Below are 144,179 nucleotides of genomic sequence, written 5' to 3'. Positions count from 1 at the left end.
CTGAACATATCGACTGACGTATGAAAGAAGCGGAAAATACCAAAGGTACATTAATACTCAACAGTCGAAAATAGACTGAGCGTAGGCACACAAAGAGGTCGCTTCCTTTAAAAATAGTACGAAGGAAGATAAAAACAAATAAAAGTCGAAAAAAGACAGACAAACAATAGAAGAAAACTTAAAATTGAAGAAACAGGAAGACAATATCAAACAGGCAACAGTTCAATGAAGTGTTCACTAAAATAATTCAAATATATGAATTAAAGTAACTAAGGAGGTATGTTTAAAATCTTTAGACCAACGCAAAGTATTAACAGCTTTAATAAAAACAGTTGTAACGTTTTACACATAATAACATATTTCAGTTCATAAACAATACAGAAAAAACTGATTTCCTGTATTGATAAAAACAACGTGTTAATGCTGTTTTCTTCAAATCTGCAAATATTGAAAAATAAAATAATTAATTTGAAATTTTTGGGTATAATTTGTTTGCTTTATTTCTGACGCATGCCTTTCATCTCCCTTTCTTCATTTCTGACATTTACAACATATTTCGAATGAGTCATATCAAATAATTTCGCATTTATATCTATATGATGTTCTCTACATTAACAATCGTAACCTTTCGGATTGGGTTCAAATACTATATCTAACAGAACTAAATTTTTAAGTACCAACTACACGGCTTCCTTAACCCCATTTTTAGACTTTGACATAAGCGGTCATCTCAGTACAAGAATCTATGACAAGCAAGACGATTCTTATTTTGAAGTGATAAATGCCACCCAACTTAGCAGCAATATACCAACTTTACCTGCATATTGGATATACATTTCCTAACTCATTCGGTGTTTGGGAGCATGCAGCGTTTACTCAGACTATAAACCGACAACAGTTTCTGAGCCGAAAAATGATGAAACAGGTTTTATCTAAAAGCGTCTCGTTCTTTTTAAAAAACAAAAATTATCGGAAGATTTCAAGACCTTTTTGATAAATATTCAAATTGACCAATAATACATTATGATACGTGAAGAGTTTTCTTTATATTTGTCATAGTATATTTGTAATCTTTACTCTTTAGTTTATTTGATATTTCATGCAACTTTCATACAAGTGAGGTTAAGCTAGCTATAAAACCAGGAATATCATCCATTTTCCCTATACGAAAATGCCTTTACCTAGTTGTTTTATGTGTTAAACATTTGATTTTTCCATTTGAAAAAAGAGCCTATGTTTTGAATTTTCTTTGGAGTTATATATTATGTTATTGTACTTTTTTCTTATCAATGAAAACCTTAAAAATGTTCTTTGTTAGTCTTGTATTATATTTATTTTAGTTTCTTGTGTACAATTTGGAAATTAGTATGGCGTTCATTATCACTGAACTAGTATATATTTGTTTAGGGTCCAGTTGAAGGACGCCTCCGGGTGCGGGAATTTCTCGCTACATTGAAGACCTGTTGGTAACCTTCTGCTGTTGTTTTTTTCTATGGTCGGGTTGTTGTCTCTTTGGCACATTCCCCATTTCCATTCTCAATTTTATTCCTTAGGGAATTCGAAGTAGGTTTAACAAGGCAATTTTATTCTTCTTGCACATCCTTTCGAAAGTTTCTGTGTCGTTGTCTCATACTTTCCATGGTTTCAAAATTCATTCATTATTAATTTATTTTACTTGTATGAGCATATATATTCATAAAAGAAGACTTAATTGCCAATATAAATGAATAATGCATGAAGTGATTTAGTATAGTATGCATAAATACCATTGACGGATTTTAAATATACAAAAATTCAATCATTCAGTCCCTAATTAAATGGCAAAATCAAATGACAAAACGCATCAAACGAATGAACAACAACTGACTGCATATAAAAGCATTCTCAAAAACGTAATGTGCTAGCCATGTTCGCATGTTTTTCTTATAAGGTCCAGCATGCAAGCAACTACGAAATGTTGCTAAAATCTGTAATGTATGATAGTAATCTCAGAACATCTTTGTTTTCTTTTAATGGTTAAAAAGTAAATTTAACAAAAAAAAAAACCAACATGGAGGAAAATTCAATACAGAAATCCTTAAATCAAATGGCAAATTTAAAAGCTCAATCATATCAAACGAATACGTAGCAAATGTTACGCAACATCCTGACCTCTATAGAAACCCTATATAGTATGGTACAAACGAAAAGGACAGTTTCTTTTTTTTGGGGAAGAATATGAGAAATGTTTCTATGCAATATAAATATTACGTCAAAGTTAGACTGCGCCTTGATTGTGTCTTAGTCTGAAACCAAATTGATTGTGAATACGTTTTTCTTATCTTCTACTCGTGACAATAAACGATTACTTATTTTCGCAATGATTTTTTTTATGATTATGGCGACAGTATTTATCGATGTACAAATATCGTAAATCAGTCAAGAGGAGACCGTCTTATGCTGTGCATGCATTAACCGACAAGCTTTAACACATTTACTAAAACTATAAGAATGTCGTTTTTAGAAGTACTACTTTAAGGAACAATTTTAGCTAGATAAAGGCAACAGTAGTATACCGCTGTTCAAAACTCGTAAATCTATGGACAAAAAACAAAATTGGGGGAACAAACTAAAACTGAGGGAAACGCATTAAATATAAGAGTTAAAATGTAACATACACAGAAACGGACTTAACACTCCTATAATCTACATCGGCTTCTGTTAGTATCTATGTCATTGAACTAATCAAATTGTGTGACCATCATGTTAATTCACGTCCAAGCTTTCCAATCTGATGAATGTTGATACATTATATCAAACAGAAAAAAAACCCATAAAAATGAATAAAAAAACCACATGAAAATGTAAAGTAAACATCACTAGGTTTTAATGTTCAAGATTATGATAAGTTCATTAGATCATTTGTCAGATAACTACACAAAACATTAGATTTCATAGGACATCAGTCTCATGTAATGCGTGGCATTAGACATTTTTTTGTGTATCTGGACGAAGCGCGATTCTGGCGTATTAAATATTAAACCTGTCACCTTTTGTTATTGTATTCCCATCATGTAATGTTGTCATTTTAATATTATATTTAACATTGCCATAAAAGCCGGAGGTTTGGCATGCCACAAAATCAGGTTCAAACAACCATTTTTTTAAATCAAAATGTCCTGTACCAAGTCAGGAAAATGACCATTGTTATATTATAGTTCGTTTCTGTGTGTGTTATATTTTAATGTTGTGTTTCTGTTATTTCGTTGTTCTCCTCTTATATTTGATGAGTTTCCCTCAGTTTTTGTTTGTAACCCGGATTTTTTCTCAATCGATTTATGAATTTCAAATAGCGGTATACTAATGTTGCCTTTATTTCTAACATTTATTATTTTTTAATATTTTACTAAGTAATAGATCACATATAAACATTGTGTACTCTGGGCTCAACAGTAATGCTCATATAAAGAAGAGGATGTCAAATCGCACAGATTGCTTTAACTAAGCTGCTGTCAAAGATTGACATTCAAGATTTGGCCTCTAAGTGTTTCTTTTGAAAGTATTTTTCCCTAAAACTCTTTGATGCATTAATATTTGTTAGGTGAAGTTAACATCACATATTCTTACTTTCACAAAAAAAACCAAATTTTATTTTTATCAAAAAGAAACAACAGTTATATATGTTTCTAATTGTCAATCCTTGTATTTGTAAAATGTACAGACATGATAGCAAGCATTTATTACTATCGAATTTAAGTAAGGAAGATGTCACTTTAAAAAATTGATCAGCGTAATGTAAAGTCCTTGGGATTTTGAGACATAAAGACATTTGTTTTCGAACTAAATGGATTTTAAAGACACCAATAAACCCAAATGAATGGAAATGATTTCGGTAAATGTGTTTTCTAGTGATTATAAAGTACTTCTTTCTTATATTGCTGGTGAGATATGTGTTTTCTTTTATTCATGAAAATCTCATCGATTACAGTTAATCTCCTTGATGTGCGAGTATTAATGTTTCGTCTCTTAAAGAAAAAGATAATAAGGAAGCGTTTCTTTTTAATCACATCGTTAGACTTGTAATGACTGGCAGTCGACTTCATTATTGTCAAACAGATCAGAATGAAATGACATCAAAACAAATTATATAAAGTTAGACGAAAAAAATTAGACGACGAAAATAATTTGAATACAAACCCACCTTGCTGTTCTAGAAACTATAATATAGAGTGTAGCTCTCGACCAATTAAACATCATTAAACATGTTGATCCATTGTAATTTGTTCCATCAAATTAAACCATTGTGGTCAGGTCAGCCTATTCATTTACCGTGGATTCTTTTTCTAGAATCAACACTTCCTTAATCCGTCGCTGAAATGGACTCACCAAATTATATTCAATTGTTTTCTTTGTAAGTCTAATTTCATTAAGTTTGATTTGGACAATTTACTGATTTCTGTTCACTAATGGATTTATTTTATAAACTTACCTTTAATTTTTGTAATTTCTATATGCTCTCACTTGGAATCGAACCTGTCCATGAAATCTGTAGCGTGCTACCAACATCAACATATCGACAATACCTCTCGGCTACCTATAGGTTGCGAATTTATTGTCTTATTTATCTATATAAATGTATATTTGATATACATCGGTACAACGGACATACAAGGATTGTACCTTTATATATACAATAATAGGCAATTGTTTACTATGAGTTGGTTGCCGCGAGGTTTCATGGTTAAGCTGAATGAGTTAGAACATGTCGGTTTAGGTTCAAATCTTTGTATTATTTTTGTTGCCCCTATTCTTTAGTCCTGTTTTTGTTTCTTGTTTTGTAAGTTATTGTGGTTATTTTGTTTAATAAAAGCGAGTTTGATTGATTATTATCGGATCATTGTTGGCTATTCTACATGTTCGAAACGAAAATGTTCACATTCTAGGTGTCCATTTTTGTTTTAGAAATTAATATAGTATGATTTCATCTGTTTATTAGCAATTTCTTATGCTACAAAATCGTGATATGCCTAGAATTAGACTTCTTGTTCAAAATTTCGGACACATGCTTTATATATATATACTATGTATATGTTCTTTGTCAAGTTGTTATCCCCGGCTTTGACACATTCTCCATTTTGATTCTCAATTTTATTAGAAATAAGATCGAATATGTCTCATTTTGTCGACACAGATAAAATTCAGATGCCTGATAAATGGAGATATTTAAGGGCAGACGTGTTGTGTTATGTTTGTATTGTTTAAACCATATAAATGTGATATATAAAATATAATTTATTGTAATGCATCGTTTATTACGATAGCATGGTTAATTCAACTCACTTACAATACCTTCTAATTATGAATAGGCTTTAATTTTGAAAAGACATTAACACAATAGTGTAAGTTATAGATACAATGGATAAGCGTTGATTCCTGAAAAACAAACCATTCGCCCTCCGGGCTCATGGTTTCTTTTTCAAGAATCAACGCTTATCCATTGTATCTATATCACTAAACCTTTGACTTTGACTAAACTTTGGTTCTTTGACAGGAGTATGATATAATACTGGTGAACAGTTTTGTTTTTGGGTTTGCAATGAATGGAGAAGTACACAAGTTAGATTGCATTAAAATAAAAAGTGAGACAGCTTAAAAAGGCCTGAATAAAAAAAGTTGGAACGTAACGTAAAGGAAATGCAACCATAGAAACCATCAAAAACGAAAACACCTCAAGATGGAAACAAGATCTACTTAAAATTGATGGATAAATCAGGTACAGCTAGATATGTCTCATACTTTTGTCCTTTGGTCATAAATTTTCTGTTGAGGGTTGAGATTCGTAACTCTAGACACTACTAAAACATTGAAGAGACCTTGACTCACACAGATTGATAACAGCTGAGTAATAACATCCCAATGCGTGTATGGATGTAATAACAAGTAAAACGATTGTGTCATATAACGCTAAGCAATAAAGGTGGTTTTTAAATTTGAAAGAAGCTTTTTGTGATTTTTTGTTAAAAATTTGTTTGTTTTGGGATTACAGTGATGATTGCTGTACCCATATTTTGACTATTTTACCTATTATATCTGTTTTGTTTACGCATCGTTGTAAATATAATGAAATTTGAAGCGACTGCCATACAAGTGAGATGTTTAGCGCTATAAAACCAGGTTGAATCCACAACTTTCTACATAAGAAAATGCCTGTACCAAGTCAGAAATAAAAGAGTTGTTATTCATCCGTTTGATGTGTTTTATCTTTTGATTTTGCCATTTGATTAAGGACTTTTCTTTTTGAATTTTCCTCGGAGTTCAGTACTAGTATTTTTGTGATTTTACTTTTTTAATGAAACGTTGGTACAAAGAACTGTCGAGACTGGTATGATATACAGGAACCTTTTTCTTGTAAACGGCGGTCACTTGTCAGGAAGTCTGGTAATTCTGATCTTATTTATGATACTGTAGAACTACATAATTATGACGCTATGTCTGAATTAAAAAGATAAATGAGCCCTGCACATGTTTGATACGTCTTTTATAATATTGTGTTTGTTTTAGGATAATTACTACAATGTCATATGAAAGTCATCAATGCGTTATATGAATGAAGAGGACCAGTTAGAGTCAGGTCATTTACTAGGGACATTCCTAGAATATATAAATCACAGAAAAACAAGACAAAGTACATATTAAACACTATATTGGTTATACTTTCTAAAAATCTGTGAGCCATTTCTTTACTTTTTTTTTACAATATATCCAAAATTTATGTTTTAAAGGATATATTAGGAAGTGATTTCGTTCAAAGATTTTTTTTCGCTGTTTTCTATGAGATAATATTAGCGTACCGAAAAACATCCTCCTCATTACATAATTAATGATGAAATGAAAATTTAAAACAGAAAATGGGTCCAACCTTATGCAGATTCCTTAGAAAACAAATTGGTTGGATTGCTTTTTTTTTTTTAATTTATTAATATATTTCAAGATCAAATTTTCAAGGAATTGTCTTTGTAAATTACATGTTTAAAACTTTGGCTAGAAATACAGCCTACTTTTGTCTTAAAATTCCTGAAGGGTTAGGCTATGTGCCAATGTATGACGTCTACATCTATAAAAAAGAAAAAAGTGAAGTGAAAGTGTAGTCTAAGTCAATGGATAAAAGTGCATATCGAGTCAACTGAATATTACTTTCAGGAAATGAACATTATCAATAGAAAAGAAAGGGAAGGTCCAGTGTCATAAAGTTAAGTATGACAGTTTTATAGTATTTGGTTTTAGGTAAAACTGTATCTGAATCGATCTTTATAATTAAATTTCTAAACTATTTGCAGAACTAACTCTTTCTGCTTACTTATTACATTAACTCTTTGAAACATAACGAATAGTAGTTGAAATCATAAAAAAGATCAACAATGATATGAAGTGACAACGCGTTTACTTTTTTGAAAGACACATTTTATTTTCAATTAATTTTTTTTTATATCGATCGATAATGCTGGTTTGATGTTGTCCAGGAGATACATAGAAACAGGTCTTGTTGATATGCTGAATTAGTTCTCACATTTTTACCACTCACTTCTATTCATCTTGCTTGATTAAAAACACAAGCGACTTATCTATCAATTTATGACAGAAATAAAAGATCAAAATCAAAACGTTATCGTACACTTAAGCAGCTTATCTATCTATTTATAACGGAAAGGAAAACAAAACTAAAACTTTATCGTAAAGATAGTTTTTTCTCAAAACAGTTGTTTGCAAACCAATCTATTCATCCCTATAAAGAAAACATATAATTTGTATTGTGTGTTTGAATATCATTTTGTTTAGGATATGCCCAAGAAACAAACTATTATTACAATGTCACGTTTTATATGGAACAGTAGAGAATAAAAGATTATCCTAGTCGAAAGCAAAGATTCTAATATTTATATATTGCTTTTGAGAATATATAAGGATTTAAAGTGATGAGCCTGATAATCTACAAGACAGGTAAAACAAGAATCAAACAGATAACAAAAACTATTATTGCAATTCTAGTATCTATGATGAGTTTAAGTATTGATAGATAAGGGTTAAACAATATAAAACAAGAATGTGTCCAAAGTACACGGATGCCCCACTCCCATTATCATTTTCCATGTTCAATGGACCGTGAAATTGGGTAAAAAATCTAATTGGCCTTAAAAGTAAATTGATCAACCAAAAGGGAACACGTGTACTAAGTTTCAAGTTGATTGGACTTTAACTTCATTGAAAACTACCTTGACCAAAAACTTTAACCTGAAACTCACACTTTTAATTTCTATGTCCAGTGGACCATGAAAATGGGGTCAAAAGATTAATTTTGTTTTAAAACAAGAAAGATCATATCATAAGGAACATGTGTACTAAGTTTCAAGTTGATTGGACTTTAGCTTCTTCAAAAACTACATTGACCAAAAACTTTAACCTGAAATGGGACGGTACGACGAACAGACGGACGGACGAACAGACGGACGGATAGAAGGAAGGACGCACACACCAGAAAACATAATGCCCCTCTACTATCGTAGGTGGGGCATAAAAATCAACAGCACATTGATAACTACGGATTGGTTTCACCAATTTATTCCTGTTGAAAATTATACGTTTGAAGTTCTCACGGTGTGAAGGATGTTTTGTGGGTAAATTCAAGTAAATGTAAAAATAATTTGCTGTAAAAGCCGTTTGCCGTTTTCATCTTAAGCATTGAATTATAACTTTATAATTGGGTTGGACATCCTACAAAAAGAGACGGAGGAAACCCTGATGTTGACGTCAAAGGATTTAAACTAACAGCAAGACACAATGAGTCGTAGGGATGGAGGTTAAAGTTATTTGAAACTAGTGTCTTGTGATTATAATGTTAAGAAAGTTATTGAATCAATGCCTACATACATGCTTAACTAAATCCTCTTAGCACTTTTTCAACATTTATTAATGTATAACCGACAACAAAATCTTTCTTTGAGTGGGTGTTTTATACTTTTTTTCAAACTTTAGCTTCTGATTAATCTTTCGGTGTGTTCACTGGATTGTAATATTAATAAACATAACCATGGAGTATGTGAAAAATAAGCAAGTCGATAGAGCCCTGTCAATTTTGTTTTATAATTTGACTACAACTTTGCCACAACAGTTGTTTGTATTTGGTGTATATAAACTCATCATAGATACAAGGATTGAAATTTTATATTTGCGCCAGACAAACCTTTCGTCTACAAATTACCCATCATATGTACTTGTTCTTTCCGAGTCAATAAACACTATTTACATTCCAATGCACGTCTTTTAATCAAAATGTTTCTCTTGCACTTGCGCTGTGCAGTTGTCGTTATTTTAACAAAGTTGAAGAAATTCAGGATTCGAAATTCAGAAAGAAAATCCGTAGTTTTGTCGAAAATTACAGAGACATTTACATAAAATATAGGCAGCGTTTTAGAATAAGAGGTTTTCTATTACTTTAACATCAGTGAGACAGAATCAAAATCAAATTTGGAATGGAAATAGGGAATGTGTCAAAAATACAACAACCCGACCAAAGAGAAGAAAACAGCTTAATACCAAGCTGGGTCTTCAACATAGCGAAAAATGCAACAACCGGATGTGAGTGCCATTATGCAATTTTGCACCTTAACAATTTTGTAGTAAGAGACGATTTATGTGATGGCGTCAATAGAAATAGATCACAACTTGAAGCAAGATATAGACGATTATTTTGTGATTTTTCTATATTACTAAAACGTAGATATTTAATATATGTTTTCGAACTTTGAAATGTTGAAAAATTCAGTAATCAAACCATTATAAATTATGCCCTGTAATTCCAACGTTATTTCAATGAAACTTTCCGATTACCGTAAACTTAATTTTTATCAGATATACATCATTATTGACATCTTGATAATCTTATGTGACGTTTTATCAAAAATAATATTAATGATTTGTCGATATGATGCTATAATTAAGTCATATGTTTTGATTGAATATCCTAATATGATTGCAATGGTATTTGGCTTTATCAAAACGATTCTTTTTAAAGGTGTATAAAATGATTTTTTTTTCAACTACTTATCACCCATGCATGCTAAAGTTGGGCAAAACCAGCACCGTTCTATGACCTCAATCAAATATATTAATACATCTTTGTGTCATACTTGTAAAGTTGTGATTTTCAACGGAAGCTAAATCAATCACGTGATTTTGCTTTTGTAAACATTTTGACCTATCAATTCTATTTACGTTTTAAACATATAAATATCTATCGGGAATAAAATATATCATTATTGACAGAGACGTATAATCCAACCAATAAAGGATATTTATGAAAGTAGCTTTGATTACAATATACCGTCTGACTGTAATCTTCTAAACGAAATTATTTGGTACTTGATTAATAAGGCGTTAAAAGAAAGTAATGAAATGTACTGAAAATAGATGTCACTACAACTGTCACTAGGGCGACAAACATTAACAAGTAGAAATCCTATTAACTTTAAAGACATGAGCATATATATATAATATTTACAACAAAAACACAAATAGCATAATCTCCTGAATTACCACCATTCCATAAATATCATGAATGATATAGGATTATGCTGTTAGATATATACTGTAAACTATTTTCCCTAGCATTTTTTCCGAATTGCACGAGCATGCGAGTTATATATTAACACATATTATTCAACATTGATAATTTGGTGATACATTGTACATTATGAAATACCTGCAGCGCGGAGGCCTGCAGTAACTATGCGATGCCCAGTTGTGCCATCTAGTTCATCTCTTATTGACCTGAGTGCTCATAGGTTATCATCAATAAAGTTAATATTCAGCCCTCTTGGTTTCATTAACAACAGCTTGGGGATTTATCTACACAAACTCACTAACTGTGCACCGTTAGCATTATCTACTGTTTTCAACCTGTCTATTATTTCAATTACTGTGACTCGACTGTCAGTATTGCTGTTCAAATGGATCGAATTACATGTAAAACAATAAGTACAGAATTTAGGTAAAGAAATGATGTGGTCCAGTTTAATATGTAAAAAAAATGAACCTAAAAAATGATTCATAGACACTGTTTACATAACATTTTCTAAAGTGTTATCTGGAAATTTGTTAATGGTTTTGATGTGAGGTTAAGAATTCAAATCGAGCACGTGGTTAGTGTGTTCCATTTCAATTTTGAATTAGTATTGTCAATTTTCGAACCGAAGACTGGTTGTTCATTCCTTACCTTCCGGCTTCCTCCCCACAAAAATGTGATTACCGCAAAAAGGCAAAGTGTTGAAGGTAAAGTTAAACACCAAATGCTAACTAATTCTGCGTTGATTGTTGATCAAATGCATTAAAATCAATCAACATTTTTAAAAATCTTTATTAATTATTTATTAATTAAAAACAAAATCAATATTGAATTTCAAATCAAAGATATACAATTTAACCTTATGTAAACAACTATGCACAAAGTTGTCATATAATACAGGAAAATCAAAATTAAAATAGCATTTGGATACCCTGTGTGTCGTTGCTAATATAATACAACATTTGCCAGAACAGTGACTTATAACTGCAGACAAATGTTAAAAAGGGATGTTTCATACAATAGTTTAAATCATACTCAAATGAATGTCAGTATCAAATTAGGCGTAGTACATGACGATTCTTAGATTTTATGCTTCCTGTGTTGACGAAAAATTATGTAGTTGTCTGAATCAGCCATTAAAATGCAATTCGGCATATTGATTATGTAGTTGTCTGAATCAGCCATTAAAATGCAATTCGGCATATTGATTATGTAGTTGTCTGAATCAGCCATTAAAATGCAATTCGGAATATTTGAATTATAATATACACACGGTATATGCCGGATACACTTAAAATGCCTATGATTGTGTAGAATAAACAATTCATATGATAAATAATATAAACAGTTGGATTGTAGGAATACCGCTATCTTTTTACCTGAAAAAGTATAATAATATAAATAGAACTTGTGAGTTAATCAAAATTTGAGTGTGTACTTTTAGTATTTTTTTGTCACTTTTCATCATGAAAAAAATGAAGTAGTAGGTTTTTAACCAAGTACACGTAAAGGATAACGTGAGTACTGCATTTTACAGTACTGTATTAGGGAGGGATAAAATGTTTTTTCAGTATATAGATATAGTGGGAATATGCATGTTGATGAAATAGGACATTGATTGGAACATTAAAGATGTACAATATAATTTGCTATAAGTAATACCCTGATTATCCTTTAATACGATTAGAAACTATTTTCAGTTTCCGGAAAGTTTTACAGCATTAAATATACTAAAGTGGACTGCACACAAGGACGGACATATCAGACATATTGAAATTAAAGATTAACTTTTTAAAAACCTTAATTTGGTTTCGAAGTATTAAGAATTATAAACCCTATGCTTTTTAATTTTGTGGCAATGTCGGTCTTTAACGTCGAACTTTATTTTGCATATATCAATTATTTAGAATCAAGCATCAGTGATGATTCTTTGATAGACGAAACGCTCGTTTGGAGTACAAAATGATAAGCCTGGTATCTTTGATGAGTTTAGTGAACGCAAATAAATGTCATTATAAACTTTATCGTAAAATTGCGATTTATAGATATAAGAGAATGTGGTATGATTGTCAATGATACAACTCGCCATCAAAGTCACAATTAGTAAAACATAATCAGGATAGGTCAAAGTACTATCTTCAACACGGAGTCTTGACTCACACCGAACAGTAAGCTATAAAGGACTTCAAAAAAAAAAAACAAGTGTAAAACCATACAAATAGGAAACCCAAACGGTCTAATCTATATGAAAAACGAGAAACGAGACACACTTATATACCACACCACAAAACGGCAACAACTGAACAACAGAATCCTGACTTAGGATTGGTGCAAACAACAGCAAACATTTGAAATATGAAACCATATTGATACACTATTGATAGAAAAGGGAGAGATATAAAACAATATCAGAAAATCAACTATAACTATGGACAAAATAGCGTTAAAACAAATAACGTACACAGGTGAAAATAATTCATTTTGTTGCAAATGGAATAGGGAAATTTTCTTTTCAAAATGAATAAATTTGTTGTTTATAGTACAAGAACAGAATTGAATGTGATACATATTATATAGACGGTTTAACTTAACTTTAAGGTTTTTTTTCAAAGAAATGTAACAGAAATGAAAAACGAATTAAGTCAGTGCTTTTTGTCATTTATCATGTATAAAATTGGGAATTGAAATGCGGAATATGTCAAAAAGACAATTCAACCACAGCCCATAAAATATGAAGGCATTAGATCTTCAAAGAAAATGCATACCACATTTTTCTAGCCCTGTAAGTAAAAACATTGTATGCATATATTTGAGGACATTAGCATTGCTGCACCAAAGTATCGAGGAGTACATATACGCATGACTTCAAACATTGTCGTCTAACTTTAGAGACACATAGACGCGGTAAGATCTTTATATGATAGAGAAATAACTTCAATTATTCAGATTGACGTACGAAAAAAACTTCTGATAATAGGAAATAACTACATACACTATTATCAAATGTTGGGAAAACTACAGGTGTCAGCTTTGATGGAATTAAAAGGCATCATTATTCGTCTGATATCCATTGGTTCACATGAAAGATGGTATTTTTAGTGTAAACTAACAGCATGAATATACAAAAATATGCACCACAATTGATTTGGAATTAACTATGCTAAAAAATGTATTTCATACCGATTTTCATGCGTATGCCACTTAATAGCCTGCCATCTTTAATTCTAATTGGTTACTTGAACAAAGCTGCATAGCAATTTGCATTTGGTGCTTAAAATTGATAAAATAACAGAAACACAGAATTCCGATCAAAATTTAAAATGTAAAGTCATCAGATAGAAATAATCTTTGAAAGGCTAGATAGTGCAAATTAAAGTAATGCTTCCAATCCAAAAAAAAATTGCTAGTTATTTATAATTTTACAAAATTATGCAATTAATGTCTTTTGATGAGGTAAGTATGTAGATTAATTGACTTTTGAACAACTGATATTCACTGAGGCCAACGGCCGAGGTGAATATCAGTTTTTCAAAAGTCAAATAAACAACATATTTACCGAAACAAAAGACAGCAATGGTTTTATTCCATATTCCGAGAGAAATGTATGTTAAGGCAATTATTTACCAAAACCAGTTGTACATAAAACGTTTTTTACTAGAATTATGTACGAAAAGCGCGCGATGTTTTGTGCGGTGAATATACTTTTTCCTCTTACAGGGTGGTGTAAGACCTTTTAAATATAAACAATGTAAGTACCACTGAAATATGACTGTGTAGTTTTTTTTACAAAACCTGTCAGAAAGCGAAAGCATAACGGACAAAATGGTACAAATACAGTAATCTTTAGATTTTATATATCTGTAGCGCTTTTCTGGATTAATCTTCAATAGAAAAAGCTCATCAGAATATTTAAAAACCAAATATGTATTAGAACGGAACCAGTTGAAGAGATATATGGCATAAAAAGACCTATACCCAAAGGACCTAAAATAATAGCCTAATCCATCAAGTGGCCTGAGGTAGGAGAATTCTTAGTTTCTAAATAAAATTTAAATTAATAAATTGACAATTCAAGAAAGGGTTGATATTAACCATACTGATCTGGTAAAGTTTGATTGTTTCTTTATGACCTGTTATTAATTCTATATTTTCATGTACACTCTTATGTACGCAAGTAATCCAAATATACCGTTGATATTTCCATTCGTCAAAGAGACAACATCATATAGCCAGAAAGTTGGTATATAATATTTTATTTGTCTAATGATGGTATTTTGCTGTAGGTTGTCGGTTTGATAACTGCTGATCTGGCTATTTATTGTTCTTAATTAAAAGGTCTGTTTAGTCAGATGACCAAGTGATCGGTGCTAAAAGTTCACTTCACTAGAAGTGCTGAATAAGGACTTTCATTTGGTTTGACTCACATCATCGCTGCTTTGTTTGATATCTTTGAATTGATTTGACAGATCTTTTATCAGATTTATAATTTACACAATTTCATCATCAAGTTTATTAAGCAAAAATGGAAGCTAAATTGACATCATTGCAGTACATAATCAATTTAATTAGATAATTTTTCTAGAAATGTCAATCAAATTGTTATTCTTTTCTGTGATTGTAAAATGTAAAGTTTTGTATTAATTGAATAGTGTTGTTTGATTTATTATTATGCTGTAAGATTGATATGATTATCAAAGATAATAGTTACTTGATTTAAACAAAGTTGAGAATAAACTTGATATCGTTATAGAACCAAGAAATTGGGTTTTCCATGATTTATATTTTTAAAGTCTTTTGCATTTCATGTAACGATGCGCTTGTTTTATAGTCCTGACTTTGCATTCTTATATTAAATTATTTCATTATTTTGTTTAAAATCTTTCTTTAACTCATAACACCTAAGTACCATTAATATTTAACATAACAACATTAATGAGTACATAATAGTTATGATAATTATATAATAAACAAAAATGGTACATTTAACAAATCTCCAAGGTTTCCGTTTAGGACACACACTGCGAACTGGAGATGTGTGGTATTATAACCAATGGGACAAGTATCACTAAAAGAATACAAAACACGGGTGTTACTGCCTACTGGTCGACAAACGGCCTTCAACAATGGCCAATGCCTATTTATTATGGTTAAAGGCTAGGGCTAGTGGATAACAAAATTTCCGCTAGCTTATACCGCAGTCCCACTAGGCCACGATCGCACTACGATCTGTGAAAAAAATGCAAATTTTGATGAATGTAGTACGACTGTGTAGATCGTAATAAAGTCGTGGTGAGGTCTTCAAGATCGTGATGAGCGTGACCAACTTTGAACATATTCAAAACACCCGTGGTGCGGTCATGGCGAAATCAGGTCGTAGTATAATCGTGGTAAGAACGTGCTAAAATCTCAGTAGAAGTGTGGTAAGATCGTGTTGCGATCGGATAACTCATGTTATGGTTGTAGTGAGAACGTGATGAGCGTAGAAAGATCTTGATACGCGTAGCGAGGTCGCAGAAAAGGCGCGATGAGAACGTGGTATAATCGTAATGGGATCGTTGTAGAAGAGTAATGAGGACGTAGTAGCATCGTGAATGCAACGGAAATTTGCATTTTCATGCCGCTCATACCGCGTCCTCACCACGATCTGAATTTTGTTTACATCGCGGTAAGCGTGGTGAGATCGTGATCTAGTGGGACTTGGGCATTAGGACACATGTATTTGAATTGTGAAAGTGAAAAATAGTCTAAAAGAAATGATAAACAATGATTTTCAATATAAAAAAAGAAGCATATGCTATGAAAAAAAATACTTTGGGATACCATGCGGTTAAAAAACACCAAAAATGTAAAACATACTACAAAGAGGTACAAGAGATGAGTATGCTGGAGTTTCTCATTGACAATATATTTGATGTACATGTTTTTGGAGGTAGGCTTTTTTGTCGGCATTCGCATATGAACGAACCCTGCACCCTCTTCTTGATGATATGTTCTTATTTTCATATGAGTCGATGTTCCTTCAGACATTTGTCAAAAACAAGAATATCAAAGAAGCCAGATCATTTTTTTACATGTAGAAATATTCATAATGTTCTGTCTATTAACAATCCCAACTTTATTAATAAGGTTCCATTTATATATCCCCCAGATCTAGAAAATTTAAGAATTAAAAAAAAACGACTGTCTTCAGCTCATTGTATACTTATACCTCGAATTGACATAAACGGTCATAACATTACCTGAAGCAAAGACAAACGATATACAAATTATAATTTTCTCCAACCTGAGAAGCAGTTTATTAACTTCACCTATTGGATATAAATTTAACAACTCATAAGTTTTCAAGAGCTTGTAGCTTCTACTCAGCTTTTGTAAAACGTCCCCAGTGTCTGATCAGAAGTTGACGAACTAGGGTTATGTCAAAGAACTGCTCGTCCTTTTTCTCAAAAGAAGTTCACCAAAAGATACTAAGTTAGATAATGAATAATCCGTATCAACTTCATACATAATATGATTTTGCCATTTGATAAAGGTCTTAACAATTTAAATTTTACTTAGAGATTGGTTATCTTTTATTATTTTACTTATTTTTGAACATTTTAGTAGCTGGATTTTAGCTTCTTCCAGACAATTTAACGTTATTATGTGGATCAGCATATCATACCTGTTAATCACCCTATTGAATATAAAGATATAAGGATATACCTTTCATTTAAAAAAGAACATTAATGCTAGATAACACACATTACTTGGTACCAGGAATTACAACTAAATCACCCAATTCCGCCAAAACATACACGTTCAACCAAAATAATAATATCTTGACGGATTTTTTCATGAACACAATCTAGATAACAAAGAAAAACTGAGGGAATCGCATGATTTCCTAAAGTAGTGAGACCAGAGCGGCAAGATAAGCGTCTCCTTATGTGCATTTGCGTCTCCTGTCATCTGAATCCATACTGTGTAAAAATGCCACAATCAGGAATCGGAATCCATTGGTAAAATTACAGATAGAACTCCTGCTGTAGTATCTAAATATTAAAGACTTCGAAATCATGTCGCTTGAGTGTTGTAACATAGATATAACGTATTTGTTAACCCATTCGTGATGGTGACTGTTAAACTTAGTCGTCGATTCCAGGTGTTCTTCCTTGGTTCTTTTTTGGCATTCCCATGAGAACCAAATGTGCTCTTTTTGCCGACTTGTTCCTTTATTCATATTAGACTGAGGTATTTCTCAGAAAGAATGATTGTCCTTTACGTTCCACTATATAGATGATATATCACTAAGTAATTCAAAGTTGGGTGACTATGTTGGACGAATATATCCTGTCTAATTTGACATAAAGGTCACAACCTCATATCATGACTAACATCTAGGAAATGACATAACGATCGGTTAAGAAAAAAAAAATTATCGAACAAAATGTAAAATTTCAATTTCTATTTAGCAAAATTCTACCCACTCCTACAAATGGAGTTTATATCTCCTTCTGAATACGTCATTCTAGAGTCTGCATACCTATCATCACAATTTCCTTGGTAGAGGGTTTATTCTTACAAAAAAGCTGTTTAACCAAATGGTGAAGTTGAAATAATCCTTTCAAAATTTGTGATATGATAATTTCAATATTTTGCATATCATATGATCCCCGTCAATTCTGAAGTACAACACAATCTTCCAACATAAAAGATACAAATTTAACAATCATTTCAATATGTTTTTCTTAACCTTACCGTAAGGAATGTAGAGCTGAGAATATCAAAATAAATGAAAACATTTAACAAGAAAATTTCTTGCTATTAATATAAAAATATTCTATTATACTGATTATACGGCATGCAACCTTAATTCATTATATCTACAAAATATCTGTTGTATTGTCCTTACTTTCCAAGCCAATTTAAATTCCTTAACATACACAATATTACATGTAGCTAACAAAAATTCGTGTTCGACTCTCTTTATTTTAACGTTAGTATGTAAACTCCGTTACTTGGACACCTGAGAAATGGAAGATCAATATTTGGAAAGTTGAAATCATCACATTGGTCATCGTTTCCATTTTTAAATCGTCCCTTAGTGTCAATATCGAGGAAGAGATACAGATACAAATTAGACCTTCAGTTATATTTTGAATCTCAGGTTTACTGGGATATATGAGATGCCATCAATCATTGAAATGTTGAGTTTTGAATGATATGTCATCATAACTACAAGTATTGGCCGGACATCATCAAAGCACAAGCAATTAATATACACTGCAGTAAATATAATAATTGCTACCATAAATTAAGCGTTATCAAAAATGTAGCCTATTAATAAGTACATTAACCTTTTATCAAATTCTGAACACCCTAACCTCATTGATGTCTCTTGAAGACTATTAACCTTAAAATGTGTTCAATAAAAAGTTTAATTGTCTCAAGAATGTTAAGGGATATTAGTATAAATGTCTCGTTTCATTAGCGTGATAAAATCTATATTGTCAATTTTGTGGATTTTCCGACAATCGTGTGAATAAAAACTATTACGTGAGATTAACCAATCTCATGATTAAAATCTCATTTTCTTCCTCGATTCCTTGCATTTGACTTAGATACAATTAACAGAATGTCTCCAAAAATATCTTACCACAGTGTACATAACGTTATTATAATCTAAACAAGAGGCTGTCACAACGACAGCAAACCGGATTTATTAACATTTAGTTGTGTCTTGGCAATATTACAAGAACCATTACTGATGAATGTGAAAGTGAAAATCGTCAATATCAAATTTTACCTCCATTTTGTCATCAGTAACAACATATAAAAATTTCAAAAGCTTTGGTTGAATGGTTCATGAGAAAATGCACGGACACGACTGGAAACACCATTTTTCAATCTTTCAAGAACCATAACTCCTGAACGGTAAAAGTCAAAATCGTCATTATTGAACTTGACCTCCATTTTGTCATCAGTAACAACATGTTAAAACTTGGGAAGCATTGGTAGAACAGTTCATGCGTAAATGCACGGACACGACTGGAAACTCCATTTTTCAATCTTTCGAGAACCATAACTCCTGAACGGTAAAAGTCGAACTCGCCATTATTGAACTTGACCTTCATTTAGTTGTCAGTAACAACATATTAAAATTTTAAAAGCTTTGGTTGAACGGTTCATGAGTTAATGCACGGACAACATTTGATTGCCACCCGCCAGACCAACCGACCGACCGACCGACCGCCGTACATCCCCAAATCAATAACCGACATTTTTATAAATATTAACATGAACAATATGCTAGTTGCTAACTATGTAAAATGGTCTCTGGAGAAAACTCTTCTCATTGCCAATCATACCAAATAACCTTATTATATATGGTTATGGTTATCGTTGCAAAAAAAAAAAAAATTAAATATGGTTAATACAGGAAATTTCAAAAGCTGTAAAACCATTTAGAATGATATAGCTAAAAAAAGCTGTACTCAAATTGTAACAATCGAAGTGAAAATATACATTTCTGTTTTCTTTCTAAAATATGTTTGATACATTTAAGACAATCATACCAGTTCTTTCGATTTACATAAGAACATTTTAATGAACCAACAATAAGCTTTTATTACAAGAAAGAAAGAGAACTGATTACAAAAACATGAGACAATTCAAATACAATGCTTGCCAATGTATTTAATTGTTTATCTTACAACTTGCAAACCGTAATATTTGCTGGTTTCTTACACTGACAACTTGCTAACCGTTGCTATGAAATTTCTTAAAATGTTAACCTGTTCACTTGTCGACCGTAATACGTGTTAGCCTATTAAAGTGTCTATCAACCTGTCGACATGTTTGTTTAAAAGTTTATGATTGATATAAAATTATAAGGGATCAGTTCTTTGCGTTTAAATAGTTTGATAAAGCTAACAGTAGTATACCGCTGTTCAAAATTCATAAATCGATAGAGAAAAAACAAATCCGGGTTACAAACTAAAACTGAGAGAAACGTATCAATTATAAGAGAACTACGACACAATAGAAACACAACAGCGAAATGTAACACACACAGAAACGAACTATAATGTATCAATTGCTATTTTCCTGACTTGGTACAGGACATTTTATGAAAAAATGGTTGGTTGATCCTGGTTTTGTGGCATACCAAACCTCCCGCTTTAATGGCAGTGTTAATCATAACATTAAAATGACAACATTACACGACAGGGTTACAATAAATAAACAGATAAATGGGAGAAATATAGGACAGAGAAACAAACGAATAATAGCCATCAAAAGGTAACAGGATAAGGTTAAACATCACCAAAGCATGAAAAAAGCGATGTAAGGGTTTAAATTACACTGACGTCATTACTGTATTTCAAATCAAAACCTCAAAATTTTAACCAAGTTATAATGAAATAAATTCTGAAACAACCAAAGATATACGGTTAACTTATATTTTCACGATACAATCGATTTAAGGTGGGTCATCGGTATATATTTCATCAAATTTCAAAATGACGATTTTTCACTGCTTTTTTTCATCAAAAATAGAATAAAAAGTATGGGTCACCAGGATATTTTTTAAGCTACAAGTCGTGAAAAAAGCTCAATTTGTGCAATTCGTATACGATAAAACATATGTTTGTGAATAAAAAGAAATCTATAGTTTTTATAACATGCTTTGAGAAAATAACAAAAAGAAGTTAAAATTGAAATGTCAATATCTTTCCAGTATTAAAATTAACTATAGGAGTAATTTCCCCGTCTATTGCTAATTTGAAAATTGATTTTAAATACATGAATATTTGGATTTGTTAAAACAGTTTGAATGATGCAATGAATCCCCTTTTTGTGTTTATAAAAATAAGCAGTCTTACACTTGTTTGAAAGATTTAGACAAAGAACTTAACCGATTGTGTACTGTTTTTGTACAATCCATGGCAGTATACTGAATCTACCTTAAAGCTAGTTGTTTCTTCTATTACATCCTGCTTACTTTTGGTTGGCACAGTGCAGATGGTGATTTTTATATCATAGTTTACCTTCACTGCGTTGGTTTCTTTCAACAAAACAGAATTTTATGTCTGCTTTTATGACTTTTATTGTGGCCTTCATTGGTAAAAGAATATTTACTTCCCTTTGTTACGGTTTCCATAACATAACAATTTGACATTTGGAAATCGGTGAACTTGTGTCGCCTCAATTTACCATTATTGACTGTAAACTAATCATTTAGTATATGAGAATAATAAAAGCAACGATAACCTTTTATTTTGATGTTTTTGATTTATCATACTTACAAAGGGGAAATATTAAAATCACTTGTATTAAAACAAGATTCATATTTAAATACAAAGATTTGATTCCTTGTTAGGTTGTACCTATAAAGCCGATTTCAAGATTATCATTATTCATATCCAACAATACATATATCTAAACTCCGCAGCCATTACGAATGTACAAAAAATATAGAAAATTGCATTTATCTCAAAACTGAATGAGAACGATTTCGATGACAGGGTTAGTGTCTATTGCAATCCACGAATCACCTGTCATACCAATTTACGCTCAATCCATATTTTATAAAAGGGAATCAGTAAAAATCATTACATGGTTAAATCACACATCTTTACTAGTTTATTGTAGTATCAAAAGTTCTTAGGCCTCAAAAACACCGAAATCGAGCATATCATATGATTTTTTTGTAATTTGTTTTTATAATTTGTTGATTTTCTTCGTTATTCTTTTATATGTAGTATAAAATGTGAACGATTCAGATATCTAAACGTCAATGGCATGGCAAAGTGTATAAAACGTCTTAAGATATTTGGATTTCGACAATGGCAGAGCTGAAAAGTTAAGTTGTTTTCTTAAAATTCCAGTTTTAATTCGTCCTTTTGTGTCAATATCATGAGTAATCCCAGATATACTCACTGAAATGCGAATTATTAGTGACTGGGCGTTATCTTCTATTGGCCAGTTTTTTTTTATCTTAGTCTTTTTGTTTGTTTGGAAAACGTGAAGACCCAAAAACTCATTTCATTGGTTTAATGCGTTGTTATGATAATCTTTGAAATAGCGAAAGCCCTCTCGGAAGTCAATACTTGGTATTAGTATAGGCTAAAAGGCTGAACGTTTAAATAATGAGACTTATTAGTAAAACAAAAAAGGTCAAAATAAAAGTTCTAACAAATTTAGAACTAACCATTGCGTTTGTAAATCACTTTAGAATATTTTGCCTCTCTCTAACATTTTTAATGTTTAAAATATAACGGTAGAAAAACAAAACATTAAAGTAACATAGTATTGGACATACATACCGTCATTGTGTTATTGTGCTATGGCTCTTTGTATTCTTGCCTTTCATATTTGCAAATGTACTTTGTCTAAATGCCTTTTTGTGCTTCTTTGTTACGTATTTGTTTATTTTCATAGTGATTAAGATTATAAAGCAATGTTGACTGCTGAACCCCTATTATTTTTATTAACTATTATGTCTGTTTATATTGTTCACACATCGTTGACAATATAATGGAATTTTATGCGACTGTCATACAAATATTAAGTTTAGAGCTAGCTATGAAACCAGATTTAATCCATCGTTTTCTTCATAAGAAAAACCCTGTACCAAGTCAGGAATATAACATTTGTTATCCATTCGTTTGATGTGTTTGAGCTTTTGATTTTGACATTTATTTAGGGACTTTCCGTTTTGAATTTTCCTTGGGGTTCACTTCACAGTTTTTTTTGTGATTTTACTTTTTACTATTACATGGAATTCACAAACATAGTGATATATTAGATTAGAAGCAACTTGATGATTTTCCACGCTGAGATGAGACGCAGATTCGGTTCCTAATTCACAGATTTACCAGTCATTACACAAATTGTGTAAGTTAGAAACAATTACAATAACAAGTTTGACATATTTTCACTAATAAAGGAGAAAACGTCTTCATCAATATATTACATTGATTACAACTACTTTGCTGGAGGTTCATAATTTTGAAGTAACTAGGTATTCATTACATCGCTTGTCGTTTAAACACAACGGGCTGTCATCATTTAGGTTGGAAGGATTTAAAAAGAAAGCTGATTATCATTAAAAAGAAGTACTGACGCATGCAATGCTGGCTTTTCTGGAGGCAATACATCTCAAATGACGGAATTTACGTTTCAGAAATTGATGATAGGTTGTTAATTAATCTGCTGTCATCATTTATGACATTTTGATTAAGATGTAACAAAGGTAGAGGACATTTATGAGATTGATCATTCAATTAGATCTGCTAAGTGTTGACATCATCAAGTGTTATGTAATAAGGGATCCCATCCAACATTCTTTCGTTTTCAGGTCAAAAAAAAAGTTGTATTTGTTGACATTATCTCACTGTTGTATTTAACATGTGTGTGTCTGTGTGGTGTTTGCAATTTTGTGTGTTAATATATATTTAAATAAACTCATCATAGATACCAGGACTAAATTTAATATATACGCCAGACGCGCGTTTCGTCTACAAAAAACTCCTCAGTGAAGCTCGAATCCAAAAAAGTTTAAAAAAAGCCAAATAAAGTACGAAGTTGAAGAGCATTGAGATCCAAAATTCCTAAAAGTGTTGCCAAATACAGCTAAGGTAATATATGCCTGAGGTAGATAAGCCTTAGTATTTCAAAAAATTCAAAATTTTGTAAACAGATAATTTATAAATATAACAATATCAATGATAATTCATGTCGGCACAAAAAGTTAAAATGACTATGTTACGTGCTTGTTTTGTTTTTTTATTACAAAAAAGACGATTTTTGGTAAATATAGAAATGTGGTATGATTGCCAATGAAACAAGCTTTTACAAGAGACTAACGTACACTGATATCAACCACTATAGTTCATAGTAACGCCTTAACAATGAGCTTTTTTTTCCCTATTTATTGCATCTGATCGTTTTTGTCATTTCTTTTAATATTTGATTAATTTCTTGTAAATTTACATTTTCTGCGTATGGTGCAAATTAGTCCCAACATTTTGTTGCACGCATTTCCTTCTTTTAAAAGGGTATCCACGCCAGTTACAGGGGATATAATTTTATTTGTCCCTGTGTCAAACTGTAAAATATTGATAAAAAATGCAATGTTAAACGTGAGATCGAAATCGAGTACATCGACCCCTCTTTTTAAGATATGACATTTTAATTGGTTATGTATGAAAGTCAGTTGTACTAATTACTATGAAAAAATTCCTGATGATTTTTTTAAATTAGATAAATAAACAGCAAAAATGCCTTTTTTTCTAAATCATTAACATTTAATACAAAAGAGTAATAACTAAATTGTGAAACACAAACTTAAAACATACTTACGTAACGAATATATTTCAAATCCTTTTACAAAAATCCGATTATGTTGTTTTTTTTAACAAAAAGGTAGATAGGTCTGACTAAAGACAAATTATGTCTAAGAAACTGAAAATTTAAGGAAAATTCATCGTTTGATCGAAACTGTATAGTTTGCATTCTAAGTTATTTCCCCTTTTGTGGCAACGTTGAAAAAAGAATGAATCGAACAATAATAGTCTGTCTATATGTAAAATAAAGCCGTAAATATGATACAACACATATTTTTCTATATTGACATGAAAAGTCTTACACGTGAATTACTGACTACTCTCTAAAGCACATTTCATCAAAGATATAGACCGCTCGTAATCAGCTATTTCAAAATCCAAAATGGAGGAAGACAACTCAGCAACCTTTAGTATAGAAAAAAATGAAATCATCACAGTTAAGATGCATATCAAATACAACATCCTTATGATAGAATCAACGATGGTATGTGTGACGAAAATATGTGTTGGAATAGTATTGTTTTGTGGAAAAAATTAGTCCCGAACCTTATGCAGGCACATAAGCCCTTTCAAGTGCTCTTGTTAATTGAAATTTGTTTTGAAGTACAAAAAAGTTAGCAGACACACGGGAATTCAATACAGATGTATTGTTAAAACACTAAATAAGTCCTTGATTTGTAACATGTAAATGAGCTGGTGTAAACATTTAATTTCTTACATCGAATGAACTAATAAATGGTACGCATAAGAGGCAAAGCCACTAACGGTTTATTCAACAATATTATTGTTTAAAACTGTCATGGATATTTTGGTAAACACTTTGTAACCAAATACATTAATTGACAGACGCAGGAGGTCATATTTTCAACTTTTATAGCCGACATATTTAACATACCTGTATTTGTTAAACATATTTATTAAATTTGAACCTAATTTGTCATTAAAAGTTATGCTTCAGATCGTTTTAGCGTCCTTTTTATCGAAAACCTTTTATTCTGCTGGTTCTTAACGTACGGCACTAGATTACCAATATTAAGTATTTAAATCGCCAAGCAGAAATACATGCATGGTATATCATCGAAATAAGTTTTATTTTCAAATTATATTAAAAGTCTATAGCTTTAATTAGTTTCACTTTTGTTCTATAAAATTATATTTTGTTCACTTCTGATTAATGTTGGTTTTTAAATTCAAAAGCAATAATATGACAATTCAATGGCGAGTACAGTAATACAAAAGGTCGGAAATTTCAAAGAAAATATCAATCTAGAATTTCAACTACATTCTAGAAAACATCATTACAAATGTTACGATGACATAACTATGAAGTACACATTTAACAAGTGATACATTTGGTCTTATTAAAACAACTGCAAATGGATTTTTGGATAGAAATAAATAACTGTTTGACTTCATTGGCCGTTTTAATGATCTTTCCACACTATTATTTTTGACAAGAATTGTTTATTTAGAGTTTGTGTTTTTAAGCTTCATTGGAATATATAAAGGAAAGATTTCAACCCTGAGGGTAATTAAAATACAGGGGAGCATTGACACTTTTTTAAAACAAAATCATCATTGCATAATTAAATGCATTCTGGGTAATATTTAAAAAGCGTATACCATTGTTTTAGTTAAAAACAAATTCCATTTACAATAACAAAATATTATAGTTTTGTTGCTCAAATCATAAAAATCTGAATCTTCGAATTGATAAAGTGTTCTAATCACAGACATTTTCAGCTATTCCTTTTGCATCTATGCAATTTCTTTTGAAAAAGAAATGTTTTTTTGCAGAAATAAATCGACGGAACTTATTGACTGTGCGATTTGCGCATAATTGAAATACAGGATTTTGAGGTAAATGGATTCTTAAAGACACCATTAAATCCAAATAAATGACTTGCGTTTCTCTAAATGTGTTTTCAAGTAATGATAAATATCTTATTTACCGGACGAGTTTGTTTTACAATTAATTTCTTCTTTTATTTAAAAAATCTTTCATCGATGTATTGTTATCTTCCTGGCATACACAACTAGTTATTTAGAAGTCTTTAAGAAAGAGATAGAATGCATCAATTTCTTTGTAAACACAGATATATACTTTAAATAATAGAAATACGTTCTCAATATCGTTTATATTATTGCAATATAATGAAAACAATGTTACTGTTACAAAATATTTCCCTTATAGGATTTAAGTATTTTTCGTTTCTATAAGTTTAGCAAAAGAGTAAAGACATGTTTTTTTAGGAGCAATACCCTTGTTATTTGTTCGCTAATTAACACTAAAAAAAGGGCTACGACGTATGTCATAGATATTTGTTATTAGATAAAGGTCGAATAACAGTCTGAACTACGAGGTAATTTCAAAACGGAAAGTCCATAATCAAATGGCAAAATCAAATTATAAAGCACATCAAACGAATGGCCAATAACTGTCATATTCCTGACTTGGTATATGCATTTTCAAATGTAGAAAATTGTGAATTGAACCTAGTTTTAAAGCACTAAAGCTCTCATTTGTACGACAGTAGCATCAAAATTCGTTATATTGACAAAGATGCGTGAACAAATAGGGATACAACAACAACACGAACCTCACCAAAATCGGAGGTTGATTTCATGTTCTCCGAAAGTATAAGCAGATCCTGTTCCACATGTGGCACACGACGTGTTGGTCATGTTATTACAAGGACGGTGATAAGTATAATTCGGTAGGTCATATTCTTGAAAAGGGAAACGGGATTGTAGTTAAGACATAAGCAACATATACGATATCATCTTTTAACGGATATTCCATAACGGTCAACCCACTCGTGATGGTTTCCGTAAAATATACGAAGTAATGATTTCAACTTTATCATTTGGAAGTCTTTGTTTTTGGATACTTGGAAATGTTTGTTTCCGTATATCGCATTCCGTTTAAAACCTGCGATCAACTCCAGTTTTATGAGAGGTTCGTGTTGCTCAGTCTTTAGTTTTCTATGTTGTGTCTAGTGTACTCTCATTGGTCCGTTGCGTTGTCAGTTTATTTTTAATCTATGAGTTTGAATATCTCTCTGGTATCTTTTGCTCCTTTTTCAGTAATAGGTACATTTTAAAATATTTTCAGCACAATTTACATTCGTTATGCTCATGTAAAATACTATATTCGACCTTAAATACAAACAAATTGCAACACAGTAGATGATCCCCTTTTTTTTGTCATGTAGCTATATTTTGTCGTCGATATTATCAATTTTAGAATGATTGAGGTGAGGAAAAGCATATCAAACTTTTTTACAATACAACGGGGGAAATTTGTTTAACCAGGTTTGGTGGTAAAAGAGTAATCTAAGTTTTAGCGTGTAACTGGAAACGATAAGCAAATAAAATTAAAAGCCACAAGCCCATGATACGTGAGAGATCTAATTTTTAATCAGATCGGGATAATAAAAAAAAGAAGGTAAAGGCAAACAAAAGTCGCCATCAAACAATTTTGCAAAATGCTTTTTGTTTTTGTTTTTGAGAAGGTTAGGAATAACGTTTGCAAAAAAGGATATTCTTTTTGCTTGATATTTCAGTTTGTCGTAAAAACTATCATGAAGCTTTATTGGGTTATTTTTGGTTGTATCCCATTTTGTTATATATCTTACAGTGAAAGTACTTTGAATCGTGGTATCAACTTTCGTGGTTTGAGCAATATTTACATAATCGTGGGTTTTTCAATTCGTGGATTTTAGTTTTCTAAAAAAAAAAATCAAATTGAAAAATTAAAGCCTTTAGAAACGAAGGTTACAAATAGTCTGGATTGAAGGAAATTGCAAAGTTAACATTGACCCGTGTTAATTGTAGTGTTAACACTTATTAACCCATGATAAAGTGATCAACAGATTAAAGACCATCAAAGGTGTTAATTAGGCCATAAACATAAAAAAAAACCAGTAACATAAACAAATGCTTTAATGTATCTTGATCTTGATGTATCGTGACTATGTGGAACGCATCTATCCAATCGAACTAGAGATAAAGGATACTACAGATACAGTTAAGTCGGCTTCATATCTTGACTTACATCTAGAAATTGACAATGAGGGTCGGTTGAAAACAAAACTTTACGACAAAAGAGATGATTTCAGCTTTCTAATTGTGAACTTTCCATTTCTAAGTAGCAACATTCCAGCAGCACCTGCATACGGGGTATATATCTCCCAATTGATACGATATTCCCGTGCTTGCATTTCCTATCATGATTTTCTTGATAGAGGTTTGCTGCTCACAATGAAGCTATCAAACCAAGAGTTCCAAATGGTGAAGTTGAAATCATACCTTCGTAAATTTTACGGACGCCATCACGAGTTGGTTGACCGTTATGGAATAACCGTTTCACAAATGATATCGGATATGTTCCTTACGTCGTAACTACAATCTCCTTCCCTTTCATGAATATGACCTAGCGAATTAGACTATTTACCGGATTTGTAATCACATAAGCAACACGACGGGTGCAACATGTGGAGCAGGATCTGCTTACCTTTCCGGAGCACCTGAGATCACTCCTAGTTTTTGGTGTGGTTCGTGTTGTTTATTCTTTAGTTTTCTATGTTGTGTCATGTGTACTATTGTTTTTCTGTTTGTCTTTTTCATTTTTAGCCATTGCGTTGTCAGATTGTTTTAGATTTATGATTTTGACTGTCCCTTTGGTATCTTTCGTCCCTCTTTTGAATTGTCAAATAATTCTTATCAAAATCAAGCTCAGCATGAAATTATTATTTCCCATATGTACGTGAACTATGAGGATATAAAATGAACACTTTATCATACAAGCATATAAATTTAGTATTATAAATGATATAACAAATGTGCATTTAGGAAAATGTTCGAAAACTTTCCTGCTTAATCATATGATACGTTTTAGCTTGCACAATCGGTTCTCAGTGTTTTGCCCTTCCTTTTTAGTAGATAGAAATAGCTTAACTGTTTAACCCAAATAAGATATGGTCCTAAAATAAGTTTAAGTGTTGGTATGGTTGAATATTTAATTCAGTGTACATATTGGAAACTGATATTTCAGTATCTATCTTCATGATTTGGTAAAGTGTTAATGTCAGTGTCCACTTGGTTAAAGAAATTTTCAGTGTCATTTTGATGGTTATTTTACAGTGCCCCTATGTTGAATTTTAATGGCAGTGTCCATTTTTTAAGTGCTAAATTTCGATATCCATTTTGCATATGCTAATTTCAGTTTCCACGTTGTAAAAAGACTTTTCAGTATCAATTTGGTAAAATATAATTTGTATGCTGTGCATTTTGTACTATATGAAATTCAGCTTTTTGATTTCAAAGTCCCCGTTTATGAAAATAAAAGCAAATAGTAGTTAATCTTTATTCATTGTAATGTCATTGAACATAATTTCAAAGCCTAATGTCATTGGCGTAAAAAAATAATTTCTGTGTACATTCACCTAAATGATATATCAATCATAGGTGATTTTACTAGTATTAGTCTCTAAACATATTATACATACCATTTTTCTGCTAAATATAAAGTTTTATTCTAACATGCTTATTTAAGATACCAAAGCAAAATAGTAGTCGTATATCGGTTCACAACTGATGCATACTTTAAAACAAAAGGTGATTTAAACACATTTTAGTAATGATTAGAATATCCATTTTTGACAAGTACTAATATTATTAAATTTAGAAATAAATTGATTTTAAAGAATGTCAACAAGAAATAATGCTTTTGTTTTTACTTAACGAAAAAAATAAAAACTTACAGGCTGTCGTCCATAAACCACCTTGGATATTTACACTATTTCTCTAAAAATATCATAAATCTTTAAAAAAAAAAATCAAAACCTATATCCCAATGACATCTAACTAATGTGGTAACCAGTCAATAAATATCAAACTTGAATGGTTTTTGTCGATAAATAATATCTTTAGTTCGTAGATGCAATGACTGTCAAATATATTGTATATATGGAACATATATTTCATATCCACAAAGAAGGACTGTGTTATTCTTGCCACTTTAGCAGTATTTTTAACATTGCCATTTGATTGGGAGGTTTAGCTAGCCATAAAACCAGGTCAGGTTTAACCCATCTTTTTTTTCAATAAATGTCCTGTACGAAGTCAGGACTATGTAGATCGATCCTATGTATGTTGATGTTTGTTATTGTTTCAGTTCAGGGATTTTCTTGTTGTTTGTTGTTGTCCTCGGTTTTAGTTTGTGACACGGATTTGTTTTCTCTTAATCGATTTATGATTATTGATAATCAGTATACTACTGTTACCTTTATTTGATATAAAGAATGTAATATTAACGAAGAACGAAAATTAAAATGCGGTAAATACATTTGGTTAGGTATATCGCTTACTTTATCGTTTGGCTTCTCTTTTACAATTTCCATATTATAAGTATACTAATATGACTAGATAACTAATTCAATTAGTATAAAAAGTATATGCAACTTTCTTGGAAAATTGAAAATTACACTGTACGAATGTTGTGCATCTGAAAAGCTTTAGGATTTACTTTCAGGTAGATGCAAGACGTTATCCAAGTAAAGTATCGTATTTTTTTAATGTTTTAGTGCTACTTACACCATTACAGTTAGAGGTTGAGTGAGTAGTACTGTCTTACATGACAAGTTTAGTTAAAACATTTCTAAGTATTGTTCTTACTGAATTTAATAGGTTGACAGTATTCTTTGCGCAACTATGTCAATTTTATAAAGTATGTGTTTACTTACAAGCAAGTTTCGAAAAACCATAATTCATAATCTATATCGGTCGCAAATCAATCAAAAAAGATTAGTTCATAATGAGACATCGACAAATACAATGCTAATTAAATCAGTATACTGATATTGTTTAAAAACTTTTATAAAGGACGTCTTATTTATACCGAATTCACTTTATATATCATAATTTCATACTATATATAAAACCAAAACTGATAATTGATTGCTATCATTCTGATATATAATATCAATCAATTTAATCCATGGAGATCATGAAACTGTATCCCTCAAATGTAAAGAGATTACCCTAATACTCGGGTATTTGTTAAAGCAGTATAACCGGAAATAAATATCCGGACAAGGTTAAAGCCTTGTCTGTCAAAGAACCAAAGAACAAAAAACAAATAAAAGGTACCATATTACAAGATTGACATGTCTTCGTTTGATTCATCCTAGTTTATATCCAGATAGCTTATTTTATAGATTTCTTATTTTTTTCAGTATTTTTTTCTGAAAATAATCACAATGTTTATATATTTTCATTAACTAATATATAATAAAAAGTTTAAAAATGATGAAATATTTATTTTATAAAAGATAACTTTTAATAAACAATATGAATGGCTTTTCCTGAGCGCTCATATCCAAAACTGGAACGTCAAGATTTATTAGGAACTTGTGTGAGATCTAGATTACGAAATAGTACATTATAATAATAGCCAAATCCATCATAGTTACGCTCCTCATTATGACTTAAAACATTATTTTCACCATATTTTATTATTATATCAACGGAAAATGTAAAGGAGGTTTGCTATGTATTGCGGCACTGACTGGTGAGGTAATGATACCCTCGAGTACTCATATCTAACCAGGAAAGTACTTATATTTATAGGTATACTTAAATACTGTTTGGGACGAAAGATACCAAAGGGACAGTCAAACTCATAAATCTAAAATAAACTGACACAACACAGAAAACTGAAGAATAAACAACACGAACCCCACCAAAAACTAGGGGTGATCTCAGGTGCTCCGGAAGGGTAAGCAGATCCTACTTCACATATGGCACCCGTCGTGTTGCTTATGTGATAACAAATGCGGTAAATAGTCTAATTCGGTAGGTCTCATTCATGAAAGGGAAGGGGATTGTAGTTAGGACGTAAGGAACATATCCCATATCATTTGTGAAACGGTTACTCCATAAGGGTCAACCTGTAAGACATAATAGTGTCCTATGAAAACACTTTTTCATTGAAATTTGGTATTTAATAATGTCCATTGCCATGGAATGGTGTCCCTCAAAAGGACAGATTTTTACTGCTAACATATGTAGTAATAGTGTCCACTCACAGGACAAATTTTCATAGTAGTTGCTATTAAATTGTGTCCTCCAAGGGAAGTAGTACAAAGGTCATTACAAAGTTTCATTATACTTGAATTTTAATTTAAATATGAAGGATTGATGAGAAATTGATCAATATACAAATGTAAACAAATAAATAATGGATGGAAGAGAATATAGAGAAATTTAAGCTCTAAGAAATTCCCAGGAAATGGTAATGACAATGAAAGAATAACAATAAGAAGGAAGTGTAAAATCAAATGTGAAGAACTTTATAATATTTATTATGTCAGATAAGAAGGCAATAGAAAATAAATAATGTCCATTGCCATGAAATATTGTCTCCTAAGTGGACAGCATTTTACAGCAACAGTTATGAAAAATGGTCCATCTGCAGAACAAATTTCCGTAGTGAATGTTATTTAATTGTGTTCTCAAAGGAAAATAAAATGGAACAGCATCTAACATGTATATAATTATATTAAAAAATATAGATATGAAGATAAGGATGGTATGACTGCCAATGAGACAATTTTTATGTCAAAGTAACAATTAATTCAAGTTTGTAATTAAAGTTAAAATGCTTCCAGTAATAACAAGGCAATGAATATCATTTAATACTTTAATCATATAAAAAAATGCCCTGGCGGACACAATGTCCTTTGAAAAAAATGTCCACCTGGACAATATTATGGTAGTGAATAATGTCCATGTTCATGGACACATTTTCATACCTGAGGACATGTTTTCATAGGAAATTGTGTCCCGGACACATTTAAATAAGTAAATATTGTCAAAATGTGTCCGGTGGACATTTATTCATGGAGGACATTATTAAATCCTACAAACCAACTCGTGATCGGGTCCTAGTTACGAAGGGATGATTTCAACTTCACCATTTGGAACTCTTGGTTTAAAAGCTTTCTTTTGAGCAGCAACCCTCTATCAAGAAAATCATGATAGGAAATGCAAGCACGGGAATATCGTATCAATTGGGAGATATATACCCCGTATGCAGGTGCTGCTGGAATGTTGATATTTAGAAATGGAAAGTTCACAATTGGAAAGCTGAAATAATCTCTTTTGTCGTAAAGTTTTGTTTTCAACCGACCCTCATTGTCAATTTCTAGATGTAAGTCCAGATATGAGACTGACTTAACTGTATCTGTAGTATCCTTTATTTCTAGTTCGATGGGATAGATGCGTTCCACATAGTCACCAAATTTTGAATTATTTAGTGAAAGAACAGCATCTATATAGCGGAAAGTAGAGTTAAATGAAATTGCTAAATGACATCATTTGTCTTTTGTCATTTGCTCTTTTATAAATACGTGTGTTTGTGCTTCTGGGGTTTAACTTATGTAACCTCTCTAACTTGTTTTGTGATGCAGGAAAGGATACATAGATATACATATATACATTTGTATATATAATTACAAACAAAACGGCAAGTCTTTGAATTTCAAGCTAGGATTATATGATGGGAGATTGTATGTGTTGTTTTGAATTATTGCTTGTTTACATGTTGAATTTATCCCAAGGTTTTTTGTTTCATTCCTGTTTTTCTTGTTAATAAAAGGGCTTTACTTGTGTAATTTATTATTTGCTGAAAATACAAGTTATTATGCTGATATAATGCGGATTATTTCCAACATTTTGATGCACGTTTTTTATATTCTTTTCTACGTTGAAAGTATTATCCCTTTAATTATATTTCTCTTCTTACAACTTGTAAATTTAATTGAGGACTTAACCTTGTAACGATCATTATTCAGTTTATCGAAAGGCGAGGGTAAATCAATGAATATTGTATTGCAAATCTGTATATGAAATCATATACTTTCCTTGTTTTTGTCTTTTTTAATGTACACATTGGTGTTTGATCTTTGTTGTAGTTATATTTTTTTGCTATTTAGGAATGGAAAACAACAATACGAATAAATGCCAATCAATGACTCAAGATTTTTTTATGAGATGTATTTTTTCAATTAGGTTCTGATAATCGGTGTAAAATGTTGTTTATTTTTTTATTTTTAACGCGTTATGTATATTTTGGGAACTCAGATTTTGTCCCTTGCATTAAAATGATTACTTTTCTAACATTGGTGAATATAACATATATTCAGCTCTAAAACTTAATTATGTATTTATCATGAGAGTCGATAGATGGCCCCTGCAGATACGTATCATTTTTGATGCAAATCAAGACCTCTTTTAAAATATCAAGAAAGAGAATGGAATACCACCGGAAAATAAAATTTTGAATTCTGTTTTATATTTTTTTGGATCCTCAATGCTCGTAAACTTTGTACTTGTTTGGCTTTATAAGTATTTTGATATGAGCGTCACTAATGAGTCTTATGTAGACGAAACGCGCGTTTGGCGTACTAAATTATCATCCTGGTACCTTTGATAACTATTATAACTGATTAGTTTAAAGGAAAATGTGTTTTGGATATCAGTAGCTAAAACACAAAAGACGAATGAATTAAAACTGTCATATTCCGGACTTGATACAGGCATGATCTGATGTAGAAAATGGTGGATTATTTCTGGTTATATAGCAAACTAAAGCTCTCATTTGTATGACAGTCGCATATAAATTCTTTATATTGACAACAATGTGTTAACAAAACAAACACACATTAAGTTTGTCATTTATCTTCTTGGTGTCATAAGATAGTCTTTTGTTTTAACTAGTTCAATAAATAAGTTGAAAAGAACATTTAATTCAAAAGATTTCCTGGTACACGAAGTTCTTTTAAAATTATCTATAAAAATTACCAGGCTGATTGTTTATCACTTGAGACGGCTTTAAGACTTCGTCAGATAAATCAGTGGAGCTCGAATCAAAACAGTTGGAAGGCCAATTCATTATAAAGTTGAAAAACACTTCCTGATATACAATATATAGATTGTTTTGTTCTCTTCAAAAATAATTATTAGTTATAAATTTCTTCTAAAATTTCAAATTTTGCATGCTGTGCGAGACATTAAATCCACTTTTCATTTGCCATGATTATAATATGATGAAAAGATGTAGAGGTTAAGGACTCATTCCCCTATAAAAAGAACTCAGAATTGTATTTTGTATAGTACATTTTGAAATTCAAAAAAGAATTAATTAATTAGAAGTGCATAACCTTTGTCATAGGGCTGTATCCATTAACACGTCAACAACACATTTCATATTAGACCTTTTCAACAACTCTAGACACCGACTAATGACACCTACAGTTTACAGGTAGAATGAAGGGGTCGTCTCAAGTGACAAAAACGTCTGATTATCATTACGTATACAAATTCGATTTGGTGGTTATATATAGCTACAGAAGATATATATATAGCTAGAAAAATACATTTATTCACTTTTTTTTTTATATATAGCTACAGAAGATATATATATAAAAAAGGTAAATAAATGTATTTCTCTATTGTATAATATTGATATTACAATGTACATGTATTTACACGACATAAAACGTAGAATTGATTTAAAAATTACCGCAATCATTCCGCACCCTTCATGATCAGCTTTCTCTTCATTTTATGATTATGCCGCATGACAATTGCAATAACGATAAATGTGTATCTGTAAAATTCGGAAAATTTATGAGAATTTATGAAGCATAATTACTGGACTGTCTGTCCATCTGTTACACACTTGTAAACACGGTCGGGTTTGTGTTTCACAAATGAGCTTATTCTTGCCCGTTGTACATATTCAATTTCGGGAGGGGTGAAAACATATTGATTTCAAAAGTCGAAGGAAAATATCATATCGCCATTTTTATCAACGAACGATTACGCCGCTTCAAGATACCTAGTTAAGGTTGATGTGTTTCCTTCGTGAATAGGGGGAATGTAATTGACTTCTCGTTCCAATGTATCAACATTTAAGCAGTACATACGCATACCTGCCTATTGAATTTATAATTCAACACGCTAGTAACTATAGAGCTCTGACACTGCAAATTCATTTTGGACAGTGATAAGAAGGGGTTGGGATTCTAATGACTTATGTTATCCCTCATTTAATGTTATGAGCGTCCTCACGAACTGATTTGCCCATAAAACTGCCCGTGTTCCCTTTATCGTAGAGCAATTCACAAATTTCGAAAATGATCTCAGAGTTTTTTACAAGAAGCGGATATCGCATAGCAATGTATTATGGAGTTTAATGGGGTCCATGTTGATCCAGTCTCGTTGGTTTTATATGTTATACTGTCATTGCTATATTTTATTTTGTTGTCAACGTGTCAGAAATTGTTTCTCTGTTTCTCTTTTCCTTGAAAAAGTTTTGTCGGTTTTATAATCTTTTCTATACTAGTAAAATCCCGTGGCATGTTTTGTGCGCCTGAACCAAGTCCTGAAAATGTAAGTAATTTGTACGGCCTTCACACAAAAGAAATTTTAGTTAATGATGTGATATTTTGACATTATGCTTCGTCTTCGTATTTGATTCCCTTTTAGAAAGATGTATCCTTGTCGTAGTCGTGCTCAACTGTAGGTGTAGACAATTGTTGAAAAGGTCTATTTAAAGATATTTCAAATGTAATATCATCATCATCATTGTGTTTTTACATACACGCAGGCTATAAAAAACACATTTATTTCAACTTAATTGTCTGAACGAGATTCATGTTAACATATATTCCACGATTGACTTTGCTTCACTGAATTCTTGTGGTATCTGTCGCCTATTCTTGACTAAGCGTGAAATGGCTTGGTGGATGATACACGTAGACTTGTTTGGCTTTATAAATATTTTGATATGAGCGTCACTGATGAGTCTTATGTAGACGAAACGCGCGTCTGGCGTACAAAATTATAATCCTGGTACCTTTGATAACAATATAGCATGATAAACTGAAGCTATGAACACATTCAAAATTGGTCAGTTTCGAACCTTATGTTATTTCCGCATGTTTTATTTAAATAAGTATAGTATGAATAGATTTATAAGATTTGATCATAGTTTAAAGCTAATGTTGTGTCTAATTTGCTGATTACTCTCTCTCTCTCTCTCTCTCTTTCTCTCTCTCTCTCTCTCTCTCTCTCTCTCTCTCTCTCTCTCTCTTTCCATATTAGCACAACCAGCTGATGACACCAACAATATTGTGTACGTATTTTTTAACAAAAAGATAAAGTTTGCTGCAGTTCATGGAATAAATATCAACTGAAGAAGAGATTCTTAAATTTCATTTCACGATTCGCCTTTAACGTTAACATATTGTTATGTTTTGAAGATACATGACATTTTTTATGTAATTTATGTGTTTAATTGAATGAATATTACCTTTTACAAAACACGATGTCTAGTGAACATATAATTTTTAAAGCACTTACATTAAAATCTTGAGTTGGAATACATTTTTCTCATCAGAACTGTATAATTTTTAACATCTCTCTCTTAAGTACGTTTTATGGGGAACATAATCTTGGCCATTCACACTATACAAAAAACTCGATGATAATTAATTAGTATATTTTTGAAGAATATGAATAGAAAAACAGTATGGTGATAGACTTAATTAACTCATATGTTTTGCGTATGATTAATTACTAAAGCCATTACGTAGAATATTTTGACAGCAAAAGAAAAAAAAATCATAGCTTGATTCTTGATTGTTATTATTATCAATATTTTAGAAAATGGATTAATTCTCTCTCACGAGATGATTAAATTATGTTTTGCTTTCTAATATAAAAAAATTGTCTTAATACTCATCAGATAATGATATTGGGAGAGCAACGAAGAAATATTCGTAAGAGGTTATAAACCTGTCTTTCAAAGCAACAAGAAAGACAACATGAGAGATTAAGACGGCGATAAATTCTTGTATATTGTCAAGGATAGCATATCATTGAATGAAGTTTTTCGTCGTATTTCTTTGCAAAAACAATCCTTCAAAAATAGTGTTCTTGTTTTAGAAGAATTTCTCTTATTACTTACTAACGCAATCTTTTATAAATGTTTAGAAATAAATAAAGATGACATCTTACATCTAATAAAAAATGATAACAGCATGTTATAAATGTCATCTGCCCGAAGAACTTTCAAAGTTTTAACCTCATGAAAAACGTTCAAAGCCGAATATTTTGACAACCAATGATGTATAAGACCTAAACTCTATGACCAAAAAGAATAATAGCCAAAATCCGTCTAAGGCCAACTAAGATACTGTGAAAAAACAAAGAAATAACTATTGATTATCTAAAAGCTGGAGCTTACTGTTAAAACTGTTATACAACAAAACTTAGCGAATTCCGAGTTTTTTTTTTGCTTTTTGTTCTTGAAACAATTAAAGTTTTGCAGTCGTTAAAATCCCAAATGTGATATGCGTGTAGCTTATAAACTGATGACAAATCTCAACAAAGATATTAGTCTTAAAAAATGCAGGATATGTTTTTCTATGGCATTTTAGACCACCTTCTTTGAAAGCCAAAAGCATTCAAGAATCTCAACAACAAATGTCATCGTTCGGGCTTCAATAATTCGCCAAATCCAAACAGTGCAATAAAAGCGCGATACTATGGTGTAAATTCGCAAGCCTATTGTAAATGTCGAGGTGAACATCAAGCTTTATTTTGACTGGTGTATTTTCTATTTTATTTTAAGTTTTCCGTTATTTTTATAAAATAAGTTACACGTATGTTGTTCTCTAGTGTATTAGGTCAGTTATAGTCTTACTTTTATAGTATTTGTTTTTATTTTACTCTATAAGTTACCAAATTATAATTAAACTGTAAACACAAATAAAAATGAATAAAGATGTATTTTTATAAGAAAAATATTGTCCTCATTTTCAATGCACGTATTTAAGAGTTTCATTTTCAATAGACTAAACACTGCATATATACAACACTTTTTTTTATATTTATGGTATTGTTTGTCTGAAAAATACGGACAGACAAGGCTTAAGTACTGAACGATTGGTTTGTCAAAATACAAAAAATTGAATGCGCTGTTGAAGCAGTTGTTTAGACTACAAAAGAAGGTATTATACTGTCCTAGTGTTCATTGGCGAAAGTGCTATATAAGGTCGTCTATCAGAAGATTGATTTGTGTAATGTTTTTGTATGCTTATTTTTTTTGTATTCATTGTTCTTCAACATTATCTTGGGTTCGTAGCAAAGTCACGTTTAATAAGTATCACTTCCTAGCAATTAAGTCCATTGAAGATTTTGATGTTCTGTCTGTCATGTAACTTGTGTGTAAATATGTTTTGTTATGATGGAAGAAAGACATTCTCTTGTATTTGTAACTTGGTCACTTTCCAGATAATTAAATAATGAAATCGCATATACTCACATGTTATATTCCAACTTGCTCAAGAGAAGTTGACCGTGGATGGTTTTTGCATCATTGTTTGTTTTAATCCATTTAATTAGTATGAAGGGTCTGATCTGTGTTCGGTTTTGCAGAATCCATTTAAACTTCGTTATGATCATGACTTGTTGGGATTCATATGAAAACATGTGAAATATAGGCACAGAAGCATAGCATGCAGAATTCAAAATATAAAATAAGGAGATGTGTTTTGATTTCCAATTAGACAACTGACCATCAGAAATATTGTGACGTAGATATTGGTAACATTTTGGATTTTGTCACGTAACTTGGATTATGTCTCATTTCTGCTCTAACTTACATAACATATCAAAATAAGATTATGAATTTGTGATTTACATTTTTATTATACTGATAACAATTAACTAACATTCCCGATCACAGATTTGCATTTTTGAAAATAATTTGTCACTAAGCCAGTTGAAATGCTATTAAAGAAAAACCGGAAGCAATTATCGCTTTTTTTCCTAAATTCACTGCACAATTCTTTCAACTACCCTAGCGGTCAAAACATTCAGAATCATAAAATAAGGTACAGGAAGGAAAATTACACCATCAATAATCAAATTATCAAAGAAACATTTTTTGGCATCTTTTGTGACTGACATTAATGAATATAAACGAAGAAACGTTTTATTTAATGGTATTTTGATAATCTGGGGAGTAATTAATTGATTCCTTTGTAATTGTGATGTAATCTCTGTCCATTTGTAGCGATCTAATTTAATTTTAGAGGATGATTACGATCACTTAATAACTTTGCAGTTGTTGAAAATTTTATCAATATATCGGCTGTGTTAGTTTTATTCTATAGAAATGGCGACATTAAGATACTTCTATTCAGTAAACGTCTACAATCATCATTGATATATGAAAGAAGTACAATCGAAGAAATACTAAACTCCAAGAAAAATTCAATAAGGAAAGTCCATTATCAAATGGCAATACCAAAGGCTCAGACACATCAAACGAAAGGATAACTAGATTTGTAATTGCTAGCAATAACGGATGGCACCCTTCCCCCATTGCCAGGTGAGCGGCAGCCATTTTGAAAATTCCAAAGTCAAAGAGCGCTTTTACACATGTTTATTAACATTGTTGTAAAATTTCATCTCGTTTGGAGCATTTTGAAATTTTTGAAATTTTTGCTGTTTCCATGGTAACAGTTACCATTTCCAAAATTCCAAAGACAGGTGCCACATTGGTACATGCCAGGTTACTTATCTATAAAGTTTCATTGGGATTGATGCTATATTCTTCAAGAAAATGTAGCTTTTTTCCCATACGGTCAATGTTAAACTTTCGCCCCGTTTCCATGGCAATGGTGGCCATTTTGGAACCTCTTGATATTGCATGCACATCTAGGCATATCAGGTAACACTTCCACAAAGTTTCATCCACTTGGGTCTTATAATGAAGAATTTTGAATTTTGAAAATTTTTCACATTTTTGCAGTTTCCATGGAAACGGCAGCCATCTTGAACCATTCCATGGTGCCTGCAACTCTTCACCTAAGGGTCCTCAATATAATAGAGTTCCATCAACTTTGGTCCATTGAATTTCCAGAAATCTCCTGGACAAAATGTGTGGAAGAAAAATAATAAAAATAATAAGAAAAAAAAAAGAAACGTAGAATAACAATACGTCACCCCAACTCCGTTGAGGGTGCCATAACAACTGTCATATTCCTGACTTTGTACAGGCATTTTCGTATGTAGAAAATTGTGGATTGACCTTGTTTTAAGATCTAGTTAAACCTCTCCCTTGTATGACACTCACATCATATTCAATAATATTGACAACGATTCGAGGACAAAACAAACAGACACACTATGTTAAAATGTCAAAAATGGGGTACAGCAGTCAACATTGTGTTATCGTCTTAATCACAATAAAAACAAGCACATGTTATAAGAAGTGCAACAAGGCATACATGTACATCTAAATTAACAACCTCATTTTGGTTTTTTTAAAAAGCTTTCTAATATACTGTCTCCGTGAATTATCTAAAAGATATATACTTTTTGCGCATATGAAGTTTTAACGTTTGTCATGAACGGAAAATGACACTATTGAAACCCTTTATTCTCATCAGATAATGCGGTTGGAACATTTTTCAAATCTTCTTGATTCAAATTTTGATTTATCATAGTTCATAAAGCAGATCTGCATATTTTTTTAATTTCTTATTACAAAATATGACATTTAAATAATAAATCCTAAATACAGAAGCTGAATTGTATTGATTGTAAGCAGTCGTTCTATTACACTTATGGAACGTATCTGAGTGATCAGTCTTGTAAACGAAATGTGTTTTCCCCATAAGACATCTGTACACAAGAAATTAGTATTTAATCTGTTTTGAATGACTGTTAGCATTTGAACGACGAATGAGCACCAATCGGTTTCATCATCAACAACAAAGATATAACTTATAAAACAAGCGTTTAACTGACGCAGAAAAGAACGATCTTTTGACTGAAAAAGGTATTATGCTATGCATAGGTAGGTAGGTATAACATGGTTCTGTACTTATACTGCCCGTCATTGTAATATTGTGCTATGGTAAGTTTTTGCATTTTAGTCTTTCGTTTTTACTATTGTGATTTGTTCATATGCCTTTTTGTGTGTCTGTGTTACATATATGTTTTTTTATAATGACTAAGATTATAACACAATGTTGACTGCTGTTACCCTATTTTTGATATTTTTTACCTTCTATGTCTTTTTTTTGTTCAAACATTGTTGTTGATATAATGGAAATTTATGCGACTGTGATAAAAGTGAGAGGTTTAGCTAGCTATAACACCAGGTTTTTTTTCCACCATTTTTTACTTAAGAAAATACATGTACCGAGCCAGGAATATGACAGTTGTTTTCCTTTCGTATGATGTGTTTGAGCTTTCAGGTTTTCTACTTGATTAGGCACTTTCCATATTAAATGTTTCTCGGAATTTCGAAGCTCAGTGATTTTACTTTTAATGAGCATATCAGCGGAAGTATATACATGTATGATCCAGTTGAATCCATACCAACTGTAAACAGTATAGTTAGAATTATTGTTTTCGTATCATGTTCAAAGTCAGTTCTACCAAAAAAAATCAAAATAATGAGAATAATTCCGGGAAAAAATAAAAAAAATGGAAAGTATTTTTTACAATGGCCAAAAGCTCAAACACATCAAATTAATTAAAAAAAAAACCAAATGTCACATTTTTTACTTTGTGCTCGCTTTTCCTTATGTAGAGAATGGTGGTGGAGTTAACCTGGTTTTAATCTGATTGAATCCTGAGAAAAAAGGAGGAATCGTATTCATCGGCTAGGGAAACTGGGTCCCTAGCATTTTATAGGGACTGTTATGTTCGATATTTCATGCCAGTCGTTTATCCATTTATTCCATTGATACATTTGTCGTAGGAGAGATAAGTCATTCATAATTCCAATTATTAAAAGTGAAACGAACTTAGTTTTTGCTGAAATCAGAAAATTAGGTTATTTATCTGCACTAGCTGTCACAGTACATAACTCAAACTAATTTAACAAATGAAACGATTTCCGAAGTCTTCTCATTGAATGTGTAGCAGACGTTAATGATGATTGGTGAAATGAGCTGTTACAATAACTTATTACATAAGATCATGAACGTAGGTTGCTTTAATCTTGTCTTCAAATTGTCATGTCAAATTGATTCCAGTTCATCGCCTTTAACTTAATCCGTTTCCACCACATTTACTTAATTATCAGTTGAGAAAGATTATACTTTACGTAACGGAATCCATTAGCATAGATATCTTTTACAGGAAATAAAAGGATAACAAATTTTAGTTTTGAATGATTATTTCGTGCTGTTTCTTAAAGCTATAGGCATATTCATGGTTTACCAACGGAAACATTAGGCAATCGTTTATCCCATTGCAATTGCTATTTTAACACAGAAATCTAAATAATAACATTATACGTGTCATCTAATCCCTGGAACTATGGGCATTGTATATAGTTCTGTCACTTCAGAAATTATTGCGAGGTTTTAATTAATGCGAAAAATGCGAGTAAATATCGGAATAATAAGAACTCGCATCTTAAATTCATTCGTTTATCAGTAATACTAATCCTTGGATTTTATGACTTAAAAAATATTCTTTGATGCGTTAATATGTTTTACTATTTACTCGATGTAGTATTAGCGATTATCTTTTTTATTCGAGCAGCACTGTTCATACCCAATGTTGAATTGTATTGATTGTATTTATGTAGATTCTACCACTGTATCGAATGTGATACGATATTTGTTCAGCTGAGACAGCTCAATTTTAAAATTTAAGACAAGAGGCTCGCCGAACGTTTTGGATATTAAAATAATAACTGCCGAGAGTTGATAAATGCCGTATCGCACAAAGTTTGGTGATGGAATCTGTTTCTCATTATCATTCTTTTTGTATGATCGGCATACAGATATGTTCTTTCTATGTGACATCATCAGGCGTGGTCGACTTTTTGCAGTACGTAACAGTAGGACTTATGGAGAAAAGCAAAAAAGCTTGACGTCATAATCGAATTTTGACCACTGGCAATCTATTATCAAACGAACCACACATTGATTAAATAAGGATAATCAACAGGTCAGGAAATAGATAAATCGGGTAACAATAAACAAATGTACACGTTGTAGTCCTACTGCTACACGCATCGAATGTGTCTGAGTGATCAAATAAAGTTGAAGGTTGAAGTTGAAGTTGATGAGACGTTTGTAGACGAAACGGGCGTCTGCATACACAATTATAACCTCGGTATTTATGACAATAAAATTGAGAATGGAAATGGGGAATCTGTCAAAGAGATAACAACCCGACCATAGAAAAAAAACGACAACAGAAGGTCACCAACAGGTCTTCAATGTAGCGAGAAATTCCCCCAACCGGAGGCGTCTTTCAGTTGGCCCCTAAACAAATATATACTAGTTTAGTGATTTACTTGACATATGCTTTATTGGTACATCAATTCGAAGGTTCTGAATAAATTTGTTGTACGATTTTCCTTGTATGATTTTATATTTCAGTAAATTAAATCTAAGAGGGACTGAAGTGATATCATGATATAATATACGAATTTTAGCAAACTCTCATCGAAAATTTCTCGTGATAAACATAGCGTAATTCACAAGTTATGCAATTGTAATCGATCGAAGTTTGCAAATTCTCTTTCAAAAAACTAAATTGTCCTGTTCTGTAGCGACCAATTAGGGAAGGGTCGTACTCAAAGCTGTTCTGTATTTGACTTTTGAATCTATTTTCTAGCACACCCTAGATTAATTGATCCAAAATCATTTGATATGTGCAATGATAACATACCCTTAAATCGTACAAATTGGTTATTTTTTTCAAACGGGTACGAATTTATTCCTTATTTTAGAGTTTTTGACTACTAGAGACAATTCTTGAATAAAGTAGACTTTGTGTACTTAATGCTTTCATCGAGGGAGCATGTTTTTATCGTATTCAAAAATACGTTTCAGGGGAATACAGTAAACTACTCAAGGACTTGTGTTTTTCTGACATTACTTTAGTATGTCTACGATTAAATTCAGTGCTAACAACGATTTACATAGTAGATTAAAAATTGATTTTTTTATAATTTCAATCTTAAATTTCTTCTAGCACTGTAAAATAATTATGAAAGCAATCTCTTTAATCATCCCAAATAAAAAAAAATATATTGATAATCTTAGATCTCTGTCAAAAATATGATTAACGGTATATTTATTGGATATCAGAATTATTCACAGCTGTTTATACAATTTTGGTTGAATGGACTGAGGACCATCATTTTATTTCTTCTCACTTGATTCACCAATATCGTTTGTATATATATTGGAATTCATTAGCACGATTATGTCAAGTACAACTGTTATACAAGACAGTCTTATTTGTGGGCATATAAATCAGTTTTAATACAAATATTACGTTATGTCATAATTAATCTCTACAAATATTGTACAATAACAAATTTCAATGAGTAGTATGTTGAAAAACTTTGCCATACATTTTATCTTTGAAAATTTCAAATTTCGATTATTTAAATATTGTTATTGAAAATGGAAAAACTGTTAATTTACATGTTCTGTGATGTATAAAAAGAGAGTTTTAGCAATTGTTAATCAAAGAATCTATAATTAAGCATAGATTAAAGTTATATAATTTAAAAAAAAATGTTGTTATTAAGGTTTGTAACCTTGTTTGTTGTATATAAAAGTATTAAATAATAAAATTGAGAAAGGAAATGGTGAATATGTCAAAGCGACAACCACCCGACCATAGAGCAAACAACAGCCGAAGGCAACCAATGGGTCTTCAATGTAGCGAGAATTCCCGCACCCATAGGTGTCCTTCAGCTGGCCCCTAAAATATGCATAATAGTACAGTGATAATGGACGTCATACTAAACTCCGAATTATACACAAGAAACTAAAATTTAAAATAATACAAGACTAACAAAGGCCAGAGGCTCCTGACTAGGGACAGGCGCAAAATTGCGGCGGGGTTAAACATGTTTATGAGATCTCAACCCTGTATAACATGTATATGAAATGAACATATAAAGACAATATTGTATTAAGTAATATAGGTAAAATACCAAACTTCAAGGACAATTCAAAACGGAAAGTTCATTTATAGATTCCAGGTACTGATGTTGTTTATCATTTTTTTACGTGTTATTGTGGTTATTTTTTTTCTTTTTAAAGTGTTAACCTATACTATATATAAAAAAGAAGATGTGGTATGATTGCCAATGAGACAAATTTCCGCAAGAGACCAACATAACAAAGAAATTAACAACTATAGGTCACCGTACGATCTCCAATAATGAGCAAAGCCCATACCACATAGTCAGCTATAAAAGGCACCGATATGAGAATGTAAAACAATTCAAACGAGAAAACTAATGGCCTTATTTATATGAAAAATAAACGAAAAACAAATAAGTAACATATAAACAAACGGCAATCACTGAATTACAGATTCCTGACTTATATATAGTCCATTTTCGGTAATATCCTTTTGGCGTGGCTAGGTACATATGAGCACGCCAATGTGTTGTTGTGCTGTGGTAATTCTTTGTATTCTCATCTTTCATTTTTGCTAATGTCCTTTATCTAAAAATCGTTTTGCTTTCTTTGTTGACACATTTATTTTTTATTATAGTGACTAAGTTAGTTTGATGTGTTTGAGCTTTTGATTTTGCCATTTGCCAAGGGAAGATCTGATTTGAATTTACCACGGTTTTCGGTATTTTTCTTATTTCACTTTTTTCATTAACTTCCGATCTAAAAGGAACAAAACCGGACCTACTGCAATGCAATCGTCTCCTATTCGTGCATTAATCGCCATGCGATTTCACTCAGTCAAATGTCACAATCGGTTGAATTACTAATTTTACAGGATTTTGTTTTATATCGAAAGATCTTAGACTACGCAAGTATGTCACTATTGAGGGGATACAACGGGATTGCCTATTGGTCAACCAATTAGTGATTTTGACATTGGTATCATTGTAGGATTAATTTCAGTCGTTCTTGCCAACCGATGTTGTCCTTTCGACACATTCCCCATTTCCATTATCAATGTTATTAGTTTATTTATGTTCAAAATAAACTATAATCTTGTGGAACGAAAATATTGTTATTCAAGGAAATATCAACACACAACATGTGTAAATAATTTTCTTCTTTTTGTTTCGCAATCCATAATAGAAGGGTATGCTATTGCATTTTGCGTTTAAATGAATGACAAACAACATAGAGCATAGGCATCAACTAATGTGCTCTTCTTTTGAATCACCTAAACTAGAAACAAAAAGATTTCAAATGCAGATAACTGATAACATTTTCAGTAAAACAAAAAGTAAATAAGGAGAACATTTCAAAATCGTTTTTTTTTCGAAGCTGTAGTTTGATTTTCAGCTTCACAGTCCTTTTTACATATTGCTCCTAAATGGAAGGGAAAATTATAGGATTTTTGTATTAATCCTTTTTCAATTTAAATCATCTACATCAACGATATCTGGTAAAACTAGTGTAAAAGGATTGTATCATCCTTTGCATAATATTGCAATATGACATTTGGTAATAACGTGTTGCACTGCAGCATGCATTTGTTTATAGTTAACTCGTAATGGAGCAGTAAATTTTATGGAAACATCGTCCTATGTAAATTAAGAATATTCATCCTAAATGTATTAAAAATGTATACATAAACTGATAAAACTGGATAAACTTACTCTTATACTTAGATACACTTCAGTTTGCATTGGCTAATCAAATATTTTTAATGCAACATTAACAAACAAATTTGATAATGCTCTTAACGAATAGCGTCCGTTTGTTGACTACACTGTAGCTTTATAAGATTATATTGATGAGTATGTGTTTCACGAACTATATGTGATGTAATCCTACTTAATTTTAAATTTTATTGCACAAAATTCCTAGATTGATTTGTTTTTGATAACATGCAATAATATAGTTTGTCGATATCAAACTCTAAACTAAGAAATGAGCTGCCAAACCATTTCAAACTGGAGAAGAATTTTGTTAGTTTTACAAAATTAATTTCTACTTGAATTGGCAGAACTTGCCAATGATGTTCATGCAGATACTCTTAGTTCTTTATTTGATGTTTAATTTTGTGATGCGTACTGTATTCATATGATTTTTGCAATATTCATGTTATTTGTTTAACCATGCTTGTGAAGTTGTTTTCACAGAAGTGTTGAGCTAGTTATACCATCGAGGAGAAACTTCCATCAGCAGTTGTATCGACCCTATGGTTGAAGATGAACTCACCATAGATGCCAGGATATTAATTCTGTACTACTGATGCGCGTTTCGTCTACACAAGACTCGTCAGTGAAGATCGAATCAAAAAGTTTAAAAGGTCAAATAAATTACGATGGTGAGAGGATTGAGGAACCAAAAGTTTCGATAAATTTGAAATCCGCAAATATGATGCACATCGAATCTGAATTAAACGTTTGATATGGAGTTCTGTAGTTAAATGTCCTTCAAATGTCTGTTAGCTTTATTTATTCTTTATAAAGTAAAACCGTATACATGCATAGATACAAACCAGTTTGTACCCTTCTGAAAAGTGCAACTCGTATTTTATCGCAAACTAACAATAAACTTATCAGGAAGTAGATTGAACAAACTTAAAGTTTTCTACTTATAATTGAAAAGGTAGCCTTTTCATTTCAAGTGTCATACATTATCTATATAACCAATGAATTAAATCAAAATGATGCATTTCTATGTCTGAAATGACTTCCGTGTTAACATATAACTTGGATATATTTTACTTAATATGAACACTTTCTATAGAAACGGTATGGAATTAAGCTGGTTGTCTGGCACAACATAGAATTGTTATATGACAGTAAACAATAAACAAATAAAAGCGAAATAAAATATAAGGTAGTGAATATAAGTGTTTATTGAAAAAAAAATATAGTCGATTAGAATCAAGAAAAGAATCATGCATGTCTTTCGACACAAACAACCAGCATAAATAAGTTAAATTCACTAAAAGTAAAAACTAAATTCTACGATTAATTTTGACAAAAGCAATGACCCGATAAGAATATTCAATTATTCAATTATGAATTGCAAGAAATTAATTTTGCCCCACCATTTTCCCCATTTGATGTTGCAGGAACTTGTCAATATCCTTTCTTGTCCTTTCAAGTCAACATTTTTAATCGTAAAAGTTGGTTAGAGTTAACATATTTATAAAGCCAAATAAGTACAAAGCTGTAGGGCATTGAGGAACCAGCACCTCAAAACAAAACTGGACATCAATCGAGTTACATTAAGATAGACGCAGGCACTCTAAATCGTTCTAAGTCAATACACAATGTTATTCAATTTAACATAAACAATCAAAGTACTGCATTGAACGTGTGATTATCCAATAATCAACAGTATATCTGGTTGAGGTCTTTGGCCTTTGTGCGTGAAAATGTACGGTATTTTTTGTGTGTAGATCAAGTCTTGCCCTGTGTAGTACAACTATGTAACAAGTATTCATTTGATAAGTCAATAACTTTGTTTATTCATGATACCATGATGCAATTTTCATGAATGTTTTAGAGATTTATTTTAGGTTAATATAATTTTAATATATGCAGCGAATGTTTTAAGGAACGGTGCATAATAAGTTGAGCCTTTTTCAAATGATTTTTATAGTTCGTTTCTATGTTGTACTGTTATACCACTGTACCAGATTAGGGGGAATGTTGGTATCCCGCTAACATGTTTAACCCCGCCATGTTATGTATGTATCTTCCTGTCCAAAGTCAGTAGCCTGTAATTCAGTGGTTATCGTTTGTTTATGTGTTACAAATTTGTTTTTCATTCATTTTTTGTACATAAATAAGGCCGTTAGTTTTCTCGTTTGAATTCTTTTACATTGTCATTTTTGGGCCTTTTATTGCTGACTATGCGGAATGGGCTTTGCTCATTGTTGAAGGCTGTACGGTGACATGTAGCTGTTAATTACTGTGTCATTTTGGTCACTTGTGGATAGTTGTCTCATTTGCAATCATAAATTATCTTCTTTTTTTATATTAAACTATTTATGTAGTAAATTTTCCAAATTGTAGGATGGAGCATTTCTCTTGTCCAAAACAAGTAAACAACTCTTAAAACATTAAATATTTAAAAACAATGAATCTCGTCGAATTTGGAAGTTGTTCAACAAAACTATAATTGTTAGGCATGAGTACAATACAAGTGTGCAGTTAGTTTATGCACACAGTTATTCTATGCAACACCATTCGGATAATAGCAGAGTATTTGCCTCAATCATGTGTTAACGTACATTTAATTTCGAGTAACATTAAAATTATGCAACAGTACCTACATTGCTACATCGATAAAAAAAAACTAAGGTTTATACCTATTAAGTTAAACACGAATATGAATATTTACTTTCTTTTTTTCAATATATTTATAAAAAAGGGAGATATGATTGCAAAAAAGACAATTCTAACCAAATTTTAAATAAATGGATGTAAGCAATTAAATTCAACTGTACGGCCTTCAATAGTTAGAAACCCATACCATTTAGTCAGGCCCTGATATAAACAATATGAAATAGTCAAACTGAGAAAACAAACATTCAAACTTATCAAAAAACAATTTACGAAAAACAAATATGTCAGACATTAACCATAGATCACCACGGAACTAAATCCTGATTTTATGTATGCCTAAATTAAGATACATTATACTGAAAGATTGTAAAATTGTTAAGATTGATGTCGTATTTGTTTGTATTGAGGTAGCTTAAATCAATAAAAACATATGGCAATCTTGACACGTTTTCTAAATTATATCAATGACAACATTCAATAACATTATCTCTTTGTATGTGAGATAAAATAAAATGCCAAACTGAGAATGTCTATCCAAGCGCTTTCATTGTATGAAATTAAGATTATGCATGTAACATACATCGTCTTTTGAATGGAAAAGCTGGTATATCAGTGTATATGTAGTTTTTCATTAAATCTTTAACTAGTTTGTTTGTATTATTCTCAGTTAAATTTTATGTTTTCATCAATTCTGTCCATCTTTTTGCTGAAATATTGTAAATGCAATGTGAATGTTATTGCTCTTGTAACATCTCAATGTGTCCGAGCGAGTAAAACATAAAGTTATCGTATAAGTATAGTCGTTTGTTTTCTCTTATTTTTGAGTGTAAATTGACATTGCGATAAGACGTGTCACGGTACTTGTCTATCCCAAATTCATGTATTTGGTTTTGATGTTATATTTGTTATTCTCGTGGAATTTTGTCTGATGCTTGTTCCGTTTCTGTGTGTGTTAGTTACATTGTAGTGTTGTGTCGTTGTTCTCCTCTTATATTTATGCGTTTCCCTCAGTTTTAGTTTGTTACCCCGATTTTGTTTTTTGTCCATGGATTTATGAGTTTGAACAGCGGTATACTACTGTTGCCTTTATTTAAATATTATCTCATGTTTGCTTTGATTAAAGTCCCTCCTGTCTTACTTTTGTTTCATACTATTTATCGCAGAAGCATCCACAAGGCAGTATGCATCTTCACTTCCAACATCGTTTTGGTTTGGTTAGGGAAGTCATTCTTATAAAATTTTGGGGTAAATACTGTCAATGCAGATTTAGTATCTTCATGTAGGTGTCTATAACTTTGTAATCTGTTATAAGATAAGCCATGATAGTGTAAGACCTTTAATTAAAAAAATAAAAGAAGAAATTATTGAGGCAACAATCCATCAGAAGACAAACAAAGCAGATTCAACCAATTATGCTATTTAAGTCATTCAAAAGAGAGCAAAATCTTTACTGCATAGTAAGTTATATAAACCTCGCTAAGATAAAATGTGGAAGAAATGAAAACAAAGCGAACGGCATGATGTCTTACAAAAAATAGAACGAAAAACAAGTATGATAGACAGCAACTAACGACTAACAATGCAACACAGGTTCCTGAATTGGGACAAGCACACATACAATGGGGTGGGGTTAGACATGTTTGTTACTGCTGAAAAATTACCTTGAACTGTGATACACTTATTGAACTTTGCTCCTGCGAATTTGAGTAAAAGATTGATAGATCTTATAAAACAACCCGGATGGTGAATAAATTCGAGGAAAATTTTATATATGTGGACAAAATTTTCTTTTCAATTGCTTAGCAATTTATTCAATTTTATAATATCATTTTCATTACTTTTTCCTTAGTTTATTTCTAAAAGCTATCAATTTTTTAGACTTTTATTTAATATTAAAAAAGAAGATTTTTCTTTATCAAATAGTTGAACAAGCAAAATGTTTTCTATCTGATGATAACTCCGACTTTATTAGATTATAACTTTCATAATTATGTATATACATATATCAACATTTCATGCAACACTGGCTTTAAGTTAATGTGGTGAAAAATTTCGAGAGCTTGTTCAAAATGAAAAATACATTACAAACTGAAATATCGTTTTTAAGGAAGTAATAATGATGTGGTTTTAATCCAATTGTAATGAAACTGATCAAATTGAGACTTTAAGCGTCTGTGTCAATATCCTTTGAAAGACTTTATTGAAACATAGATTTAAGGGAACATTTAAATATACTAGTGGAATTGTAAGCGCCGACTTTATATATTGCATTTATATTTGACTTTACATAAGATCATGTTGATAACATGTTTACCCCAAATCTGTTGGAAATATACTGATTGATACCTAAGTCTGAAAGAACATGATCGATTAATAAGATGATAATGCCTTTGAACTAGTTATCAGTGACTGTGGTATACTAACCGATTCATTGAGCCTTTTGTATTTGTGTTTGTTGTTGTGTGAGTTACGTGCCAGTCTGGTATGTGAGGCCACATCCAACTGATGTATACATGCATTGTGGTTGGTAAATTGATTTTTTTTTATTCTCGAAGCCTTTGTTTCATATTTTGTGGAAAAGTGCCCTTTAAAGCTGACTAAATAATTTGGACTTTGATCATTTCAGACATCTGTACTATTAACCTTATTTGCTTACATCCACTTATTTGTAAGTTTATGACTTACAGATTAATACAAAATTTATTTCATCAGTCATTTGTGGTAAGCATTAAAAAACAAAACAAACAGAAGACATGACGTACCTTTCTTCTTTTAATGCATTTATTAGATTATAGCGCTGTTTATGTAATTTTGTCTTTTCCTTCAAGATTTTTATGTTTTTTATGAAAGGTCTTTCATTAAACAAGCTACTGACAAATAATAACCTTCAAAATATATAGAAATACTCAATGTTACACCTTATTTATTGATTAGTGACAAGGTCATTGTATTATATTTCAATGTCATTGTATTATATTTCAGAATCATACAAAGACAGTTAAATGACCGCTAATCACTTCTTTATGTTTCGAGCAGCATTATTTTTCCCTTTTATCATTATGAAAGCTGATTATTTGCTTCTCAATTAGAATTACATCCATCTTATATAACAGATGAGATCATAGCCTTTAATTTTTTGTAAAAATGTAAAACAAATTGCAATATAATGACGATCTATTCTAACTAGAATTTGTGTATCAATGAAAAAATTTTTCAAGAAAATTAAAGGTGTCAATTTGGGAAAATTTGACCATGCAACTTCCAGCTTCGATGTATCGAATTATCGAGGGAACCTCAACCTAAATTTCTCATTTAAACAGTGTATGAAATTAATGGACAATCCATACATACCGAGAAGTAAATGTATACAGTGATTCTTCGCCAACACCAAACGTAAAAACCATTCAAGCCAAACAAGAAAGAAGGATAGATGACAGTTAGCAGAGTGAAAGTAAAATAATACAGTACAGAGTGTGAAAAACCTTTCCAAGTAACAGCAAATAAAAAGACCAAGACCTAAACCACGACCATCAGTACAATTAATCAGCGATTGCCATTGATCTGACTTTCTGAATTTGCATATTTAAATTTTAAGTTGGTAGTAGATATTTAAGGAATGACTGTAATATTTTTTTAGTCTTTAAAGAAATATTATCAAAAATGTGGTGCACACCACTGAATAACCCGAGTAGCATCACATTTTTATGTTATTTTGAATAGACAGAAAATATAGTACAGGCGTTTCATATAACTTTATTCTTAGTTCCTTTTTAAACCGGAGTAATCCATGACAAAACGTCACGGTCACTTGACAAAATTATTTCTTTGAGCTGATAAACAAAACAACATTAGTCAATCAGAAGACGCGTTACATCCAAAATTAAATTATTCTGGTATATAAAATCGGGTCTTGACTAGAGCTTGATATAAAGAACAAACACTTATGTAGCTGTTTCATTGTTTTATTGGATCAAAGCTGTTTCATTGATGTAAAAGAATTAACATTTTATATAATAAAATATAACTCAGTTTTAGTCCTTCAAATACGAAACAATACGTCTGAACGAAACCTGCAACATTTGTCTAACATCTCTACAGAGTAATGTACTATTAAAATCCTTGAACTGTGGTGGTATTTGCTAATTTCAATCAATAAACAATGCAAGGAAAAGTTGTAACACTTCGTCATGTTGTTTATGATATCTCGCATTCATGTACCTTGGTGTCTTGGGATTCTATAGTGAGAAACAATTTCCTCTCTCGTTGCCAGTCTGACACTTTGATATAATTAATTATGTGCATCTTGTTACATCCTCCCACTGATACAATGTATGGATTTGTTCAATATATTGTTTTCGGTAGGAACATTTGAGAGATATTGTCAGTGTGTTTATCATTTATTGATAAGCATATGTGTAATAAAATTGAGAATTGAAATGGGAAATGTGTCAAAGAGACAACAACCCGACCATAGAGAAGACAACAGCAGAAGGTCACCAACAGGTCTTCAATGTAATGTATATACATGTGAATGATACGGTAACCTCATGATTTGGGACTTTTCGTTTTGAATTTTCCTTGGAGTTCAATAATATCTTGATTTTACTCTTTTCAAAAACACAGAAAAAAAGAAGACACATACAAGTATCTGCATCATCCGCCAATCTAAAAATAGCTCCGTGTCTAAATAAATTCAGAATTAGTTAAAAAGTAACTAAATGAAATATATATGCATTCTGTAATAAATTCATTCAAGAAAAAAAAACCAAGTGAGCTTTCAAACTGACAGCAACACAGGTTTTTTTGTTTTTAAAATGTAAATAAAGTTAGATGCGATTTAAGAGGCCATCTAGTGCGACAAAACTAGATGTTCATTAGATGTGGCGCTTCCAGTCGTGTTTAATATCCAACGTTCTGTGTCTATTTTCCTATCTATCAAGTATCATAAGTCCTCAACTGTAAATGTGAAAAAGAAAAAGGTTATCAAAGGTACCAGAATTATAATTTAGTTCGCCAGACGCGCGTTTCGTCTACATAAGACTCGTCAGTGAAGAAAATATCAAACTTTACCTCTATTTTGCCACAAAACGTTAAATAATGAAGGAAAACAAATATTGGTTGAACCTCTTCATTAGACTAACTTATAGCATGCATTCTGTTGGCAACCGCCCTATTTACCATTTCAATAACTATTAATCTAATGCAATTTGTATGTAATATTATTTTAGTTGGCTAAAAGTTACCGCTAAATCCACAGTTGACCAGGCGTAACTAAGGAGGGACCCGCCAATTTGAATGATTTGATCAAAAAATATTCGATTACTACAATATTATCGGAAATAAAACAACACTACCTAAGGTAATGTGATTTTATCCGAGTTTGAATCGTAGAGTTAACGTAATAACCTCCAGTTTGTAAGTTTTCATTAATTTTGTATGACGTCACGTTTAACCATGAAATCTTTACGCCAAAATCAATCATAAAGTTTTGCGGATTTTATTGTTTGTCAAATTTAGACAAAAATATTTAGTTCATTCTAAAAGTTGTTATGTTTTGTTCGTTTGTGGTCGTTTGGGTAATATTTTTGGGTAAAATCTAAAAACTCACATTTTGCGATAGAAACAGAACAGAAATAACGATTTAATTTACTTAATAAATTGAGTTTTTAAAAAAGAATCAATATCGATATCACAAAATAATTGTATGCATGTACATGAATCAGTGTTTGTTTTACCCAAAAGCAATCAAATCATCAGAAGCCGTTTATAAATTAGACGATTTAATGTTGTTACAATAAGCCAAACATACTGGTTACGTACCTTACTGTTCATTTATTGCTATCGATACACGTCATTTCGAATAATCTTAAATTAATATTGCCTCAGATATCAAATGATACTGGCCTACAGACACTGACCAGTCAAATAAACAGACTTATTAATTTGTTGTTTATAGTAGAAACAAGTTTCATTTCCTGTCGCAGGAAGAATTCATGTCGAAAGAAGTTATTCAGTGTGTTCGTATTTGGTTAAAGGCCATAAATGTCTCTTTTTGAATTAAAAATGGTTGAAATTTTGATCGGCAGATTCAGAGAACGTGATCATATACTCGTTGAACTAAATCCCACCAAAAATATCAACATAACTGAAATCTAATTTAAAATTGAAATTAAAGGGGTATTATCTACGAATTTGACCAAAAGCTAAATAAAGGACAATATTTCGCCATTGGCAGTCACCTTGTTTGAATTTCATTGAAATAAGCTAAAAACTATTGCAGATGTATTATGGTCTTGCAAGTCAATAACCTTATACTGTTTGAATTCGTATTCATGCAACATTCAACATGATCTTTAGTGGAATTCGCTTGCACATGTGTTCAGTATGTAGTCATCATGTTGATTCATTAAAAAAGATAAGCATTACATGGAAAAGTGAGGACAATATCAATTTGGATGACAATTCCAGTCTTCAATATAAAATGTTAAAAGGTTTATTAACACATACGTTATGTATTCAGCTGCATGACCAAATAGAGCTAGACAATTGTGATTATACGATTGCATGTTTTTCATGCTCTCCAACTTTGTATTTGGTTGGCTTTCTAAATATTTTGATTGAAGCGTCACTGATGAGTCTTTTAAAAGTAGACGAAACAAGCGTTTGGCGTATTAAATTATAAGCCTGGTACGTATTTACACCACTTTTTCGATGCCACTGCTGGTTGACGTTTCGTCCCCGAGGGTATCAGCAGCCCAGTAATCAGCTCTTCGGTCTAAACATGGATATCAATTATATGGTCATTTTTATAAATAAACTGTTTGCCAATGTTTGAATTATTCGAAATACTAAGGATTTTCTCATCCCAGGCGTATATTACCATAGCTGTATTTGGCACAACTTTTTGGAATTTTGGGTTCTCAATGCTCTTCAACTTAGTACTTTTTTTGGCTTTCTAACTATTTTGATTTGAGAGTCACTGATGAGTCTTAAATAGACGAAACGCGTGTCTGAGGTATCATATTATAAGCCTGGTACCTTTGATAACTATTTGTTTGGAGGTTACCGCGATCGATAAAAATGCGTTGTGAAAAAGCAAAGTAAAAAAACCCAAAAAATTAAGACTTGTTTCTTTTGGACTGTTATAATTTGGTCAGGATATACATTTTAGTATTTTATAAAACAAATATGAAAATTTGGATCAAATCCGTGATCATGAATTTGATAGCGAATGCTCTAAAATGCTTCAAACAATAAGATCTAACGCTTGATACTAATTCTAAATTCCACACTTCAGCATGAATATTTCAATTTCTGTTTATTGTATTCTTTTGTGTGTTGTTAACAACATATCATAGTCATGGTATTGGGCTATAAGCGGACACTACGCCATGTACTGGTATCTACTTTATTTTGTAATTCAGTTAATTAACTAGGAGTTTTACTATTAAAAATAACCGTCTTCCCTCGAGAACTGTGTGACATTAAAATTCTTATTCGATATGTTGACATAAATTTTGGAATATTTTCCGCAGGGGTTACATTAAAGAACACAACCAGACAAGTTCATCATAAATGTATCACGATTTAGAAAGAGCATGATACTTACCCTACGATTTTACCTGAAGCAAGATATAGGTAGGACAAATATATGATTTCTATATATATATGTTTCTAGAATTAGACACAACACGCGTTTTTTTTATATAAGTTTCATCAAGTACACTTGTTTTCAAAAGTTAAGAAAGACAATAATTTACCTAGTTTTAGGAATACAGAAATTTTCAACCTTTTAGCCAAATAAAACTTATTTACGATATTTTGAATGTCAGTAAATAATTGTTGCCTCTATATAATATTGATCAATAAAATATAAAAATGCAGTCATTTTCTAGTCTAAAAATGTTGACCTAACACTCGTTGTAACGACAAATATGTCTTGAACACGAAAATATCAATGATTTAGAATCATGAAAAGAGGCAAAGATTTGATTAGTCAAAAGTAAAATCACAAAAATACTGAACTCAGAGGAAAATTAAATCGGAAAGTTTCTAATCACTTGGCAAAATCAAATGACAAAACAATACAGACATGTTCCACTTAAAATGATTTTATAGGTCAAATATAGCAGACCTTTTTACCAACACAGTATATCAAAAACATACGCTGAATAGATCTGTGAACTTCTGAAATGGTAAGTTTTGTACGGTTTGTAGCCTATGGATAAGAATGCTTGTTTTTTGTAGGAGAAATCATATAACCCAAAAAGAGCATATTGCGGTACACATACGGATTTGAACAGTAAACAGGAAACTTATGCAAACATTTTTCTAGTTTCAGACTTAAGAGATATATACAATTGATATAAAAAGTCAAATACAAAAATATTGAACTCTTAGGAAAATTCAAACGGAAAGTCCCAATCAAATGGCAAAATCAAATGATAAAACATATCAAACAAATGATTAACGACTGTTATATTCCTGGCTTGGTACAAGCATTTTCATATGTAGAAAATGGTGGATTGAATCTGGTTTTATAGCGCTTAATATCTCACTTGTATACAAGTTGCTTCAAATTCCATCACATTTACAACGATGCGTGAACAAAACAGACACAATAGGCAAAACTATCAAAACAGGGGTACAGCAGTCATCGACGAATCACAATCTCAATCAGAACAAAAAAAAAAAAAAACTTTAATAAAGAAGAACAAAAAAGCAATATCAAATTTAACAAACGCGTTCATTGCTTACTTATTTTTTGTATTTTTAATCATAAAGGATTGAAATAATTGAAGTCCTGTGCCTGAATGGCTAGGTTCACATCAACTCTGGTGTAGAATCACAGTGTTAATTTGAGGTTGAAAAGACAAGACAATCATATTTGTGCAACTGGAAATTTTAAGGAATAAAAACCACTTTATTGCAACCATATTGACACTCTATATTGTACAGTGCCGACATATTGACGTAAACTTCGTATCTTGTTTTATTTGTATGTTAGTAATCTGAGTTATTTTAATTTAAGCTTTCTGAAACAGCTTTAAATTGTGCATATTGTTTAAGAAATTATATTCATTTTATTTTTGCTCAGCAAGTCAATCGGATAATATAGATCTATTAAATTTTCTCTATTTAATCGACTTAAACATCCGTAACGATAACTTGTAATTTTTCATTTGGTTTTGAAGACTGCTGCTATTTTTTCCTCAAAACAAGAATTGAAAAATTCAGTCTTTTCAAAGTTATTCATTTCTGCATTTCTTCAACAATGTCACTGGAATCAATTTCTGATGCCGATCTTACATTAAACGATAGACAGCTATGATTGTTCACATGCGATTCAAATATCAATACAACAACCGATACATATAAGAAGTTTATAAAATAAATACGTTTTTTTCCATGAATTTTCATTCTATCTATAATTTTGTATTCTTTGATGAGACGTATATATTAACTGTACAGTATACTGTAGATGGCATGTACCACGCATGTTTGGATGAATCAGTAATAATCAATGACATTGTCAGTCGTAACTAATAGAATACTTTTCAAATATCTTTTCCAACGAAGAATGAAGCAAATTCAGGAGAGGGATGAGTCTTTATAATAACTCAAGTTCTACTATTTTAAGTAAGGAATTTACTTTTCCAACTTTAGAAGTACACGTTTCTGTGATTGTTGGAATAGTTTTAGGATTAATTATTATAGGAACAATTTTTGGAAATATTTTAGTACTACTTGCAGTATTCTATAACAGCCATTTAAGAAGTGCTACAAATTTCTTCATAGTCAATCTAGCCGTTGCAGACTTACTTTTAGGTATACTAGTTTTACCATTTTCGGCTACTTTAGAAATACTCGGATACTGGCCATTTGAACGACAGTTCTGTGTAATATGGGCCGCTGTGGATGTTTTATTGTGCACGGCTTCGATAACTACTCTATGCGTCATAAGCGTTGACCGATATATTGGCGTCACTCGACCCCTACGACACTCATCGATCATGACAGAATCACGAGCTTTCATAGTAATAGCGGTCGTATGGATATTATCTGCGACAGTTTCCCTAGGGCCTTTACTCGGATGGAGGAAAGAACCTGGTCCTGACTCCCGGATATGCATTGTCAATGACGACAAAGGTTACGTCATATTTTCGGCTGCGTTTTCGTTTTACATTCCAATGATAACAATTGTGCTGCTATATTTCCGAATTTACCGCGAAGCTGTGAAGCACACTCGCTGCCTTATGGCTGGTGTCAAAATCTCTAAAGACCAAGAGACCATAACTTTACGGGTTCACATAGGAAGACATAACAGTCACGGTGTTGTCCAAAGTGTACCTTGTCGAACAAATGGTCACTCAGACCATGTCATGTATTTTTCATCTCGTCCGAATTTTAAACAGAATATTTCCAATAAAATTGCCAAGTTTAAAAGAGAGAAAAAAGCAGCGAAAACATTAGGAATTGTGGTTGGTGTATTTGTTCTGTGCTGGTTTCCATTCTTTTTCTGTTTACCTTTAGGTAAGTTCTTTATATTGTACAATAACATGGTCTATCTAAAGATATTACATACGGTAAAAAAAATCACAAAATTGAACTTTGGAAAAGATATAAACTAGTATAATATTAATATAATACTGAAAAATTTATGTTATAGCTAAACTGATATTTTTGTGGTAAGAATTGCTTTTATGTATACTTGGTCATATATTTGTTTTATACTTATTTTCCGTTGTTGAAATAATTTTGCCTAAATTTCAATTGACTAAAGAAACCACAGAGTAATTTTTTCCCGGAGATATTTATTTTTTTACCAGTTTTCAATTACATAATATAAAAAAGGAAGGTGTGATATGATTGCCAATGAGACAACTGCCCACAAGAGACATGCATTATACTTATAATATCACACCGCAGACAATGTTAACTTGGCTATATCACAACTTAAGAGATTCTTATTCTCCTGTGCATCTTTGAACTTGAAGTTAGTTAACTTATACATAGTTTGGCCTTTAAAAATCTAAAAATCTGATTAAACATGTGTTGAAAGTCCAATTGTTTCAGTTTAAACATATTCTTCCTGTTTGTGTTTTAGTGACATAATTGTGACGTCATACATAATGAAAGAGAATTTTCTATAAAAAAAACCTGATTTTTGGCAGAATTCTGCAAACGTATGATATTTTTTTGAAAAATTAACAGTGGAGCCACCCTTCACCCTCAAATACTTTTGCCAGATATTTTTTGAATACCCTATTGTTTATTTTTCAATAATCATTTCAATGTTCAAGGGATGGCGTCAGATACAAAATCATCGAAAGGGTGGGAAAATTTCGGATTTACATTTTTTTTTTAAAATAGACGAAAATTAGATCTGTACATATTTCAGGAGAATATGTTTATTAATGTGAAACAGATATACAATTTTTGTTTAATACTTTGAAATATTATATATGTGGCAATGCATATAAAATTGAGAATGGAAATGGGGAATGTGTCAAAGCGACAACAACCCGACCATAAAGCAGACAACAGCCGAAGGCCACCAATGGATATGCATTTATTGGCATTGCTGGCTCTACAAACGAGCATTCTAAATAATGCCGTAAAAAAAGGCAATGATAGTATACTGATGTTCGAAAATCACAGATCGATTGAGAAAAAAAATATCCGGGTTACAAACTAAAACTGAGTGGAACACATCAATTATAGGAGGAAAACAGTGAAACAACACTCAAGTGCAACAAAAAAACTAAACGACAATGCAACACACAGACAAAAACGAACTATAAAATATCAATTGCCATTTTCCTGACTTAGTACTGGACCTTTTAAGAAAAAATGGTGGATTGAACCTAGTTTTGTGGCTGGCCAAACCTCCCGCCTTGATGGCAATGTTAAATATAACACTAAATGGGACAAGATTACATGACAGGACTACGATACAAATAAATTGTAGAACATTCAGAACAGAAAAATATATGAATACGTTTTTTTTGTTTATTTTTTTGTTTTTGACTGCTGACAACATGTTTGTTACATTTGAAGAACATTTTAGTTCAACAAAAAACTTATTCATTAGGAATCTAACTATGCCCATTTGATTTTCGACTTGTTTCTTGATGCAGAAAAATGAAACAAATCACTTTATAATTAAGTTTTTACTTTCGGCTATATAAATAATTGGTGAAAATGAAGACTGCGTCTATCCTAACTAGACTTTATGACGAGAGAGCGGTTAACAAATTTTTAGATTTTTGAACTTACCATTTCTTTTAAGCAACATTCAAGCAGCGTTTGCATACATAACACATATCCCACAGGCGATCCGGGGCTTGCGTTTCCTATAACGATGTAATTTTTACTAGTAGACAGTTACTGTTTACAATGAACCTAGTGCATCAAGGGTTGTCAGTGGCAATATTGAAGTTACTCTTTCTAAATCTTATAAAAGCCACCCTGTTGTGGTTGTACGTGATTGATAGTTGTATTTTTCAAAGCCATACTAAATATTTTAGGCAGAGAACAAACCTAAAGATCCATAGATTCCAAGCAAATTTAGATATCAAAATAACCATAAATAACAGTGATTGTTATTTCTATTTTAATGCATAATAAACATAAGTAATGCACTGAAGCTTGGAACATGTACAAAATGGAAATAAATTAAATTCCTTGAAATTTTATGATTATTCTTTGTGCAATAACGTCATTGCAAACCATAATTATCAGTTACTTGTACGCTTCAAATTCGGATAATATTGCATTAAAATAAAATTTGTGAGGTAGGCGTTATTTTATTTTTCGTATTCTATTGCATAAATTCAGTATTCATCGGTTTTTGAAAGTTGATATTGCAGTTCACTCCTTAGTTTCGACATGTTAATATGCGCATTTGAAGGTAAAAAGTAGCCAATGAGCATACAATTGATGAGAAAGGTTACGAATGTTTGGCTATTTTTTATGAGGATGAAAAACATTTTTTCTAGAGTTTATTAGTTAGTAAACAGTGTCACTTATTCCCTCAGTTTCAGTTTGTTACCCCGATTTTCTTTTTTGTCCATGTATTTATGAGTTTGAACAGCGGTATACTACTGTTGCCTTTATTTAATACTTTACATATTCAGTTTGTGAGTTAACTCGCCTTTTCAGAATTCAAAAGACCATGGGTATTCATATTGTTCGATAAAATAAACATAACGTTATGTCATTGGTTAGATTTCCATTGATTAGTACAACCAATCACAATTGTTTTGTGTAAGCATTTGAAAGTATTCCAGAGAATACACTATATTCTGAAACGGCGAAATGTCCCGATTTACACATCAAAAGTTCTTAGCCTAAAGGTGTTAAAAAACGGTATAGCACATTCTTTTTACAGAGATGATGTTTACTTAGCCAGGAAATTTTGAAACGATCCGGGAAAACTTATCGAATCTTCAGATAAACGTATTCTAAAAGGTTACCAATTCCGCATTGTAATAAGATATTTGAATATTGTCTTTCTTGGTATTAATATTGATTTTGTTATCAGTAAATTAAAATCAAACTAAATATTTTTTATATATATATGTACATTCATATTTGTATCTTGGCATTGCACAACGTCATGTTATTCTCTGAGTGTTTATGATGTCTTTTGACTAAATCTATTGGATGTCCGCTGAGTGATACTTTAGTCATTAATGAATGACCTCTTTAAAAGTTGTTATTGTCTTTGAATTAGCTCGCATTAACTACGAGTACTCTCAGATCTGTACTTAGTGTCTTTTTGTTGTGGGGTGTATTTGTACCCTACCACGTCCGCTCTGCGTATTGTTAGATGTATTCCTATTTATATTCATCTGATGAGTTAAGCCTTTTTCAACTGATTTCTATGTTGTTCTTATGTTGTATTGTCAAACCACTGTTCCAGATAAGGGAGACGGTTCGCACTTTTAAACGAGTTCAACGCCGCCATATTCTGTTTGTGTCTTTCCCAAGTCAATATCATTAAATTCAGTGTTTATCGTTTGTGATTGTGTGAAATATTTGTTTTTCGTTCATAATTTTGTAAATAAATGATACCGTTAGTTTTTTTTATGGATTGTTTTACATTTTTCACTTCGGGCCTTTTATAAGTGACTATGCAGTTTTGGCTTTACTCATTGCTGAATGCAATACAATGACCAAAATGTGTTGATTTCGGTGTCAGTTGGTCTCTTGTGAAGACTTATTTGTAATCATACCACAACTTCTTATTTTTATATTAATCATGTATCAAAACTGTAAAAAATGGGAAAATCCAGTAATATTGCGTAATATATAATAAGGAGAAGTGTTATGATTGCAAATGAGAACATTATCAGAAATTGTCAAACTCAATTCAATTTAAACAACTATACTTATTATATGGCTTCAACAGTTAACAAAACCCATAATGTATAGTCAGTTAATCCGATGAATTTCATTAAAAAGCTTAAATCTATCGAGAGTCGATTTATTATATTACAGATGGTACGAAAGTGAAAATACGAACTATGTTTTGTAGCAATAAAAAAGAGAAAAAATAATATCAACTTGACATACAAGATGTACGACGTGATACAGATTACCTTTCAGATTGTTTAATTCCGCGTTACACAATTAAGGTTGTTCCTCAGCATGAATGTATATTCATGCCTAAGAAAATCTAGGTCTATTTAAATAGGTGTAAATACTCATTACAACGACTGATAGAAATATATATATTAAACAAAAACTTTAGGATTAGTTTTTTAAGTTTCTGAATATTCCTCTTCTAGTAAATACAATGGACGAATTCCCAATACAGTTAATGACTTTCTTGCATAGTTACATAAAATATTACGACAGTGTTATGTTTAATTTGGCGGGAAATTACATTTTAGTATTGTTTGAACATTCCAAAGACCAATAATGTCACGTTACTATGCTTTGAAATCTCTGTACACAATTCATTCACAACTTTGTGATCACTTAAGCTGTAAAACAAACACGTCCGTAATTTATTTAAAAATTTATGCTGATAATTTATTTGGCCTTTTTTAACATTTTTTTATTCGAGCTTCACAATTGTGTATTTTACATTTTTTACAACCTGTTGGTGTAACTTGTTTACAGTGTCTTGGCAATCTAATTGTGTATTTTACATTTTTTACAACCTGTTTGTGTAACTTGTTTACAGTGTCTTGGCTATCTAATTGTGTATTTTACATTTTTATAACCTGTTTGTGTAACTTGTAAACAGTGTCTTGGCAATCTAATTGTGTATTTTACATTTTTTATAACTTGTTTGTGTAACTTATATACAGTGCCTTGGCAATCTAATTGTGTATTTTACATTTTTTATAACCTGTTTGTGTAACTTATATACAGTGTCTTGGCAATCTAATTGTGTATTTTACATTTTTTATAACCTGTTTGTTTTACTTATATACAGTGTCTTGGCAATCTAATTGTGTATTTTACATTTTTTACAACCTGTTTGTGTAACTTGTTTACAGTGTCTTGGCAATATAATTGTGTATTTTACATTTTTTACAACCTGTTGGTGAAGAAAAGTTGATCATTTTGTACGGATAAATAATAAACAATCGTTTCCGCATTTGAAACAAATATGGTCTGCTTTGATTTAATGCTTAAAGGAAGTGAAAATGTGCATGTCAGTTCCATCGCAAGTGGTCTATTTTAAAAACCATTTATATAACTATTTAAAGTCTTTACTTTAATTCATTGAATTTCGACTGAGAAATTCTATTTTAACAGATAGCAAATTTTAAATTACTTCTGAAATTATCTTAATGGAACCGACCAAGAGATTAGTTAATTGATGTGATGCAGACGGCGTCAATCTGTTTTCCTAAATAAGTCTATATATGGATGAACTTTAGTTTGTCATTTTGACATTTTATAATCTATATTGCATTCTGGGTAATATTTTAAAATACGTACTGTAAACTTAATGATTTCATAACAATGTCCAACTCTTTGGAAATTCATCTAATGGCTAGATTTTTCATTTTTGGTACGAACAATGCAATGACTCATAATTCTTAACATTCTAAAACGGCGAATTAAAGAACTATTTCAGCAGATAGCAAAACAGCAAATTTAAACCATCAATATATACGTTTACAACAGCCGAATTATTGAATATATATACAAAACGGTAGCGTTTTGAGTAAAAAAGGTTTTATACAAAAGTCCAGAAGTCCCCTTAAATGTGGAATACTTCCAAATCATAGTACGTCACATCTGGTTACATACGAAAAATTGTCAAAAAAAATATGCCATTGAATTTAACAGTTGTAGGAAATTAATCTTACATTTCTTTGCAGTAAACAAAATCTGAGTTATAAACATATATCTTGGGTGTTTCAAAGCACAATTATTTGTTATTTGTCGTTTCTATTCAATATTAGGAAACTTGAGGTTACAAGCTCATGCAGAAGAAGTAAACAACGGATGAAAATTTGTTTGGTTAACTTCCTGTGATGGTTATTTTCTTATATGCAATGCAATGTTGTGTGACATTTTGTCAATAGTACTGGACAGGATAAAACTGTACTCATGCCAAGTATTTCTTTCTTAGAAACAAAAATATGAGGCTTAACTTCATTGCCTTTTTAATTTTGAATTAACTTTCAGTTTCATTATTAACTTTTTACATTTTGCGATATTTGACAAGGAAGTCGACGTATAAATTAAACTCTCTGTTCAGTTTCATCTACTTTACAATTTTGACCCTGTTAGAAAGAAGATAAATTTAAAACTGGCAAATCTTTCTAAAAGTTGCATATCATACTTTTAATATCTAGCAGTTTTGTTGACATGACTTTTGATGCAATTTCATAGACCAATTCAATATAGATACATGCCTAACAGCCAAATAGTTTCGTCATTGTTAAAAGCCGTTTCGTTATCCGAAATGGTAATGCATGTTTCATTTGGTCTCTTGTGGAGAGTTGCCTTATTGGCAATCATACCACATCTTCTTATTTTTATATGATCGATACTTGTCTCATTGACAATCATACCACATCTCATTATTATCTTAATAATGACAACACGATATATTATTAATATTATCCATTAAAAGAAATCACAAAGATAAGATTGGAATATAATTGTCATTTTTCCTACTCAATCTTTAAATCTTCATGTGAAATCATGAATAAAAGTCTAGACATAAAACATACAGAGTATAAGATGACACAACAGATGTATTAAATATTATATATATATATATATATATATATATCCTCACGGTAAGCCTTTACAAGATCAGTTTTAATAGAAATGTTATAAAACAAATACTTTGCCCACATGTGACCGACATTCTATTTTTTTTTTATTATAACAAGAAGTGCTCAAACAGATATTCTAAAAAGTATATTTTTGGGGTTTATTTCTATTCTGAAAAGTCTGAAGTATTCAGATTGCACATTTACGGTACTACTGTTGGTAATCTTTGGGAAGTGAATGATACCTGTTTCTCAAACAGAGATTCCATACTTTTTTAGTGTTATATCTCGTCTTTCTAATTTAAAAAAAAAGCAGGTTTTGATAAGTTTTTGGTATGACTATAAATTTTCACATCTGTTCTCGTATTATGAACAACAAAATTTGTTATTATGTAAAAAGTATTTACGCATTCCATTACTGTATAACTTACAACAACTTTTTTTTTATTTACCTATGTACATTATTTTTATTTTGCAGCATTTTGTCCAAGGTTATGATTGTGTGTCTGATATAATTCAACATATTTTATTAATTTTATATTGACATTGTGTTAAGATCAAATTTATTCGTTCAGTGTATGTCTTTTGATAGAATTACGCCTTTTCAACTGATATTTTATAGTCTGTCTTTCTATGTTGTGATGTTAAAATATTGTTTCAGAAAAGGAAGGTTTGGTACCATTAAAACGTTAAACCCCGCTTTATTTCTTTGCACCTGTCCTAAGTCAGGAACTTGATGTTCAGTGGTTGTCGTTTGTTGATGTGGTTCATAAGTGTTTCTCGTTTCTGGTTTTGTTTTTAAAGATGAGACCGTTGGTTTTCCTGTTTAAATGTTTTTACATTGGTTATTTTGGGGACCCTTTATAGCTTTTTATTCGGTGTGAGCCAAGGCTCCGTGTTAAAGAACGTACTTTGACCTATAATGGATTACTTTTACAAATTGTGACTTTGATAGAGAGTTGTTTCATTTGCGCTCATACCACATCTTCTTATATCTATTGGAAATCGTAGAATACCAAACTATTATTGGTCGTATTACCTCATAATTGTTCTTGTTTGTTTTATAAAAACGTCATTATATGTGATGTCTTTTTTCATTAATAGAAAACTAAAAAAAACCGCATAAAATCATCAAACATTTAAGCATTTTACAGATCCGAAATTAAAAAGTGTCAAATCGTCTATATATATAAATGTCACCACGGAAATTAATAGATGACCCCTTAGTTAAAATACCCACTGAACATTATTTATAGCAGTCTTATTAATTTCATAATATTCTGTCGATAACTGTACGCAATTGACCACACATTTTCTATACGCGTCAACAACTGTCTGGGCACCGAATGATTCAAATTATACAGTTCATTACGCTTTTATAATACTATCCTATTAGGGATTTGGTTACATATCCCGCGAGGTTGTTGACAAAAAAAATATGATATATAGAAAGCGGAAAAAACCTAATGTTGATGGAATAAAATGAAATGAAATGTCACAAAAAACTCCCACACCAATATAGTAAATTGAAAAGAAAGTTTTTTTTTTAATGATTTTGACCGTTATCGAATATTTGTGTCACAGAAGACCATGAATATATTTCATTTGATGTATCTACTATTTTGTCCTTATTTGTTCTATTGTAATACGACTGAATGCGACTTTTCCCGAATACTTCCTTTCCATGTGCAACTGACATCACTTGCCTGAACTCAAGTTAATTTTTAGCTTGTCTTGCAGTTTCACAATTTAGCATTTTGCGTTCTTTTTGACAATTTACAGACAGTCTACATGTATCTTGTTTTGTTCGCTAGTTGTTTTTGTGTTTGCTGCTGTCTTATTAACATATATGCCATATCTACTTTTAATTGAGAAAGCATTTTATCCTACTGCTCTCAAAAATACAGATCGACTGTAACCAATAATCCATGATATTAACCATTGAATAACGGATAGCGGCATTCCTTTTCAAATGTCATATTTTTAAGAAAATAAGATAGTTAAAATGATGCCGATATCTAATTAGTTATCAAATGTACCAGGATTATAATTTAGTACGTCAGACGCGCGTTTCGTCTACATAAGACTCATCAGTAACGCTCCCATCAAATATTTATAAAGCCAAACAAGAACAAAGTTGAAGAGCATTGAGGATCCAAAATTCCAAAAAGTTATGCCAAATACGGCTTCTTCAGTCAAATCTTTTTTTTATATAACTATTATTAAAGACCCCAGAGCTTGAATTTGTCAAAATTCAAGATTTGTCCACTAAGATATTTGTACAATTGATTTGTTTTTTATATGACAAAAAGAGCAGTGGAAACTAAACATGTCAAATAAGGGAATAAAATAAAATAAAGTGTTCGGGTTCTTTATCGGTCTTGTATTTGTTTGTTTTCATTCAATTTTTTTTTTTAATTTTGTTTTCATCATCTTTTAATTGTTAGTAAATACATAAAATATGGATTGTATTCAAATTAGTAGAACATGCTGCTTATAAGACAAATATATTTTTTTAAGTTTCAAGTTCAATGCTTCACATTTAAACGACTTATAGTAGATACAGAAAACATAAGCTCTATTGATCGTTTATATTTTTCTAAACAAATTGACATTTTCGAACTAATTTGTCATATAAATGAAATATGTCATCTGCCACATTCACAGTTGTCAAGGATTAATTCGTGTTATTAGCTCAATCTTTGAAACCAAACACGATCCTTTGCGATCAAATATAATCTCGACTGAATTCAATTAAAAACTATCTTTAGCAAATGACGCTGTGATCATTTATTTTTGAACAAATGAAAAAAAAACTTTTTAATACATTACTTACTTAGTTAAACACATTTCATACTTAAGATAGCATACTAAAATTCTACCATGCATCAACTACCAACTAATATAAGTTTTTTTTTCCGTTGAATCCTTTCATGTGCGTTTGCTTCTAAGTGACTGTGCACATATATGTAAAAACCAAAAGGTGAATAGTACACTCATTGTATCATGAGTAAAAATATTTTATAGATAATTACTATGCATTAATATTGATTCTTCGATATTTTAGCTGTTTAAAGTTGTTTAATAGTAACCACTATGCAAAAGTATTACTTCTTACATGTGTAGAAATGATGGCTGTTTAAAATTCCATTAATTTAAAAAAAAATTAAAAGAAAAAAAAATCGTGAATGACATTGAAGCAACAGTTGATTACTGATGTTCGAATCTCATTTAAACGTATTTCAAACAAGAGACCAAGCATATATCTAATGTGTTTTAGCTGTGAACTATCAAAAAAAGTAAAATCCCAAAAATACTGAACTCTGAGGAAATTCTTAAAGCAAACACACCAAATGAATGCATAACAACTGTCATATTCTTGACTTTGTACAGGCATTGTCTTATGTAGTTTTTGGTGGATAAAACCTGGTTTTATAACTAGCTAACACCTCACTTGAATATTATAGATATACTTATTGGTGGGCAATAAAGGAAAAACATACAATAACAGCCTAACACATGTCATGGTGTATTGCCCGACCGACGTGCAAATACCTTCTATTAATAATTTCTTTCTAAGTTTTTACAAAGATGGTCATGTTTATCAAAAGTCATTGTATTTCAAATTTATAAAGCACAGAAAACCTTTATTTTTTTTTCTCTCTCTATTCGATATTCCCGTTTTTAAAGCTGTAGGTATTGTGAATAAACACGGTTTAATTCACACAGAAATAGGCAATAAGATAGAAATTCATCACCATTAGGACAATGATATTTGAAATATCTACGGAGACTTCATGTTATAACATATTTTTTTTAAGAAGAACAAACTGATAAGAATGAATACTTTGAATTTTTCAATGTGTTTATTAAAATGTATTGTTTCATCATGCTCAATTAAAAGGTCGACTGCATGAGTTTCTTCACTTCATGATAAGAAACACAATTTGAACAAGAAAAGTCGGATAACTTATTATAACAATGCTGGATGTTTTGATGTTCGATCGACTAAACATTAGTCTATCTTTTGCCATAAGTATTTCAACAAGCAGTCGGTATTCCAGTGTGTTTTTTTGTGCTTCTTTATAGATAATATTGTTTTAATTCACACGAAGCCAACTTCATTACTAACTAAAATAAAGATTATCTTTTTTTTAAGTTCTATAGGTCAAATTTAAATATTTTGAGACTGTCTCTCAATTACATCACTTCCATTTAAGAGAATACTTACAACTCATATTCCATTATCAAAAGTTATAATTTTGGTAATTATTTGCTTTTTTCCCCCTACAATTTGACAACATGACGACTTCAAACCATTTTGAAATGACACCATGTCTTCAATATCATTATTGTAGGCTTTCTATTTCACAATGCTTTTAATATTGAAAAATGTCTGAACCAATTCTCGAATATAACAGCTGTGTTCTTCCCGTTCTGTTTCTTAATACCATTTGATTTTGTTAGTTTTATTGAATTTTAAATATACCTCTGAGGTCGATATTTTTGTTATACGTTTTTATTTGTCAATTGATACATGTATATAACACCTACGTATGATTCTATGAAAAGGAAATAATTGACACGTATGAACAGTAAAATCTTTTTAACAGGGTTATAAGGAAGAAAATGTTTGAAATTGGAACTATATATGTTTGACGTCGTAATCATGAATGAACAGTATTTTACGAATTTTCAGATTTCTACTTTCACAAATAAGACTTACAAACGCATGTTTAGCACATCTACCTTCTATTTGTGCCTGTTCAAAGTGAAGTGTCTGTAATTCAGTCGTGTCGTTGACTACTATTGTTCATTTTTGATTTTTGATTTTTAATTTTTGTTTGTTGTTTTGTATATTAAATAATTAAGCCAATAGTTTTCTCGTTGACTTGCTACACATATTGTTTTAGTTTATTGTTATGTGGTTTATTTTAATAATACGATTAACCTTTATGCAGCCATACATATAGAAGAGCATAACACTTATGATTTATTATTTGCTTTGAAGTTATTTCAACCTACAAAATGTAACTTTTAACAATAAAGGTGTATGCAATTAGCAATTAAAAATAACAGATTCGATTTTCTTTTTTAACAACACAAACTTAATAATGCTAATAGCGATACATGAGTCAATATTTGAATGTGGTTTATTTGAATACTTAAATATTAATTACAGACATCGTTGATTAGATTTCAATACTTTTTTTCTATATTTCGATACACATTTGAAAAGCCCTAGACTTATCAAAATTACAGTTAAATCCATATAATCAGGCGTTAAGGGTATCTTAAAATGTTTTTTCTTTCATATCTCGGTTTGTTAACAACAGATAAAATAAATCCTTTATTTTGATAACCATTCAAAGAATAGTATTAATGGATTATCTCTCAAAATTGTTATGGTTATGATGTTATATATATATGTTATATTTGTTATTCTCGTGGGATTTTGTCTATGTGTGTTACATTTTAGTGTTATGTCGTTGTTCTCCTCTTATATTTAATGCGTTTCCCCCGATTTTGTTTTTTGTCCATGGATTTATGAGTTTTGAACAGCGGTATACTACTGTTGCCTTTATTTATGGCTTTGCTGACAGAAGTATGAACTATTGAAAACGCTGCAAATACAGTTGCCCTTTATGAACCTAGGCAAAGGAAGTAAATGCTGTATTTGCTTTTATCACCATCTCCATAACATCATAGAATAGTATATTTGTAATTAATATTCGCTAATTGTATTCATACAGACTTGCTTAACTTTAGTTTCGTTATTCCTATCCACCATGAGTATTTCTATTCTATAGAGTTTGTTTCTTTGAGGTTGAATACTTTACCTTTTTAGTTTTTACTTACAAATCGGCTTTAACCGTTTAAGATATTTTTCTTTACATGTTAAAATTGACGTCTTGTCTGGTTTGTCTTACAATCGTTTGTGTTTGTGCCGTGTAATCTTTCTAAACCATTGTTGCATTGTATTATAACAAATCCGTTTACCTATTTTCTAATTTGTTTTGTTGAGAAAAACACATAAAATTTCTATATAATGCTCAAGAGTGCACAAAGAGTAACATAATTTAACATCCAAATCAGTTAAACGAACTCAATGAAAGTTATTTTCATTCTGCTCAATTTGTATTAATGATTGGCAATAATAAAAAACAATATAAGCATGTTTGGATGAATGAAACTATTAATACAGACTGGCACTTTAATGGATGGAATGTACTCTTATTTATTTTATTCTTTTGTTACGATGGAAGTGTATATGCTAATTCTGTAAGAATAAGCCAATACAATTGTTTTAAAGTCGTATTCTCTGATTTTAACGATGCTTTTTTTAAATGATAAAGTAAAGGATACAATTTATATACATTACAAGTAAACAAATTTGATACCAGTCGAAACTTTGATAATTTTCTAAATATTACGATTGAAGACCGGTATGATTTCTTTGGTGATAAAGTAAATGATACAATTTAAATACATTAAATAGTCAAATCATATTTGATACCGGTCGAAACTTTGGATACTACGCTGTTCGAAATTAATAAATAGATTGAGAAAAAACTAATCCGGGTTACAGACTAAAACTGAGGGAAACACATCAAATAAAAGAGGAGAACTACGACACAACAGAAACACAAAATTAAAATGTAACACACACAGAAAGGAACTATAATGTAACAATGGCCATTTTCCGGACTTGGTACAAGACATTTTGAGAAAAAATTACACTGTTTGCGAGACAGCAGACCAAGGAACAATTAAAGTTTTTCATATGAAATGCGTACCCTATATAAGTTTGCACCGCCTAGATACATGTCTTCATTAAGTAATTAAGACTAATGTCTAAATAAAATGAAGGACTATTTCCCATGGCCATGTCGTGCTTTGGCCATGTCGTGCTTTGACATCCAATTAATCATTATTATTAGCGTGTCATTGCATAACAAGGTCATTGTATTCTTACACTATAATTCCAATCAAGCATCATTAATATAGATTTCATAGGATTTTATACATTCGTTACTTCCTTATTAATAGTAATAGATGTCACGAACAATCATAAAGCAGATCAAACGAAAAATGTTGTATGACAGTTACATTTTTGAATGTCCCTTTGGTATATTTTGCCTCTCTTTTATAAAATATTACAAAATCCTATCTTCAGATTTAATTTGCGAGTGCTTCTAACTGATGTTTGAATCTGCAAGTTTTATAGGATAAAAACAGGGTACCAGAATTACCAACCTTCAGAGGAAATCAGATATTGATTCTCAAACAAAATATCTGTCATTTGCTTTAAAATGTTTGTGTTTCATGATTGTATGATTAAAAATTTGCGTTTTGTATTTTTTTTTTGAAAATTAAGCATTTAATACTTCATAAATTGCTAATTTCTTTTTCTAGCACATGATTGGTACTGCTACTGAAGAGTCAGTACTTCGCTGCTAATACTGTGTATACCTTCCTTTGTGAAATTCTATGTTTTCCAATTAAGTTATTATTTTAAATCTTGGGTTCTTATTCCTTTAGGAAAGGGTACCTTGTGTAAATTCGGACATAATTGTATATTCACGATTGGTTTAAGTGCTTTTCAAGTATTCAAGTACTTTTAAATCCAAGGCCTTTTAAGTTTTAGGTTTGATCTCATTTGTGTAAAGAATTTATCAAGGTGAACTTGAACTCATTAGAAACAGTAAAATCAAAATCTTGAACACATCAAAATAAATGGGAACCTTACAATTAGTACATTAAAGGAATAAATTAACTTTCAACTAGAATTGACTCATCCTGTTTTGATATCTATGGTTTTTAAAACCCTCTTGCTTTATTTTGATATTTGACTAAAAAAAACAATAATTTAAAAAACAAAAATAAAAATAAAACGAGTGTAACTTTAATTGAACACTTATTAACACTTAAATTTAAGCCTTTTTTTTTTTTATCAAAAAGTAAAACAATTCGTTTTTGTTCTAACTAATTAAGAGCTTCCTAGAGTTTTGACACATTAAATAGATATACTATGCCCTTTATATAAGTTTCATAAAGAAGTTTATTAATGTGTTGGTTGTATTGCTCATTCAACCAAATACAAGTTCGTGCATTTGAAGTCCAAACGGCCCAATAACATTTGAAAGCCTGGGATGTTTAAAAAATTATCAACATGAGAAGATATATGACCAAAAGGAAAAAACAAAGATTAGCCAAATTCACCAAATTCGCATGAAGACATGAAACCTGTGTTTTTTTGTATGTTTTGTTTTAAAGCTAAAAATGTTGTCATAGGCCTTATCCACTTTTTAATCTATCAGAAGATAAACTTGAATAAATGATGAAATAAATACAATCCACGTCACATTATCCGTACTTTTTTTTTAATCCATTTGAGTTTTTTCCTAATTCATCGTAAGTGGCCTCATTTTAAGCTTGTATTAGTTATCAAAAGTACCAGGATTATAATTTTATACGCCAGACGCGCGTTTCGTCTACATAAGACTCATCAGTGACGCTCAGATCAAAAAAGTTAAAAAGCCAAATAAATACAAAGTTGAAGAGCATTGAGGATAAAAAATTCCTAAAAGTTGTGCCAAATATGGCTAAGGTAATCTACTCCTGGGGTAAGAAAATCCTTAGTTTTTCGAAAAATTCAAAGTTTTGTAAACAGAAAATTTATTACATTGTCTGTGATAATGGCCATTCAACGATTTTTATTTTATTTCTGTTAATATAGACGTACAATGTATTTTTTTTCAACTGATATCTCCGTTTTTTTCTAATGACCGATTGAAATGTTATCAAACTATGATATTGAAATCAATATCATACACTATCATAGGACCCAACAATTTTTATAATGGTACAAAAATCATATATCAAAGTTGTAGCTAACCTTGAAAGTAATGATTTTGAATGAAAACCATACATAAATGTTTTGTAAAGGTTATCAAATTCAATGCATTGTTTGAACAAAAATAATACAAAAATAATACATGATCGATAAACAAGACATACATAGGTTATTTGAGCACCTGAGATCAAACCCAGTTTTAGATGGGATTCAAGTTGATCACTCTTTATCTTTCTATGCTGTGTTTTGTGTACTATTGTTTGACTGTTGATCTTTTACTTTTTTACCCATGGCGTTGTAAGTTTACTTTTGACTTATGAGTTCGAATGTCGCTTTGGTATCATTCGTTCCAAAATAATGTAAGATTCTTGTTGGATAAACTAAGATTGATTTTAATTTCTTTTCACGGACAAATCAAATCATAAATACACTGTTACATCTCGCTTCTGGTCATGTGCCTATCAAACAGAAGTCATGTTATTGATATAGGTTAATGTGTGTTTGAATTGTTTTCTACATTTTTATTAAACTTGTACGTCACTCTTAATCAACGTATTTCAACACCTGATGCCTTGTCTAAAATGTCTTCAACTTTTCGTCTTGGAGACTTTGTTGAACAGCTAAATTAGCTTATCAAATCTGTTTGATAGATTAGTAGTTCAACTAAGTGATGTCACATTCTTTTTTTCCACATTCTTCTTTTATGAGGTTTTAATGAGTTCACAGTAATCAGCGGATTACAATAGTTATACTGCTTTTTATATTTCTGTGGAATAAATGCCAGAGCATGACAAATACTACATAAATATACTGTCAAAATACAACGGACAAATCCAATAAAACAAACTTCATTTTAAGAAATATCCAATAAATACATAATTTTGTTAAACATTTGATCAATGATTGATAGAAATCTACGAACTAGTCGTTTAATAAATTTTTTAGATAATTCATACCATAAAATCCTATTTTTATATGCAAAGAAAGGATTTGATGTAATAAAAAAAAACCATTTCATTGTGAACATATGCCGGGCAAAAGTTTAACCAACCCAAAATCAATTTAATAATTTGGAATGATGAAAACTGATACAAAACAGTGTTGCTGAGACACGATCTTCATTTAATATTAGTGTTGTATAAATCTATTTAACCATACAATTGACAACTGATGGACAGTTTTATTTGTATCGGTATTATGTGGCTATTTCAATAGATCGAAAATATCCCAATTACCAGAAAAAGCTTACTCAAAAGCACTTTTGTGGTAGAATAGAATTCTTGATTCTGACAATATAATGTTTACTAAATTTAAATTTTTCGAAAAACTAAGGTTCGTCTTAGACATAGAAAGCTTGTGGCGTACTTGGAAAACATTTTTCGGCAAATGTTATGTTTTATGCTTTCAATTTCATATTTTTAAATTTGGCCTTACATCTGTTTTTGTTCGAGTACTACTAATGGGTCTTAGATAGACGAAACAAGCGTTTCGCGTACTAAATTATTAACATGGAATTTTTCATGAGTAATTTAATAGGTAACAAGTCTTTACTAAACAATAACAACAACGAGCATTTTATACTTTTTTTTATCACATCGAATTCATTCATATTTTGCAATATGCATGCTTGATATTTGTATGCACTTTTAAGATATAAGAAGATCATTACATACTTGCAGATGTAGACAAGATTATTTTACTCATACGAAAACGTAAAACATTACTCATCTCCTGTAGTCATTTCTGTAAGATATTTCGTATTTATGTAAACTATTGACACTATACTTTTCAAAATTAAGTAAGGAATATTAACCTTTTTTTACTTTTCTGTTTTTCCACATTTCGTAAACAACTTCTTTATTTGCAAATTCATCTATTCCGAAGTTCACCCAAATCCAATTTAAAGTCATACAGTTACAGCTATGTCAACAAAACTTTCGATCTTGAAAAAAAAATATGATTAAATGTATACAAACTTCGATATGACTTGTCCGTCGTTAATCGTTACCTCAAACATTGAAACTTTACCAGACATTAATCGTATATAAACACAACCTGATCCTTTTAATAGTGCAATAAACATGCTTTCTTTTCATTTACTGACTACGCGAAACCGCAAATTATGAGAAATGAACATATATCTTTTTTGACTTACATGTGGGTTGTTTGGTATTAGGACTTCAATAAGTGTACCTCGTCATAAAAACCTAACTATGTTGCATCTTAAATGAGCAGCCTGTAAATTGAATTAAAGTCACATTGTCACCATTCATGTCAGTGATATGACTATAGGGATATATATATCCCAAACTTTCTTCTTTTGTCAGGTTCCTGTATGCCTTTGAATTTAATTTACGATTAGTTTTATTTGATTTCCATGTGCAGCTATTGAATTATAATCTTATTTGCACCAGATTGAAAATAAATTGATATCACTGCATGAATGCATACATTTAATTAGGTAATTCTTCTATAGATGTCACTCAAATTACAATTCTTTGAAATGCGTGCTAGTTTAAATTGTGTCATTTGATTTAAAATGACATAGGGTGATACAAAAAATATAATACATGCCCTTACATTCTTTGACTTCAGGATTGTTAAAATCAATCCAAAATATTCCAGGGCAGTCTTGAGTTATCAGATCTAAACACAATTGCCTGTTTTAACTAAGACGTTCATTTTCATGAAACACTTAGTATGTTTTTTTTTGGAAATAAATGAAACCTCATTTACAGCAGTTTTTGATTTACAAACAACAATACCTAAATAAGGTTCACGTAATAGCATTTATATAAAATATACATATTTCACACATTTTCACAAACAGATCTAGAAGAACACATGTAAACGGTTTATCATTCCTCGTCACCTGAATTTTAGTCGGGTTTGTTTTACTCAATATGTTGTTTGTATTGACTTTATAATATTTCTTGTATCTTTTACTATTTTGGTATGTTATATTTCTTCGATTGATACATCTTTCAAGTACACTGTGTAATTTGTTTCTAACCCATGGTATCTTCTTTCCTATCAGTTATAACCACTGAATGACTGCACATGTGAGTAGAAAAACACATTGTAAAGTCGTGAATTAATGAAGAAAAAGACAACGCAGTAATAGATTGTAGTTATTATACGATGTGACGAACATTCCTATGATAATTCACAGTTGTGGGAAAAAGCCAACGTAACAATTAAATTAAACGTTTTGCACTAAGTTGGAAATGATAAATGCTCAGAGGCAGATCATAATTGATTTAGCTTTCAATTTCGTATTTTTAAATTTGGCCTTACATCTGTTTTTGTTCGAGTACTACGAATGGGTCTTAGATGGACGAAACAAGCGTTTGGCGTACTAAATTATTAACATGGAATTTGTCATGAGTAATTTAATAGGTAACAAGTCTTTACTAAACAATAACAACAACGAACATTTTATACTTTTTTTTAAGACATCGAATTCATTCATATTTTGCAATATTCATGCTTGATATTTGTATGCCCTTTTAAGATACAAGAAGATCATTACATACTTGCAGATGTAGACAAGATTATTTTACTCAAACGAAAAAATAAACGTAAAACATTACTCATCTCCTGTAGTCATTTTTGTAAGATATTTCGTATTTATGTAAACTATTGACACTATACTTTTCAAAATTAAGTAAGGAATATTAACCTTTTTTTACTTTTCTGTTTTCCACATTTCGTAAACAACTTCTTTATTTGCAAATTCACTATTCCGAAGTTCACCCAAATCCAATTTAAAGTCATACAGTTACAGCTTTGTCAACAAAACTTTCGATCTTGAAAAAAAAAAAATATGATTAAATGTATACAAACTTCGATATGACTTGTCCGTCGTTAATAACCAGTTATAACCACTGAATGACTGCACATGTGAGTAGAAAAACACATTGTAAAGTCGTGAATTAATGAAGAAAAAGACAACGCAGTAATAGATTGTAGTTATTATACGACGTGACGAACATTCCTATGATAATTCACAGTTGTGGGAAAAAGCCAACGTAACAATTACATTAAACGTTTTGCACTAAGTTGGAAATAATAAATGCTCAGAGGCAGATCATAATTGATTTAGCTGTGACCATTTGAACCAAAGCATTGTATAATATAATCGTGTTGTACTATTTTGCGGTATTTTGGCATTTTATAATAACATCTGATTGATCAATTAGTAACTTTAAGAGAATTTGATAAAACTCAGCCAAGGAAAGGATTTTGAGGGCCAATGAAACTATGAAAGCATTATAATAAAATACTTTCAGCTTATACTCTATCCCCTATATCACTCACTGCCTGTGTGCAAAAGATTGAGACACGGATTTGGTACATTGTGTTCGTCCATTTTCGGTAATATTCGTTTGTTGTGGCTCTGTACGTATGCAACCCGCCAATATTTTCTGGTGCTGTGGTTATTTTTTTTGTATGCTTAGTCTTATACTTTTGCCAAAGTGCTTTAATTTGTTTGTTTTTATTTAAAATCTTTTTTTTTTATTTTTTATAGTGAATAGAAATAAAACACAATGGTGACTGCTGTACCGCTATTGTTGACATTTTTACCGTTTTTACCGTTTATGTTTGTTTGTTTGTTTCGTTCACACATAATATTGATTTCCATATAATAGGATTGGATTTTACGCAAATCTCATACACGTGAGAGGTTTAGTTAATCATAAAATAAGGTGGTTTTATTGACTTTTTTCTATATCAAGAAATGTCTGTACCAAGCCAGGAATAGTTGTTTGTCATTTGTTTGATGTGTCTGAGGGTGATTCCGATTGGAATATTTCTAGAGGTATTTTTGCCAAATTGGATATTCAAATGTACACGAAATAAAAAAAAAGTTTGACACTTAACTGTGTAAACTATCCACATTAAAAAACGTTTTGATCGAAGTACACAGATTAAAATACATTTTGGTTATCTGAACTGACATCACTACTTGTCATGCTTACAATCGTTGTTTAACTAAATGTGTTACAGTTACCCATTGACAAAACGCTGGTTGGGATTTTAGAAAACTTGCACAACTATATCATTAGAACAAACCCTGTCATCTTCTTTGATTAAATATTCGCCTTTATGATCACATAGCTCTAGTTGAATCTTTTGCATCTTTGGCTCCGACATTTTTGGATTTGAGTGTTCATGATGAAGGTAAATTCTGAAAAGCACAAAGAACGCACGAATTCAATGAAGTGTTATTTTGATTTATATATATTAAGAGCTCGTCACATATTAACTTTGTCGCACTGTATGATGATGCATACTTATTCCATGGACAATCATCATAAAAACATAACAACATTGTGATGAACATAAAGACCCACAATACATTTTGCCTGTCTATTTGAAATATGAGAGACGTTATAAGTTACTAAAAATAAATGTCTTTATTCTGTGGTTACTAAAAGCAGTATACAGTTGATCTGCAAACAACTGTTTTCCAACTAGTTTGATTCAAACGACACGTCACTGGTGAGTCTGAAGTAGATGAAAAAAGTAAAATCACAAAAATACTGAACTCCAAGGAAAATTCAAAAAGGAAAGTCCCCAATCAAATGGCAAAATCAAAAGTTCAAACACAGCAAACGAATGGATAACAACTGTCATATTCCTGACTTGGTACAGGCATTTTCTAATGTAGAAAATGGTGAATTGAACCTGGTTTTAAAGCTAGCTAAACCTCTCACTTGTATGATAGTCGCATCAAATTCCATTATATTGACAACGATGTGCGAACAAAACAAACGAAAACAATAGGTAAAAATGTCACAAATAGGGGTAAATAGTCTAATTCGGTAGGTCACATTCGTGAAAAGGGAACGAGATTGTAGTTACGACATAAGGAACATATCCGATATCATCTGTGGAACGGATATTCCATAACGGTCAACCAACTCGTGATGTCGTCCGTAAAATTACAAAATGATGATTTCAACTTCATCATTTGGAACTCTTGGTTTAAAAATGAAAATTCACAATTGGGAAGCTGACATTATCTCTTTTGTCGTAAAGTTTTGTTTTCAAACGACCCTCATAGTCAATTTCTAGATATAAGTCATAATAAAATGGCAAAATCAAAAGCTCAAACACATCAAACGAATGGATAACAACCGTCATATTCCTGACTTGGTACAGGCATTTTCTCATGTAGAAAATGGTGGATGAAACGCTTGCCTGACGAACTTTGTTATAAGCTGTGTGTCGTTGATTGTTTCGTATTGTTATGGAATTTGCCCTATATATTTAATCTCTTAGACTCCTAGATAACGTCCTGTACGTTTAAATCGGTTCTGATGGTAATGCTTTTAGTTCACATTTCTCGAACATTCCCGATTGCAGCTTTAAGCTCATAAATTTCTAAATGGTATTGTCATTTTGTAAAATCCTCTACAAATTAAGTGTTATATATTTAAATGCTTTTTTGACAACCATATATATTGGTTTTTCATTGAAATAATAAACAAGATTACCGGTATAACTCGTTTCTTGAAATCATAAATTGATACAATAAAATATTATGCCAATATTACAAATCATGTAATGGAAACACCATGTATATGAATAATTTGTTTCCATGCTATATAATAGGGCAAAAAAAAAAAAAAAAAAAAAAAAAAACACGAAAATTTTAACAAAAATATCTCATTCTAAATATTTTATTGTCATATTTGTCCAGAAAATATGCTTGGTGGTTTCAAAGAAAAAGGTATGTAAAAAGATCTTTCCTGAAATTCAAAAATAGCACAAATTTACATCTAGTAAATTTCCACCATCGGCTATCCTCTCATTTATCCTTTAAATTCATAAAATATCAGGATCGTATGTTATATATGTTAGACTCAAATCAATGTCCGGCCTCTAATCGACGTCCGTTCCTCAAATCGACGACCAAATTTGACGTTACATTTTCAAATCGACGTCCAATATTTTGATACTCTAATCGACGTCTATTGTGACGTAATGTTTTGCTAAAACGACCTCCGATTGATTGTAGTCGTCTTTAATCGATGTCCAAATTATCAATAAATAATAATTTACTAGACTTAATTTACACTTATGTATACATGTACATGTATTGTAGGGTTCTTATGACAACTAAATTTTCAAACATTTATACATACTTTCTAATAGTATATAGATTTTTTCAAACCGAAATAGGTAAAATGCTTGATGAAAAATTGATTCAATCGTGTCATTCCTATTCATATTAATAACGAGAAGGCAACCCAACGACCAAGAAAACCAAACGACTAATAGGAACATTATTCAGTCTTCAACAATAGACAAAATAAAGAAGTACAAGGTACACTGAGGCAATTGTTGCGAAGGTAAATTTTGGTCTATGTAAGATATTTTTCAACAAATTTCTGAGTTTTACACCTGGAGTGAAAGTATACGTATCACTGTGTATCATCGTACAGCGGATGTAGGTACTAACCAAGCGGGAGTGAGAGATTTTGATCTTACACGGTAACGAAAATCTGTGTTTTGTTCACATAATATCAATGTGTACTTCAATCTAAACATAATTGCTGTTTTAAAAAATGATTTTGTCGTAGGTTGATGATAAGAGATGTCTCATTATTTTCCCAAAACAAGAACGATCACAGAAAACATGTGCAAATACTTGTCAAAGAAGTTGGCCCTCGTCTCATTCGATATATTCTATATTCATTGCAACTCTTTTTTCTGATAGAAGTCTGTGTGTAATAAATATAGTTGTTTCAATAATTGGCATTATAATCTTTCATACATATGTTATTTTTCGATATTTTATCCCGAAAAAAGCGTTGTGTACGGTGTTTAGCTGACCACATAAATCCTTATGTACGGTGCATAGTTAAGTTGTTGTACACCGTACACAAAAACTTTATTTTCATACTCGTTTATTACCCAAAAAGTTTGAAGGAATGAGTAATCACAGGTAGGTTTATGATTGGTAGCTTTTACTTTTGCCCAGTATAGGTTTCGTTCAGATAAAACATGTAAATGTCTAAACAACTGTATCGAAACTGAAAGTTAGTGTTGACATTCACAACTATTTGCACATAAACAAGTTAATTGTTCTTATTAGAATATCAAAGTTGTTTTACGAATAGGAAAAATCGATGCGAAAATTATTTGGGAGCAGGAATTTCAAATGTTGAGAAATGTACATTGAATATTGATAAAGCAAAACAAAGATTTTCGTTACCGTGTAAGTTCAAAATCGATCATGCCCGCTTGGTTAGTACCTATTTCCTCTGGACTGATGATACATGGTGCGTATGTTTGTCATATTTGTTTTGGGGAATTGTTTTTTTTTTATTAAATTTCTATAAATTGTTTATTTTCCAATTTTGATTTTTTTTCTTATCATTGTTGAAAGCCGTACGGTTGCCTTAAATTGCTCACATCTACTTCATTTGAACTCTGGTGGAAATCAAACCACAACTTATTTTTATATAATCTCTAAAATTTTAAAATTGATATCACAACTTTATGTAAAATTTTTTTTTATTCTTTTGAATAGATCTTATTTGTCACACATAATATGTTTGAAGGTCTAAATTTTCAACTGCTATCGGTTCAGTTCAATTTGGTTTTCTGTGTTCAAAACGAACGTTGATTCGAGTAGCTATAAATTGGACGTCGATTAGTGAAGCCAAAAAATGGACGTCGATTTGGAATGCTATTTCATTGGGACGTCAGATTTGGACGTCGATTTGAGGAACGGACGTTGATTAGAGACCGGACGTCGATCTGAGTCTTATATATATATATATATAATGGTAACACCATGTATTAAAAAATTTAGTATACTAAAATTTGAATGACTTTTCCTGCATACTTTTTTTGTACGATAATGTAATAATTTAACATTGATTTTTTTCTTAATGTTAAGCATCTATTTTAGTGCTAGCTTATTCTTACTTTGTGATAAAGATTACTTATTTAACTCAATGTATTTGAGAGTGTAGACAAATAGTTCAGAGGAGACTATTCTGAATTCATAGATATTGCAAAAGAACCGATGTTTGAATCGTAACTAGGTAATACTTTTGCTGCAAGATTGTTGGTTTTCATTAACTGCAGTGAAACATAACGGATTTTCCATATCATGTGGAAATATTCAAAGCATTAAGATTTTTCTTTCACAAGATATAAATTGCCTTTACAGTATTTAGCCAAAGATTTTCTGTTATTGTTGCTTTTCATTTTTGTTTTTGTTAATGCTTTCCAGATGTTTCGAATTGAGTGCTGTAATGATTTTTTTAAAGACAAAAGGTGCTTCCATTTTATAAATCAGGTATCTTTAAAGAGTGTTATATTTGCAACTTCTATGTACCCTAACATAGACAAATCTGGTATGTCCTTATTTTTACAACTAGTGCAAGTATTGCGTAATAAAATCCATTTTCATAGAATATCAACAATGATAAAAAAAAGCCTTTAAGCTGGGGTCACACATTCACGATTTTTACTGCCGTCCTTGACAGGACCATTCCCGATTAAAATTTGTCAAAAGTCTGATCAAGATCCTGTGAATCGTGGATGGAAATTCGATTTGTATCTTTCGCCAGGTAAAATTCGACCGAGTCTGTCACGACTGCGTCCCGATTCTACCGAATGTCATCCGACAGAGATCAGATAGTGACAAGACAGTGAAGCGACGCTGACGGAAGTTATCCGTTTGAAAACTTTTGGCATAATCGGGATGATCAGATACTGTCGGAACGTAATCCTATCACGGTCCGCTCTATCGCATTGCAAACGGCTTTGTCTGGTCGCAGTCGTATTGTATTCTGTTATTGTCGGGACTTACAGCAGAATCTGTCACGACATAGGCACGATTGTAATCCGACTAGACAAAATCGGGACGCACCTAACTGTCGGGGTGCTTTGCCGAACTATTCGGACCCTTCCCGACCAGTAGGAATATGTTACGAACTAAAACGACTGCGTTCAGACAATAATAGGACATTCCAGATAATTGAGGATACTAATCCGACTTTTTCACTATTCGTGTCGTATCGCTGTCTGATCTCAAACGGGAGCAATAATCGGCAATGTGTGAACCCCGCATTATACAGGGAATGTGTCCGAATCGCTTGTCTGGGTATATATTCATCAGGAATACGTTGAGTCGAAAATTTAAAAGAAAACAATGTATAAGAACCGAAGTAGTTGTTGAATCATATGCAAAAAGGACCTAAAATAGACAGATGAATGTAAGGTAATATTTTCCTGAGTGAGTTGAAACCTTAAAATCCCTTTTTTCTGTAAATAAAACACTTTTATAAATCGCAACTGGGTAAATTACTAAAAGAAGCATTCAATACTCATAATTGCATATTATTTCTAGGATCAGGAAAAACACGTTTACTATCAAGTTTTTTCTTTAATTCACCTGGAAACGTTATTGCAGAATGCAACATTTCATTTTGAAATTAAGGTTAATTTCAGAATAACGCAAGATTAATGTAAACCAATCAAAACAATGTACTATAATAAAACATACATGTAACGTAATCATTTCAAAATGTTGTTAGCTTTGATCAGACGAATTAAGCCCTTTTCATACTATTTTGTTTTTATGCTGAACTGTTTCACCAGTGTCCCAAATAAGAGGGTTCAGAGCCACCAAATAGTGCCCCGCTTCATAAATTGTGTACCTGTTAAAAGTCAGAAGCTTGTAAATAAGTGGTCGTCGTTTGTTGCTGTATGTGATATTAGTTTTTTACTTATTGTTTTGTACATAACTACTGAAGTCACAATTAAATAATTTCCAGGTTTCGTCACCCTATCATAACATTCTATTTAATTTAGATTTGCATGGATGGTAATTTACCATCGACGTAATTAATGTCTTTTTGAAGTTAATGCGATTCCTTTAGATTTTTGTCTTAGTATGTGTATTTCAAATGGGTTTTCGATTTAAGGCAATCTCTAAAGTACTGTCTTATTTATAACCTAATCCATGTTATAGTGCAATTTAAACATCTTATTCTGCATTCAGTTTTGATATTCAGCAATTAAGACTCAATTACTGCTGTCTACGACGAAATAATGAGGAATTATCATGAGTTAACTGTATAAATGTAGTTTAATATGTATATTTTACAGCTTGCTGTCTATTATGTGAATTTATGTAATTTTAATGACTATATTTTACAGTTGGCTGTCTGTTTTGTAAACGTCGACCTAGTCGTTAGTTGCAACTGGTTGTTAGTATTTTGTACCGATTGAAACTATATAATCACAATGTATGCAATATCAACCCTTACATTAATAACTGTATCAATTTGTCTGGCTTATAAAAAATGTTTAAAAGAGTTATGAAGAAGAACGACTTGAACCGACACAAGGTTGGGTTAATTTGTTTAGATACTCAAATTTTACCTTTAATGCTCGACAACTTCGCTATTAAATTGTATATTCAACTGATTTGATTTAAGCACCCCTGATGGATTTTTTACACATTTCGCTGGTTGCGTTTTCAATTAAAAGTTTGATGTCTTTGACATGTTTTACCTATAGGAACCTTTGTGTCTAATGTATGATAATTTCTTGGTTGAATGATTTTTGCCAATTGCTGAAGACATACGGTAACTCGTTTGGTGTAGAACCCTATCGTCGAATAAACCGAGGTGGTATCAAGAATAGACAGTTCATACTTGTGTCACCACTGTGTTGTGGTACTTAATAGCCATGGCCAATAGTAAACCAGTTTTTAACTGAAACTGTCGTAAATGTCTGATGACTCAAGTATTAAGTATTGCTAAGACAATCAAGATTTGTTTAGCTTATGTCTATACCGTTGAGTATTTGTTATTTACCTGGTATAAGCAACAGTATACTGCATTATTTTACGAACTACTAAAAAGGACTGCCTTGACTGCTCGCCAACTGACTTTACGGTGAGGAAATAACAACAGGAAAAATTAATTACTTACTCTTACCTCTCAGATTCAGACTTTTCAGAGGATGTTTAACAAGGGTTTATATAAACATATTGCATAATACTTTGCGTATCCTTGTTAAAAAAAAGCTCTATAACAAAATGATAAGTGTAATCAGTACTTTCGTTTCCTACAAAACGATGTCTGGCCCATTCGAACTGAACTCTTAATATTCCGATGACAATGCTCTTAGAATTGTTCATCACGATCTGTCTCATTTGATTTAAGATTCATGTTCATCTTATTAACCTTGAGATTTAATAAAACATCAATACATCATATTTTGTTTTTGCATTTTGACTTATTTTGACTTATATATTGGCTTTTCAATACTTAAATCAAAATGATGTAGTGACACCATTCATCATGTCAAATCATAAATTGATACAATAAGATATAATGCCAATATAGCAAATCATGCAAATAGGAAAACACAATTTCAATAAATAATATGTGGCTTTACCAAATTAAAGGGAAAATTGAACTTGACATACAAATTTGCAATGTTTAAGCATTATGGGATATTGTGTGACACGACCACATTCAACATTGACAAAAACATACAATCAAAGAGCGTTATGTGAACGTTTTGTAACAGTTCTATGAAAGTTTTTTTTTTGCAAACTTCAAAAATATTATTCTGTATGTGCTCGTCCAAAGTCAGGTGACTGTTATTCGGTTGTTTGTGTTTGACCCTGTATATCGTATTAATTTCTCTTTCTCTATTTTGTTCACAAATCAGGCCGTTAGTTTTTCTCGTTGGAATTGTTTTATATTTATCATTATGATGTCTTTAATAGCTTTTTATACTTTTTGGTCATTCTTGACGGCCGTATATTGATCTATATTTGTTAACATTTATGACATTTGGTCTCATGTGGAGAGGTGTTTAATTTGTAACCTACATCATCTCCTTATTCTCATAAGAATAAATAGAATAGCAATTTAATGACATAACATACACAGTAGAGTCAGAAAGCATGTAAAAACAATTATAATTTCAATGAGGTAATACGATACAAGAAAATGAAAACAATTTAAAAGTATTACATAATGTCTTATACTCGTCATCTTTGTTAGAGCTATCTACAACATGCCCGCACTCTGAGCTAATTCGAATTTGCCATTTCTTTTTGACGATTTCGATTTTTGGAATCAAAATACCAGATAAATGATTTGTCTATTTTTGTTTGTTTATTGTGCTTTGATGCTCAAAAAAATTAGGATTTCAAAACTTCATTAAAGTTTGATAATTGATTTTTTTTTATTATAATTAAGACCTTGTTTGTTATTTGTTATTTTGATATATACATATGGTGATGTGGTATTGTGATGAAAAAAATATCCACCAAAGACAAAAACCGGAAAAAATGTTAACAAAAACTTATCACTGTACGGTCTTCAGTAACAAGTAACTCCCTTTTCTTTTAATTATTATTGTATTTACATTGTGTCATATCTATTCTTTCAGTGTATGTGTATTTTTTGTTGTTAATATGTCTTTTGATTGATATAAGCCATTCCAGTAGATATTTTAAAGTATGTCAATTATGTCGCGGTGTTACAAAATGTACATTCAGATGAAGGGTAGGTTGCCTGTTACAACGTTTAAATCAACTGCATTTGTTTGCAACTGTCCTAAGTCATGGACCTATTGTTTAGTCGTTTGGTGATAGTGGTTCATAAGCTATTTTGGGACCCCTTATAGCTTGCTGTTCAGTTTGAGCAAAAAACTGCGTATTGAGAGGCGTACGCGTACTATGAAAATCTGTGATATTTAACTTTTAGGAATTGTGAATCGGATGGAAAATTGGGGCTTGTTCCACTTCTTTCTTTATCTAAAACCCATATCATATATCAAACTGAAAAAATCACGTTAAGATAAAATGTTAGATAAGAAGACAGTGTTAAAAAAAGAGGGACGAAAGATACCAAAGGGACAGTCAAACTCATAAATCTAAAACAAACTGACAACGCCATGGCTAAAAATGAAAAAGACAAACAGAAAAAACAATAGTACACATGACACAACATAGAAAACTAAAGAATCTAATGTTGTTTGAGGAAGTTACTATATGTCAGGTTAGTCAGATGTGATGTTAATAATCCAATCTAGCGCCTGAAGGTTCTCGTAAGAGATCAGGTGTTAGTTGTAACTTGATTGTAACAAATAGGGTTTTTATTTTACTCTTCATAAAAAGTCAAGATAAGATAACAAAACAGACGAAACTGTGTAATATCATTTCATCCCGTAACAAAAAAAAAATAATTAGTTCATCCTCAAGCAATTTATAAGTTTTTTTTGTCGGTTTGAAGTAGTATCAAATGCTAGAAGAAATCTATATTGGCAGCAATTATAACTACCGTTGTTTTACATAGCCGCATTTTATACCTTAGGTCTTATCATTATTTCAAACAATGTGAGTTCGTTATTTTTGAAAACTTTTACACTTTTCTATGGATCTGTTCATATCATTTTCTCTTACACAATACGCCTGGTCCAGTTGTTTTTAAAACCGGTCACTTTGTTTTTATTTCCATTAAATCATCTTTTTGGCAACATTCAAGAAGATCATTTATATAATTTACAAAGTACAATATATTCGGACAACTTCACACCATTGCCGTTTAAATTTTACATCATTCGCAATTAAACAGACCTATATTCCTCGTCACACAACACATTGATTTTTTTTTTGTCACACCATGCATTATTTCACCATTGCACGATACTATATTCCCGTTCAGACGATATACTTGCAATTGTTTCTTTCTTACCTAATATACTATTTTCCCTATACACCATATTCGTAATATTAGGAAGGAAATCTACACTAGTAAACAGATATGTTTACTTTTCTTTGAAAATCAAGATCAGTTCTTTATAGAACGGTACTCCTTCGACAGTTTAATGGCGAGTTGCATCATATAAGTATTGGCTATACTCCTATTGAAATACTTATTGTAGTTATAATTATAATACTATTACTTGTATTTAATATTGCATCTGACTTGCCTTTAATGATTTTGTACCATAAAAATTAATAACCTGAGCTGTTACTGGCAAAACCTCTCGACATTTTGGGTCATCAATGACTCGTCATTGGCTACAGATATAGTGGGAGGGTTAAGATCTCACAAAACATGTTTAACCCATCCGCATGTTTGCGCCTGTTATTCGTAAGAAGCCTCTATTCTGTGCTATAATAAAGAAGATGTGGTATGATTGCCAATGAGACAACTATCCACATAAAACCAAAATGACACAGACATTAGCAACTATAGGTCACCGTACGGCCTTCAACAATGAGCAAAGCCCATACCGCATAGTCAGCTATAATAGGCCCCGATAAGACAATGTAAAACAATTCAAACGAGAAAACTAACGGCCTTATTTATGTAAAAAAATGAACGAAAAACATATATGTAACATATAAACAAACGACAACCACTGAATTACAGGCTCCTGACTTGGGACAGGCACATACATAAATAATGTGGCGGAGTTAGACATGTTAGCGGGATCCCAACCCTCCCCTAACATGGGACAGTGGTATAACAGTACAACATAAGAACGAACTATTAAAATCAGTTGAAAAAGGCTTAACTTAGTCTGTTTTTAATTTTAATTCATTTATATGTTTTTATCAAAGACCCATTGGTGCCCCTCGGCTGTTTTCTTCTCTTTGGTCGGGTTGTTGTCTTTTTGACATATTCCACGTTTCCATTTTGACTTTAGTTCTTCCGTCTTCTATAAGAGCTTTTGGAATTCCACCAGTTAATTCTTCTTGACTTTGATCTTAATTTTTTAAATTGATTGATTAGTTTTCAGCATAAGTAAAATAATGTGGCATTACATTTATTTTCAGTATCGATAGACAAAGCTGCAATTGCTACGTCCTGCCTGGACGGGACTTCATATCATAAACACTATTTAAGAAGAGTAAAATGCTGTTTTTTTGCCAAATCAACTCTCTGAAAAGTTTTTACGTACAATGTAGACTGTTAACCACACATTTTTGCCCCTATCTAAATTTAGTAAAATTTCCTGGTCGATCCATTGAAAAAGACATTGTACTTCCAGTTTGTTTGTAATCATCCTTATGAAGCAAGATATTTAGCGATTGATTCATGCAATCAAATATAAAATAGTAAAAAACTACAAGAAACCTTATCCTAATGCCCCGTGAAAGTTAACTTGTCAATATTCTGTCATCTTGAGAGTCATACAAATATGAAACATCTTAAATGTGTGAGAAAAATCCTAAACCTCTTTCGGAATCAAGCGAAGAAATACATTTAATTGAATAGATAACAAAAACCAGAGGTAATATAAAAAAAAATACAAATCTTCAAATATTAAAAATATCAATCAAACAACAGAATGGCTATTGCTTTTTTTTTTTTAAATTGGTAACATTCTTTTGTATACTGTTGTGTGTTTTTTGTTCGTTAGAAGTTTTTTAGTCATCATGCTGTCATTTTTCCTAATACTTTTAGTTTCACTATTTGTTTTTGTGGGTGGGAATATTTCTTTTGCCTCTTGTTTAACATCTCTGCTGTACTGAATATATCATTTACGCACATGCCTTGCAGCACTAACGTGGACCAATAACATAATATGTCCGTCAATCAGACGGTACTTGATTTGTTGACTTCCTTACAGACGATTTTTTTTTTACCTTTTCTTTTTTGCATATATTGAGCTGCAAATGTTTGTGTAATTTAAGTGTACATGAAAGTGACAAAATACTGGCTCAATAATTTTAGACTCAACACTAATGATGCTGATGATTTACAAAATTTGAGCTAGCTTTTGAATATCGTTTCAGTTTAGAAGTCTCTCCTTAATACCCAGGTGAGGTTTATACATTGCTTTTCAAGCGAGGAAAACTTAGTTGTTCGAAATAGAAATCGTCTCGTTTGTTATAAATTCGAGTTCCAAAATACCGCTATTGTCAGAAACAAGATACTTGTCTAGAATGATATAGAGGAAGCCGTGCAAGCGTTTTACTTACTGACAGTTTTTTTTTACATAATTCTTCTAAATATCAGCCAAACAATGTTAAATCTGCAAATTGCAAAACAAGTTTTAAATCTTTTCTCGCCAGGATTCGAACTTGCTATTTTATATAGAAACAACACAGCCTGTACTGTGTCCAGCGCACAAGACCATTTTGGCCACTAAAAAAAATAAGATTTTATGTCGCCAAAGGATACGTTTCCTCGTCAAAAGAATCTAGAGTTGTACACAGTACATGCTATATTAGACATGAAGATGAAATGGATATAATATATAGAAATTTTAAAACAATACATTGAAGCATTGTCCAATCTGTTAAAAATTATTATAAACGACATGTTCTCTAAACAAAATGAAATTTTATAATATGAGTATAAGTATGTGGAATTTAAGAAGCACATATAAAAAGTAAAATCACAAAAATACTGAACTTAGAGGAAGATTAATTTGGAAAGTCCATAATCACATGGCAAAATCAAATAACAAAACGCATCAAAAACGAATGGACAAAAACTGTCATATTCCTGACTTGGTACAGGCATTTTCAAATGTAGAAAATGGTGGATTAAACCTGGTTCTATAGCGCTAACCCTCTCACTTTAATGACAGTCTCACCAATTTCCGATATTTTTACATTGATGCGTTAAATAAACAGAATATAGCCAATTCCCTGCTACCTGACAAAAAACAAAGGCTAATATTACCAATATTTATGTATGCAAATTGGTGATCGCAGTTGTTTTGTTACGGTAAATAATTGTCACTTTACATAAATGTTCTTTATTAGTGTGGCAAGAAACGGTCAAGACAGTGGTCACGGAGAGTCGTATAATGTGTGTTTATAAATACATAAAGGCTGAAGGAAGCCTCCGGGTGCGGGAATTTCTCGCTACATTGAAGACCTGTTGGTGACCCTCTGCTGTTGTTTTTTATTTGGGCGGGTTGTTGTCTCTTTGACACATTCCCCATTTCCATTCTCAATTTTATTTTTATATCAATTACATAAGGCTGATTAGGTATTGGACGAAGTATCTGCAATTGATATGTTAATATATTGAAGGTTGAATATCTTAAACGTAGATCTTTGTCAAATATTTAGACAGGCATTGCAAAGAAACATCCTGTCCTTTACAGAAATCAATAATCACCGATCAAGAACAAACATATATGTAAATCGTTGTTGATCTCTTTGCTCTAGTAATACAAATTCATTCAAACTAATGCAACAATGTTTGGTATGGGTATAGGTTGCTTCTTCAAGAATCAATCTCAAAGTTGCTATTAAACGTTTTGATCAAATATGATTTCCTAGTGTGCAGACCGTAAGGTTGACAAGTAACTGCCTTTATATTCGAGTCATGTCAATTCTTATAGATGAATGTGCCATTGCCAATCATGATACATCTCCTTCTTTTTTTAAAATAAATACTATTCATACAATCTTTAGAATATTATTGTAATATGATATTTGGCAACCTCATATTAGTGTATGTACCTACAAACGTATTTAGCTGATTGTAATGACTATTACATAACTTTTATTGAGATAAACTATTTTGTCTAGAATATGAAATAACACTATAAGGATACGTAAATTGACAGCAAAAAAAAATACAATTGATAAAAGAAGTAATTATTTCCCATGAAGTGGTTAGTCTAGACACCAGGAACAGATTTTCCAACTTCATTCTAGTTTATTATTTATAAGTGAACTTGTTTCAGAAAAAGGGAGAAGGTTTGGATCCATTAAAACGTTTAATCCCGCTGCAAATGTTTGCACCTGTCCTAAGTCAGGAATCTGATGTACAGTAGTTGTCGTTTGTTTATGTAATATATACGTGTTTCTCGTTTCTCGTTTTGTTTATATAGATTAGACCGTTGGTTTTCCCGTTTGAATGGTTTTACACTAGTAATTTTGGGGCCCTTTATAGCTTGTTGTTCGGTGTTAGCCAAGGCTCCGTGTTGAAGGCCGTACTTTAACCTATAATGGTTTACTTTTTAAATTGTTATTTGTATGGAGAGTTGTCTCATTGGCACTCACACCACATCTTCCTATATCTATTCAATTTAGCTTAAACTACCATTGACAAACGAAACCCCTATTAGAATTACTATTCGTTTTCACTCACATTTGTTTTTTGGATACAAGTTTTTTTCACATAGATATTCAAGCTTATGTTTAGTCGAACAACATAACTTGTATTCCTTAAGTATTGAGAAAATGTGAAATATTAAAACACGTTAAAACCTAACGGCATACAAATCCGCCTTCGTGTGATGAGATAAAAGAAAAAAAATAATTGTGTTATCGGCTCAATACCGTACAGTGAAAAGATAATTGGGAACATATCTAACACCCTGTTTCTTTTTCCTTTCTATGATTGTATTTAAACTGATGTATAGAGTACTAAAAGATATTCTTGCAACAGTTGAATATATGTGTCCTGTTGGTGATACTCCTAGCTATTAATTTGCTGACAAAAATGTCCGATCCCAGTCTTGTGTGGTCTTTAACAAATGTTTACAGAAATGAAGAATCCATGACCGACTCACACGAAGTTCGATTATTCCTTTGAAGTATCATGTACAAAGTTACATTTTATAATATAATTGTTATTGAACGGCAAAATCATGACAACATAATGTATTTATTGATGTCCTTAGTCAGAAATGTTTGCGTCTATAAGAAATTAATTCAAAACTAAACGGATTAAGTGGTTTCTGTACTGAGAAAATAGTCAAATGAATCTTTTTTAACCATGTAAAGCAGACCTCTCACAAATATTGGCGTCTGTTTTTGTAGCAATTTAGTGTTTCTGTTGTGTTGTTGTTTACCTCTAATAGTTGATGTTTTCCCAACAGTTTTGGTTTGTGATCCAGATTTGTATTCGCTCATCGTGTTATGACTGTGGAACAGCGGTATACTACTGATGCCTTTTTAGATGCCATTTTGGTACTAAATGTGTTGCATGCTTAGTATAGAACTTGAACATAAACATCTACTTTAGATTGAACTGAAAATTAAAAAAAACCTAATATTTCTAGAAAGGTCTTAGATATGGTTAGGACAATTGTAATTTAAATTTCAAGATAACTGCTAGGCTAATGCTTTTCTAATAACGTTATTGACAAAAAAGCATTTAATCAGGATCTTGAGGATAAAGTTTTAGATATCACTATTGACAAATGTTCACAATTAACTGCCTGTTGAAAATGTTACGAAACTTGAAAATTGCTAGGCATAGATGAACTTAATTAAACGAATGACAACGTTAGAAAATAAGACATTCTGGAAGTAAGGATTATTTGGCTTTAAAAAGGCTTTGGCAAATGAACTCTTTTTTTGCTCAATTCTAATAGAATTGGGTTATAAAAATGATAATTTTGACAACATTAACAGGGTCTGAACAGAAAAAATAAAAGTGTATGTTCAGTATTAGAATAAAATTCTAATATTTTTTCTAATTGACGTAGTTTTTTAATTTTAAACGTGTATCTGGTTTTTTTCCAGGGAAAACAATTAAGTTTTTGTCGATATGCTTACAAATCCTTGTGAAATTTTTAAGATGATTTTTTTTTATGGACAGTGGTGGAAAAGCACAACATATGAACACACTTTATAATAAAAAATATCTGAAAACGGCTTAGCAAATAATATCCATACAGTATTAAAACAAAAAAAAAACACACCTATCTTCCACCTTGTGCCTTTTCACCACTTCGTATGTGACGTCATTTTTATGACTTTTTGCGTTGAGGCCTGGACTAAATCGGGTGTGTCTATTTTCTGTGTTGGTCTTTGTATTATGTATTCGGGTTTTGTTTTCTGTAATTTGTTTAGACTTCAGTTTTATCTTGTATATCTTTGATATTCATTTGTAAAATTTACTGTTTGCAATAGCATAAATTGTTCTAAATAATAAGGATGTTCTTATCACAAGCAAAAAACCCTAGCCATATTTGGCATAACCTTTTTCAACTTTTGATCCTCAGTGTTGTACGACATTGTACTTTTTTTGACTTTCGAACTTTTATATCTGGGCGTCACTGGTAAGTCTTGTGTAGACGAGGCGCGTTTTTGGCGTAATGAATTTTAAACCTGATGCCTTTTGTTATCTATTATTCATTTGTTTCTTTGCATAATACGTTCTCCTATTTGTCTGTATTGTAGTCCTGTAATATTATGTTTATATATAACAATGCCATTAAAGTGCGAGGTTTGGCATGCCACAAAACCAGGTTCAACCCACCATGTTTTCCTTTAAAAATATCTTGTACCAAGTCAGGAATATGGCCATTGTTATATTGTAGTTCGTTTCTGTGTGTGTTACATTTTAACGTTGTGTTTCCGTTGTGTCGTTTGTTTTCTCTTATTTTTGAGTGTGATTTCACATTACTATAAGACGTGTCACGGTACTTATCTATCCCAAATTTATGTTTTTGGTTTTGATTTTATATTTGTTATTCTCATAGAATTTTGTCTAATGCTTAGTCCGTTTCTGTGTGTGTTACATTTTAATGTTGTGTCGTTGTTCTCCTTTTATATTTAATGCGTTTCCCTCAGTTTTAGTTTATTATCCCCATTTTGTTTTTTGTTTTTTGTCGATGGATTTATGAGTTTTGAACAGCGGTATACTACTGTTTCCTTTTTTTCCAGTATCAAAATTTCAAACCTCACAGTTTCCAGTCTAAAAGAAGCCACCTCACATCTAAATTTGTAAAGGCACTTCTTTCACTTAAAGGCATCAACAGTCCGTAGTCGTTTTCAAAAACATAATTCTACATAAAAGTAATAAATAGCAAAAGCAGAGACTGCACATGACAGGGTTTTAATACATCCCGACAACAACAACAACATAAACTAGGTTATTTTCTCCGAAAAAAAGTGTGACGGTTTTAACTTTAGATTGCTTCTCATTAAAAAAAACATGAGGAACGTTATTTGTTTTTTTTTCTCTCCAGCATTTAAGTTGGATGACCAAAGGTTTGGAATTATTTTAAGTTACTTATCCATTAGTTTTTGGTGTGGTTTTTGTATTGTAAGCTTTCTACTTGTGGCTTTTGATTACTGTAATGACTTATCATTCGATGACAGTAAATGAATTATGTGATCTAATCATTTAGCTCATTCAGCTTTACTGCTCATATGCGATACTTGTATTCAATTTTCATATATTTTTACAAAATTGGTAGCCATTCCTTCGAAAATTGTTATCTTATCTCTTTTTTATGAATGTTTTACACTGGCTACATTGCTGAGAAAAATACATGACATTACCTTTTCTCTCATCCAGACACTTCTCATAAACTAAGGTTCCTTTAGAAAGTTTTACAAAAGAAGTACTCTAAATGGCTATGATATAAATCAGTCTCGCTTCAGAAATCATTTGTGTGATAAAAAATCTGACCGTAAATAGTTATTTTTAATTGATTTCTGACAAAACGTCTCTTAAAATATATGACCGAAGAACACTAATGGGAAATGACCATAAGTTTGAACTTATCGGGGACTGACAAATGACAGTTTTATAGGCGAATGTATTTCAATCAAAGGAATTATTCTTATCTTATTTAAGAACAAATTAAATCAATCGTGATAAGAAGAGTTTTATATTGAGATAGACAGCATCACTTTATCGTTTTCATTATAACAAAATCGCGTCTACAAAATATTGGTCTATGGTATGTCTTGGTCAATCTACGTCATGTTGACCAGTAAATTAGAACTTCAGAAAAAAACAACATTGTTCATTGTTGTCGCACTTGTCAGTTTTCAATAAAGAACGACTTTGCCCAAACAAAATGATGTGTTTTTTTTTTATATATATATGTTCCTACGATGACTAATAAATTCAACTCAAGATATTCAAGTCAGGAGTCTGTATTGCAGTGGTTGTCGATTGGTGCCGTATTCTATATTTATTTGTTTTATAGATTAAGACATAAATCAGGCCGTTAGTTTTCACGTTTGAATTGTTTTACATTTTGCAATTCCACAGTTGTCTTCCATTTGTTCCGTTGGTTGGATAAAGTTTAGCGTTTGATTAAATCAGTTTCTATTACTAAGTTTGGTATTTTATTAACAATTTTCCTAATTACTTGTTTGACCTGTTTATACCTATTTAAACATCCTCAAAATAAAACATTATTTGTTACCTGTTTTAGTTCTGGCTTATTATTTTTTTTAATGAAAATGAGAATAATTTTAGTGCAATCTTTTTGCTTGTTTGTGTTTTTTCCTTCTGTTTTTAATAGCTTACGCATTTATTTATTACTTTTTTATTTTTTTTATAATTTTGGGAATAGTTTATATAAACCAATAATGACCTGTACCACGTCAGGAAAATGGCCATTGTTATATTATAGTTCCTTTCTGTGTGTGTTACTTTTTAAAGTTGTGTTTCTGTTGTATCGTAATTCTCTTATGTTTGATACGTAAATATTTCATCAATGAAGCAAATATCTGATCGACAGTACTAAATTTGACAACATAATAATCTGGGTTTGCAGAGAGAATTATATATCAACAATTTCTAATGAATCTATATGGCTGTGAGAAATGTAGCGTTACAGTGGTGTTATCATAATCTAATATTAGTTGTTTATTTTTGAACTAGAGACTTGATTAAATTTTATAGACATTGATAATCATCACATTAATCCAATTTACTTGTAGAAATAACACTGTCAATGTTTGTGACATTGATTTGACATCCTTTATCATTTTCCATTCATTACACTTCACAGTCACTCGAACGCAAGAGGAAAAAACATTATTTTTTTACAATCAAATTCACCAATCAAGATCAAAGTAGATGTTCATTGAACTTCTATCACAATGAATCATTTGGTATTAAATTCGATTAGGCAAAAGCGAATCCGGGTACACACTTAAACCGAGGAAACTACATCAACTATGAGTAGAAAACAACGGAAAGACTGCTTCACTTACCTACAACAACCGCAAACAGCAACATACATACAAACGCACTTCAGATTACAACTGCCATATTTCTGGCTAGGATCAGGACACTTAAAGTAAAACATGACAACGAGTAAAACACTTTTCGTATAGTAAGCAATAAAAGGTCGGAGGATTACAAAATGATCACACGGTCTAATTTTTACAATATAACTTTATGATAATAATACTGATTTATTATAATTGTGAACGGAAAACAAAAGGAAGGACACCAACAACTGGATTGCCTTATTGAATATGGATCTCTCATAATTTATAAACTGATTTAGATTTGAACGACATATTTAAATGAAACAAGTTTTTTGTTTGTTTTATCTTTGACTTGAATACATTTGCCAAGGTATTTTTACAACACGTATTACGTTGTTTTCTCTTACTTGACTCTGCAAAAGTTTGATATTTCTATCATACAAGATCAGGAATATATATATTTATAGAAAAAAAACTAGTATTTACTTAGTTATTTGGCATTATTAATATAAAATAATAACCTTTTTGCTATACCATGATTAGATTATGGGTTTGTTATGACGCGATCGTTTTCTTATTAACAAAATTCTCAATTTAATAAGAAAACGATCGCGTCATAACAAACCCATAATCTAATCATGGTATAGCAAAAAGGTTATTATTTTATATTAAGTAGAACATGCTCTATTTTCCCGCGGGTAAATAGAGCGTATGTAAACTGTAAAAAAAATTATACTGACTGGAGAATTTCAGGAGAGGTATCAAAATTCAAAGGTACTTAGGGACTGGGCACATTTTTTTGCTCTCCTCCTATTTTCCAAATACAGATTTTTATACCTTCTGTCAGTTTTCTGTACTCTATGAACATGCATATATACTTTAATGACTCAATACAGAGATTTCAGGAGAGGTATCAAAAGTCAAAGGTGCTTATATATATATATATATATATATATATATATATATATATATATCAGTGAACGCCATGAATAGTAAAAAGTCCCCCCCCCCCCCCCCCAAGATAACCATTAGAATTTATAGTAAATTAAAACAAATACAGTAATTCATAGTAAATGTATGTAAGTATATATATATAGAAATATATCTATTAATAATGCCAAATAACTAAGTAAATGCTAGGTTTTTTTTCTATAAATATATATATTTGTGATCTTGTATGATAGAAATATCAAACTTTTGCAGAGTCAAGTAAGAGAAAACAACGTAATACGTGTTGTAAAAATACCTTGGCAAATGTATTCAAGTCAAAAATACGTAAAACAAATTTTGCACCATATATGTTGAACCCGGTTGAGGTATATAATATGAAAATAGTTATGAAGCTAATGAGGGTTGACAAGTTGAAATGAAATTGTCTTCCACTTTTACGATATTTATGGATATCATACTTATTCAAACCTATGCTGCGGAGTTTTATAGACCTCGTGTCTAAAAGTAAATATGTTATATAACAGAAAACATAGTTCGAATATTGTGATAACAGTAGTAAAGAGTGAAAAACATTCTAAAACGAAAAATTAATTTTCACAATTTTTAATGCATACAGTCCAGACTCACCCAACTAACATCATATTAATTAATATCTATATACCAAACATGTTTATTTAGCACTATTTAAAAATTGTAGGACTAAACAGATAAAAAGTAACTTGTTTTTTAAAATCTTACCCAAATGCTTTTTATAAAACGGCAGTGCTAACGAGGCCCATAATTAATCTTAAAAGATTGTCTGCATATTACACTTTAAATTCCTGTAAAATATAAAAATAAGGAAATGTTGTGTGATCGCACATTCAATGTGTGACTGTTGTATGTTGTGTGATCGCACATGCAATGTGTGACTGTTGTATGTTGTGTGATCGCACATTCAATGTGTGACTGTTGTATGTTGTGTGATCGCACATGCAATGTGTGACTGTTGTATGTTGTGTGATCGCACATTCAATGTGTGACTGTTGTATGTTGTGTGATCGCACATGCAATGTGTGACTGTTGTATGTTGTGTGATCGCACATTCAATGTGTGACTGTTGTATGTTGTATGTTGTGTGATCGCACATTCAATGTGTGAATGTTATATGTTGTATGATTAAGCATTTGTCATTGATTGCTGGCAACCAGACTGTTGATTTATACATTTAAATTTCTTAACATTTTGACATATTCGGACAGTTTATAGCTGACATATAGGTAATGTTTTCCCAGTGTTGAAGGCTGTTAGGTAACTTTAATTCCTTTAATCTGTTTTATATGGACTATGTTTGCTAGTTAGCATTAACAGTCATATCAGATCTCATTAAATATATATTTAAAGCGACAGGAAAATATAGAATAATTAAAATCAGCTATCATACGACATTTGAAATAAAAAGAACCTATACATATCAGGACCCTTCACCTGTTTAAAAAAATGTCATACTCTGACCTGTGGTGATGCTATGAATGTCAACAATTAATTTCTGTAGGTTGAATAATTAAGAACTTTTATGTTTTTACATAACGAATACCCTCAAAACGAATAACCTTTTACATCATGACATAATACTTGTTCAGCGTATTCAAATTCTGTGTTGGCCAGTTTGTTCCTATGATTTAACTCATAGGGTTATCAAATTCAAAAAAAAGTTTGAACCAGAGTTGGGTTATATATTATATTTTCAAACAATGCAATGATTTTGTCTTAAACCTTTTTGTAATTTTGTGTAAGTAGACGAAGCGTGTGTCTTTTCTACAAAACCACGATTTTCTGTAAAGTATTTTCGGACTTTTTTTTCTTATTATTTTTGCCTCTTATAAATTCAATATTTCTTTGTCCAAAGTATGTTCATATGAAATTACTGATAAAGATTTGGTAACATTTATCATGACACAAAGCCCATGCCTTTTTCTAATACCATAAAGAAACGCAATCTTGAAAATTTACGAGACAGTATTTTGTAGTATTACAGGTAATAACAGTGCTTTAAGTGAATAAAAAATTGAAGTTGTCTACTTAATGTCTGCCTTAATCAATATTATCACGCTTTTGTTGTTAAACCGATACGCATTAGTGTGAACCAATACTTTGTAAATTAAATTACTTTTTTAACAACAAATACTTGTTAACACTTTTTTGAACTATTACATTAGCGAAAACAAGCGAAATGAACGCCATGATTGTAATACGGTTTTGTAGAGTACACGTCAAGTTTTAGTAGTAATTCGTTATCATTCATTTACTTTGTCCATTTATTTACTGTGCTTTTTTGTCTTTGTTTTATTTCAATATACAATTTCTTTTAAATTAATTTATATAGTAGAAAATGAGAAGAATATACATTATAATCCAATTAAACCTTCCTCGTGCAATGTATAAAATACTATACTAATCATTATTAAATGAAACTGCACTTCAATGTAGTGTTATAATTTGATGAAATAGTCTAGAAATTACTGAAAGATTTAACTTGCTATTTAGATAGTTTGGATGCTTTTTTGTTATTTCCGTACTAAAACTAATCAACTAAATTTAATTGATAGTTTCCAAGGTCTGCAAATAATTTCAAATTTCATGGTTACTTCTTATAAATAATTGTACTTCATGACAGTTGTACATTTAGCATGTAAAAAACAAAAACAGTTGTCTAAGTATCAATGTTTCAAGTCTTATAATCAAATATATTAATGTGATATGCTAAAATACAAAATGACAGTTTGTCTTTTTATATTTCATCTTTTTAGATGAATCGGCAACTGTAAGTTGTGGTCACACGTTGTTATGTTTTGTGTACTGTAGATTCAGAAAGTATTGCATGCATTTATCATTGCGATTTTGTCATTTTAGACTGAAATGCGATTTTAATTTTTACGATTTTGATAAAAAAAAAAAAAACAGTCCTGTTTTATTCATATAAAATATTTCAAAATGCGAGTTTAAATTCTTACGTTCACAAGTTACTCGAATTTTCGCAATAATAAAAACCTTGCAATAATTTCTGAATTAAAAGTATTCTTTTTCTTTATTCAAAAATCTTCATTTGTCGATTTTTTTAGTCTCTATTACGGATACTAACATATTGACTGCATTTTATTGCATATGTAATATAGTCTTTACTAACTAGAACATCGCCTAGTAGATAATGATAGAATTGGCCAATTATAGTACTTTGCTTTGGATATGATGACAAATAGAACATAGCCATGTGAATTGTGACACAAATAACAAAAGTCATTTACGTCTTGCATTCGCTCTTTAAAAAATCAATTTGACAATATGTTATTAAAACTTAGTCAGCAGAACAAATTTATCTCGTATAAAAAAAAACCTTTTTTATTTAATATCCCAAATCGAATGATCTATAAGGTTTCCAAGAAAAATTAGGTGTGAAGAACTCGAATTCTATTTTCAGTTGGATTTTTGATACCAATTCCTTGACAATGATAATTGAAATGTCATGTCTGTTAAGAGATTTTGTATACAAATTTATTTTACAATTAGATCCACTAAAAAAAATATAAAACACGACATAAAAGTAATCACGTATTAGTTAACCCTCATGTGAACCAGTTATTTATCAGAATACATTCATATTTGATAATAGTTATTTTGACTAGATGAAAACGCACATTGTACAAAACAGAAAAGATTGTATAATAGAAAACACAAGGGTTTCTGTCGAGACATAAGAAGGTTAAGTTGATCTGGACGTAACTTAAATGGTTTGATAGACACAATCGAATTATAATATAACATACTAAGGTTTCTTCCTGATGTTGAATGAAGCTATGAAAGATCAGCGTTTCTAGTTTGCAGATTCATTATGGTTTATGTCAAGAATTAATGTAGTTTATACAACACTTCCCTGCGAAATGTGTTATCCAAAGGACCGAAATATAGTGAACATAACTCTATCAATTAACCATAAAACTTCATAACACACCCGATAATGCTGCCAGACAATTTGCTAAGCGCAAAACAGAACACGTAGGGACGTTTCCCGAATAGATTATGGGTAATGTCTTTGATACAAATAAGACTGGACAATTATTTGGAAATATGAATACACATGCTATGTCGATCCTTAAAGACACAAAATTTGCCAAGAACCTGTCTTATCTCCATGACAAACATGTGTTTTTCCCAACATATATTGGCCAAAACAACATCATTCTTGTGTGTAAATCACATTACCAAAAAAAGACCAGCTCGATAAATGAAGTAGGTATAAACTATAAACGATACTTACCTAGGAGGAAGATGCTGAATAATCTATAGTCCTTTTGAAAATTAAACCAAAGATGAAGAACTTGATATTCAATCATTGTATTAGGTACCAAATTTACATAAGTGTCTATTCTAACAAACAATGTTATATTGCTGGGCCTTTCAAGTGCTGTACGAAACTCGCACTTAAAAAATTACATGCATTTTATCAACATCAACCCGGGCTTTTAAGGTATTCTGGAACTACATATTTCATGGACGGCATTTTGATACTAATCAATTTAAATCTCTATCTCTTGCATAATTATTAAAACATTTCACCCTTTTGAAACTTATCGATATCGAAAAATCGAAATAAATTGACAACACCATGGGTAAAAAAGAAAAAAGACCAAAAGACACACAATAGTGCGCAAAACAGAATTTATAAAAAAAAACACAAGACTGACCAACAAGAACCCATTAAAAAAGTGGTTGATCTCAGGTACTCTGGTAAATTCAGAACTGTTCATACAATTCGCTTGCAGTCAATTAATTACGATACATAATTATAATGTTGATGTATACAGGTAAATAATAATATGAGGCAGGCATAACCTGTGAATGGGTACGAAGTCTGTATGATTTTTTTTATAAATCAAACATGTTAAAAAGAGAAACGGAAATACCGTAACGTTTCCGATTTTGGTTCTGTTGTTAGGGATTTAGTTGTGACGTTATGACGTGATATTCAATGTAAACAAAGAACGTAACGTTTCCGATTTTGGTTCTGTTGTTAGGGATTTTATTTGTGACGTTATTTAAGTTATGACGTCATTTTCAATGTAAACAAAGAAACGCTGTCATCAAGTAACGTTTTTTTTTTATAACAAACTATTTTTAAAAATGAATTAGTATTGAGTTCCTTTCTTAGACTGATAAATATACTTTTTATTCAAAGTCTCATGCAAACAAAACCGGAAACGGAAGTAGATTTCTGCGCAGATCCGGAAATTCAAAAACGCGACAAAAAAAAAATTGAATGATTTTGAGTTCATTAGTACAATGAAAATATTTGGAAAATTTTCCCGATTTTTTTTTTATTGAATTTTCTACTGTTATTGGGGACTTCGTCCCCATAATAACTCAACAATCTGAAGAAAGTCTGAGCAGATCTTTATTGAATGCAAGCGAAAAGTCTGATCAGAACTGATTATACCGCAGTGAATAGGTTTGAAAATGACCAAAAGACTGAAAATTATTTGATGATTTATTGTTCCGTCTTTTAAGAGCTGTACAGATTTAGATGACCGTTTCAGGTAAAATGTAGAAAATATTTATAGTTGAATATATTATTGTGATATGCTGAAATACAACATTATAGTTTGACTTTTTATATTTCATCTTGTTAGATGAACTATCTATTAAAAATGTAAACGGACCAGGGCACCCGTTATTTATGACCAACATGCCAATATATGTTATATCTTTTTATCAATAAAGATTTTATAGCATTACTGCAAAATTGTGATGATAATGAATGATTATTTTAGAGTAGATCTTTCGGATGTTTTGATAATTAATGATATTGACATAGATTATTCACCGGTTTAACTTTATTTCTAGTTGTTTTTAATATTGTGTGGACTGTAATAAACAATTAAAAGTATAAAGGTTGCCATTTGTACATGTTAGGTATGAATGTCAAAAATATGTCAATGTTGTGTTATGATCTTAATCACTATGAAAACAAACAAATGTGTAAATTAACATTTACCATGGCACAATAACACAATAAACCACGGCAAATGTAACAATAAAACCATAAAAGGCATATAGACAAAGCTCGTTGGCAAAAATGAAAGATAAGAGTACACACATTATCATAAAACAATGACGGGATGTATAAGTACAGAGGCACGTCATTGTAACAAGGAAACACTAAACTGGACATAAAATATCAAACAAATAAAGGCAACAGTAGTATACCGCTGTTCAAACTCATAAATCCATGGGAAAAAAACAAAATCGGGGTAACAAACTAGAACTGAGGGAAACGCACCAAACATAAGAGGTAAACAACGACACAACACTACAATGTAACACACACAGAAACGGACCAAGCATCAGACAAAATCCCACGAGAATAACAAATATAAAATCAAAACCAAATACATGAAACAAGTGTTAAAAGAGCAGTTGTTAATACCATTTTCTTTATGGTAGATGTTCTTTTCAAATGTGTTATTGTTTTTAAGGATATGTGAAGTAAATACATATACAACGTTTTTTAAATGTCATGAAATAAGAAACGAATTATAAAATACCAAGTGTGATTCATAATATAAATTATGATCTAACAGGATCCGTGATGCTAACTTAATTGATATTACTAAAGCCTAATTCTGACAACTAGGAAATAATTTTCTATTCCACTTTTGAATATTACTTCGGTATTAAACAGGAAACTTGGTCTGATACTTCTTCCTTCTTTAGACGACAACATACATAAAGAAAATTACCCACTGTGCTGGGAAGTGTGGGTGTAAAATTTTATATGATTATACTATAATGAGGTAAAAATGACACATTACGTAACGTTATGTGATTGGAAAAATCTTCAAATTATTATTTTCATAGATTTCTTGCATAACATTTTTCGTTTTATATGTAATTTGACTGTAATGTGTCTAATGAATAACAAACTGCGTATTTGTGTCAATATTAACAAGAAAACATGATGTGTTTCAGTACGGAAAGGGTAATACCAAAAGCTGCAAACATGCAAAATTGAAGCCATCTCTTTGATCAGTTCTGGCAGCAATAACGATCTAGTTGACTGTTAATCAAATGCTTTTTATCACAGAATTCTTTCTCTGTTTGATCTACATGTTGGGTGTCTTTAGCAAACAAAAAATATCCCTAAAGGGCTCTTAATTCTGACTAAGGTTATTTCCAAGGGTTCGTGTTGCTCATTAACTTTTTGAACCGACGGTTTTCTTGAGCTTTTGTTATCATCACCCTTCTGCTAACTTGTCATCCATCTTAATTATGTTATTTGCCTCATTTAAAAGTCGTTGGAAAAGAAAAGCATCTCTCACCCTACGATTAACTTTATATATTTTTGAAAGCAACAGCTTATTGTGAATCAAACCAAGAATATGGAACATTAAAGTATCACTGTGAGTAGTGGTTTTTTTTCGGTTAAATACTGTAGCTTCGAATAAGTGTCATTTAAGATACCATATATGGGTATTTGCTTCACGTTTTGCAATCAATAATTGAAAATAAATGACAGTTTTAATACAGAACCTAACCTACTTAATTAAAAATGCTGTTTTTGATAGTTTTTAAAGTTTTCCTTTTTGAAAATAAAAGTTGTACTGCAGGAACTGGTGTTGTTGAATGTTGATATGCAAAAGTATTTGTATTACTAGAACCTAATAGGAAAAGATATGGGTTTAAAGTCAAAACAACCCATCAAAACATCTTCATAGACATCAAAAATCGAAAATAGAAAAGTGTTTATTTTTGAAAGTATGTCAAGTCTTCACGTAGTAACTAAAAGCAAGCACAATGTACTCATCTGGAAGAAATTAGACATTGAATTCTGTCGTTTTACAATTTAGAACTTGTAACGATTTAGACATATTGAAGAGACTTGTCCACTGCTAAAACTTATTTTCCCATTACTTATGCTGTTGGATTTCTTTCACATCAACGTTAAATTTAAATCTATGTTTTTCATTATCTTTGTATTTCATCCAAAATAAAGGCAACAGTAGTATACCGCTGTATAAACTCATAAATCCATGGACAAAAAACAAAATTGGGGTAACAAACTCAAACTGAGGGAAACGCATAAATATAAGAGGAGAACAACGACACAACACTACAATGTAACTAACACACACAGAAACGGACCAAGTATCAGACAAAATCCCACGAGAATATTAAATATAACATAAAAACCAAATACCAAAGAATTTGCTGGGGAATAAAGCCATGAAAGTATATTTCAGAGTAATATCTGCAGCAAATTAGCCTCAAGTATTTCGTTGTTTTAACTATATACATTATACTGTGAATTCATTAATATTCGTTGGATACCAATTTTCGTGATTCTAATGAACAACGAATTACAAATTTTCTATAAGAATGTATTCAGACTTTTGCAAAACCACGAAATCAAATATCCACGAAAATGTTTTTCATAAACCTCGAAAATTGATACCCACGAGAAAAATGAATCAACAGTATAATTTTAGATTGCCTTTAAAACATAGTTGAATGAAAATTTCCTAAACTATGCAGTTTTTAACATGTGCTTTTACTACCGTGAAAATCACTGTTGAGACTCATGTAACTAAATTGTGACATTTACAACTAGTGAGTTGGTATTTCAAATCCTCAAAACGCAATAAGAATTAGTTAAATCTAAACACACTCATCTTGTTATTTGCACCTTTCAATGTAAGATAACTAGCATTGTGATATTTACGAAATTGTAAGCAATAGAAAGATTTATATCATAAAGTTAGTGTTCGGTAAAGAACCCTTATCATTACATATCATAAAAAAGCATTTCGATGTTTTATGCTTATAAATGGAAACTAGTGTGGTTTTAATTGATTTAACGATGCACCTTGATTTTCTATTTTTTATTAGATCCAACCCATCCTAAGCTTTTGTTTGTAATTTTGATGTGTCTTCTAAAATGTATTAGAAGATTTAAGCATCGGTAAACTACGGTAGTCTAAACTCTGTATAAATTCATCCTAGATATCAGGTTTGATTGTTTGTACAAAGAAGATTAACAAATAACGAAGTAATAACACCTTATGCATTGGTAATAATTGGTAACTTTGAAGAGGTAATGAACTCAGTTTTGAGTAAATTTAACATTTCAGAACATGAAAAATGTATCTTAACAAAGGCTTTACAACTCGCTTGTTTGTAATAGCACACCTTTACCATTGTAGATGATGTTCAACTGTTGTCGTAATTATGATCGATATATGATAACGCCGCTTTGTAATTTAATATCTTTTCATTCTTAGTGGGATTTTGCAGTCATGTTTGAAGAATTATCTTTTTCCGATTCTTGAGCATAACAATACATAAAGCTCCGTCGACGGATTACGTGGGAAGAAAGGGTATTATCATAGAAATGCGTGGGTAGATTATTTTATTTTAGTTAACTGATCATGCAAAAAAAAAAATGATGAAATCATAATATACATAAGTCTGTTCTTTAAAATTCAGGGTACAGTTACATACAATTGTTCAACTATTACTTATGGAATAGATTACCTTATCTTTTTTTTCTTCTACAAAACCTTTAGAAATTCTAGGCCCTTAATGCTTCAACTTCATTCTATAATTAGCCTTTTTAACATTTTCTATTCGAGCGCAACTGATGACTGTTTTTGTCGTGTAATCTGTCTTTCAACGCATATATTTTATTTCATTTAGTAATTTCGTACTTTTCAAAAAACCTATGGCATAGACAATATTATTTAATGTTTAGATGTATTGAGTGTGCACATGTCCTTCATTGTACAAATTTGACATTTGTCAAAGGGAGAAGGTTTGGATCCATTAAAACGTTTGATGTTATGCTATTGTTTCAGAAAAAGGGAGAAGGTTTGGATCCATTAAAACGTTTAATCCCGCTGCAAATGTTTGCACCTGTCCTAAGTCAGGAATCTGATGTACAGTAGTTGTCGTTTGTTTATGTAATATATACGTGTTTCTCGTTTCTCGTTTTGTTTATATAGATTAGACCGTTGGTTTTCCCGTTTGAATGGTTTTACACTAGTAATTTTGGGGCCCTTTATAGCTTGTTGTTCGGTGTGAGCTAAGGCTCCGTGTTGAAGGCCGTACTTTAACCTATAATGGTTTACTTTTTAAATTGTTATTTGTATGGAGAGTTGTTTCATTGGCACTCACACCACATCTTCCTATATCTATTTCAAACTTGCACTGAACACCCATTTATCAACTATAAATTGATTAATGAAGTTAACTGATTTCACCTTAATAATGATTTTTCATATATTGTTTTTTTTTCAGGTGCCTTATGTCAATTCTGCTATATTCCGGAGATATTGTTTAAAGTGGCTTTTTGGCTTGGATATTGTAATTCTATGATAAACCCAATAATATACGCTTGCTCAAGCAAAGAATTTAAAAATGCATATTGTAGAATAATAAAATGTCAGTGTCGACAGAGACGACGCCACTTTGGACATCGACGACAGTGTTCGACGAATACGTCTTTCTCGGAGCTCAAAGGATCATATCATGGATCTCCTAGACATCAAAATATTAATAATTATAACAAAAATGATATGGAATTAAGCAAGGGCGACGAAATGGTTAATTTGTACCAATACTCAAATGGAGGTACACCAAATTCAAAGGAGGTATCTTCCACTACGCTCAAAAGTGATTATGACGATTATCATTCCGGAAATTACGATCAGGATCAAATAGACGCTTTACGTATTGAACAGATGGAGCGTAACTATAATTCTTATAACGTTATTTCAGATGTATAAAAAACAGTGATGTGTTCGAAATGTATGAAAGCCATTCCTTTTCAATTATCACATTATGGATTACTTTGAGTTTATATGATCTGATTAGAAAGATCATAGTTTTGGAATGTTTTGATAACAACTTAATTAGGAATAACTTGCTTTTATTCAATAAAATTAATTGTTTTTCTTAGCAATTTGTCATTCTGATCTAAGAATGAATGTAGAGCAACCTTGTCATCCAAAATGAATAATGACAGTTTTACTATTGCATTACATGGACTCAGAAAAAAATGTGGATATACATTTCATTCGACTAACAGCCCAAACCGACAGATAAACAATGGCAAACTTATTTCCTAACAACCACAAGCTTTTAGCATACTTAAATTATTCTTAACAATTTACAGTTCTAAAATCTGTAAACATTATAACCACAAAATTGTACATATTGATAATATTTAAAAAGAAGATGTTTGATGTATGCAAAAAGTAAAAAGACAGAGATACTGATAACGAAGGGAAGTTCAAAACGGAATGTCCCTTATAAAATGGCCAAATCAAAAGCTAAACGTTGTTGCAAACACTTGTGTGGCGTTGTCTATTTTTCGTCGACTTTGTAGTGTGAAAAAATGGCTAGGTATTTACGTCTCTGTTTGTAAGTTAATTGTCTATGATTTATGACAAATATTCATATATGTATAATAGAAATATGTGTGTCTATATCTTGCGTTAAAGGAATATGTGACCAATGTCCGATTTGGCACAACTTTGTGCATGGTTTTCAATGCTTAACAACTTACTAATTGATTTGGTCTTCTGACTGGGTTTTCTAGCGCCAATCGTGAGTGTTATGCAGACTTATAAAACATGATATGTAGTCTTTATCACTAGTGTAGTCAGATTTCTATGTTTCTTTGACAACACATCTCCTTATTTTTGTACATATCGTTGTTATGGCACGTTTGTTTTCATTAATCTATAACGTTTTAAATGTTAGGCATACTTTGGTTGCTGCATATTCGTCTTGTTGGTTCCGATGCATTTCAGTTTCATTAAACTTATCATAATTTTTGTTCATAAGCGTATATGATGGTTCTTATAAACACCGTCGGATTCGATAAGGCTACTTGTTGTCCTATCTGACATGTTAAAAAAAGCACGAAAGATACCAGAGGGACAGTCAAATTCATAAATCGAAAATAAACTGACAACGCCATGTCCAAAAATGAAAAAGACAAACAATAGTACACATGACACAACATAGAAAACTAAAGAATAACAACACGGACCCCACCAAAAACTAGGGGTGATATCAAGTGCTCCGGAAGGGTAAGCATTAAATATTCAATAGGAATATGTGTGTCTATATCTTGCTTGTGTTAAAGCCATATATAACCCAAGTCAGATTTGGCAAAACTTTTTGCATGGTTTTCAATGCTTAACAACTTACTAATTGATTTGGTCTTCTGACTAGGGTTTTTAAGCGACAATCGTGAGTGTTATGCAGACGTATACAAAAATGGTATGTAGTCTTTTTCAATAGTAAAGTCAGATTTGTATGTGTCTTTGACAATCGTAATACATCTCTTTACTTTTGTATACGTCGTTGTTATGTTCTTTTTGTTTTCATTTATATATATAACGTTTTAAATGTTAGGCATTATGATAGTTTGGTTGCTGCATATTCGACTTGTTGGTTCCGATGTATTTTAGTCTAATTAAACTTATCATTATGTTTTGGCATACTAGTAAGCGTATATGAGAATGCTTATAAACACAGTTGGATTCGATAAAGCTGCTTAGTGTAATATCTGACATGTAACTTTTGTGTAAATATGTTTTGGTATGATTGGAGAACTACATTCTGTGTTTTTGTTAACTTGGTTACTTTCCAGTTTATAAACTAACGAAAATGCACATACCAACATGTTATATTGTTAATAGACCCATTTTGTTTTCAAACGTTTTACAATTTTGGCCTTTTGATTTTGTAAAACGAAGGTACCTTATAAATAATACAAATACATAAATAAATAAATAGTACTATAAACAGGTGTTGTGCGTTTTGAAATCTTAATTGTGTCATTTCACAATGTTAATATTTGACATATGACAGAAAACATCTGTAGACTAATTACTGGTACGTAGTAGTCACTGAAAGATGATAATTGAATTTCACTGCGTTGAAATTTCTGGAAAAAACGCTTCATAATGCCCGCGTCACACTGTCCCGATTTTTATATACGATGGACACCCGAATGCGAAAATTGTAAGTTCGTACGAAGTTGGTCCCGATCTCGTTAAAATACCAAAAAGTGACCGAAGCAAGTACGATGAATAAGGAAGTCTATACGATGGTGCCGAAATTATATACGATAGCAAAAGATGGACATACGAAGGTTAACCGAAGACGGGTATTTAAGCTTCATATCTCAGCCGTAGTCTTAACGATGGATAACGAAAGCTACACGATGGATTACGAAGGCTACACGATGGATTACGATGATGGCGCGATGGCCATACGATGTCTAAAAGATACGATCAGAATATCGACAACATATCGTTTCTGTACGTCAAGTCTGCCATGCATGGCGGGAAATCGATCTTTTTGTCTAATTCTTATAAAACTTAGTTTATTATCCCCTCGCCTACTACATGTAAGTTGCGTGTATATAAAATTATTATGGACACTCTAAAACCAAAATGCTCAAAACTTGGTATGGTGTTACTCGTTAAGAATATCTTAAGCGCTATTGACTTTAAAGTTCAAAGGTCAAGGTCACAGTGGCAGTTGTAATACAAGGCAATATCACCCTTGTGGACACTCTAAAACCAATATGCTTCAAAAGATTTTAACCACATTTGGTATATTGTTCCTCCTTGTAATGATCTGACATTTTTTACGTTCAAGGCCAAAGGTCAAGGTCATGCAGATGGACTTGTTTTTTTCTCCTTGAAATAGCATAATACACAGGAAATTGGTTGCTCATTTTTTTACCTGCTGGTTCTAAAGACAATATTTAAGGTATTTCCAGTTACTGAATGTTTTAGTTGATTTCTAAAAAAATAGTTTATATATTCATAATCTTAATCTTAATCATAATATTTCAGTCAGTTTAATTGAAGTCTGGAGCTGACATGTCAGTTAACTGCTAGTAGTCTGTTGTTATTTATGTATTATTGTTATTTTGTTTATTTTCTTTGGTTACATCTTCTGACATCAGACTCGGACTTCTCTTGAACTGAATTTTAATGTGCGTATTGTTATGCGTTTACTTTTCTACATTGGTTAGAGGTATCGGGGGAGGGTTGAGATCTCACAAACATGTTTAACCCCGTCGCATTTTTGCGCCTGTCCCAAGTCAGGAGCCTCTGGCCTTTGTTAGTCTTGTATTATTTTAATTTTAGTTTCTTGTGTACAATTTGGAAATTAGCATGGCGTTCATTATCACTGGACTAGTATATATTTGTTTAGGGGTCAGCTGAAGGACGCCTCCGGGTGCGGGAATTTCTCGCTACATTGAAGACCTGTTGGGGACCCTCTGCTGTTGTTTTTTTATTTGGTCGGGTTATTGTCTCTTTGACACATTCCCCATTTCCATTCTCAATTTTATATGTATCAAATATGCATATTCAATTTACCATTTTCTGCATGTGTCATATACAAATATAGTGTCCATATTTGTCCCCAATATGTTACATACGAGGGGATGCCACGCTCGGCATTGCCTTGTTTGAACTGTAAAATGTATGCACTAGTCTGAATAATCACCCATAATTATGCCCATGTTTACTGATCTCTCTTAAAGGTAAGATAATGGTGATCGTTGATCCCTTTTATTCAAAAAGAGCTCTTTCCAGGAGAATATCATAATAATATAGACAAAAGGAAGGGTGTTGGGAAAGCAACAAATGCGGCAAAATATGACATATAGAAAACAAAATGGTTATGGAGTAAACATTCGTGTGACACGTATCAGACGATACATAAAAAATCAGAATAATGAAAAAGTTGGTTTCCCTATATACGTGTACTTGCAGTGTTGATGTACGAGGCGCGTTTATGATTTTCATTATGTTATTTGATATGAAAAATTGACAAAAAATAATATTTTACTTGTAAAAGTAAATCCTGAGCCTGTAATAGCTGCTCTTCTTGTTCCATTTGAATTAATAGAAACAACGCTGTCGCCTTTCTTGTTCTCATAGAATCATAATATGAGCTCCATGTTTTTTATGAACGTCTTTCTTAACTGTCGTATTAGACTGACCAGTGCATATCGCGCATGGCACTTTCAATGTATTTTAGCGCGAAAATTAACTTTAATTTAGCTGGATTTATTGCCGTCGTAGTTCCATCTTGTCGCCTTCGTACATTTATTCGATGGCAACACTACGGGATTACGAGGTCTTCACGAAGTCGTGTTGCCATCGTAAGACCTTCGGGTATCTTCGTGATTCATTCGTGTAGACATCGTAATGTCAAAACTGCCCGACGGAAACGATGGAAACACGAATTCAATACGATATGCAAAGATGCATTCCCGGTGACATGACGATGGTGAGGATGGTGATACGAACTCAATACGAAGCCTCAACATTGGACGCACCTTCGGGGATTTTTTAACATGTTAAAAAATTTAGAACCCTTCCCGAAGTTGTCCCCGAAGGCTAGAAAAAGTGGCCGATGGTTAAAGATGACACTACGAATAGTCCGATCTGGATACGATTAGTCCCGATTTTGAAAATTTCCATTATCGTGTTGCCATCGGCGTAAAAATCGGGACAGTGTGACGCGGGCATAAGGCAAAAAAGGAATAGAATATGAAAAGTTAAGAAAGCTTAAACAAAAAACAAACACTAGTGATCTGATGGGGAAAAAAAGCAAATTGTACGTAGAATAAATAATCGATACCGGAAGATCGCATAAGTGGTCAATTTTGTAGACAATAGGCAAGCTGGGATACATTAACTCCAAATGAAAATACTTTTGAAATGCTTCTAAATGCTTCTCGTATATGGACACATTAAATAAAAAAAAAGAAACTTGCAACATATGGGTTGGTCAAATATCATAATTCAAGGAATGGCGAATACCTGCTTGATACAAAAAAGACACAAAAAGGTATTAATAAAAATAAAGTCCACGGTAAATTCAAAAGGGGAAATCCATTAAAACTGACAACAACAACCGTTAGACTATTTATCAACCAAAGGAATGCAATAAAATCATTTGTCCTGTTCCTCACTTGGTACAAACATTTATCGTTGAAAATAGTGGGTGAAATTAGGTTGCATACCTAGCTTAACCTCCGATTTGTATGACAGTAATGTATGGTTCCGTTATAGTAAAAAAAACAATTGTTTGAGCAACCAAACACTTATGTAGACGAAACGCGCGTCTGGTGTATCAAATTATAAGCATGGTACTTTTACTTTTGACACCACTGGGTCGATGCCACTGTAGGTGGACGTTTCTTCCCCGAGGGTATCACCATCCCAGTAGTCAGCACTTCGGTGTTGCAATGAATATCAATGAATATCAATTATATGGTCATTTTTATAAATTTCTATGTTTTTTTTTGAAATACTAATAATGTTCTTATCCCATGCACAAATAACCTTATCCGTATTTGGCACCATTTTTAGAATTTTGGTTCCTCAATGCTCTTCAACTTTTGTACTTTTGGCTTTATATCTATTTTGATCTGAGCGTCACTGATTAGTCTTATGTAGACGAAAAGCGCGTCTGGAGTATTAATTACAAGCAAAATACTTTTGAAAAAAAGGGACCCGCCGGTCCCATAATAAGAAGGGTTTGAGTTGACAGGTAACGTAAAGTCAGAATTAACCCAATAGTATGCCAAGAAGGAGGGCCTAGCTTCCAAACTCACCCATAACCCTCCACAGAGTTAATGTGACAATTTTGGGGTTCAGAAGTGGAACTATGCGACCACAAATCAACAGTCTATTAAACAATTTAAAAAAAAGAACGATTGAGTAAGTCAGTATAAACAGGCAAACTTAATATAAATTTACATATATTTATACATTTGCAAACAACTGGCGTAAAAGTGGCAGGTTAGGCTAGCAATGAGACCAAGTTTAACACATCATTTTCTTGTCAGGAATATATGTTTCCGTTTGATTTTGTTGGTTTGTATCTTGGAGTTCGGTATTTTGTTTTATTTCTGTATATCTTTTAAGTGTCCTTAATGTTATTCTATTGGAATCACCTGGATTATCTAGAGATAATGTGTCATTTTTATCTGTAGATGTTATTATAGATATATGTCAAGAGGTATGTCAATGTGTCTTAATGCATTTGGATCAAACTGTAAATCATAGTATGTTTTTTGTTAATTTACTTATAAAGGCTTTAGTAAAACACTGGACACAACCTACGACCCAAAGTATTCTTCCACCACAAGAGGTACGAATGTTTATATTAACAAAACATTAAAAATAAGACGTTACAACAACAAAAAAAGCACAATTGAAGGGTCATAACTTTTATGTACTGATAGATGTTTTACAACTATATTTTTATGAAAACAGTGGTAATTTGATCTTGTTGGAAAACAATCAATATATACGAATCGTTGTTTAGCCCTTCATGTCGTAATTCCTTTGAATGTATATATATGGAGATGCAGGTACACCGAATAGGTCAAACTATGGAAGAAACATCCAACAACAGTTGTGAACACGCTGTTAACAATAACTCCATTGACACAGCTATTTTAGTGAAAGTCCTTGTTTCATTAGTACCAGAAGTTCAGAGATTCTTCAGGTAGATAAACTGCTTATTGTTAGTCGTTTACAAAAATTAATATAATATCAATAGATAAATAATGCTATTATATTATAATAAAGTATTCATATCATCTGGCGTTATTTTCAGAATTTCATTGTTCATCCGAATTTTGGGATGATTTATAACTTATTACCAGTTTCCATGTGTTTCCGGATAACGGGTTTATTTAATCAATATAAAAACAAAATGTTATTAGCTTTTTCTACAAAGTCATACGGTAGTCGAAAAACAAATGTGCTGTGTTTTTTGTAATGTATTTACATCGTACCAGATTATATGAATATATGTCTATCATGCATCATAAATAAATACAAAATTAGATAATAAATAATTAAAACACGTAGATAACATAACTTATAATTACCATGACATTGTCCTATGACATTCTCGTATTTCAATATACTTGTTTAAAATGTAATTCTGGTACTAAACCTTTATTTATTGACTTGATAGGTACACCTCACAAAAGGTTTAATTAACATGTTTGTAGTAATAAAGTGTCTCATCTGATTATTTCATACAGATTGGATCTTGCTTTATATATTCTATTTGATGAAAGGGTTGAAGGATCTGATGCATAGCAAGCAACTCTAACTATGAGAACTAATTATCCTTTAAATAAAAGCTTTATATACATTGAACACATTACGTTTTAATGCATAGGATAATAAAATTGATGCTTATATTCTTTAGTACATCTGTATCCATTATAATATGTCCTTCACGTTAAAGAATATTTTGTTTAACGAACATTGGTGCTAATCTTTGAATATGGCTATATATGTCTTCTGGTCAAGAATACAGAAATCTTAAATCATAACTCAGATTGATAATAATAATTTTGTTTAACGAACATTGGTGCTAATGAACTTTGAATATGGCTATATATGTCTTCTTGTCAAGAATACAGAAATCTTAAATTATAACTCAGATTGATAATAATAGACAAGCAAGAGTGTTTTGACGGTTTCGGTATTCTGTTGATTATGACTTATGATCAGTCAGATATTTATGTATGGAACTCTTTCACTAAAAAAAGAAAAACGGAAAAGACATTAGTACTTAACACAAATCATATTCTACAGAAAACTTAGGATCAAACAACACAAATGCAAACAAGTCAAATGTTGGTGAACTAAGATTTTCAAAGGTAAACTGTTCCTAATTCATTATTGACACGTGGTGTACGACTAGAGACAGGTTAGATACCGAGGATGTATAGAATTCTTTTCAAGAAAAATGGAGCAACAAATAGACATTTTCTATTGTTTTCTTTTCAAAAAACATATTCTGACCAATTATCTAAATGAAGCTGGTGTCCATTTAAAGAGTGACGAAAGATACTAGAGGGACTGTCAAACGCATAAATCGAAAATAAACTGACAACACCATGGCTAAAAATTAAAAAGACAAACAAACAAACAACAGTACACATGACACCACATAGAAAACTAACGAATAAGCAACACGAACCCCAACAAATACTAGGGGTGATCTCAGGTGCTCCAGAAGGGTAAGCGGATCCTGCTCCACATATGGCACCCGTCGTGTTTCTCATGTTATAACAATTCCGGTAAATAGTCTAATTCAGTAGGTCACATTCATTAAAAGGAAGGGGATTGTAGTTACGACGTAAGTAACATATCCGATATCATCTGTTATTCCATAACGGTCAACCAACTCGTGATGGCGTCCGTAACATTTACGAAGGGAGGATTTTAACTTCACCATTTGGAACTCTTGTTTTAATAGCTTCCTTGTGAGCAGCAACACTCTATCAAGAAAATCATGATAGGATATACAAGCACGGGAATATCGCATCAATTGGAAGATATATACCCCGTATGCAGGTGCTGCTGGAATGTTGCTACTTAGAAATGGAAAGTTCACAATTGGAAAGCTGAAATAATATCATTTGTCGTAAAGTTTTGTTATCAACCGACCCTCATTGTCGATTTCTAGATGAAAGTCAAGATATAAGCTTTTGAGGGAATGATTTCAACTTAAATGTATAAACTCTTTCTTTGGTAGCAGGAACTGGTTTCCCCTGATAAATTATACAAAACAATTAGGTCTTTCTTTTTCATAACGAAAAATCCTCTATCAATTTTTGGCATATATTCTGAAGTTTAGCTTTTCACTGCTCTCCAAATCGTTTCTGATTTGGAGTTTAAACTTTTTTTATTCGGGAGTCACTGGTTAGTCTTATGTAGACAAAGCGGTCGTCTGGGATATAAAAGGATGGATCATTTGAATTTTTTTCATTAGAAATGATTTTTTTGCAATCAATGATAAATGCTTCATTCCAATGGTATCACCAGTCTATTACAAATATCTCTTTTATTTCTTTCTTTTTTTATTCCCTTAGGCATAATTGTATTTTGTTAAATATAATACAATCTTTTTGATTTTTCGTGTGAAATGCACTCCAACTTTAACCTTGATTTTGAATTTAAAACGGTCTTCGTTTATGCACCACTGTTGAGTCTGATGTACACACTACAAATGTCTACTGGAAATTTTATACGTCTGCGAATTATGACAAGCACTTGTTCGATGTCATGGTAAGATGAGTTTTATTTCACTGATGATATCATCAGTTTATACGCAACCACTCCCGTGTCTACATGTTATATCACTGATAAAAGACTTATTTCCCGTCGTGTCATAAACCAAATAGCAAGTGTGTTCGAAAATATATTCAGATATTGAATAAAATGTATCTGTTATCAGATTTTTTTTTAATTGTTTAAAATGAAAGATCATATGTTCCCTATTTAAAGCTATGAAGCCTGTTTTGATTGTGTTTAACTTTATCAATTGATAGGGTTGATTTTGTCAGTTTATATGGAGTTCCATTTGTTAATTTACCCTGGAGTTTGGCATTTTTGTTAAACTTTTAATGTTATATTTGATTTGAGTATAGCTGTTTAATTTTTGTCTGGATCATTACATAACACACATTACTCGTCAAAGTGTGCACTTGGTACCGAAATTTATTTACATAAAATGTCATTTTTACATTGCGATAAGACGTGTCACGGTACTTGTCTATCCCAAATTCATGTATTTGGTTTTGATGTCATATTTGTTATTCTCGTGGGATTTTGTCTGATGCTTTGTCGTTTCTGTGTGTGTTACATTGTAGTGTTGTGTCGTTGTTCTCCTCTTATGTTAAATACGTTTCCCTCAGTTTTAGTTTGTTACCACTATTTTGTTTTTTGTCCATGGATTTATGAGTTTGAACAGCGGTATACTACTGTTGCCTTTATTTATGTAAATAAACTGTTTATTAAATGTTGAATTATTAGAAACTTCGTTATGTTTTTCTCGAAATATAGATGACCGAAGTTAGATGTAGCATAACTTTTTACAACATCTGGATTTCCTTATTTTTAAAGTTCGTATTTGTTGTACCTCATGCAGTTTTATTTCTTAGGTAGACGAAATGCAGAGGTCAGGGGTACCTTATCATAAGCATGAAAACTATGACGAGTTGTTCAACCATTAAGGTCAATGCCATTGCAGAGAGACGTTTCATTCTCGGGTGTATTACCAGCCCAGTAGTCAGTATACCTGGTATTGATAGGTAATTGAATACTATTGAAATTTAAAATATTATTAAATTAAATCTTTTTTTACCTTGCGATGCGGAATTTAATTGTTTAAGACCGTACGATTAAATATAGTTACTTACCTTTTATTTATTATCCACACGGATTTTTTTTTCTGCACTTGAGTTGAGTGGAAATTCTTTTATGATGTCGGTATATGCAATCAATCAAATACAATAACGAAATATGTGGGAGTAATGATTGAAACAATAATCTTATAATATAACCTAAACAATAAATATTATACTCTAATTACGATATATGTTTGTATTTTTTCTTAAAATTTTATTAATGCAGTTGTAAAAAATCATTCTTTTTATATATTTCTTCATAATGAATAACAATTATACTTAAAATTAAGCCTCAGCGGTTTTATCCAGTCGTTTTTCTTTTCACTATGTTATTGTCTTTTTTTCTTCGTTTGTAAATTTGTCCCGTTGTTTGTTCTTTCCTTTTGTATAAACAAATTATAATAAAATTGAGAATGAAAAATGGGGAATTTATCAAAGAATGGAGAACCTAAAAAAAACAAAAAAAAAAACAGTTGAGGCATACCACGCTTCTTCTTGAACAAGGCGTTGTAGTTTCATTGAACATTTAAAGAACAAAAGTTTGGAAGATTTATTTATCATGTCTTTGAGTCCAGAATTCTTGTTAAAGGTTAGAATAAGTCCAATGAGATTTAATAATATTGTATTACCTCTAAAAAAAATTCAAACATTTAACATAATGTTACAGATATGATGTATTGTAATAAGGAATTTACCAATGTGATCCCATTCGCCAAAAAATAAGCGCCTTTATATGAAAAGGAACTGTCGTATCAAAATTTCAATACATTTCATTGAACTAGAGTTGTTGATTCTGACACATTTACTGTTTCTATTTTCAAATTTGTATGGCGTTTGCTCATTGTTGAAGTACATACGGTGATTTGTATCTGTAAACTTCTTTTGTCCTTAGTGGAGTTTTGTCGATATGGTCAATCAAACCACATCTTCCTTTTTTTATAATAACTACTTTCATATTGCTTCTGTAATTGTTACGATTTGGAACAACTTAGTTCTGAACGCCAATATATAAAATCGATCATATACAATAACGACGATGTGGGAGTAAATATTGAAATAGCAATCTTATGACATTAATCTAACAATAAATAGTGCATTATGATAAGGAAATAGGGCTATATTTCCTCATACAATGTCATTATTCAAAATGTTAAGATCGTTCCTTAATATATGTATTTCTTCCGCAATGATTGAATTTTTTTAGTGAATTTGGTGGTAAAGGAAAATGAATTTCGATTCACAATCAGTTATTTTACTATTAACCAGTTTGAAAAGTATTTATTCAATGGGTATATGTTTAATGGATGTCAATTCAAGAATTATTTATTTGTTTAAAGAGAGAGTAGATAAATGCAAACATATCCATAAAACACCACGTCCGAAAAGAAATCGACAAAAAGACAATCAGCCATAAACTTTTAATAAGAAAAATCTTGAGGTCCAAGATTCCCACCCGATACACTAATAATGATTAAGATCATGATTGATTCCATTCTATTTAGTGACTGTTTAGTAAATGCATGTGTATGTCTTTCTCATAGGGTCTTATGTTAAACTAAGTCTACTGCTGGCAGCCATCTTGGGTGAATGATCGACTAACACTTAGTCAACACCTCATTAGGAAAATGCATGCATGCATGCCTTTGCCTGTGTTTACCATTGGGTTCTATCTTAAATTATGTCACTCTCTGGTGGCCATCTTGGACGATGGATCAGCTTCAAAGCAACAACACTTGGTCAGCACCTCAAAAATAATATGCATGGAAAGTTTGATTTCATTTAGTGGTTATCTAGAAGAAGTTCAAAATGTAAAATGTTAACGACGACGACGGACGACGACGGACGACGGACTCCAAGTAATGATAAAAACTCTTTCAGCCTTTTGGGCCAGGTGAGCTAACTAAAAGAAACTAGATTGAGGAAACCAAAAAGATATCAAAGTTCGATGATCTTTTGGGAACATCTATTTTTATTATTCAGTAGATCTGTCGTTTATTGTAAATAGAATCATGATTTACCAAGGATTTTCTGACCTAAGAAATTGATTGTCTAAGCCGTTTTCAGCAAACCTTTTTGGGATTTTTGGTTTCAATGCTCTTAAACTTAGTTTAAAGGTAAATTACAAAATTGAACAAAGCCCACAATTAATCGGCGTCATTAAATCACATAGTGACGATTTAGCTTGGACTTTGAAAAGCGGAACCCAGTCATAGAATAACACATTTTGACTGTCAATTAGAATGATCGACATTCTGTTTTGCAAATAACGAATTGGATGTGTGCATTAGAACAACAGCAGTGTATACAATGATTGTGTTTTTATTGCTTGAAAAACTAAATCAATTGCATAAAAGAAAGAACTAGTAACTTGTTTTGTAAAACTTGGCAGACAGTAAAATATATTTCATTCTCATTTGTTTGTGAGTCTTGATAAATTAAGTAAATAAATCATTAACATTTACAATCAAATGGGTGTTTTAAACAAAAAGTCGTCCACAACATCAATACGTTATGTAGATTCATTATTTTCGTGGTTACAAATTTAAGTGGATTTAAGAACAATTGTATTGTCGTAAATACTTTATTTCATCGTCTGTCCAAAGTCTGCCTACAATTATGTTAAAAGTCTAAATTCGTGGTTAGCCTCTATCCAATAAATCCGCGAAATTGGTATCCACCAAACAATAATGAATACACGGTATACGCCGTACAAACCTGTATCTATTCCAAAATTGTGTGACTTAATGTATGAGTTCATTGGATAATTTGACTGGTTATTCTGTGAGTAATTCACATAATTCACAACATTACTCGGCCAACTGCTGTAGGTTGGGTAAGTTGTCATTAAAGCAAAATAAAGTGCAGTAGAAATATGTTTTTAGAGAAAAAAAAGTCCATGGTATCTAGTCTGTCATTAACCTAAATCAATATACAACAAACAACTCAAACACACTTTCTTACAAGGAACCATAGGTAAACGAATGTGTGGTTGTTGTCGCTTAGACACATTCCCCATTTCCATTCTCAATTTTATTTAGTGTTTAGCTTATATGTTCTTGCTTTGCTGTACCCTTATTTTGACTATTTTACCTATAATGTCTGTTTTGTATACGCATCGTTGTAAATATAATGGAATTTGATGCTACTGTCAAACAAGTGAGAGGAGAAGCGCTATAAAACCAGGTTCAAGCAACAATTTCTACATTTGAAAATGCCTTTACCAAGTCAGGAATATGACAGTTGTTGTCCATTCGTTTGATGTGTTTTATCATTTGATTTTGCCATTTGATTAGAGACTTTCCGTTTTACAATTTCTTCGGAGTTCAGTATTTTTGTGATTTTACTTTTTTTCCAACCTCATTTAAAATAGCCATTGATTACACAGCGATGAAATAATTTTGAAAACACTCCTAGCCATCGTGTGTAAGATACTTTCAAATGGCGAATATATGATACAATAAATAATCCGTTTATCTATTATCAAAGCAATTTTGCCCGATAGTTTTTTTAAAGACAGCTCATTTTTTCTTACGTTAATGTTTTCTTTACGTCGAGTTTGAAAATAATGTGTCGTTTGAGGTCGATTCTATGGTTTAATGCACACTGAAATGCGAGTATGTGTTTTCTACGTTAAGTTTGATTGTTGCAGTAAAGTAATTTGCCTTAAAGATAAATGTCGTGCGAATAAATCCCTAATAAAATATTTTTCTAACAATGTTTTATCCCTACCAGAAGTAAAACTGCTTTATTTATACATTGAATGACTTCAGACACATTGGAAGACTTCTAATTCATTTCCAATATATAAACGGCTTGTATCAATGTTAAAAAGATATAACATTGACGTTAACAGAAGTCTTATCTTTGAATTGCACAATGATGACATTCAAATTCATTTCTATAGTATGAATGTAATCAGACTGAGAATTATCTGTCTCAAAGGCAATAACCTTACAGTGTATCCATCCCATTGTCTTCTGTGATTTGGTTTACAGTTTTTATATTTATGACATGTTTGGTAAAAAATTTAAGGGTTACAATTTAACAGTACCAAATTGCCATTTTGACATTAATATTTGAAAATTCACAATTTGTTCTTAACCATAAAGGAAAAAATGTCTTCAATTTACTTCTCCGTATATTTTATTGAAAAGACAACATTGAATTGTTAAAGACTGCTTGTTGCCCTCTTGATTTTGTTTTCTTTTTTATTATGACAACCTGCATTGATTTCAATATGCTTTATTTTTTCCGCTTACAACCCTTCTCCCTTTTCCCCTCCCGTCTCGAATCTAATTTTACGTAGTCAAAATCCGTATAACAATGCTATCATTGTAATTGTTTACACACCATTCAAGTTTTTTCATAAAACATACTTAGTCACGGTTCTAATATATGGACACAGGTAATTATATTACATGATTTTTTTTTATCTATAAAACTTAACATTTTGTACAAATATTTTAAAATATATATTTCAAATCATCGCTAAAAAGGATTTCTTTTGTCAGCAAAGGCCAATATATTTTCTTCAATTGACTATGTTTAAATCTTAAAATTCTCTATTTGAATAATGATTATTTGATCATTTCTGCCGAACTTTTGTTCTGATTAATAAATAGAATAATTCCTCATATTCGTTTGATTTAAGTTTTGATGACAATGCCTTAAGTTTTTCAATATATGTCATGTGATTTCCCTGATTGTGTTTTCACTAATTCACAGGGATACTAGACCAACTGCTGCAGGTCGAGTTAATTGTCATTAGCAAAGAAAAGTGCAATAAAAGTATTTTTTAGAGAAAAAAAAAGAATCCACGGTATCTCGTCTGTGTTGAACCACTAACTTTATACAACAAACAACTGAACCACATATGCTTACAAGGTGTCATAGATATATGAACGTGTGGTAGTAATTTTCTAATTGTGTTTTTACTTGTCAACCTCGGCTGAAATAGCAATTGATTACACTGCGATGAAATAGTTTCGAAAACACTCCTAGCCATCGTGTGTCAACGCTTTAGTTTAAGTTTCTTAAAAATGGAGAATATATAATCGGGTTTTTACAACTATAATCAAAGCAAATTACCACGATATTTTTATTTTAATGACAGCTCATATTTTTACGTTAATGATTTCTTTACGTAGAATTTGAAAATAATGTGTCTTCTGAATTCGATTCTATTGTTTAATGCACACTGAAATGCGCGTATGTGAAGTTTAAATGATGTTATAGTAGTAAAGTAATTTGCCTTTAAAATAAATGTCGTGCATAATAACGCTTAATAAAATAATTGTCTAGCAATGTTTTATCCCTACCAGAGGTAAAACTACTTTATGTGTGCACTAAATGACTTCAGACACATTGGAAGACTTGTTATTCATTTCCAATATATAAACGGCTGGTATAAAGGTTAAAAAGATATTAAATTGACGTTAACAGAACTCTTATCTTTGAATTGCACAATTCTGCAATTCTTAATCATTTTCATAGTATGAATGTAAGCAGACTGAAAATTATCTGTCTCGAGGGCAATAACCTTACAGTGTTTGTATATTCAGGACATATTTGGTGAAAAAACATTAGGAATAACAATTTAACATTACCAGATGGTAATTTTGACAATAAATGTCTCTTCCGTGATACTCTAGGTAAAAATGTTTGAAAATTCAAACCTTATTTATCCAAAAAAGGACATGAATCCAATTATTTTTATTTTAAAGACGCCTTTAAAATATGAACTAACAGTGTGTTGCCCTCTTCACGTCCTTTGATCTCTTTTGGTTTTTTTCGTATTCATTATAACAACATGCTGTTGTCTGTTATATGGTCGGGTTGTTGTCTCTTTGACACATTCCCTATTTCCATTCTCAATTTTGTTGATTACAATATGTATTATGTTTCCCGTTTACAACTTACAACCTACCCTTTATCTTGAATTTGATTAAAGTCGTCAAAATGCGTAAAACAGTGCTATCATTGTTATTGTATACACATCATTCAATTTTTTAAGAAGACATAATTCGTCATAGTTCTTTAATATGAACACAGGCAATTATATAATATGTTTTTTTTTTATGACACATAAGATATTGTGTGAATATTTTAAAATATACATATTTCAAATTATCGCTTCAATGGGACATTTTTTCAGCAAAGGCCAACACATGTTCTTTAATTGAAAAAAGTAAAATCACAAAAATACTTAGAGGAAAATCAATTCGGAAAGTCCATAATTACACATGGCAAAATCAAATAACAAAACGCATCAAAAACGAATGGACAAGAACTGTCATATTTCTGAATATATTCAAAATTATAATTCTGTATTTGGATAATGATTATATGATAATTTGCTGTCGAACTTTTATTTTCCTTAATAAGTAAAATAATTCGTCCTAAGTCGTAAGATTTAAATTTTGATGACAATGTCTTGAATTTTTCAATATATCTCATCTTATACAATCTTGAAATTTGAATTTCTCATTGGAATATGTAAAACACACGTCTTATATTGTTAAATTCTCTGACTTTACAAGGCTTACATGTATGAATGTATTTACATATGATTGTTAACCATCTATTCAATTTTCCTATTTGTCATTTTGCGTGATATGTATTTCACAGAAAGCTTCCACTGAGATTCATCGGTTATTTTAAATTTCATTCCAAAGTACAACGATGTACTTAATGCATGTAGATCATCATTAGTTTTGTCACTATATGATTGAAGAGATATAGTTTATGTCTCTTTGCTTTAGTTTTATGAGTTTTGCAACTTTGCAAATGTAAAGAGACTTGCCTTTCACTATTGCAAAATCTGTTGTTTCAGTTAACCCAACTGTAAAGGATACGTAAAAAATTGTAAAAGGAACAATAAAATCGCGATAACATTGGTATACCTATTATACATAGTCTTGTCATTGATCTCGAAAACATTTGAGAATATTTAAGGAATGACTGTACTACTGCTTTTTTCTAGGAAGAAAAAAACATGAAAATGTGGAGCATACTGAATATCCCGCGTAGCGTGTTATTTAATAATGTGCACCAATTTTTTTAGAATATTTTGAAAAATGAAAATAACTTAAAAAAAAAAAAATCCATAGAAAATTATGATTTTAATTTTTAATTCTATTTTTAAGGAGTAAATCTCGAAAATGAATGTTGATGACGTCACTGTCACATGGATTATTTAGAAAAAACAAATGACCAAACAATATACAAAATCCAGCAGAATTACAACTGATTATGTTATCAAATCGAATAAAAGTAGATTTAAGGTACAGACTGACATAGGGGAGTATAGAGTGTAGATTTCCCACAAGTTTTATTGAAATCATTTAATGTGGTTTTGCGGATTCAAAATGAATGAAACGGAATTATTTAACTTTTGATCAATAAACTGTTTGAGAGATTTGCAACAAGTGGAAATATATATAAGAAGATGAGGTATCAGTGCCAATGAGACAAATCTCAATACAAGTCACAATATAGTAAACCGTTATAGGTCAAAATACGGCCTTCAAAGTTAACTCCAGTGAAGGAAACCTAAACATTGCAATGTATGATGAATAATACTTTATGTACGATATATATTATGTAGAAATACGTATTTTTCTACGTGATTAAGCAGCGAATAAGTAATACCATGATACTTGTTACCAATGTTTATTCGATCAAATTATATGTCTTATTATTTTAAAAGGAATAATTCAATATCATTATTGTGAAAACTGAATTAACAAAAACTATGATAAAAGAGGGACGAAAGATACCAGAGGGACAGTCAAACTCATAAATCGAAATAAACTGACAACGCCATGGCTAAAAAAAAAAAAAAAAAAAACAAACAAAGGTACATATGACACAACATAGAAAACTAAAAATAAACTATGCCTGGTTTTATAAATATAAAATCAAAACTAAAAATAAAAACCTCAATTCCAATCATGAAATATAATGATTATGATTTAAAAGTATTATATTCAAAATAACACAGTATCGGTTGTGTAGATCAAATAAAGATTGAACAATGCAACACAAAGAATCTGTACAATGTCTCAAAGACAATATAAAAAAAAGGAATGTTAATGGGTAGAGAGTCGATGAAACATGTTCAAGACAATAACAATCAAAACCAAGGAGTAAACAAAGACTCACAAAACCAAAGGACATTTACATCAACAGTTATAAATAATAATTAAGAAACAACACGAACTCCATAAAAAACAAGGAGTGAAATCAGGTGCTCCAGAAGGATAAGCCTTTCCTGCACCGTATACGGCACCCGTCGTGTTATTTCTTTGTTTAGTTCGGTAATGATGGAAGGTTATTATGACCGAGGAAGAATATCAAATATGATTTCTGCCACACTTTTGTTATAATGGCCAATCAGCTCATGATTGCGACCGTAAAATTTCTTGAGTGATGACCTTAGTTTGATTGGTTCATAGCCCTGTCTTAGCAACTTTTGAGAAATCAGTATTCTTCGTTCAACAAAATCAACGTACTTTGAGCTAGCTCTAGAGTAACGTATCAATCGAGACACGTATACTCCATATGCTGGTGCCGCTGGGATGTTGCTACACACAAATGGAAAGTTGACTATAGGTAAGTAGTTATTTCGAGAAAAAGGTCTAAATATGAACCAGATTTATCTGTTTCGGTAGTATCTTTAATTTCAAGTTCACTTGGATATATTAAGTGTAAGTTATCACTGAATCTATTATTATTAAGAGACAGTACATCATCAATATACCGAAAGATGAAATTAAAAGACTGGGCTACTTTCTTTTCTCCTTTCTGTACAAGCCCTTGGATAAATTATGCTTCATAGGAATATAAAAACAAATATGCAGGTAGAGGAGCGCAATTGGTATCCATTGGGATTCCAATAGTCTGTATTAATTATTTTTTTTAATTACCTTCCGACATTGGTGATATGGTACTAATAAGTGTTTTATTAACTGTTTTATAGACTATTGTTTAAACAGGAATTTATAACAAAAGTGAGTGATTTTAACTTTCTAGTTGTGAACAAAATATCTACAGCTAAGGCATATTCTAAACCTATCAGTATTGCGGATACATTTCTCAATTTTTGATCTGGGCGTCACTGACGAGTCTTATGTAGACGAAACACGCGTCTGGCGTACTAAATTATAATCCTGGTACCTTTGATAACTATTAAGGGCGTGCTCTTCAAACTAAAACAGATCCAAGAGAATTTTGAGGATGAACACCTGAAACGGTAATTGATACACTATTGGTTTTTTTCATCTCATACATATAACTAATTGCAGTTCAAGTTCTTTTTTATCTGTATATTTACCGATTGTGTCTTTATGTAATTAAATGTAATGGGGTTAGCTGCATTCAAACAATTTCTTTGAACAACTAGTGAACAGCACAATGACCTTGCAAAGTAATTGTGAAGAACAGATCTAAGTGCTTAAAAAAGGTCGTCACAAATGTCTGGTGCAATTCTTAGAAAATATGAAAAATAAATTGGTTCTCTATTAATATATATTGAGTTCTTAATCGGGGGAGGAAAACGGTCACAATAACTGATCATTTATATAAGGAATATGGAAGGGATACAAAAATCTAGACTAAAGCTATCAACTTGTCTAAATATTGCAAAGAGGGGATAGCGAAGTCAGTTTTGTATTGATGACAAATCAAATAATGTTATAAAAAAGAGATATATAAAATAGGATATGTGTCAACTATATAAGGGCAGATACGTTACTGGACTGATCTGGTTTAACCTTATCAGAATAAATAGTGGTGAATCAAATTACAACCATCAATCGTTCATAATTTATGCACTGATTTGATTTCAATTTGTATTAGAAAAGGTTAGCAGTGTTACATAATATCAATTTAAAAGGCTATGCCTATCTTAACACAAAATTACGAGATTACGATACATGTACAAGAAAACTTAATGTCAGACACCACAAATATTCCGATTAGACTTTCAGAAGACAAAACACATTTTTCAAGTATTGTAGATTTTTTAATTAAATCTCAAATCGAAAAAAGAGAAAACTTCCTACACTAGAATAAAGCGAATATAATAAAATGTTGATTTTGAAACATTCTAAGAAACAAGAATGCAACAACTCCTCAAGTTATCTATGTCAATACATTATAAAACGATTTTCATTTTCTTCACTGGTCAATGTATTATCTTTGTGTTAATCGTATTTTCAAGTACAATCAAAGTTCATCAAAAGCCAAATTGGGATCATACGTGCTTTGTGCATAAGGGGGTCAGATACAAGGATCAATGTATCTGCATTGCTGCGAAGCCATCTTGCGTCTACAAAGCTAAAGAAAATAATATAGTCACATTCCTTAAAAGAGGGACGAAAGATACCAGAGGGACAGTCAAACTCATAAATCGAAAATAAACTGGCAACGCCCTGGCTATAAATGAAAAGGACAAACAGACAAACAATAGTACACATGACACAACATCGAAAACTAAAGAATAAACAACACGAACCCCACCAAAAACTAGGGGTTATCTCAGGTGCTCCAAATGTAAGCAGATCCTGCTCCACATGTGGCACCTGTCCTGTTGCTTATGCGAAAACAAATCCGGTGAATAGTCTAATTCGGTAGGTCACATTTATGAAAGGGAAGGGGATTGTAGTTACGACGTAAGGAACATATCCGATATCATTTGTGAAACGGTTATTCCATAACGGTCAACCAACTCGTGATGGCGTCCGTAAAATTTACGAAGAGATGATGTTAACTTCATCATTTGGAATTCTTGATTTAGTAGCTTCCTTGTGAGCAACAACCCTCTATCAAGAAAATCATGATAGGAAATGGAAGCACGGAAATATCGTATCAATTGGAAGATATATACACCGTATGCAGGTGCTGCTGGAATGTTGCCGACTTAACTGTACATGTTGTATGCTTTATCCTTTATCCTTTATCTCTAGTTCAATAGGATAGAAGGTTCGACATAGTCACCAAATTTTGAATTATTTAGTAAAAGAACATCATCTATATAGCGGAAAGTAGAATTAAAGGATATTGCTAACTTCTTATCTTTCTTCCTAAGAAGTTCCGGTATGTAGTCAGCTTCATAATAATAAAGAAACAAGTCGGCAAGAAGAGGGGCATAATTCGTTCCCATTGGAATGCCGATAGTTTGTTGAAAAACACGTCCTCCGAACGTAACAAATATTTTGTCAATCAAGAAACCAAGCATCTTGATAATGTGAGTTTCAGAGAATTTTTTGTTTGAATCAGAGTGAGAGATCATTTACAAAGAAGAATTTATTCCTTCCTAAGACAAGATACTTGTATCTTCGTTGGCCATTCTTTTTTTATGAAACAAAGCAATAACAACTCTTTCAATTTGTTTTCTAGTTTGGAATGTGGAATACTTGTATAAAGTGTAGAAAAGTCAAATGTTTTAATACTATTACAAGATGAAAGAGAGTTAGATTGTATGTACTCTAAACGATCTTTGGAATTTTTAAGTATCAACATCTGATTAACGCCACCTCTGGAATAGGCAGTTTCACAATAAGCCCGTCTTTGATTGCTGATAAATTAGATGTTAATAATTTAGAAAGAGGTTTTGTGGAACACTTGGAAGACCCAGAAATATACCGTTGTTTGTAAGGACACTTATGCAGTTAAGGTATGCAGTACAGTTATGGAAGATCCAGTTCATCATCTTTGGTTGAAATTCCAAAGGAACATAGAACAGACCTATGATTATCCAGGATTTCCTCTTTGGTAAGTGTCGTAAGTGCATATGGTGGGTTTCCGAGGGAATTGCCATACCTAATTCGTTTATCAAGCAGTAAATGTAATGAGTTTTACACACAAAAAACGATGTTGTTTGGGGCTAACGTATTCTGACTCTGTACAGCGTTGGATTGATTTCTGTCATCGAAAGTAGAGCTGACCCAGCACTTCCGTTCACCTGTAATGACGGAGACGTCAATCGATTGGATTCTCTTAAGTTTCGGAATAGTTTTATAATAAAGCAATGCAGAATTGAGTAAAGAATATTATGAATCACGTCAGTACCAATGTATTTACTACAGAGCATACGCTAACATTCAATAATGCATATGGTATGTTATGCTATTAAATAACGATAAAACTTTATCTATTTTGCGCGTTCGAGTGCCTTTTAAATGTAGATTTCGATAAACTAGAACGTGTTTTTGAATTGACCTTAACTAAGAACGCAAAAATCCCAATATTTGAAATCTAATAATATATAAATGTAAATACCCGATTACGTAAGGAACTATATGACCAAAATGGAATACAAAAAAACTCATGAAAAAAAACCCACACACTCACACATACATTGTTCCAAAACAAACCTACAAATTATAAGATGAATCACAGCCGTTAAAAGCACTGTATTTAAGACTAGTCAGCTATGTTATTGCGTGTCATTAAAGTTTTAAGACAATAGCAAACGAAGACAACAAACAACCAACTGAAAGCTAAAGAAATACGCTCGTAATAGTTACCCTACCTTACCTTAAGAAGAATTAAGCTTCTGCAGCATATTTATAATCCATCTTGTTTTAATAGCAATTAAAATACATTGTGATTAGTCGCACTCAGTTAAAATAAATAAAAAGAGGAAGGTGTTGTTTTGGTTTTATAAATTATTTATGATAACCCATTTCAGAGAAACATGTGCCTCATTGGCATTCATACCACATCTTCTTATATCTATTATAAATACAATTTCTTTGGATTTGTACTATACCAAACCTAACGGAGCCATATACATTAAAAGTCAATTAGGTTAAGAACCATATAGGTCAAATGAATATTTCAAATCTTTCTAATATATACATATCAAGAAGGAGCTGTAACCTTAAATTGGGTACTATAATTGTTGTCCTTTTTCACATTGAGAATTGGGTGGATAGTTTTCTTTTGACAGTTTGAGACTTAAATGTAGAGTTGTCTCGTTGGCACTCATACCACATCGTCTTACTTCTATATGAAAATAAATTAATATATAGCTTGCAATTTTAAATAGCCGAAATTCTAATTGTTAATTTCTTCGTTCCTATTTGTGAAATCCCTAAAATACAAATTCAACATACAATACAATCGAAGTCCAAGGTAAAATAATTCTTTACGGCCTAACACGATGAAATGTTCTGACTTAACAAGTAGCATTCCACATTTAAACTTTTTAAATGTAAATATCTGTTACATTTTTTTGTCATACTTTCCATTTATTTGTTTAAATGATCTTTAATACTAAATATCTAGCCTATTAAATACATGCTAAGTTATAACTTTCTCCATTGCGATGGTAATACGGGACTACACGCTTGACAGCTTTTCACAACTTTATTTTTTTAAATGTATTCTTGTTAAAACATGACTGCTGATGTTTATTACTTAAATTTACATTTATTTCTGTCTATTAAGAATGAATTATATATATTTTCGCTGATAGTACAGTTTACCATATGTCTTCTTGATTAGAAATCATGTCGCTCTAAGATGATAAACGAGTTTTTCTGTCTTCAACTTTACCAAAGCAGCTTTTAAACCTTCGTAGTATCTCTACGTTTGGTATATTTTGAATTCTTTTGTATATATATTTTTTTACATGGCATAACACAATACAATAAATTTGTTCCAATGAAGGTACCACACAGGAAACTCACAGATTTACGATTATAATTAAAAATATAGGGATATTTACAAACACTACAGTAAAAAGTAAAATCACAAAAATGCTGATCTCCGATGAAAATTCAAAACGGAAAGTCCCTAATCAAATGGCAAAATCAAATTAAATGACAATACAGAAGACAAAGATTAGGTTGTATGTCTTGATTTTGTCCACAATCTTGACAAACTATAATGTATAAAAAACGTGATGATGACAACAACTTTGACTAAGTGTTTCTGTTGGAGGATGATGCCTCCATAACAGGCGACGATTTTCTTGTTGCCAAGCTGACAAACCTGGCTCTGAAAGAAGCCGTTGTGAAGTCCACTCGAAAGAAACATCAAAATAGTAAACAAATCAAAAACAACTCAACAAAACCAAGATGGCTACATTACAAAAATGGCGCCTTCAACCCGTTCCTGACCACCAACTGCATATATATTTAATGCTTACCAAACGCCCTCTGTCACCGAGTCGACCGTGCGAGAGATGTAAATTCAGTCAAGGTCCTTAAACACTTTTATCATCTTTGAACCTCGATTAATTTGATCTTAGATAAATATGTCTTTGCTTTATAATGTTTTGTTTTGTCATTTAAGGTTTTTTTTTACATATTTTATGAATGTTTAAGTTGAGATTACTTAACGAGTCCAAAGCACTTAGTACAGTCAAAATTTATTAGTTGTAATTTTCATTTATATACAATAAACAAATAACATGTATACCTTATAAACACCTTTTTGATCGCAAGCTGGTATAACTTTGACTTAAGACTTTTCTAGCTTTTTAAATATTTTTTCTTCAAATATATATGTAGGACTCTAAAGTGCGATGGTACTCTAAAGTGCGATGGTCACGCTAAAGTGCGATATTCTACGCTAAAGTACGATGGTGTCTCACGCTAAAGTGCGTTGGTTGTTTGTTCGCTAAAGTACGATGGTGTATCACGCTAAAGTGTGATGGTCCAAAGGGTAAGATTGGAAGTATTAAAACACAGAGGTTTAAAAAGTGGTTTTTTTTGCAAAAGCTATTATACTAAGATATAACATATGAGATAGGCTTTACAATTTACCGGTAGGCGTAAGTAATTGTTTCTAAATTAACAAGTCTGACGAAGTAATAATTGCTATACAGGTTATTTATGTTTTGCTAATATTATATTTCATGTAAAATAAATTTGTAACAATTCGGAGCGTATTGAAAATTTGGATAATTGGTGTAGATTGCCGTTCACACTAATGTTACAACCTCCCTTACATTTGTCATTGAAAATTAAAAATTCCTAATTCGTTCATTATCGGAAAATGCAGCATTTATTTGCATAAGCTCAAATCTAAATGCAAGAAAAATAATGTTCGCCGAGCTTTCTCCTTTTCAGTATTTTCCTACAATATACAGTACGACTTATGTTTAAGCAGACAATTTATAGTTAACGCATGAACACATGTATCTCTATTTTACCAACTTTACTTTTCATTAAAATCGACAGCATTTTAACGGGGATCACAAAGTAAACTGCCACATAAACAATGATTCGAATGTATCTGTTCGCTTCAAATAGAAGCAGGATAAGTATGCGTATACTGTTTTGTATTTTTATAGTAAAATGGTCGACTGTAGGACACAAGTCTTTTTTCCAGCACTCGAAAAAAATAAACATTGTGATTGAGCCGATAAAAAACGGTTAAATTCAATCAATTACTCGATTACTTGTCATGGACATATGGTGTACAAATTGTTGATCAAATATTCCTAATATATTTTCCAGTATGTTCATTTTTAGATTTTATAAACAACTGTTTTAAACGTCATTATCGAACTACGTTTTTACGTCAATATTTTCCCGGACCATCGCACTGTAGCTAATGGAACCACGTACTTTAGCGTAGACCATCGCACTTTAGCGTGACCATCGTACTTTAGCGTCCCCAACGCACTTTAGAGTCCTACATATATATGTTTATATCAAATGTATATTAAAAGATCAAGTCAAAAGGAGCAAGAAAACAAAACGTAAAGGTTAAAACCAAAATCGGATTTCCGGCAGACGACATCAACATTTTGTCATAATCTATAGACCGCATTGTTTCTTACAGAAAATATGCCGAATACTGCACTAAGCGATAGTATTCATTGTTCTTTGGAAAAGACTGTAATAAAATGAAGCAAAAAGTAATAAAGATAACATTAGAAGTCCGGCTTTATCTAGATTACATTCAATAAAATCTATTTCTCATAAGTCATCAAGTATATTCAGGCTTCACGTATTCCCATATGACTATCTTGATGGAGATAATAATCACTATGCACGAAATAAATATGCTAAAATACTGATAAGAATTAACAGAAAGTATAAATAAAAAAGAATGTATTGTTTTGCACTCCTTTTATTTGTTATGCTTAAGAAGCTTTCCAAGTTTAGACAATGAAATTTATAGTACAACTTGTGTGAATTTAAAACTTGTAGGGTAGCGTGCATTGAAATAATTCATTCAATAAAAGATTTGTTAATAAATCCAGATCACTGTCCTCATAAATATACCTTGGGGTAACAACAATTTAAGGCAGACACGAATAAATACGGGTTTTTTCTGTCAAAGTCCATTTTATTTTAAGGCTAATGTTTGTTTTAAATGTTTTTGGAATCGTGTTGAGAAGGCTGAAATCGGGTTCAAAATCTTGACAAACATAAAAAAAAATGAATCAAGGTGTGTACTTGTCGGAAAACATACCATGAAATACCTGAAAATGAATCAAGGCAACTATCAATCAAGCAATCAATCTAGAAATATGTCAACTTCAAAATAAAGTAGACTCAGTGACGATGACGAAAACAATAGATGTATCTGATAGTTTAATGTATCAAACACAAATAGAAGAACTCAAAATGTGAAAGTAGTTCGAAGTTATTATTAGATTGTTAAAAAATTATACTTTCAATTCCTCTGCTTTCTCAAGCTATACAAAACAAAATAACAAAGCTTAAAGTTTTCCGACTATTGTAAGCTGTCTTCCAGAAACTTTCACATAAACGTCAGAAAGAATCAATTTCACACTAGAAATAATGGTATCGTATATGTTTTTTTTTCAAATAAGTTTAATGTTTTTTTTTAGATATATCTCTAGACGTCCAACGTATATGATATTATGTTGTAAGAAGGGCTTATGAAAAACAAAAAGTGACATGTTTTGCAACTGTCTTGTACTCAATATTGTAATAGCATATTCGACATGGAAATATAAATAGACTGTCACTCATTTTCGTTTTAATGTCATGATTTACTGTTAATAATATGGTCTTTGTCAATATAATTATTTTATAGTTAACCAGGTCAAACTTTAAAATGGATGTCTATCATACGAATTTTTCATTGTGATCCAAAAAACATTGAAGTAACTATTTATGAGATATCATTGCACGTAATATATATTGTTTATTGGAGAGTATATAGATTGTGACAAAAATTAAAACAAAAATCTAGACAGACAAATCTACTATCTAGACTCCTGAACAAAAGAAACACTAATATAGATATGTGATATCATTGAGCGCAGCACGTTTTTCTAGAGTAACTTCTACCACGAACAGCACTTTTAATGAAAGAATTATTATATATATGATTCTTGAATAACATTTATGACATCAGAGAAACACTCAAAATTATGAATATTTCACTTGGTGGATATGGTTGATAACTATTGATTACAGAATGTCTAGTGCTTGTATGTTCTTCTTTAAATACACTGTTGTTTTATCGATTTTCAAAATCTCATACATAGATGTAGAAGACAAAAATTGAGATTACATATATATCCAATGAACTCAAAACGCAGCGAGACGCGATGCTTTCAAGAAACAAGTCTTCCCTGCTTTACATGTTTTAACCGCCCTGCGAATTCCTCCCTCAGTCATTATAGAGAAAAGGAAGCAATTTATAAACTAACTGATAAGACATCTATTTTCTTGATCTGAAAATTTCATTTTCATATGAATAGCTCTTGAAAGATGGAAAATAAATTATGTTTAGTCTTTCAAACTTTTTTTTAGACTTTTCCCTTTTGTGGAAATTAATACTGTTCAAACAATTCGATTGCAGACAATTAAAAACTGTTCAGTTTATTTTTATATTGCTCCGTGAAAGTAAAACTATGTAGAGTCGATTTTAGTTTTTATTACTCTGTTGGTGCAGTATTTGTGTTGATGAAGTCCATAAAGTGTATACGGTTGGAAAGGGATATTTTGCTGCTGAAAAATGAGAAGTTGATAATTTGAAAGTAAAGATCATCATATTTTTATAGACTTTAGTTTTGAGTTCGTACATCTGTATCAATATTGAGACAAATATCAAGGTATATCATAGACCTTCTAGACACTGATACCATTAATCTAAAGATCACTAGGATATACAAAATTCGACAATCACTGAAATATGAGCAACTGGGTAACAGGAAATCTTCATAGTGAGAGAATTATAATAAAAATACCAAACACCAAGGTATATTCAAAGAGGGAAAGTCCGTAAAAACTAAAAATAAAAACTGTTTTTGTGTTTTATATGTATTTTTGTTATTGTCAGTTTGAATTTAGGTTTCTGTTTTGCTTCGTGTTATATTTCAATATTGCAATAAAAAGGGCTTTCTCCGTAATTAAGAAACTATATAGCATACCATCCTATTGGTTTTGCTCATTGTTGAAGGCCATATGGTGACCTTTAGTTGTTAACTTTTATTTATTAGGTCTCTTTTGAAGATTTGTTTCATTGGGCCATAACAAAGAATAGGTTTGTTTGCCCAAACGCTACCTACCCAGAAAAAAGCTACCTACTCAAATTATTTTATTGTCCTGATTTGATGAAGTTTTTTTTAATCAGATAGGAATGGAGACTTATAAACACCCAATACTTCAATTTCTCTATTAGAAAAAAAAAAAAAAAAATGCCTACCTACCTACCCACTGTCTCAACCTTTTGGTAGGGTTTGGGCAAACCAAAATATTTTTAATTGTGGCCATGACAATCATACATTTAATTATTTTACCGACTACTGTTTTTTCCCTGTCATCAAATATATCAATAACGGTGGGTCATAAAGTTTATGTAGTCGTACTAATTTATTTTTTTTCTATAACAGGTCGGTATTTCTCCCTGGACACATCGACCTACTCAACCAATAAAAACTGCCCGCCACGTAATAGCATAATAATATTGCTGAAAGTTGGGTTTATCACCTTTTTTTGTGAATTGGAATTAATGAATAAAGATTGTTTTCTTGATTTGTATCTACTTCGTGAATTGTGAGATTTGAACAACGGCAGACTAGTTATCCTCTACATCTGTAACGAAGAAAATATTCAAGAAAATTTAAAAACTGTACTGTGCTGTTTAGTACAGAAAAAACAATAACGTGAAAGATAAATAACAGCTTATGAAACACTTGAAACCAACTATATCACTCAGCAATACAAATTTGTTTTAAAGACTAAGATGTTATTCGTGTAATTCACTCTGCACAAGAATGAGTCATATTTTATGGTGTGATAAAGAAGAAAATAGATGCGACAATTAAAATATAGCGTATGCTGTTATATGTTGCAGATGATGTCCAAATTCTAAAATAGCCTTGAAGGATGTGTTTTCGATTACCAATAGTCCGGCCGATTGGTGCAAATATAGAGCAGAATTGCTCACTTCATGAGGAAAGCATGAAACTTTGCATAGTAATTCTTGGTTATATACCCTTTGATTTTAGCTATGGACCCACTCTGAAAAATCCAATATGGCCGCCATTTTCAAGATGGCGGAAAAACGGTATAAATATCAAGATTGTCCTAAAGGTATTCTATATAATTTCGGGAATTAAAGTAATGATTCTTTAAAAATGGACGTCATGGTGTTGAATTTGTTAACAATTAATTTAAAAATATAAAAAAAAAAATTGGTTATTTCTATAACACATACATTTGCAAATATGGCTACATATACAAAAACAAATAGTGAAATTCAAAATGTTAATCAATATGTAACGTGTTATTGTAATTGTACTTTAAACGCTTTCAGTTTTAATGGTTGGAATGAAATAGGTTGAAATGAGTCGATTGAACGTTAATATATATCAGTTACATGTGTTGGAATAGTGGGTAACTCATCTAAACTTTGAGGAAGTGCCGAGGGCACTTGTCTAGTGTCTCTACAATGCCGCGTCTTACGTCACTTCTCGCGTTTTCATCTGCCGTACCCACTACATCGTCAAATAATTCTATGTAATCAATAGGCGTACCTTTCTTCAGGCGGATGAGACGATTGTGATCATTCAAAATGGTAAAGTGACAACTATTTCTTTTTCCAATTACGTGCGAAACCAATTAGCAACTATTCAGCGAGCATGGTCCTAAAATGCACTCCTGGCAACAGTCATTTTTGAGTTTGGAGGAACTGTGATGGTTACTTGCTGAGTTGAAATCTCGTTTCCACTGTTAACAAATGCCGCATTTATCACTTTATTGTTGATGGTAATTGTGGGAGTACTCAGGTTTATCATGCCCTCAATGCGTCCAAAATATCTGGCCTAAGTATAACATCGTCTTTTAATGGCTCTTTGCACACACCCCAGTGTATGTTTACTCTATTAATTTTGAGAGTCGTTCTTAATAATCTTCCCAATAACAAGCTGCTTACCCAAACCACTCAGCATTACGTTCTCCAAATCTCCATTTTCTGCCGGAAATAATTTCTCATTAACTAATATTACAATTACAGCAGTGTCCACAATCATGCTCACATTCTGGTCATGTTAAATACCTCGTACTGCTAAGCTCTTTCAAATTATTTGTCTGATGACAATATCGGACGAAGCCGTGGGCCTCTGTTCGATT

The 144,179-nt window shown here is 31.3% G+C and overlaps 1 protein-coding gene across 1 annotated transcript; it reads left to right on the top strand.

Moving 5' to 3' along the window:
- The first annotated feature begins 61,157 nt into the window (after positions 1 to 61,157).
- LOC139520849 (alpha-1D adrenergic receptor-like) lies at positions 61,158 to 113,291 on the top strand. Its single transcript, XM_071313840.1, has 2 exons — positions 61,158 to 61,825; positions 112,632 to 113,291. Exons 1-2 carry the CDS (start codon positions 61,306 to 61,308, stop codon positions 113,117 to 113,119), a joined length of 1,008 nt encoding a protein of 335 aa, XP_071169941.1. The 5' UTR covers positions 61,158 to 61,305; the 3' UTR covers positions 113,120 to 113,291.
- The last annotated feature ends 30,888 nt before the right edge of the window (positions 113,292 to 144,179 follow it).

The sequence above is a fragment of the Mytilus edulis genome, chromosome 4 (genome assembly GCF_963676685.1).
Source record: "Mytilus edulis chromosome 4, xbMytEdul2.2, whole genome shotgun sequence".
Lineage (NCBI taxonomy): Eukaryota > Metazoa > Mollusca > Bivalvia > Mytilida > Mytilidae > Mytilus > Mytilus edulis.
Note: the sequence above shows the minus strand (reverse complement) of the source record. Positions and strands in the feature narration are given on the sequence as shown.

Excerpts from the sequence above, each read along its gene's own strand:
- LOC139520849 (XM_071313840.1), top strand. The coding sequence starts at position 61,306 with ATGACAGAATCACGAGCTTTCATAGTAATAGCGGTCGTATGGATATTA. Across the intron at positions 61,826-112,631 it reads CTTTTTCTGTTTACCTTTAG|GTGCCTTATGTCAATTCTGC; the intron begins GTAAGTTCTTTA and ends TTTTTTTTTCAG.